The sequence below is a fragment of the Mobula birostris genome, chromosome 32, assembly GCF_030028105.1.
Source record: "Mobula birostris isolate sMobBir1 chromosome 32, sMobBir1.hap1, whole genome shotgun sequence".
Classification (NCBI taxonomy): Eukaryota; Metazoa; Chordata; class Chondrichthyes; order Myliobatiformes; family Myliobatidae; genus Mobula; species Mobula birostris.
The window spans coordinates 19,886,618-20,003,926 of record NC_092401.1 but is presented as its reverse complement, the minus strand read 5'-3'; the positions used below and the strand labels follow the sequence as shown (position 1 = coordinate 20,003,926).

Genomic DNA, 117,309 nt, shown 5'->3' with positions numbered 1-117,309 from the left:
TAGTTGGCTCCATCTTGGGTGCTAGCCTACAAAGTACCCAGGACATCTTCAAGGAGCGGTGTCTCAGAAAGGCAGCGTCCATTATTAAGGACCTCCAGCACTCAGGTCATGCCCTTTTCTCACTGTTACCATCAGGAAGGAGGTACAGAAGCCTGAAGGCACACACTCAGCGATTCGGGAACAGCTTCTTCCCCTCTGCCATCTAATTCCTAAATGGACATTGATTGAACATTACCTCACTTTTTTAATGTATATTTTTTCTGCTTTTTGCAGAATTTTAAAGCTGGTTTTGTAAATCGATTGCATTCACTGCCACACTACCATACATCCTCACTGTCCAGACTGTTTCTCCATAGTCGTACAACATTTTCTCCACCCTACAGTCAGTGGCCACTTGATTAGGTATATGTATCTTGGATCCCGCTGTGGTCTGCCGCTGTAACCCATCCTTTTCCAGGTTTGATGTGTTACGTATTCAGTGATGCTCTTCTGCACGCCACTGTTGTGTCTGATTTACTGCTGTCTCCCTGTCAGCTTCGTCACTCTCTGTCCTCTCATTAACATGGCCTTTTCACCCACTCTAGAGACTGTTGTGCATGAAAATTCCAGGAGATATCAGCAAATTCTGAGATACTGAAATTACCCCGTCTGGCACCAACAAAAAATCCATGGTCAAGGTCACTTAGATCACTTATTTCCCCATTTTGATGTTTGGTCTGGACAACAACTGAACCTCTTGACCATGCCTGCGTGTGTTTATGCACTGAGTTGCTGCCAGATGCTTGGCTGAATAGATATTTGCATCAGCGTGCAGTTATGCCTGGAACAGTGGTCACTGAGGGTAGATTTACCTAATTCCCCCCTTTATAGCCACAATGGAATCTGCCTCCTCCACACCTGGTAGAGTCATTCAGAACAGTTACAACATTAAGCGCATTCCAGATCACAATCTCAGCAGTCAAGTAGTTTGTTCTCCTCACTCCCAAATCTCTTCCCATTTCTCTTATCCCAAGAACTTTAATCCATGACCACATAAACCAAAAGGAACAGCTTGTCGCTGTCTTCTCCATCCAGCTGTCCAACAGGGACATCGAGGGGGAGACAGAGACAGAGAGGCTGGAACAGAAGTTTCAGCAAAGTATGTATGACCATACACAAACTTGAGATTAATTTTCCGGCAAGCACACAAAGAAAGGGTAGCATAGTGGTTAGCACAACACTTCACTGCAAGGGTGACCGGGGTCCAATTCCCACCGGTGCCTATAAGGAGTTTGTATGTTATCCCCGTGATTTCTGCCAGGTCTCCCACTTGCCAAAGGCGTACTGGTTGGTAAGTTAGTTGACTATTGTAAATTGTCCCACAATTAGGCTACAATTAAATTGGGGCAATGTGTCTCGTCGGGCCTATTCCGCAATGTATCACAATAAATAAAATACAATAGAGTCCACGAAAACCCACACACAACATAGACCGGCAAGTATCCAATGGGCTAAAGAGGATAAATCATGCAATATTACATAGAACACAAGCTGAGATACTCAAATCACCCCGTCTGGCACCAACAATTATTCCACGGTCAAAGCTACAGTGGTGAAATTTTTCCCCTTTCTGATGTTTGGTCTGAACAACAACCTACCCTCTTGACCACGTCCACATGTTTCTATGCATTGAGCGAGAAGAGACGTTGGCTTGCGTTTGATCTGTTGGCCTCTCCTCCCGCTGTTACCACTGGGCGGGAGGTGCGGGAGCAGCTGTTGTTTTGCAACCACTGGGCTCCTGGACCAGCTTCACTCACCACAGCGCCAACCTGACTCCTCAGCCTGCTGACTCACCGTCAGCGATCTGCAGCTCGTGTTCTATGGAATATTGTATGACTTGTCCTCTTTAGCTCCGGAGGGTCTGAGACAGAGAAAGACCGAAAGAGGCATGGGAGGGAGAGGGGCAGTAAGGGAGACTGATCGTGATAAGTGAGAAATACAGATGATGGAAAGGGGGAGAGGGAGAAAAAGAGACAGAGGGAGAAAGCAGGATATAAAATGGGAGCAACACACACAAAATGCTGGAGGAACTCAGCTGGCCAGGCAGAATCTATGGACATGAATAAACAGTCGACGTTTTGGACCGAGACCCTTCATCAGGGCTCATGAATGATCCATCGTGAGTTGTAGATGGTTTCCATTATCTGGTAGTAGTGTCCCAGTGATGACCTGTGCAGTCCTGATCTCTTGTTGAAGTGCTTTTTGGTTGATCTTGTTGCAGCTAGTGTATCATACTGTCATGTAGTGGGTTAGTATGCTCTCAACTGAACATCGATAAATGCTTACCGGTAACTTTCACTCAGAGGGTGATGGTGGTGGTGCAAGTGTGAATGATTGTCCTCACATCAAACTCAAAATTAACATATAGCTTCTGCTTTTTTAAAATTTATTGAGATGTAGCATGGAACAGATCCTTCCAGGTCTTTGAGCTAATTTAACCCTAACCTAATCACGGTACAATAATGCAAACACGAGGAAATCTGCGGATGCTGGAATTTCAAGCAACACACATAAAAGTTGCTGGTGAACGCAGCAGGCCAGACAGCATCTCTAGGAAGAGATACAGTCAACGTTTCGGGCCGAGACCTTTCGTTAGGACTCTCGGGCCGAGACGTCGATTGTACCTCTTCCTAGAGATGCTGCCTGGCCTGCTGCGTTTACCAGCAACTTTAATGTGTGTTGCACGGTACAATAATGACTGTCTCCGGGAGAACAGACAAATTCCTAACAAGCAGCAGTAGGAATTGAACTCAGATTGCCTGTACTGAAAAAGTGTTGTGCTAACCACCACAGTACTGTACTGATTAATGCAGAGAGGTGGAGAGTCAGGGAGTGTTGTTAAAACTGTAGACAGCGTTAGTGAGGGGGCACTTTTGGCCACTGAGAGAACATACTGTATTTTCACCGGGGCTGTTTTGGAGAATGTTTGTTAGGTTGGTGACTTAATTGAAACTCTGAGGTCACAGAGTCATGGAGAAGTACAGCACAGAAGCAGGCTCTTCGGCCCATCTAGTCCATGCTGAAACCATTTATGCTGCCCACTCCCAATGACCTCCACCGGGACCACAGCTCTCCGTACCCCTACTATCCATGTCCCTATAAAACCTCTCTTAAATGTTAGAATTAAGCTCGCATGGACCACGTGCTGGTGGCTGCTTCTACCCTCTCACAACCCTCTGAGTGAAGAAATCTCCCCTCATATTCCCCTTAAACTTCTCACCTTTCACCCTTAAGCCACGACCTCTGGTTGTAGTCCCACTCAATGTCAATGGAAAAAGCCTGCTTGCATTTACTGCATCAGTACCCCTCTATCAAATCTCCTATCAATATTCTAAGTTCTTAAAAACTACAGTCCCAACCTATTCAATCTTTCCCTATAACTCAGGTCCCCCAGACTCAGCAACATCCTTGTAAATTTTCTCTGCCCTCTTTCAACCTTGCTTACATCTTTCCTGCAGGTAAGTGACCAAAACTGCACACAATACTCCAAATTAGGCCTCACCAATGTCTCATACAACTTCAACATAACACCCCAGCACCTGCACTCTATACTTAGATTTATGAAGGCCAATGTGCTAGGAGTTTTCTTTACAACCGTATTGACCTGTGATACCACCTTCAAAAAATAATGTACCCATTTTCCCAGATTCCTTTGTCTTACCATGCTCCTCAGTACCCGACTGTTCACTGGATAAGACCTCCCTTGGCTGGTCCTACTGAGGTGCAAAACCTTGCACTTGTCTGCATTAAATTCCATTTGCCATATTTTTCCAGCTGACGCAGATCCGCCTGCAAGCCATGGTAGTCTTCCTTGCTGTCTTCTACACCGTCAAGTTGTTATTATCCAGAAATCTGCTCATCCAGTTAACCAAATTATCATCCAGATCACCGATATAGATGACAAACAACAACGGGACCCAGCACTGAACCCTGCGACGCTCCACTGGTCACAGGCAAGGTAGTGTAATGGTTAGCACAAGGCTTTGCACTACAGCCAGCCCAGGTTCAGTTCTGGCCACTACCTGTAAAGGGCAACCCTTTACTACCACAAAGCCAATGTCTTGACAGGGTGGACGTGGAGAGGATGTTTCCTCTTAGAGAAGAATCTCAAATAGGATGCTGTAATTTAGAGATTAATTATGAGAGGAGAGGGTTCAAAGGAGGTTCACGAAAATAATTCCAGGATTGAATAGCTCATCATATGAAGAGCATTTGATGATGCTGGGCCTGTATTCACTGGAATTCAGAAGAATGAGGGGTGACCTCAATAATACCTATCGAATAGTGAAAGGCCCTGTTAGAGTTTCGGAGAAGTGGGAGATTCTAAGACCAGAGGACACAACCTCAGAATGGAGGAGCGTCCTTTTAGAACGGAGTCAAGGAGGAATTTCTTGAGCCAGAATGTGGTGATCTGTGGAATTCTTTGCCACGGCCAAGCCTTTATGTATATTGAAGGCAGGGGTTGATAGGTTCTTTTTTTTTAATATAATTTTTAATGAGTTTTCGAAATGATTACATAGAATGATAATATCTACCCTCCCCGCTCCCCTTAACCCTTCCCCCGATATATACCCCTACCTGAAAAAAAAGAAAAAAAAGAAAAGAGAAAGAAAGAAGAAAGAACTGCCTGGATATTGGAAAGTTTCCACATGCTCCATGGGATTCAAAATAAATTTAGTATATTTATTTATTATTTCATAAATAAATAAATATATTTATTTATTACTTGATAGGTTTCTTGATTGGTCTGAGTATGAAGGTGTCACCAAGTTTGGATGTGGCCCAAGTGCAGGGCAAAAGGCACTGAAGCAGGTTGAGAGTTCACAGACTTTAATGTGAACAGAGTTAAAAGGGAAAAGAAAACAATTAAAGCTAGGCCAAATAGGGCCGTTAACTAAAACTCTCAAATGGAAGACAAAGCCTACTCTGCAGCTGAAAGGAATAACTAAATGTAAAACGAATACCGCTAGTCTTCAGAGTCAGTTGACTCGACAGTCCAATTTTTCAGGCAAGGCCCAATGCAAGCAGGCAGCAAAGTGTTGCTGTGCTGTGTTCGTCTCAACAAGCACCACGACAGAAAGAATGGAGTTAATTACTATCACAATGAAATAATAATTAGCTGACACGTACATATTCACGAGCGCAATTGCCGTATCTGTTGCGCTGCCGAATCTGTGGTTGTGACAGAAGGGATACAGGGAGAAGGCAGGAGATTGAGGCTGAGAGGAAAATTTGGATCAGCCATGATAAAATGGCAGAGCAGACTCGATGGGCCAAATGGCCTAATTCTGCTTATATATATATATATGGTAATTAACGACAGAGATGAGACAATATTCTTTTTTTCCAGAAGGCTGCAATATTTGGGACCCTTGTCCTCAGAGGTGGGTGGATGTAGAGTTAAGTAAGTTCATGATTCTCAAGAGAGTGGTTGAAAAGTTGCTAGGTTTACATTGAAATGCAGAGTTAGGCTTAAGGTCCAGATCAGCAGGTTCAAGGGACTGGATAAACCAGCTTCTAATTTTGGGTTGACTCTCACAAAATGCTGGAAGAGCTCAGCAAATAAGGCAGCATTCACAGAGAGGAATAAAGAGCTGACTTTTCTGGCCGAGGACACCTGATGAAGACTCCCAATCCAAAACGTCAGCTCTTTATTCATCTCCATAGATGCTGCCCGACCTGCTGAGTTCCTTCAGAACTTTGTGTATGTGTTACTCGGGATTTCCAGCATCTGCAGAATCTCTTGTTTTCATTACTTTGGAAGTTGGTTTCCCAGGTGAAGGTGTAGAGGAAACATGGAGGTTGAGAAGAATCCATTACAGTTTAGAAGAATGAGAGGTGTTGTAGGCTGTTCAGCCAACTCAATGATTCATAGAGTTATAGAGCACAACAGCACAAAAACAGGCCCTTCAGCCTACCTAGTCCATGCTGACCTGTTATTCTACCTCGTCTCATCGACCTATACTTGGACATAGCCCCCCATACCCCTCCCATACTTACAATCCACATACTTATCCAAATTTGTCTTAAATGTTGCAATAGAATCCGTATCCTCCACTTCCACTGCAAATCGTTCCTCACTCACACCACCCTCTGAGTTAAGACGTTCCCCCTCAGGTTCCCCTTAAATACTTCACCTTTCACCCTTAACCTATGACCTCTAGTCCCAGTCTCAACCTTGCTTGTATTTACCCTGACGTTAGTCCTGACGAAAGGTCTCGGCCTGAAACGTCGACTGCACCTCTTCCTAGAGATGCTGCCTGGCCTGCTGCGTTCACCAGCAACTTTGATGTGTGTTGCTTGAATTTCCAGCATCTGCAGAATTCCAGTTGTTTGTATTTACCCTATCTATGTTCCTCATAAATGTGTATCCCTCGATCAAATATCTCCTTTTTACCTTCGCTCTGGGGAATGAAGTTCTAATCTATTCAACCTTTCCCCATAACTGAGGTCCTCAAATCCCAGTGACATCCTTTGTCAATTTTCTCTGTATTCTTTCAATCTGTTGACATCTTTCTTTAAGTAGGTGACCAGAACTGCACTCAATACTCCAAACTTACCCTTGCCAATGTCTCATACAGCTTCAATGTAACGTTCCAACTCCTGTATGCAGTACTCCTCCATTTTCTGATTTCAGGTCAACTACGTTTTCTCATAATTGGAGTTTAATCCACCCAAGTGCGAGACTGAATGGTGAGAGGCCACATTCGTATATTTGCTTGTTTAAAGAGATGCAGTATGGAATAGGCTTTTCTGGCCTCCATTTGAGCCATGTAGACCCACAATCTCCCGATTTAATCCTAGCCTAATTGCAGGACAATTTACAATGTCCAATTAACCTACCAACCGAAACCTCTTCGGACTGTGGGAGGAAACCCATGTGGTCACGGGGAGAACGTACAAGCTCCTTACATGCAGCAGCAGCAGGAATTGAATCAGGGTTGTTGTATCCTAAAGCATTGTGCTAACCATGACGCTACCATGCTGCCCGTAAGGGAAATGTACGGCGTCTATAAAAAGTATTCACCCCCTTTGGAAGTTTTCATGTTTTATTGTTTCACAACATTGAACCACAGTGGATTTAATTTGACTTTTTTGACACCGATCAACGCTTTTGTGTCAAAGGGAAAACAGATTTCTACAAAGTGATCTAAATTAATTATAAATATAAAACACAAAATAATTGATTGCATAAGTATTCAACCACTTTACTATGACATACCAAATCATCACTGGTGCAGCCAATTGGTTTTAGAGGTCACATCATTAGTTACAAGGAGATCACTGTCTGCAGTCAAGGTGTTGCAATTGATTGTAGTAACAATACACCTGTATCTGGAAGGTACAACTGCTGGTGAGTCAGTATCCTGGCAAAAACTACACCATCCCTACCATGAAGCATGGTGGTGGCTGCATCATCTGTGGGGATGCTTCACTGCAGGAGCCCTTGGAAGGATTGTGAAGGTAGAGGGTAAAATGAATCCTGCAAAATACAGGGAAATCCTTGAGGAAAACCTGATGCAGTCTGCAAGAGAACTGCGACTTGGAAGAAGATTTGTTTTCCAGTAAGACGATGACCCCAAGCATAAAGCCAAAGCTACACAGCTTAAAAACAACAAAATTAATGACCTGAAGCGGCCAATTCAGAGTCCAGTTCTCAATCCAATTGAGAATTTGTGACTGGACTTGAAAAGAGCTGTTCCCTCACAATCCCCATGCAATCTGGCAACGCTTGAACAGTTCTGTAAAAAATGGGGAAACAATGCAGTGTGCAGGTGTATGAAGCTGATAGAGACCTATCTACACAGACTCAAGGCTGTAATCGCTGCCAGCAGTGCATCTGTTAAATACTACCTTGAAGAGGGTGAGTAATTATGCAATCTATTAATTTAGATCAGTTTGTAGAGATCTGTTTTCACTTTGATACGAAAGAGTCTTTTTCTGTTGATTAGCCAAATTAAATCCACTGTGATTCAATGTTGTAAAACAATAAAGCATGAAAGCTTCCAAGAGGGGTGGGTGGTGAATACTTTGTGTAGGCCCTCTGTGTAATTAATGGCATGGCCTTTAACTGCATTGATGTAGAGAGGGGTTTTGGAGTTGAAGTCCACAGCTCGCTGAAATGGCAACGCAAACAGAAGACCACCAGAAAGGGAGCCTGTCTCCATCACTGGAGGCAGTCAGGGAGTCATGTTGCAGCTGTATAAAACTTTGGTTAGACTGCACTGGGATATTTACAATCAATTTATATTGGCACACGTACCAAGGCAGAGAAAAGCTCGTCTAGCATATTGTTCATGCAGATCAAATCATTAAACTTAAATCCACCAGAACACAACAAATCAAAAACAATCTAGAACAAACTGTAAAAGCTGCAGAGAACGTGCGGCACAGGTAAGCAATAAGGTACAGGATAACAAGGTAGATTGTAAGGTCAAGAGTTCTGGCTCCCGTTATAGGACGGATGTGGAGGCTGTGAGAAGGGTGCGGATGATGCACCTGGCTCGGAGGGTGTGGGCTATAAGGAGAGCTGGGACAAAGTTGGATTGTTTTCTCTGGAGCATTGGAAAGAGCATTTGAAGCTCATCAAATTATGAGGCCATAGATAGGGTAGCTAGTCAGAATCTTTTTCCCAGGGTGGAAGTGTCAAATACGAGGAGACACACGGTGAAGTTGAAAGGGGGAAAGTTTAAAAGAGATGTGTGGGGCAAGTATGTGCCTGGAATGCATTACGAGGGGTGGTAATGGAAGCAGATATGATAGTGGCTTACGACAAGCTTTAAGACAGACGCATTCATAGTAAAAGAAGGGAGAAGCGACTTGATATAAGTGAATAACGTGATTTGAGGCATAGATCAAGTGGACAGCCAGATGCTTTTCTCAGGGTGGAAATGGCTAACATGAGGAGGCATAATTTTAAGGTGGTTGAAGGTAGGTAAAGGGGGGATGTCAGAGGTAAGTTCTTACACAGAGGGTGGTGGGTGTGTGGAACACCCTTACGGGGTGGCATTAGAGGCAGATACATTGGGGCATTTGAGAAACTTTAGATAGGCACATGGATGATAGAACAATAGACGGCTATGTGGGAGGAAAGTGTTAGATTGATTTTAGAATAGGTTAAAAGGACCGGCTGGTGGCTCAATGGCATCGGTGCCGGACCGCGGAACGGAGGTTCCCGGGTTCGAATCCAGTCGGGGCCGCTCCCGAGTATGGTCTCCATCCGTGCCGGGTTGAGTGTCGCGATCGCAACTCGACCTCGTAAAATAAAACGGAAAAATACTGCAAGAATGTCTGTGTGAGGGGTGGTGCGCCACACAGTCTCTCTCTCGCTCCGCCCTTGTAACGGCTTGAAAAAAGACATCATCGCGCACACGCACGCATACGCCAAAAAAAAGGACAGGTTAAAAGATTGTGTGCTGAAGGGTCTGGGGCGATAGGGCGATAGGGATCACATGCAGCCAGACTGGTTTACTTTGGCATCATGTTCATCACAGATGTTGTGGGTCAAAGCACTGAACTGTTCCGTGTCCTGCGTGCGTTATAGGTGACAGGTTAGTGTGCAATGCTGGTCTTTACACTATGCAAACTGCTCATAAACCTCCTGCTGGTGTGTACAGTGAAGAGGGCAACAGCGGAGCGGTGTCATTGGGCTCCACTGTCGTAGAGTGATTAGCGTGACACTATTACAGCTCGGGGCATCGGAGTTTGGAGCTCACTTCCTGGTGTCCTCTGTATGAAGTTTGTTCATTCTTCCTGTGAGCATGTGGGTTTCCTCCAGTTGCTCCTGTTCCCTCCCACAGTCCAAAGATGTGCTGGTTAGTAGGTTAAGTGGTCATTGTGAACTGTCCTGTCATTAGACTAGAGTTAAGTAGATGGGTTGTGGGACCGTGCAGCGTATTTGGTCGGAAGGGCCTGTTCCGCTTTAATCAAAGATTGAAATAAAATTCCAAACCCAGGGGATCCATTGAAAGCTGGGCAGCAATTCATACATTGCTCAGCAGATGGCAGCATTGTCCCAGTTGTCACTGCCAGCTGGACTGATTCAGAATCCAGTTTCGTACCACTGACTTAGCTGACGTGAAATTTGTTATTTTGTGACAGCAGTACAAGACATAAAAGTTACTTATATATATATAGGCATCCGTTAGTCTTGTGAGATTAAGGATTTGCGCCTTGGAAGGTTTCCACGGCGCAGGCCTGGGCAAGGTTGTATGGAAGACTGGCAGTTGCCCATGCTGCAAGTCTCCGCTCTCCACGCCACCGATGTTGTCCAAGGGAAGGGCATTAGGACCCATACAGCTTGGCACCAGTGTCATTGCAGAGCAATGTGTGGTTAAGTGCCTTGCTCAAGGACACAACATGCTGCCTCAGCCAGGGCTTGAACTAGCGACCTTCAGATCACTAGACAAACGCCTTAACCACTTGGCCACACACCAACACAAAAGTTACTATAAGTTATAAAAAGAAATAAATAATGGAGAAGAGGAATAGTGAAATAGTGTTCACGGGTTCATGAACAATTCAGAAATCTGATCACGGAGGGAAAGAAGCTGTTTCTGAATCGTTGAGTGTGGGTCTTCAGGCTCCTGAACCTCCTCCCCGATGTTAGTAACGAGAAAGGAACAGGTCATGGATGGTGCGGGTCCTTAGCGACGGATGTCACCTTCTTGTGTCATCGCCTATTGAAGATGTCCTCGATGGCGGCGATGTTTGTGCCTATGATAGAGCTGGCTAGGTTTATATCCCTTCATAGCCTCTTGCAGTCCTGTGCATTTGGAGCCTCTGTACCAAGCTGTGTTGCAACAAGCCACAATATTTACCACCGTGCATCTGTAGAAGGTTGCTAAGTGTTTTTGGCGACATACCAAATCTCCTCAGACTGCAGATGAAGTAGAGGCACTGGTGTGTCCTTGGGATTGCGTGAATATGGTGGGCCCAAGGCAGATCTTACTGTGCCAGAGGTTCATTCAAGTGTCTGACAACAGCGGGATAGAAGCCGTGCTTGAGCCTGGTGGTCTGTGCTTTCAGGCTTTTGTATCTTCTGCCCGATGGGAGAGAGATGAGAGAGTGTCTGGGGTGGGTGGGGTCACCGATTGAATCCATAGAGGGGAGGCTAATTCCTGTAAAGTGCTGAGCTGTATGCAAAACTACCTGCAATTTCTTGTGGTCACTGTTGCTAATCAGGCAGTCACTTGCAAAATGTGGCTTGATTTTAAACTGGAAGAGAGTTCAAGGAGCTTCAGGAAAGTTGCAAGCATTCGGCTTTTGTGAGTATAAAGAACCGGACTCTACTCTGCGTGCATTGAGGCTATCGCATGAACTTCAAGTGGGAGGCAAAAAGCTGCTTCTCAAAGTAGATGCAAAGACCAAAGCCCAGCTGGATGAATGGAAGGCCGAAAAGAAAAGGAGTCAACGTACGAAACAGAGGATTCATCAGATGATGTTGTGGATGAGGAAACCAAGAGGAGAGATCAGATTGTAGGAGGGTTAATAATTGAATGACCTAAATGCATCTTCCCAAGATCAAGGTGCACAAACTAGAAGAAGACAAAGGCAGAAGAAGAAAGGTGGCTACCGCTGTCAGAGCCACTTCCTGCAGTCTCATAGTCAACTCCTACAAACACCACGGAGGAGGCCCCCGAACTCCGAACCTGAGCTTGTTTCGCAGCCACAGGTCTCTCCTGCAGAGTGACCCCCCACCCCCATCAGGAAAGATGTCCCACAAGAGTAAGAAATCCTCCACAGATATTAGATCCTTAGGCCCGAATGGACAATTTAAAATTTACTATGCTGTGTATATCTCTGTATAATAGTTGTATTATATAGCGTTCTGTGTATGTAACTGAAATGCATTCTCTCTTAAGTTGGAGTTTATAGCTGACCCAGGGAGGGGTGTTGTGTATTTAATATTTAATAATAATTGAATAATATTGTATATACCTTGGCAGATTAAGCATTCTTGTTTGTTTAAATAATTAATTACGAGTTATATGTAAAAGTACGTAAATTGCATACATCATTATGCTTCCATGCATTTTGGACTCCCATGTCGTTGTTTGAATTAGTTTAATGTTTTAAGATTACAAGCCATAACAGTCACATGCAGAGCAATTGCCATATCAAGCTGTTATGCACTCAGACTAAAGGCTTTCCTTGATGCATCAATAAAAATAAGTAAGATTAACACTTAAAGATTAACTTCAGAACACGGGCTACAGATTCTTCTATGGTCCAATGATTTAATGTACTAGGCAAAAGAATTTAATTGAACACAGTGAGATGCTTCCAATTCTCTGAGTTGGTGGTGAGGAAGGCAAATGCAATGTTAGCATTTATTTTGGGGGGATTAGAATATAAAAGCAAGGATGTACAGTAATGTTGAGGCTTTATAAGACATTGGGCAGACCTCATCTGAAGTATTGTGCGCAGTTCTGTGTCACTTATTTAAGAACAGACATGCTGAAATTGGAGAGAATCCAGAGATTTACAAGAATGAGCCCAGGAATGAAAGGTTTAACTTATGAGGTGAATTTGATGGCTCTGGGCCTTTACTCACTGGAGTTTAGAAGAATGAGGGGGGCTCTCATTGAAATCTGTGGAATATTGAGAGGCCAAGATAGAGTGGGGAGAGGATGTTTCCAGTAGTGTGGGAGGCTTGGACCAGAGGGCACAGCCTCGGAATAGAACAATGTCTCTTTAGAAGAGAGAGGAATTTCTTTAGCCAGAGGGTGGTGAACCAGAGTAATTTATTGCCACAGACAGCTGTGAAGGCCAAGTCATTGGGTATAAATAGTTTCTCGATTAGTAAGGGCTTCTGGGAAGAAGACAGGAGAATGGAATTGAGAGGGGAAACAAATCAGACGTGATGGAATGGTGGGGTGGACTCGATCGGCCAAATAGCCTAACTCTGCTCCGATGTCTTGTGGTCTTGTGGTTTACACAGAGGTAGCCAGGCATGTTAAATACATTCTGTGTGGGATGGATGTCTGGTTAGTTAGTGCAGCTGTGACCTGTGGGCTGTTGAGCAGAGACCTGTTGTGGGGCAATGTAGAGGGACCTGCCTGATCAGGTCTGTGGCCATAGAAAATGGACCATGGATTGTCTCGTCAGTTTTCTGACTCTCGTTATGAATGGCTTCTCAAGAGACTGCAGATGCTGGAATCTGGCGCAACAAACAAAAGCAGTCGTTGACGTCTTGGGTCAAAGCCCTGCTTCAGGCCTGGGTGTGGGGAGGGGAGATGGCCGGTATAAAGAGGAGGATGGGAGTGGTGAGAGAGGTCAGAGGTGAATGGAAGGACTGGGGGGAAGGTTGTGCCAAGCGGAGGAGCGGAAGGTGAAGTGGGACACAATGACAGATGGATGGTAGACAGATGCAAGCAAGGAGAGAGAGTAGATGAACTGAGAAGCAGATGCAGTGAGGAGGGGGCGGTGAAGGTGAATATTGGAGGGAGGTAAGCAGGAGCATGAGGACTAACATCTTATATTCTGTCTAGGTTGCCTCCAACCTGATTGATTTCTCCTTCCAGTTAGGAAAGACTCCCCTTCCCCTCCTCTTCTATTCCCCACTCTGGCCTCTCAACTCTTTTCACTGGCCTATCACCTCCCCCTGAGTCCCCTCCTCCTACCCTTTCTCTTATCCCATCAGATTCCTTCCTCTCCAACCCTTTACCTTTCCCACCTGTCACCTTCTGACAAAGGTCCTCAGTCCTGATGAAGAGTCCACGTCTGAAGCATCAGCTGCTTATTCCTTCCCACAGATGCTGTGTTCCTCCAGAAGAGCATGAGATGGGCTGAATTTTCCATTGCTGAGGTAGTGTTGGGTTGTGCAGGTCAGTTCAAGTTCCTGAGGGTTGAAAGGAATTAGCTGTTCTTGCCCCTGGTGGGTCGGGACTTCAGGCTTTTGTACCTCTTGCTTGACAGTAGCACAAGAGGACGAGGATGTATGGCCGCCATCAGTTGGTTTGGAGTTGCAGGCCAGGCACTCAGTGATCAGAGGGTCAGGCCGATGCCGAGGGCCGAGGCCAGAGCATTGAATCGGAAGTCAAAGATCATTGTCCACAGCTCCAGGTCTGCAAATCTCTGCAAGCCCACTGGGGTAGTCACAGGGTCAATGTCTGATATCCACATCCAAATCCAGGTCCACTGGAGGCTGACAATTATGGACTTCTTGGGGTTCAGAAACTGTGTGTGTGCTTAGGTGGGAGTGAGGAACGGAATTGTGCTGCTGTTGTTGTTTTGTTGCTTGTGTTATTTTGCCGAACTTTGTGGGCCTGCCTATGCTGCTGCCAGAATGTTTGGCCACGGTTGCAGGCTGCCCCTAGCACTCCCTTGGGCATGTTTCTGGTTAATGCAAACGATGCCTTTCACTGAATGCTCCAAAGTGCACGTGATAAATCAGCTTCAATCTTGACCCAGATAGTGGGGATCTGTGAAATTGGTAAAAGCCATCACTAACATCAGTAAAGAATTAACCTTCCACTCTACTCCCAACATTTGAGCTCCTAACTGGAAAGAGAGAGCAACTGACAATGTAGTTCAGATGATAATTTGCTTTGCAAATTGAATGCATACTAACTGGTCACTAAATTCCTACAGCTTAATGGTCGATGAGGAAGCGACATCAATGCGGGGCGCTAGGGTCTGGAATATAGGTGGAAACATTAGGGTTCAGAGGAAAATTGAAGGGGTCGCTTTCTGCTTTTTCCAGATATGGCAGTCAAGAGCTCAGTGTTCATTCCAGTGTCTTTTCTACCCGCCACTTCAACTGCAGAGTCGTCACTACCAATGCCCTGGGTCCAAAACAGGGTGGGTCTCATCTGAGTGCGGCCTGCTCTCACACGATGACTTTGACATCTGGTGAAACCCTACCCTCCGGTTTCCCCAGCCCTCAAAAGTGTCACTGCGACCAGGCCCATTTACGTTCGTAAGTACAAAGCTACAAACTATCACCATCATGGTGTCACCTCCATTGAGGACATTTTCAAAAGGCGATGCCTTAAAAGGCAGCGTCCGTCGTTAAGGACCCCCATCATGTGCTCTCTTCTCAGAGCTACCATCAGAGTGAAGGTACAGGAGCCTGAAGACTCACACTCAGCTATTTAGGAACAACTCCTTCCCTTCCGCCATCAGAGTTCTGAACAATCAGTTAAACCATGAACACTTCCTCACTAGATTTGCTCTTCTTATTTAATTTAAATATACTATAACACAAAATAAGTTTCTTATAGTAATCTATGGTATATCTTATGTACTGCAGTGTCCTGCTGCTGCAAAATGACAAATTTCAAGACATACATCAATGACAATAAACCTGTTTCTGATTCTGATTCAAAGTAAAAACATAAATATTTAAATTATCTACACACTAAAAACTAACATGTTTATACACAAGTAAGTCTTTCTTCCAGGAGTCAGTGTCTCCAGCTGTTTGACTGGACAGAGTGATGTTTCCCAGAGTTTGACCCAGGACAGGCTCAGGCAGAGCTGAGAAGGTGCAGGTGTCCCCATTCTCCCATTAGATCTCACATGGAGGCCACCAGACCAGCTCAAGGTTCAGACAGAAAATGCTACCCAAGCAATGGACCCATTCAAGGACAGGAGATGTATCAATCAGTCCCGTCAATAGCTTTATAACTGGGACAAAAGAAACAATTTGACAACAGTGGCAATTGGAAACCAACATAGACAAAAGTGATCCCATAACTAAGTAAAGAGTTTAGAAGAATATGTGTGTGTGTGTGTGTGTGTGTGTGTGTGTGTGTGGGGGGGGGGGGGGGGAATCTTGTTGAAACCCAATATTGAAAGGCCTACATAGAGTAGACATGGAGAGAAAGTTTCCAATTGCAGGAGAGTTTAGGACAGTCTCAGAATAGAAAAATATCCCCGTAGAAAAGAGAGGAGGGTAAAGGACAAAAGTTTAGGGGTAACATGAGGGGGAAGTTCTTTACTCAGAGAGTGGTGGCTGTGTGGAACGAGCTTCCAGCAGAAGTGGTTGAGGCAGGTTCGATGTTGTCGTTTAAAGTTAAATTGGATAGATATATGGACAGGAAAGGAATGGAGGGTTATGGGCTGAGTGCAGATCGGTGGGACTAGGTGAGAGTAAGCGTTCAGCACGGACTAGAAGGACCAAGATGGCCTGTTTCCGTGCTGTAATTGTTATATGTTTATATAAATTCTTTAGCCAGAGGATAGTGAATTTGTGGAATTCATTGCCATAGTCAGCTGTGAAGGCCAAGTCATTGGTTTATTTAAAGTGGGGGTTGATAAGTTCTTCATTAGAAAGGGCATTAAATGTTACTGGGAGACGGCAGGAGAACGGGGCTGAGAAGAAAATAAATCAGCCATGATTCAATGGCAGAGAAAACTCGATGGGCCAAATGCTTATCACAGCTCCAAGGTCTTATGGTCTAAGACTCTCTAGAACGTTGCCTAGATTAGAGAGTATTAGCTCAAAGGAGATGATGGATAAACTTGGATTGTTTTCTCTGGACCATTGGAATTTGAGGGAGGAATATAAAATTATGAGGCATAGATATGGGTAGATAGTGAGGGTACTTTCCTCAGGGTGGAAATGTCGGAAACTAGAAGGGATAGCTTTAAGATGAGAGGGGTAAATTTAAAAGGACATTTACTAGTGTGATTTTATGCAGGGAGTGGTAGGTGCTGGGAATGGGCTAGCAGGGGAGGTGGTGGAAGCAGACACAATGACAACACTTCTGAGATTCTTGGACAGGCATATGAATGTGGAGAGATATGGACCATATCAATGTGGAGAGATGCGGACCATATCAATGTGGTGAGATACGGACCATATGAATGTGGAGAGATACGGACCATATGAATGTGGAGAGATATGGACCATTTGGACGTGGAGAGATACGGACCATATCAATGTAGAGAGATATGGACGATATGAATGTGGAGAGATATGGACCATATCAATGTGGAGTGATACGGACAATATGAATGTGGAGAGATATGGACCATATCAATGTGAAGAGATACGGACCATATCAATGTGGAGTGATACGGACAATATGAATGTGGAGAGATATGGACCATATGAACGTGGAGAGATATGGACCACATGAATGTGGAGAGATATGGACCATATGAATGTGGAGAGATACAGACCACATGGATGTGGAGAGATACGGACCATATGGATGTGGAGAGATACGGACCATGTGGACGTGGAGAGATAGGGACCACATGAATGTGGAGAGATATGGACCATATGGATGTGGAGAGATACGGACCACATGGATGTGGAGAGATATGGACCATATGAATGTGGAGAGATACAGACCACATGGATGTGGAGAGATACGGACCATATGAATGTGGAGAGATATGGACCATATGAATGTGGAGAGATACAGACCATATGGATGTGGAGAGAAACGGACCACATGAATGTGGAGAGATACGGACCATATGGATGTGGAGAGATACGGACCACATGAATGTGGAGAGATATGGACCATATGAATGTGGAGAGATACGGACCATATGGATGTGGAGAGAAACGGACCACATGAATGTGGAGAGATATAGACCATATGAATGTGGAGAGATATGGACCATATGAATGTGGAGAGATACGGACCATATCAATGTGGAGAGATACGGACCATATGAATGTGGAGAGATACAGACCACATGGATGTGGAGAGATACGGACCATATGAATGTGGAGAGATATGGACCATATGAATGTGGAGAGATACAGACCATATGAATATAGAGAGATACGGACCATATGGACGTAGAGATACGGACCATATGAACGTGGAGAGATATGGACCATATGGATGTGGAGAGATATGGACCATATGAATGTGGAGAGATACGGACCATATGAATGTGGAGAGATATGGACCATATGGATGTGGAGACATACGGACTACATGAATGTGGAGAGATATGGACCATATGCAGGCAGATGGGCTTGGCTTGGATTAACATCTTGGGTCATTGCAGACATCGTGGGACGAAGGGTCTGTTCCTGTGCTGTACTGACCCACGTTCTATAGTCTATATTCTAAATGCTGCAGAGATCCTGGAATCCTTGTATTTCTTTCCCCAGAGAGAACAGATAGATATTGACAGATGGGTTTTTGATCCATCGGGGAGTCAGGTGAAAGAGGGAACATGGGAAAATGAAGAGTTGATACCAAGATCAGATTGGCCTTTGTCTAATTTAGTGGCAGAACTGGTATGGGTAATCCTGCCTTATTTCTTAATTAGGAGTTTGAGGGGATTTGGTATGTCGCCAAGGACACTAACAGATTTCCAGACATACCATGGAGAACATTCTAACTGGTTCCATTCCTGTCTGGTATGGAATGGCTTCTGCACAGGATCGGGAAGGAGCTGCAGAGGCCTGCAAAACTCAGCCAGCGCCATCAGGGACTTGAGTCTCCTCAGATCGAGGACAGCTTCAAAACGCAATGTCCCAAGAAGGTGGCATTCATCATTAAGCACCCCATCGCCCAAGATGCACTCTCTTCTCAGTACTACCATCAGAGAAGAGGTACAGGAGCCTGACAACATGCACTCTATGCTTTAGCAACAGCTTCTTCCCCTCCACCGTCAGGTTTCTGATTGGACAATGAATCAACCCATGAACACAGCCTCACTATCTTTGTTCTCTTTTTGCACTGCTTTAATATATATCTTACTGTAACTTGTAGTTTTTTTATATATATTGTACTGTACTGCTGCTGCAAAAGCAGATTTTCTGACATATGTCAGTGATATTAGGCCGTAAGGCCATAAGGTACAGGAACAGACTTGGGCCATTTGGCCCATCGAGTCTGCCCCACCATTTCACCATGGCTGATCCATTCCCCTCTCAGCCCCAGTCTCTTGCCTCCCTGTATCCCTTCTTGCCTTGACCAATCAAGAATCTCATCGACCTCTGTCTTAAGTATACCCAATGACTTGGCCTCCACAATAAATTCCACAGACTCACCACTCTCTGGCTAAAGAAATTCCTCCTCATCTCCATTCCAAATGTATACCCCTCTATTCAGAGGCTGTGTCCTTTGGACTTTTTTAGGCTCTCTCACCATAAGAAACATCCTCTCCACATCCACTCTATCGAGGCCTTTCAACATTTGTTGGTTTCAATGAGATACTCCGCCTCGTTCTTTTGAATTCCAGTGAATACAGGCACAGAGCCATCAAATGCCCCTCATATAAGAAGACTTTCTATCCTAGAACCATTTTTGTGAACCTCCTTTGAGCCCTCTCAATATTAGCACCACCTTTCTTAGATTAGGGACCCAAACAATAGGGACACAATACTCCAAGTGAGGCCTCACCAGTGCCTTATAAAACCTAAACATTACATTCTATTTATATTCTAGTCCACTCAAGTGCTAACTTTGTATTTGCCTTCCTCACCACAGCCTCAACCTGCAAATCAACCTTTAGGGAATCCTGCACAAGTACTCCCAAGTGATTTTTGAATTATCTCTCCATTTAGAAAGTAGTCTACCTTTTATTTCTTCTACCAAAGTGCATGACCATACACTTTCTAACATTATATTCCATCTGCCACTTCTTTGCTCATTCTCCTCATCTGTCAAAGTCCTCCTGCAGCCTCTCTGCTTCCTCAACACTACCTGTCCCTCAACCTATCTTTGGATCGTCTGCAAACTTGGCCACAAATCCATCAATTCCGACATTGACAAATAATGTAAAAAGAGCCAGTCCCAACATACACCAGTCTGGAATACCTCTAGCTATTGGCAGCCAACCAGAAAAGGCTCCCTTTATTCCCACTCTTTGCTTCCTGCCAGTCAGCCAATCCTCTCTCCATACTAGTATCTTTCCTGTAATACCATAATTCCGATGCTGCTTCTGATAAAAAGTGGTTAAGGTGAATCTATTCTAGTTTCATGTATTTAGAGGGAGGTAAACACAGCAGTGAGGAAAATGTATGTGGGATAAGATGAGTTCTTTATTATGAAACTGAAGAGGCTATTTGCTCCATGGTAGTATTGGGGTAAAGGATCGAACTTCATGTTTCCCCACTTATTGGAGTCTGTCATTCCTCCTGCTATGTGGGAAAAATGTAAGCAGTTGCTGTCTCAAGAAGGCAAAGGGTCAAAGGAATCCCCCCCCCCCCCAAAACCACGTTAAGCCCTCTTCTTGTTACTGCCTTCAGGCTGGAGGTACGGAAGGTCGAAGTCCCAGGTTCGAGAACAGCTACTTCCCTTCAACCCTTCAGTTCATGAACCAACTGGCAAACTCCTAATCACTACGGTTTAACAACACTTTGCGCACTAAATTGTTTTTTTTTTGTTCTAATTGTGTTCTTTCTTGTAAAAAAAACTTTTTTTTACAAGACTAATCCCATCTGCCTGCACGTGGTGGAACACTCCTTCGACAAGTCATGCTCTTCTTCTGAATGCTGCTCATGTGCCAGCCGTGCTGCTGCACATCTTTCATCGCAGCTGGGCATACATGCATGAACTGCTCCCCATGGCCGCATGGGTTTCCCTGGGTGGTCCGGTTTCCGGCCACATTCCAGGGACGTACAACTTGTGGGCATGCTATGTTGGTGCTGAAGCATGGCCACACTTGTGGGCTGCCCCCAGCGTCCTTGCATTGTGTTCGTGGTTGAAACAAACAAAGTTATTTCACTGTTTGTTTTAATGTTTTAATGTACATGCGGCAAATGAAGTGAATCATATTTCTCAAGAAAACTTGACTCTGAAATTGGCATTGATATTGGGTTATCATTGGCATGTGTTCCAAGATACCAAGAAAAGCTTTATTTTGCATGCCTTCCAGACAGATTGGGCCATTGTAATTACACAGAGATAGTAAAAAGAAAACAGAATGCAGAATACTGTACAGTTACAGAGAAAGTGCAAGGGGGTAGACAAAATAAAGTTTCTTGTGTTCCTGAGACAAGGGCCTTGATGCAGTAGATAGGAAGATAAAGATTTAAAGAGTTCATCCTTTTGCATAGGTTCATCTGTTTGAGAGTCTGATAAAAATGAGATAGAAGCTGTCCATGAGCCTGGAGATCTGATTTCTCAGTCTTGTCTGATGGGAGAGGGGAGAAGGGAGAATACCTGGGATGGGAGGGCTGGATTATGTTGGCTGCCTTCCTGAGGCAGCGGGAAGGGTAGACGGCGTCAATGTAGGGGAAACTGGTTTGTCTGATCGCCTGGGCTGCGTTGACAGCTCTCTGCAATTCCTCGTGGTCTTGTGCAAAGCAGCTGCCATACCAAGTGGGGTGTGTTCTAGGATGCATCTTTAAAAATGGGGCAGTTTCAGCGAAGTGTTAGGGAAACGGAATGCTTCCATCATGCACAGGGAGTTACAGTGACATAGTTCACAGAGCCTACCCCGAAGCTCCAGTGACCCAGGTTCAATGGTGGCCTCCGGTGTGGTTCGTGTGGAGTTTTCACTTCTCCGTGAAGCCCTGAGGATTCTTCTGGTTTCCTCCCACACCCTAAAGACGTGTGTGTGTGTGTGTGTGTGTGTGTGTGTTTGTCTGTGAGTGTGTGTGTGTGTTTGTGTGTGTGTGTGTCTGTGTTTGTATGTGAGTGTGTGTGTCTGTGTTTGTGTGTGTGCATGTGTGTTTGTGTGTGTCTGTGTTTGTCTGTGAGTGTGTGTGTGTGTTTGTCTGTGAGTGTGTGTGTGTTTGTGTGTGTGTGTGTGTATCTGTGCGTGTGTTTGTGTTTGTGTGTGTATTTATGTGTGAGAGTGTGTGTGAGTGTGTGTGTTTGGGTGTGTTTGTGAGTGTGCATGTGTGTGTTTGTGTGTGTGTGTCTGTGTTTGTCTGTGAGTGTGTGTGTCTGTGTTTGTGTGTGTGTATGTGTATGTGCTTTTGTGTGTGTATCTGTGTGTTTGTGTGTGTGTGTGTGTGTGTGCGTGTGTGTGTTTGTGTGTGTGTGTGTCTGTGAGTGTGTGTGTGTTTGTGTGTGTATCTGTGCGTATGTTTGTGTGTGTATTTATGTGTGAGAGTGTGTGTCTGTGAGTGTGCGTGTGTGTGTTTGTGTGTGTGTGTGTGTGTTTGTCTGAGTGTGTGTGTTTGAGTGTGTGTGTGTGTTTGTGTGTGTGTGTGTGTGCGTGTGTGTGTGTTTGTGTATATGTCTGTGTGTCTGTGTGTGTGTATGTGTGTGTATTTGTGTGTCTGCGTGTGTGTGTGTGTGTGTGTGTGTGTGTGTGTGTGTGTGTGTGTGTGTGCGGGGGGGGGGGAGTGAGTGGTAATTCCTCCCCGGTGGTGGAGTTATAGGGAATGTGTCTAAAGAATACACGGAAAATTAGTGGGAGTAGGGATGGCTCTGCGAGCCATCATAGACTCAATGGGCCGAAATGGCGTCCTTCAATCGCCTAAGGTAATACGTAAAACCTGTGTCTTCATCGGAACTGTATCAAAACCTTTAAGGAAGCTCTCAGGGAGGGAATTCCGGGGAGCTTGACAGGGGTATTTAATTATTCTTGTGAGCCAGGGCGATCTCCCAGGAGTGGAGCTGTTGCAATGTATTGATTAGACGGAAGGCGGCTGATGTATGTGTCCGCGTGTATTATTTGTTTGGTTGGATAATGTGGGTAGTTGATTGCTGAGGACTGCTGTTCGGTCAGGAGGACACACCTTTAGCCAGCCCCGTGTGCAGATCCGGGTGCGGACGGGAGTTGCGCTTACAGATCGCGGACGCAAGCTCTCAGCCGAAGAGGTAGGCGACCTGTTTTGTCTAAAATATGCAATAATGATCGAAGTTGTGCGCTCAGTTTTAATAATGGTTCGTTTTTGCGATATAGCTTTTCACAAGGAAAAATCGAGGTAAATACCCCACAGAATAAGAGTTAATAAGAGTACCTGAAGCTGGATACTTTGAAATAGTTTCGAAATTATTTTATTTTATTTGAAACAACTTGCGTTGTAACTCGATGTAGTTACAACCTATTACTTGCCACTGATTTTCGAAGACATTTTATGAATTAAATTGCGACAGGTTAAAAAACGGAAAAAAAAACCCTTCTTCAACAAGACGGATTTAATGGAAGAAACAAGCCACTTGTGTTTCGAAGCATTTAATAATGCAACCCACAATGTCAACACTGTTAACAGCTGTTACTCTGATCCGGAGTGGCCCTCGCTGTCAACCCAAAGTATTAATGGAAGGATCAAATCCCGAGAACCAGTTCGATGCCGATGTTTCGCCTGGGTTGCGAGACCAGAGATATTGTTCATCTGATCTGGTTATATCTGGTGATTAAAAAAAATAAAAGCAGACGATAGCTGGGAAACAGTTTTTAGGTAAGGCGGCTCGGGCGCCGGGAGAGGCAGATCCTGTTAAATGGGAAACGGAGTGTAAAGATTAGGGCGGGGGTGGGGGCGCGGACGAAGGCAGGGACTTGACAGAAGCGTTTAAAAAAAAAGACAAGACAGGCTGAAAATCTGCCCCTCTCATCTTTTACCCCTTCTGTTGCCTCTGCACTCTTCCCCGTGAACTGCAGTCCCGCCAGTGTTCTGGACGCCTGTGATAATCAGCCCAGGTCTTACTGATTTCCATTAGACGACCAGATCTCCAGACGCCCCCTCCACCTTCGTTTCCACGCCCTCTTCGAGTCATCGTGGGAATACTCCCCTTGCCCGATCCATGCTGAACGAGTTGAGCTGGTCACAGTTGTCCAATCGCCTTTTAAAATCTTGTAATCATACTTGCCTCTGCCACTTTGACAGCTCCTTTCACATACAGACCACTACACTTTTTGTTGGGGGGGGGGAGAAGTTGTCCCTTTAGATTCCACCCCCCGCCCCGCTTCCGTGTACCCGGTTGAACGCACTCTCTGCTTCAACGCGGGCTCTGTCTCTCCTCCGATTTGTATTGGACACTTCAGTTAGCTTCCTCCGTGTGCTTGGTCCCCTGGCCCGTCACTAATCGCCCCAGCCCCTGTGGCTTTCTTCAGCTTTTTTTTGAGTCAATGGATGAGCAAATCTGTAGGCTTCCAGTGGCGGGCGCGGCTTCCGCCCGGGATTTGCTGCGTTGTCCCACTGCCCTGCTCCAGCAGCCCGACTGTGTGACGCCCTGCTCTCTGACAAGATGTCCCCCTCCCGCAGCTCTGCCCTGTCCCCTAACATATGGCCAGTCAGATCCTGGAAGCTTTCCATCATTATTTTAATCTTATCGTTCCCCCATCATGCTCCTGAACCAGCGTGGATAAGTTCACCCACCTCAACTGTGAATGGACTCCCTTTCCAGGTCCCTACAACTCTATTATTTATTTATTTATGATTTATTTTCTTTCGTATTTGCACTGTTTGTCTTTCTTTTGAACATTAGTTGCTTGTCAGTCTTTGTGTGTAGCTTCTCAGTGATTCTAATGCATTATTTCTGTGCTCTACTGTGAATGCCTGCAGGAAAACGAATCTCTGGGTGACATGTACATATTTTGTTATTTACTCTGCATTGTGAATTCTGGAGGCACTGGTGAAGTTGTCCCTGGAGATTATGGGGGTAGTGGGACAGAAGGGGTAGGTGATTTGAGGTGCAAAGCGCTTCCCAGTTTTCGATGTGGGGTGTAAAGTGTCAGTCATCTTGTGCATTGCAAGCTCCCACAAGCAGCAGTGTGATAGCGACTAGATAACACAGCTGGATTTTAGAAGAGTGAAGGAGGGTGTGAATCTCATTGAGGCCTATCGCATATTGAAAGGTCTAGATAGTGTGCAAGTGGAGAAGACATAGGGGATTTTTAGGACCAGAGGGCACAAAGACGGCCCTCTAGAACAGATGAGGAGGGAATTTTTTGTGCCAGAGGGTGGCAAATCTTTGGGATTTATTGCCACGGACAGCTGAGGAGGCCAAGCCACTGTGTATATTTAAAGTGGAGGTCTATGAGTTCTCGATTAGTAAGGGTGTCAAAGGCGAGGGGGAGAAGGCAGGCTAATGGGTTGAGAGGGATAATAAATCAGCCAAGTTGGAGTGGTGGAGTGGAATCAATGGGCCAGATAGAATAATTCTGATCCTGTGGCTTATGGTCTTATGGCAGGGGATCCCCAACCTGCTAGGGGTCCATGGCATAAAAGAGGATGGGAACCCCTGTCTCACGGTCTAAACCATTGGCGCAGAGTACAACCCTTCTTATACTGTCTCTCTCAAAAATCTGCAGAATTTGGGGAATAGTGGGGTGGACTTTGTCTCAACATCTCATCCTTGAGGTGGGCTCTCCACGGGACAGTGCTCTCTCAGCGCCACACTGGAAGGGGGTCAGCTGGATCCAGTCCCCTTGAGGCAAGCCTGCCTGCCACTTTTTACAAGGGGGGGGGGAATGGCTGAGCTTATCTCGAGAGCGTGCTGGCAGGCTAAAAACTTTGGCTCAAGTTTCATCTCATGACTCCCTGCTCCCTCGAGCTCCCACTTCCACCCGTCCTTCTCACCCCATAGCTAAAGCTTATTTCCTGTGGCACAGAAGGTGGCTGTTCAGCCCATTGAGTCTATGCTAGCTCTCATACTATCCCACCTGTGGTGATCCCCTTATCAGAATTGAGTTTATTATCACTGATATATGTCATGAATTTTGTAGTTTTGCAGCACCACTACTGAAAAATGCATAAAGATACTATAATTACAATAAGAAATATATACCAAAAACTTAAGTAGTGCAAAAGAACAAAAATAGTGGAATCTATTCATGGGTTCATTGTCTGTTCAAATGTGATGGCGGAGGGGAAGAAGCTGTTCCCTACAATCGATCCTCTCTTGTTCATCTACCTATACAAGGATTATTTGCAGTCACTGATTGCTCATCTTTGGGACGTGGGAGGAAGCCAATGTGCCTGGGTGTGAAACCAATGCACTCGTGGCATGCGTGTTCAACAGGAGGGTCAGGATTGAACTCGTTTCACAGGAACATCCCTGAGTCGACTAGGAGAGGGTAAGGATAGGACCCACACCTACCCCTTGTCATGGGACATCACTAATGCCAAAACCTGGCTTTACTTCCGACACCTGCAATTGCCGTAACGGGGGAGACAGTACACTGAGGATCCCATCCCACCTCAAGCAAGTATCAAAGACCCCGTGCACCATTTAGGAAGAGAGGATTTTCCTTGGTCCTGGCTGAAGTTGGTCACCGAGTCTCATTGCTGTTTCATGCTGAATTCACCCCTGCATTTTCCTCTTAAACCCTCTTTATTGCCCCATGGGTTGCACCATTCTGGAGGTGGCAGGTGCTATACAAATTGCAAGTTCTAACATTTATTTGCAATCACTTTTAGAATGTTGTGGGTGTGCTGCACACTGATGACACATTGCCACATCACAATGTCACAGTTAATTATAAAATAAGCTTAATATTTCTCCTTAAAGATTCACTGACAATATACGCCTGTGTTTGAAAGGCATTAGCCAAGTTTTGTTAACTAAAGAGGTAGCAGGTTAGGGACAGGGACTCGAGTTAATTTACATCCACTCCCTAGCCTAAAGGCTGCGAAGCTAATTTGAGTGTTACAACGTTAACCTGAGCTGGAATTGACTGACTCTGGTCAGAACAGTTGTATCATGGCTGAGTATTGAGCACTGCCATTAGAAAGTAGACCACCGGAGGGACATTTTCCTATCATCCTAATAGGTGCCATTTGATTGAAACTCCTACCACCAAACACATCTTTACCCTCAGCAACCCCCTCCCCCCTCAACTCTCCTCTTTCCGTAGGGGTAGCTCCCTCCACGATTCCCTTGTTTATTTATCCCTTCCCACAAATCACTCTCCCGGCACTTATCCCTGCAAACGGCCAAAGAGCTACACCTGCCCATTCGCCTCCTCCCTCACCTCCATTCAGGACCCTAAACAATCCTTCCAGGTGAGACAACACTTCACCTGTGCACCTGCTAGGGTTGCCTATCCTGTCAGGTGCTCTCAATGCAGCCTTCTCTACGTGGTGAGTCCCATTGTGAATTGTGGGACAGCTTTGTTGAGCACCTCTGCTCCATCTGCCAAACGTGGAATTTCCCAGTGGCCCAACATTTTAATTCCCATTCCGACATGTCAGTCCATGTCCTCCTCAGTCCACGATGAGGTCACCCTTAGAGTGGAGGACCATCACCTTATATTCTGCCTGGGTAGCCTTCAACTTGATGGCATGGATATTGGTGTTTCCTTCCGGTTAATGAAAATAATTCCTTTTCCCTCCCCTCTTCTTTGATTCCCTTTTACCTTTTCTTGCCTGCCTACCACCTCCCCTTTCTCCTTTCCTTCCTCCGATGGTGCACCTTCCTCTCATATCAGATTCCTTCATCTCCAGCCCTTTACCTTTCCCACCCAGCCGGCTTCACCTATCACGATCTAGCTATCCTCCTTCCTCCCCCCTGCCCCACCTTTTTATTCCATCATCTTCCCTCTTCTCTTTCAGTCCTGAGGAAGGGTCTCGGCCTGAAATATAGACTGTTTGTTCTTTTCCATAGATGCTGCCTGACCTGCCGAGTTCCTCCAGCATTTTATGTGTGTTGCTCTGGATTTCCAGCATCGTCAGAATTTCTTGTGCTTATCTCTTTAGCAATGGTGTGAGACTTGTGTGTTGGCGCGTGGCCAAGTGGTTAAGGTGTCAGTCTAATGATCTGAAGGTCGCTAGTTCGAGCCTCAGCTGAGGCAGCATGTTGTGACCTTGAGCAAGGCATTTAACCACACAACGCTCTGCGACGACACCGGTGCCAAGCTGTACCGGCCCTAGTGCCCTTCCCTTGGACAACGTCGGTGGCGTGGAGAGGGGAGACTTGCAGCATGGGCAACTGCCGGTCTTCCATACAACCTTGCCCAGGCCTGCGCCCTGGAAACCTTCCAAGGCGCAAATCCATGGTCTCACGAGACTAACGGATGCCTATGAGACCTGCTCAGTCAAGATCAAGTTCAAGTTTATTGACATTCTACCATGCACATGTGTACAGCTAATTGGCACATTGTTCCTCTGGGGCCAAGGTGCTAAACACAGTACATATGGTCACAAAGTAACATTAGTACAAGTCCCTGATTAGAATGTCCTGACGATTAGTGGTGTATGGGATGATGTCTGCAGGGGTTCCCAACCTGGGGTCCATGACCCTCTTGGTTAATGGTATTGGTCCTTGGCATAAAAGTAGGTTGGGATCCCCTGTCCTAGAGCCACATTTCTGTCAGAATAGTTCTGCAAAGAAAACTTCTTTCCATGAAGGAATTTTGACATACTGTATCTCGGCTCTAAATGGCAGTGCGCCTGTTCTGATTCCCAACTCCCAACCTTCAAGGACCAGGAGACTCATTACTCTTCCTTTGTACGGAAGCGTGATGACCATCCATAACGAAGGGTGCAACAGCACAATAATAATGATAGGGTTGAGGAGAGTCAACATGGCTCTGTGAAAGAAAAAATGTGTTTAATTAATCTGCTAGATTTCTTTGGGATGTACTGTAACTGGCAGAATAGATCCTCAAAGAACTTCCGCAGATTAAAGAACCTTGTCAAATGATGGACATTTGATAAAGTCCCACACAGGATGTTGGTTGAGATGGTTATACCTGCACATCTGCTCATTAATGCAAATATCTAATCAGCCAATTATGTGGCAGCAAATTAATGCATGAAAGCATGTAGATGTCGTCAAGAGCTTCACTTGGTGTTCAGACCAAACATCAGATTCTGGAAGAAATGCAGTCTAAGTGACTTTGACTTGCCGAAGTGGTAGAATAATTGTTGGTGTCCAATGGGGTGGTTTGAGTATCTCAGAAACTGCGGATCTCTTGGGATTCTCATGCACAGTATTCTCTTGAGTTTACAGAAAATGATGTGAAAAACAAACAAAATAAAATCCTGTTGGTGACAGTCCTGTGGGCGAAAATGCCTTGTCAATGAGCGAGACCAGAGGAGAATGGTCAGACTGGTTCAAGCTGACAGGAACACAAGTAGCCATGTGTTACAATAGTGGTGTGCGAAAGAGCGTCTCTGATGCACGACACGTGGAACTTTGATGTGGATGAGCTACAACAGCACAAGACCACAAATTTACATTCAGTTGCCACTTTATTAGGCGCAGGAGGTATCTAATGGAGTGGCCATTGAGTGTACTAATCCCTTGGCAGAGAAAACCAAATGCTATACAGTATTTCCAAATTTGCTCTTGATACCAAACTAGGTGGTATTGTGATTCGAGAGAGGGATATAAGGAGGCTTCAAAGGATATCTGTGAGTGGTTGAGAATCTAACAGATGGAATTATGTGGGAAAAATCCCACATTGGTGCACAATACAGTACAGAAATGTAGAATATCTGTTAAATGGTGAGAGTGTGGGCAGTGTTGAAGTTGAAAAGAACCCACATGTTACTAAATGTAAATTGGTTTATATTTGTCACATGTACTGTGAAAAATTAGTAAGTGATTTGTACTTTTTCCCACCATTTCCCAGCAACTTTTCCACAACCTATTACTTTGTAAGATCAGAAAGGAGAGAAAATTGGTTTATTAATGCCATCTGTAAAATTATTATAGTGTGAAAACAGAGAAAGATTGCTTTGCATTCCATCCATACAGGTTATTTTGTTACATCAGTGCAAGAGAAAACGTAAGAATGCAGAAAAAAATGTTACAGTTACGGAGAAACTGGTGGCTGGTAAAATCTAATAGTGAGGTCAAGAGGCCACCCAGTTGGACTGGGGACCATTCTATAGTATTATAACAGTGGGATAGAAACTTCCCTTGAACCTTTTTGATCTTCTTGGCAACTGTCTGAAAATTTTAGTCTCATCAATTGTAAGACGTTCTCAGAAGCTTGACGGTGGACGCTGAGAAACTGTTTTCCCCGGTGGATCTGTAAGCACACTACTTTTTGTTTAGGACTGAACTTTGGAGAAATTGTTGAACCAAGTGGGTCTGAGTCCTTGGAATTCCGAACATCAAAGGACTGTCATTCGGTACCGATTTTGACAGATTTTTGGGCATTAAGGGAATCAGGGGATGTGTATTAAGGTAGGAAAATGAATAAGTGAGAGACAAGACATCACCATTGAATGGTGGAGCAGATTTCCAAAACCAGATGGTCTCTCCATCTTTCCTAACGTAGGCTGTGCAAAATCCAGGACTTTCCTGGGCGAGGCTCAGCAGCGGTACAGAACAACTTTGATAATCCACTGTTGGGCGGCTTGGTGTCTGGTTCTCTGTGTGCTGATTTCTGCACTCGCCTTCAATCTGCCAGGGCTACAGTTCCTCTATTCCCCTTGAACTTGCTGGGGCCCCACTTCCAGCACTCTTTAGACTTGCTAGCTTCACAATAAAAATATTATGCCACTGCATAATTAGAATTTGTTGGGTATTAATAAAAAGTAATATCCAACAATCTGGAATATCAGATTGTTAAAGTCGTGAAGAGAACACACAAGAGGCTGGAGGAACTGGAAGTCAGGCGGTGTCAGGGACAACATGGTTAGTGTAGCAATCAGCACAACACTGTTACAGTGCCAATAATCACCAGTCAGGATTCAACTCCTGCCGCTGTCTATCAGGAATTTGTTAGTTCTCCCCGTAACTGTGTGGGATTCCTCCGGGTGTTCCGATTTCCTTCCACATCCCGGAGGTGTATAGTTAGGGTTAGTGAGTTGTGGGCACTGGAAGTACGGCGACTCTTGTAGGCAGCTGCCGCCACATGCGGCTGCCAATCTCCGTCCTCTCTGATCTGATGCAAACAATGCATTTCACTGACCAGAGAAAATCTGCAGATGCTGGAAATCTGAGCAACCCACGCAAAATGCTGGAGGAACTCAGCAGGCCAGGCAGCATCTAGGAAAAGAGTACAGTCGACGTTTCAGGCCAAGATCCTTCATCTTAACAGGAAAGGAAGGGACAGAAGCCAGAGTGAGTTGGTGGGAAGAGTGGAAGCAATGCTTTGAAGTGTGTGTTGCTCAGCTGTTCCAGCATCTACAGAACCTCTTGTGCTCCTAAAGAACTGAAGATGCTGGATTATTGGAGTTCATCTCGGAAATGAGCTTTGCATATTCAATAGGTGATCTTATTTGCCTTTAGAGCGGTTGACTAAAGCAGACATCCCACCTCTCCCGGAAGTTCCAGGAGTCTCCTGCATATTGATAGTGGCTCCCTGATGCCCACAGATTATATATAATATCCCAGAAATCGATTTTTTTGAGAACGAATGAGCGCGAGAGCAATAGAGAGAGAGCAAGAGAGAGCGAGAGAGAGAGAGCACGAGAGAGAGAGAGAGAGAGAGCGCGCACGCCATGGCAGAGTGTTCCAAAAAAAGAAAATATAAAACGTACATCACCCCAGACTACACTAAAGTGTACTCCTGCCTAACAGGGGTCAAAAATAATGACAGTGTTGCTCGCTGCACTGTTTGCAACAGTGACTTTTCTATTGGCCATGGTGGGTTAAGATTGTAAAAGACATGTTGAGGTGAGTTTAACAGGTGTCATTCATTCACTAGCATAGCTAACGTTATTTAAACTAGCTGGCTGGCTGCTAAGGAGCTACTCTATTGCAGACATCCCACCTCTTCCAGAAGTTCCGAGAGTCTCCCACAAATTGATGATGCTACCTCCCCGAAATGAGTCTTTGCAGGGCGGGGTGTCTGCTAAAGTTTTGATGTTAAAAATTCATCATTTGGTCGAGCTTAGAGGTTCCTAACCCAGGGTCCATGGACCCCTTGCTTAATGGTGTTGGTCCATGTCATAAAAAAGGGGACCCCTGGTGTGCCTGAAGCTCGTAACCATTGGTCCCTCAAACTGGAAGGTTAGCCAATTCTTTATTCATTGCTCTGAAATTTAGTTCCACGGACTGCTCCGTAGCAACCTTCCCCACCGAGTTTTTGGCTGTTTCAATGCTGTCTGGCTTTGGAGCAGAGCTTTCTTAGTCTTTTTCTTTTGACGGGTTTTGAAAAATGAATGTTCTTAAGTGGACACCATGGTCAGCATGAATGAGTTGGGCTGAAGGGTCTGCTTCTGTATTGAATTACTTGATGGCTCTATAATTATAAAATGCTGGTGTGTAATTGTGGAAGGAGCCTGCATTAAACCACAAATTGACGTAATAACTGTGTAGTAATGAAGACTGGCGCAAGTGGATAGAGACAGCATGCTGAGGCCCCAGTCGTAACCCTTTGATTTGCCTGCTCCTTAAGAAGTAAAAACGAGGGTCATTGTTTGCACACATGAAGCCTGTGCACATTGATGTCATTATGTACGTGGCTGACACTGTGGGAACATTATCTGCTTTGGGGTGAGTCCCAGATCACCCAATGCTCTTATGATCTTACTACACAGTTTTTACTTCAATGCGTGGTTTCATGTAGGCTCCTTCCTTAATCACAAGCCAGCACTTTAATAAAGAGTCATTGAGTAAAACAACATAGAAACAGGCCCTTTGGCCCAACACGTCATGCTGACCAAGGTGCCCACTTAGGCTAATCCATATCCTTCTAATCCTTCCCTATCAATATACTTTATAGTCATGATGGCCATTTTGTGAAATGGGACTTGGTACGGAGATATGGCAGAGTCTGGATAAGTTTTAACGCGGTCTCCAACAGGCGAAACCTCTATTGGGATGGTCACCATCATGTTGCAACTTGTTGGAGATGGGAGTTACTTGCTCCTGTTCTGAGGTGTCTCTCTTTTACCAGGTTTCAGCCCGTTCTGATATCTTGGTTCAGTGTTAACTTCAATTTAATAATGTCGTGCCCTAGTTATTTTCATCCAGTGATAGACACTATATTTATAAGGCTCACTCTTCACCTTGTCAATGCAAATATCTAATCAACCAATCATGTGGCAGTAAATCAATGCATACAAGCATGCAGATAAGGTCAAGAGGTTCAGGTCAAACTTCAGAACGGGGAAGAAATGTGATTGAGGTGACCTTGACCGTGGAATGATTGTTGGTGCCAGACCGGGTGATTTGAGTATCTCAGAGACTGCTGATCTCCTGGGATTTTTGTGCAGAACAATCTCAAGAGTCTGCAGGGAATGGTGTATAAAAAAAGAAGCAATATCCAGTGAGCAGTAGTTCTGTGGGTGAAAGCACCTTGTTAATGAGGGAGGTCGGAGGAGAATGGCCAGACTGGTTCAAGCTGACAGGAAGGTGACAGTAACTCAAATAACCACATATTACAACTGTGGTGTGCAGAGAGCATTTCAGAATATATAAAATGTCATACCTTGAAGCGGATGGACTAGAGCAGGGGAAGACCATGAACATACACTCAGTGGCCAATTTATTAGGTAAGGGAGGTGTATGCATGGGATGGGCTGGGAGGGAGGGAGGAAAATAAGATAGCGGCACATAAGAGGCTTGTAAATAGGCACATGAATATGAAGAGAATAGAGGGATGTGGACATTGTATAGTCAGAAGGGATTAGTTTAGATGGGTGTTTAATTGCTTAGTTAGTTTAGCATGATATTGTGGGCTGAAGGGCCTTTTTCTATGTTGTACATTCTATGCCCATTCAATTCTGAAGTATGGTCATTATTGTTTTGTAGGAAACGTAGTGGCTACTTTACACAGTGAGATCCCACGATAACTTGTGTCAGTAATGTTGCTTGATGAATGTCATTGCTGTTACTGTTTGTGTTATTATGCTGTGTATGGTGGGCATGCTATGCTCGTGCCTACTTGTGCGGCGACATTTGCGGGCTGCTCCCGGCACGTTCTTGGGTGTGTTGGTTGCTAACGCAAATGAAGCATTTCACTGTATGGTTTGATGTACCTCCTGTACTTAATAAGGTGGCCACTGAGTGGTATGTTTGTGGTCTTCTGCTGCTGCAGCCCATCCATTTCATGTTTGATGTGCTGTGCATTTAGAGGTGCTTTTTTGCACACTACTGTTGTAACGTAATCATTTGAGTTACTGTTGCTTGAAACAGTCTGGCCTTTCTCCTCTGACCTCTCTCATTGACAAAGTGTTTTTGCCCACAGAACTGCCACTCAGTAGATTTCTTTTTGTTTTTTGCACATTCTCTATAAACTTTAGAGACTGTTGTGTGTGAAAATCCCAGAAGATCAGCAATTGCTCCCCATCTGGCACCAGCAATCATTCCACAGTCGAAGTCACTTAGGTCATATTTCTTCCCCATCTGATGTTTGGTCTGAACAACAACCGAACCTCCTGACCATGTCAGCATGCTTTTAAGCATTGAGTTGCTGCAATGTGATTGGCTGATTGAATAGTTGCATTAATGAGCAGGTGTATCTATAAAGTAGCCACTGAATGCACATATGATATGCAACTCTGAGTGACCGCACCCCTCACTGTTGCATGGGCCATTGCTTTAATGAGCCGAACGTACACTGCACCACCGCTGGTCGATAGCAGAATCTCAGCATTTCCTGAAAGCAACTGAGTGTTCTCACCTCAGAATTAATCAGCGGTGCTAAGCAAGTGCGGATTGAGATGTTGGCTGTTGCTTCTGCATGTGCGTTGTGTGGTGTATCTGCTGTTGCCAGCAACCTTCTGCCAGTGATCCTCCCTGTGAATTATGTCAGGAAGCAGACTCACCCACATACATGGCAGCGGGGAATGTTCTCTCGGTGCAAGTTTGTGAACTCCATGGTGCACTGACACAAACTAAACCCAGAGGAAGCGACACAGAGAAACACCCCTAAAATGCTGGAGGAACTCGGCAGGCCAGGCAACGCCCATGGAGAGGAATGAACAGTCCACAATTTGGGCCAAGGCCGGCCCTTCATCGTGATGGGAAAGAAAGGGGGAAGAAGCCGGAACAAGATGGCGGGGGAAGGGGAAGGAGTACATGGTGGCAGGTGATAGGTGGAACCAGGTGAAGGGGAAGGAGAAGTCCGCCAGACCAGACTGGGAGACCATTTCACTGAACACCTACGCTCTATCCGCCAGAGAAAGCAGGATCTCCCGATGGCCACACATTTTAATTCCACGTCCCATTCCCATTCTGACATGTCTATCCACGGCCTTCCTCTTCTGTCAAGATGAAGCCACACTCAGGTTGGAGGAACAACACCTTATATTCTGTCTGGGTAGCCTCCAACCTGATGGCATGAATATTGACTTCTGTTAATGCCCCTCCTCCCCTTCTTACCCCATCCCTTATTTATTTATTTTTCTTTTCTTTCTCTCTTTTTTCTCCCTCTGTCCCTCTCACAATAACTCCTTGCCTGCTCTCCATCTTCCTCTGGTGCTCCCCTTCTCCCGTCCCATGATTCTTTCCCTTCTCCAGCCTGGTATCCCTTTTGCCAATCAACTGTCCAGCTCTTGGCTCCATCCCTCCCCCTCCTGTCTTCTCCTATCATTTTGGATCTCCCCCTCCCCCTCCCACTTTCAAATCTCTTACTATCTCTTCTTTCAGTTAGGCCTGACGAAGGGTCTTGGCCCGAAACGTCGACTGTACCTCTTCATGTAGATGCTGCCTGACCTGCTGCGTTCCACCAGCATTTTGTGTGCGTTGCTTGAAGGAGAAGGAGATGGGGGAGGGGGAATGAAGTGAGAAGCTAGGAGGTGATAGGTGGAAGAGGTCAAGAGCTGAAGAAGAAAGAATCTGATAGGAGAGGACAGAGGACCATGGGAGAAAGGGAAGGAGAAGGGCACCAGAGGGTGATGATCGGCAGGTAAGGAGAAGAGATGGAGTAAGAGCGGAGTCAGAATGGGGAGTGGAAAAAGGGAAAGGGGAGAAATTACCAGAAGTTAGAGAAATTGATGTTCATGCTGTCAGGTTGGAAGCCACACAGGGTGGACATGAACTGTTCCTCATAAGAAGCAATGTGGGACAGTTTTTATTTTAATTTAATTCTGAACGTTTCTTTTTTGTTTATTTGTTGAATTGTGGGGTAGGGAGGCTGATTGGGTTGAGGATCATCCAGTTAGGAAGTGATGTGTCTGTCTGTGGTACAAAACATATACATGGGACAGAAGTGGTCACAGTAGTCCCTTGAGATCACTAGCACAACGGGTAAGGTCAAGCCTGATTGTACATCGTCTGATTTGTCCAGGGTTCTGAAGATCATTCAGCCCTTCCCTTTGATATTGCTCTGAGGTAAAAAAATTCTAAAGATTTACAATACATGATCAAATTTCTCCTCATCCCAATTCTAAATGTTTGGCCCATTATCCTGAGACCGAAAGCCTACAGGTTCTTGACTATTCACCTCTGAATCTGCTGTGCTAATGGAATCCTTATTTTGCTAAACTTACCAATTAGAATATGCCTGACGAAGGATCCCGCCCTGAAACGTCGACTGTACCTCTTCCAATTGATGCTGCCTGGCCTGCTGCGTTCCACCAGCATTTTTTGTGCGTGTTGCGTTAATTAGAATATGCCACTTGATTTTCCCCACGTCCCGCAACACCACAACACCAGTCCCTGAGAATTTAGGCTACACCACCTCTAAGTCTTCTGATTGGCTGGTGGGAGGTAAGCTGCACAAAGGGAAAATGTGCTGCCAACCAGTGGTAGGAATGGGTAGTTGACATGAGGGTTTGGGGATGGGTGTTGTTTGTCCCGTGAAGGAATCTCTAGAATGATGTTGGGTTGGATTGGACAAGTGGTCTACCCCAGTGTAGCACAGACTGCCGAGTTTCTCCACTGTTTTCTGTTTCCCTCTGAAATGTAAATCTTGGATGGAGGGTGGGTGTGGTTGGGGTAGCAATGTGGAATACCAGCTAGACATCCACATAGGAAATCGGGCGAATCCCCTTCAGTCGGTGTGTGCGCAAACCTTTCTGACAACGTGTGCCCAAATGGGTGATAATCTTTTCTTTAAAGAACCTCCTGCATGCCTTTGTAATTTTGAACAGAGGTTATCATGGGTTAATTAGTTAGTAACATGATGAAATGGCAGAGCAGAGTCGATGGGCCAAATGACCTAATTCTACTCCTGTATCTTATGGTCTACTGCGAAGATGGTGGGTGTGTGTGGATACCAGGCTTGGGGGAACAGCAGGGACCCTGAGGGGTCTGGAGGGGACTCCAGGAATGGAATTGAGGAAAAGAAAGAAGGTGGGGTATTGAGCCAAAGCAGGAAGAGGTTCTCCTCTTCAGTTATCTTATCTGGGCCTCTTCACATGGATGTTTGTGAGGCTCTGCCATTGACATATCCCAGGATTCCTAGGGACATGCCCTTGGCATCGGAAAAGAGGACGTCAAGCATCTTCTTCTTTTGCCTTGTGGTTATTTTGGAGCCATCAGGTGATCTGATTATTAATTGGGGTGGCAGGAAGTGAAAGTAAATAAAATGTCTTGTACAGTGCAAATATTGCGTCAGCACAGCAAACACAGCACTGCCTTAGAGAAACAATGCCCTGAAATTGCATTTCCACAGCAGTCTGCTTTTTCAACTTTTGGCATTTGTCCAAGGACCATTCATCATCAAACTTAAAATGTTTTTTAAAGATAGAGGAAGCAAGGCGAGCCACAGCTGATGGGTTGGTAAGAAAAACTCTTGTCTCTGAGACACTGTGGCTTAAACACAGTGAGGCTCCAAAGCAGTACTGGGGAAGAGCTGCACGCTGCTTTGTGTGGGGTGTTCAGCTGAGGTCTCTGTCCACTTGGAGGGACTTAAACCCTCTGTAGACCTTGTTCTTCCATTGCCGGTCTTGGGAGAGTTGGCTGCCTTTGTTTCCCGCATTGCAATAGCACCTACACATTGAATAGTATTAAATCATTGGCCACCAGGAATTGAATGGGACGTGAAAGGTGCCAGAGAAATGGCAAGACTGAGACATGAGAGACTGCGGATGTGGGAATCTGGAGCAACAAACAAAATACTCGAGGAACTCAGCGGCATCTGTGGGTGGGGAAATGGAACAGCACAGCACCGGATCAGGTTTAACGTCACCGACATGTGTCGTGACTGTTGTTAATTTATTAGCAGCAGTACAAAGCAATAGATGGTAATATAGAAAAAACCATGAATTACAATAAGTGTGCGTAAAATATTTAAAATAATTAAGTAAGTAGTGCAAAAACAGAAATTTAAAAAAAGTAGTGAGGTAATGTTCATGGGTTCAGTGTCCATTCAGAAATCTGATGGCAGAGGGGAAGAAGCTGTTCCTGAATCATTGAGTGTGAGCCTTCAGGCTTCTGTGCCTCCTTCCTGATGGTAACAATGAGAAGGGGGCATGTCCTGAGTGGTGGGGGTCCTTAATGGTGGACCCCACCACCCATGAAATGCCCCCTGAGGCTTCGCTCCTTGAAAATGTCTTGGATCCTTCATTCCATGAGATTGTGATGACCTTCTAACTTACTCTACGTTCAATCTAACCCTTCTCGTCCACATAACCTTCCGTTTTTCTTTCATCCATGTGCCTAGAGTTTCTTAAGTGCCCCTGAAGCATCTCCCGTGAAACCACACAGGAATTGTCAATATTTCAGGTTGCACCGCTCTGCTGTTCCTACACCCATGACTGCGTGCCTAGGCACGGCTCAAACGCCACCTGTAAATCCGCTGGTGGCGGATTCTCGGAAGGTGTCGGAAACGTGAGGTAGGTCAGCTGGGTGAGTGGTGTCACAACAGCAACCTCGCATGCAAAGTCAGTAAGACCGAGGAACTGATTGTGGAAGGGGAAGTTGGGAGTCCTCACTGAGGGGGTCGGCAGTGGAAAGGGTGAGCAGTTTCAAGTTCCTCGGCATCAACAATTCCGAGGACCTGTCCTGGGCCCAGCATATTGATGCAGTCACGACAAGGACACGCTAGCAATTCCTTTCTCACAACAGATGCAACTTGACCTCCTGAGCTCTTCCAGAATTTTTTTTATATAGAAACACAAGAATTTAATCTGATAGATATTGCCTGGCTTGCTAGTTGGTATGGATAGGTGTGAAGGTCAGAAAAGATGGGATGGGCAGAAGGGCCTGCTTTTGACTAATCTGACAAGCCTCAACTTGTAGGGTCATACATACAGTATGGAGACAGACTATTAACCAAATCCATACCAAACTATTGCATCTGTCTGTATTAATCCTATCTTCCACCATCTGGTCCGTAGACTTCTATGCCGAAACAATTCTTAAAAGCTGTCAATGGTTCTGCCTCTACCACTCTCTCAGGCAGTGTGTTCTAGCTACTCACCACTCTCTGGGTGATAAAGATTCCCCTCAGATCCCCTCTAAATCTAACCTCCCTGCCTTCTAGTTTCATCTACTTTGATGAATGGTTGGTGCTGAATTGCCCATCCCAATAATGGATCAAGTTTTCTGTCAATCATAAACACAGCATTCGGAAATAATTTCAAGTGCCGATAATTGGAGTGAAGCTTTTAGAAAGTTTACATCCTTAATCAGCATTTTGCCTCTTGTAGGCATAGTTGAGGGGTCTGTGACAGAGTTGGCGTCCGTGGTAGGAGGATAGACTTCACTTCTAGCGTTGGCCACGGTGACTGTGACTGCAGTGATGCAGTGTGGCTTTTGCCAAAAAAGCTCTTGAATCAGGCTTTCTCTAGATTCTGCAGATGGAGAGGTGAGCCAGCTGGCTGGCAGCCTGTCTCACTGCAGGGTATCAAACCAGATCTCTACAGCCCACGAATCAGCAACTGCAGCCGACATGACCAATGTCCTCAAGAGGTCTCTCCAGGTAAAAGCCGTGAATTCCAAGTGAACTTCATGGAGAAACTTAGTCCTGGGTGAGTGTCTGGGTCAGATGTCTGCAGTCTGGTGCAACACATAAAATGCTGGAAGAACTCAACAGGTCAGGAAGCAACTATGGAGAGAAGGGAACAAAGTACGAAGTAAATTTATTATCTAATTAAATACAGTTCACCACATACTATCTTGAGATTTATTTTCTTGCAGTAGAAAAGAATCAAAGAAAATCTACACACAAAGACTGACAAACGATCAATGTGCAAACGAGGACAAACTATACAAATATAAAAAGGTAAATAATACTGTGAACATGAGTTGTATAGTCCTTGAAATTGGAATCCATAGGTTGTGGAATCGGTTCAGAGTTGAGGTGAGTGAAGCTATCCTCGCTGGTTTAGGAGCCTGATAATTGAAGAGTAATAACTATTTGTGAACCTGGTGATGTCCGACCCAGGGTTCCTGTACTTCCTTCCCAAGGGTAATAGTGTGAAGAGGGCATGTCGTGGATGGTGGGCATTCTTGATGGATGTTGGTTTCTTGTAGATCGCTCAAATGGTGGGGAGGGCATTCCTGTGATGGACTGGGCTGTATCAAGTAAAGTACTTTTTGAAAGCTTTTCCATTGAGAATGATGCAACCAGTCAGCACACTGTCCACTCTGCATCCATAGATTTGGATGACATGGCGAATCTGTGCAAACAGAAAGTAGAGGTGCTTCTTTGTAATGTTACGTGCGCTGGTCCCAGGACAGATCCTCAGATATGATAAAGCCAAGGTATTTATAGTTACTGACCCTCGTTACCTCTAATACCCTAATGAGGACTGGCTCATGGACTTACAGTATCTTCCTTCAAAAGTCGATAATCAGTTTTTTGGTTTTGTTGACTTTGAGACAGGTGTAACAGGGTAGGTAGGAGGGTGGGGAAGGAAAAACAAATGAATCCAGGTGAGGGGGAAAGGTCTCCTACCTTCCCTCTCTCACCTGGATTCACCTAACCCTGTCAGCTCATGCTTTCCCTTTTCCGCTCTTCCTTTTATTCTGGCTTATGCCCACTTGCTTTCCAGTCCTGATGAAGAGCCTCGGGTCAAAACATTGTCTGTTCCTTTTCCCCCACAGATGCTGCCTGGACTGCTGAGCTCCTGTGGTTTTTTGATGTTAGTTCAATATTCTAGTGGGCTGCTTGAATCAGGAACTCATTCCTCTTCTCTGAAAGCAGGAGAAAGCGAGGCTGCTTTTTCCCTCCTGGAGAGAGAGCCAATTTACACTTACATCGAAGGGTTTTCATGAGGTGTAGGGGTGTCGAGACATTGATCAGACCACTTTAAGTACCTGTGAGCAGTTTAGGGCCACTTATCTAAGAAAGGATGTGGTGCTTTTGGAGAGGGTCCAAGGAGGTTCACAAGAATAATCCTGGAAGTGAAAGGGTTAACTAATGGGGAACATTGGTGTCTCTGGGCCTGTATTCACTGGAGTTTAAAAGAATGAGGGGGAACTTCATTGAAACCTATTGAATATTGAGAGGCCTGGATAGAGTATACGTGGACAGGTTGTTTCCTATAGGGCCAGAGGGCACAGCCTCGGATTACAAAGATATCCCTTTAGGAGAGAGATGAGGAAAAGAATTTCTTTAGCCAGAGGGTGATGAATCTGTGGACTTTATTGCCAGGGACGGCTGTGGAGGCCAAATCATTGGGTAAATCGGAAGTGGAAGTTGATGGACTCTTGATTAGTAAGGGTGTCAAAGGTTACAGGGAGAAGGTAGGCAAATGGCGTTGGGAAGGATAATAAATCAGCCATGATGGAATATCAGAGCAGGCTTGACGGTTGAATGGTCTAAATCTGCTCCTATGTCTTATGGTCTTATAAGATAAAGGGACAGTGTTTGGACATTCAGCCCATCAAGTCTGCTGTTCCATTCAATCATGATGAATTTTCCCCCAACCCCATTCTCCCCGTAACCATACCACTCTGGAAGTGATCAGGCTCGGTGTTTGTGAGTGGGATGATATTCAAGTGCTGTGAGCTCAGAGTGGGGACAGTAATGGAACCTTGGAACTATGTCGCACCAGAGGCCGCTTGGTACTTTGGGTCAATGCTAGGTCTACCATCCCAGAGCCTCTGGAAGCCTTACCCCCTTGTGTCATTCATTCAGTTGGAGGTTCCTTTAGAAATGCCAGATGGGTGAGCACCTGGGACTGTAGTTGCTGGAATCTGGAGTACTGGAGGGACTCAGGGGGCCGAACAGCATCTGTGAGAGGAATTTCAGTGAGAGATGTTTCAGACTGAAACCCTGAATCAGAACCCCAGCAGAGCACAAATCTTTTTACTGTATCTGGTGCTCCCAGTGCAGCTTCCTCCACATCAGATCCGACGCAGATCGGGGGACCGTTTCATCGAGCACCTTCACTCTATCCATGGGTGGGGTTTCGCTGAACCATCCATTTTAATTCTGCTTCTCATTCCCACTCCAGCATGTTGGTCCGTAGCCTCCCTGACGAGGCTACTCTCAAGTTGGTGGAGAAACACCTCATATTCTGTTTAGGCAGCCTCCAACTTAATGGCACGAGCAGTGATTTCTCTAACTTTTGGTAATTTCTCCCCTAATTTCTCTTTTTCCATTCCCCATTCTGGTTCCCCTCTTACCCCTTCTCTTCTCCTTCATTACCCATCACCTCCTTCTGGAGCCCCTCTTCCCTTTCTTCCTTGGCCAACTGTCCTCTCCTATCAGATTCCTTCTTCTTCAGCCCTTTACCTCTTCCACCAATCACCTCCCAGCTTCTCACTTCATCCACCCCCTCCCAACACCCACATACCTTCCCCCTCACCTGGTCTCACCCATCACCTGCCAGCTTGTACTCCTTCCCCCTCCCACTTTATTATTCTGGTTTTTTAACCCCTTTCCAATTCTAATGAAAGGTCTCAGCCCAAAACTTCAACAGTTTATTCACTCCCATAGATGCTGCCTGATCTGCCGAGTTCCTCTAGCTTATTGTGTGTGTTGCTCTGGATTTCCAGTATCCACTAACTCTCTTGTGTTTTATGACACGTCTTTTTTTCTGGTAGATTTTGTCTGCTATGGGGTTGATGGCCAGCATGGACAGGGGGGCAGAATAGTCTGCTTCTCTGTCTTTTGCTTCACCGTCTCTTGAACTAATATGTTGTAGGTTACAGTAGCCCACTGCATTTTAGTTATTCTCTAGGCCTACAGTCACTCATATCTGCATCCACAGGGTTACCTGTCTCTCCTGTTTCGTGATGAGGTTTTCAGCGCCTTCACTACATCTCCCCATAACCTTCTCAACTCTGAGACTCGAGGGCAAGGGTTCCTAACCTGAAGTGCACGGTTAATGGTAGGAGCCCCTGGCATAAGCATGGTTGGGAACCCCTGCTTTCAGGTGACACAGGGACACAGCTCTTCGAGCCGCGGCCTCGCCTCTCCAGTGACTGAGGTTCAATGCTGACCTCGGGTACGGTCTGTGCACCACTGTAGCTCACATCTGCAAGAGACTGCCAGGTGCCTTTCCGACGGGGCAAAGATTTCCATCTCTTTACCTTTCAGGTGGTGAGTTCCAGTTTCCCATCACCCATTGAGTGAAATAACTCTTTCCTGAACTCTTAATTCTTAAATTTATCCCCCTGAATCACTGATCCTTCAATTGAGGTCAGTAGCCCCTGTCTTAGCCTTTGGTAATTTTATGCATCTCAATTAAATCTCCATTTAGCTACATTTTAAATTTGTTTGGAGATACAGCGCAATAGCAGGCTCTTCCCAATTACATCCATATGACCAAATAATCTACTCAGCTGTAGGCCTTTGGGATGTGGGAGGGAATTGGAGCACCCGGAGGAAACCCGTGCGGTCATGGGGAGAACGTAGAAACTCCTTACAGGCAGCAGTGGATTTGAACCTGGGTCACTGGCGCTGTAATAGTGTTATTCTAACCGCTGTGCTGCCGTACTTTGTTCCAAAGAAAACGAGCTGAACCCAGAGTCCATCTGGCCGTTTAAGAAACACACACAAAATGCCGGAGGAACTCGGCAGGCCAGGCAGCATCTGTGGAAAAGAGTACAGTCGACGTTTTGGGCCGAGACCCTTCGGCAGGACTGGAGAAAAAAACATGAAGGGTAGATTTAAAAGGTGGGGGGAGGGGAGAGAGAAACACAAGGTGAGAGGTGAAACCGGGAGGGGGAGGGGTGAAGTAAAGAGCTGGGAAGTTGATTGGTAAAAGAGACACAGGGCTGGAGAAGGGGGGATCTAATAGTAGAGGGCAGAAGGTCCTGGAAGAAAGCAAAGTTGGGGAGTGGTCTTGTTCCTGCTCTGGATCTTTTATTGCCATCTCTTCAGCCCTCCTCCTCTTCCTGGACACCCCGCTCTGGTCTTCTGCCCGCTCAGGATCTTTTGATTGCCAACCTTCTGTCCTCTCCTATTAGATCCCCTCTTCTCCAGCCCTCTACCTCTTCCACCAATCAACTTCTCAGCTCTTTACCTCACCCCCCCTGTTTCACCGATCACCTCGTGTTTCTCTCTCCCCTCCCCGTCTTTTAAATCTTCTTCTCATCTCTTTCTCCTCCAGTCCTGCTGAAGAGTGTCGGCCCGAAACGTCAACTTTCCATAGCTGTTGCCTGGCCTGCTGAGTTCCTCCAGCAATTTGTGTGCGTTGCTCGGATTTCTAGCATCTTCAGAATTTCTTTTGTTTGTGAACATTTAAGAAGTTGGTTCAATAGTCTTCCAGTGACAGGAGAGAAGCTGTTCATGACCTGATAGCACACGCTCCCTATCATATCTTCTGCCTGATTGGTGGAGGTTGGGAGATGGGGGGAGGAGTAGAGAATTCTGCTTTCATTGTACTGTCAAGGCCGTATCTTCTCTTGTAAAGTGTCTATGGTGCTCACATTTCCTCTTTCAACAAGGCACTCATGAGATCTTTGTAGAGTTATTACATAAGGTACAGACCCTTAGACCACAGACCATCAGTCTCAGGGACACCATCCTTCCCACTGTTATAATGCTATTGAACGGTTCCCCAGTGTGACAAGATGGACTCCTGACCTCTCACCCGACCTTGTTATGAACTTGCACCTTATTGTCTGTCTTTGCTGCACTTTCTCTGAAGCTGTTGCACTTCATTCTACATTTGTTAATGTTTTAACTCGCTCTACCTCAATGCACCGTGTAACGATTCGATCCGTGTGAACAAATCCGTGTAAGGCAAGCTTGTCGCTGTACCTCGGTACATGTGACTAACTCCAGTTGGGATAGGGGCAGCTTGGCAGTGTAACGCTATAACAGTTCAACTCGCCCTGCTGGCTATAAGGAGTTTGTCCGTTCTTCCTGTGACTGCAAGGGTTTCCTCTGAGTGTTCTGATTTCCTCCCACATTCCAAAGATATACAGGTTAGTAGGTTAATTGGTCGCATGGGTGCCTTTTGGGTGGTGCGGACTCTTTGGGCCTGTACTCTGTCTCTAAATAAAAGAAAAATTCCAGTCCCTTCCTCCCAAATCCCCCGTGGTAGCTTCACTACAACCCTCAGCTGGTTTCGGTGTTTTGCAGTGCTTACAGCTTGCCGGAGAGCGTGGTCCCCCTCACGGTGCAGGCCCCGCTGCCTGATGTTGTGCTCAGACTCTTTTCCTTTTCCCATCACAGATGGCCTCTGCGAACGACACCAGGCAGGTGCAGAAGGACGCGGCGGACCAGAACTTCGACTACATGTTCAAGCTGCTGATCATCGGGAACAGCAGCGTGGGCAAGACCTCGTTTCTCTTCCGGTACGCGGATGACTCCTTCACGTCGGCCTTCGTCAGCACCGTGGGCATCGACTTCAAGGTGAAGACAGTGTACCGAAACGAGAAGAGGGTTAAACTTCAGATATGGGTATGTGCTCTTCAATGCTCATTCCTTTTCGACAGGAAGGTAGCTGGGTGGGTGGGAGGCATAGGGGAGATGATCGGCATTTGAGAGGGAATGGAAGTAAGTAAATGGGGCCTCCTTTTAAGTCTTGTCTGAAAGTCATTACTTAGAGTGGCTCGGCAAATCTTCTGTGTTGCGTGTGGAGGTCAGGATGGGGAGATTGTTCTGATGTGTCATAAACTGCAGAGCTCCTGACCCTGGAGTGAGTGGGGGGGGGGGGGAGCTGGAGGAAAGAGTGTGACCTGATGTTTCAGGAGTGACTTTGAAAATAGGTGACGGTGGTTTCGAAGGGTTGCAGGATAAATCTTATGGTCAGATGCTCATATTTCCTTACAACAGGGAAAGAGGTTGTTCGGCCCATCAGACCGATGCTGGTCCCTACACCATGTTCCCGCTTCTCTCACAATGCCCTTCTCAAATATCTATTAGCCCTTCCGTCCCTAATCCTCCTCTCTCAGCGATTTTACTGCGGCTGATTAGCCCACCATCCCGGGATGTGGGAGGAAACGAGTGCACTCGGACTGGGGAAAACTCACCTGACCACTGAACATCTGCACTCTGCAAGGGTCAGGATCGATCCCGAGTCACAAGCACCGCTCCGCCACCACGAACATCTGAATAAGCTTTACAGCTTTAGGCTTCTCGTCTACAGTAGACCTTGTCGACTAGAGTAATAGTACTGTAGACACACATGATTCAGTAAGCCAGCCACACTACCCCGTAAGTGTTTCATTACCCCCCTCAGGACCTTAGTAATAGCTTGTAGGGAGAGAGTCACCCGATCTCTGCAGTCTGCCCCACCATTCTGCTGAGGTTCTTGGGTAGTGAATGCTGTGTTTAATGGTTATTATAAGCCCAGAGGTTTCATTGCACACTGGTGACTATGACAGGCATTTTAAGTATTTTGGATAATGATAGTGTTGGTGCAATTCAGTAAAACCAATGGAGCGCCACAGATCCACCCAGAAAATAAATTGCTCACTGCCTGTATTGAGTTATTAGCTGTGTGTGAATCTGGGGGCTGAGTCACTCTCACACACACAAAGCCTGCAGTTTGTACAGGGAGGGTGGAGGGAGCTGCTTCCTGTACATGTCTCGGGGAAGGATTCCATTCCTGGGGAGGCTCTGTAGCGCCGTGGGTGGGGTGGCAGCCCCGTGGCTTCAGAGAGCCCGGTTCCGTCCTGACTTCTGTGGAGTTTGCACGCTGTTCCTGTGACTGCACTGCGGGCCCTGGTTCTGTCCTCCCTCCTCCCGCGGAGAAGATTAATTAGCCACTGTAAATAACTCATAGTGTAGGTGGGTAGGATAATTTTCATTTAATTATTTAGAGATCCAGCACGTTGACAGCCCGCAAGCTCGCTCCGCCCAATTACACCCCAGTGGCCAGTAACCTGCTCACACATACGTCTTTGGACTGTGGAGCACCCGGAGGAAACTCACAGAGTCAGGGGAGAAAATACAAACTCCTCTTAGACAGCGGCAGAACTGAACGCCAGGTTACTGGCACTGTGAGGAAATCTGCAGCTGCTGGAATTTCAAGCAACACCCATCAAAGTTGCTGGTGAACGCTGCAGGCCAGGCAGCATCTCTCGGAAGAGGTACAGTCGACGTTTCGGGCTGAGACCCTTCGTCAGGACCTCTACCTTGACCTTGTCCTGACGAAGGGTCTTCGGTCCGAAACGTCGACTGTACCTCTTCCTGGAGATGCTGCCTGGCCTGAAGCAACTTTTATGTGTGTTGCTGGCACTGTAATAGCGACAGTGAGAGTAGGAATGCGATGAGGTGGAGGATAAATGCGTGGCTGAGGGATTGGGCAGGGGGCAGGGATTCAAGTTTTTGGATCATTGGGACCTCTTTTGGTGCAGGTGTGACCTGTACAAAAAGGACGGGTTACACTTGAATCCTAGGGGGACCAATATCCTGGCAGGGAGATTAGCGGGGGCTACTGAGGTGACTTTAAACTAGAATGGTTGGGGGGTGGGAATCAAATTAAAGAGGCTAGGCGTGAGGAGGTTAGTTCACAACAGGGGGATGGGAACCAGTGCAGAGAGACAGAGGGGTGTAAAGTGAGGGTAGAAGCAAAAAGTACTAAGGAGAAAAGTAAAAGTGGCAGGCCGACAAATCCAGGGCAAGCATTAAAAAGGGCCACTTTTCAGCATAATTGTATAAGGGCTAAGAGAGTTGTAAAAGAGCGCCTGAAGGCTTTGTGTGTCAATGCAAGGAGCATTCGTAATAAGGTGGATGAATTGAAAGTGCAGATTGTTATTAATGATTATGATATAGTTGAGATCACAGAGACATGGCTCCAGGGTGACCAGGGATGGGAGCTCAACGTTCAGGGATATTCAATATTCAGGAGGGATAGACATGAAGGAAGGGGAGGTGGGGTGGCGTTGCTGGTTAAAGAAGAGATTAACGCATTAGAAAGGAAGGACATAAGCCGGGAAGATGTGGAATCGATATGGGTAGAGCTGCGTAACACTAAGGGGCAGAAGACGCTGGTGGGAGTTGTGTACAGGCCACCTAACGGTAGTAGTGAGGTCAGAGATGTTATTAAACAGGAAATTAGAAATGTGTGCAATAAAGGAACAGCAGTTATAATGGGTGACTTCAATCTACATGTAGATTGGGTGAACCAAATTGGTAAAGGTGCTGAGGAAGAGGATTTCTTGGAATGTAGGCGGGATGGTTTTTTGAACCAACGTGTCGAGGAACCAACTAGAGAGCAGACTATTCTGGACTGGGTTTTGAGCAATGAGGAAGGGTTAATTAGCAATCTTGTCGTGAGAGGCCCCTTGGGTAAGAGTGACCATAATATGGTGGAATTCTTCATTAAGATGGAGAGTGACATAGTTAATTCAGAAACAAAGGTTCTGAACTTAAAGAGGGGTAACTTTGAAGGTATGAGAAGTGAATTAGCTAAGATAGACTGGCAAATGACACTTAAAGGATTGACGGTGGATATGCAATGGCAAGCATTTAAAGGTTGCATGGATGAACTACAACAATTGTTCATCCCAGTTTGGCAAAAGAATAAATCAAGGAAGGTAGTGCACCCGTGGCTGACAAGAGAAATTAGGAATAGTATCAATTCCAAAGAAGAAGCATACAAATTAGCCAGAGAAAGTGGCTCACCTGAGGACTGGGAGAAATTCAGAGTTCAGCAGAGGAGGACAAAGGGCTTAATTAGGAAGGGGAAAAAAGATTATGAGAGAAAACTGGCAGGGAACATAAAAACAGACTGTAAAAGCTTTTATAGATATGTAAAAAGGAAAAGACTGGTAAAGACAAATGTAGGTCCCCTGCAGACAGAAACAGGTGAATTGATTATGGGGAGCAAGGACATGGCAGACCAATTGAATAATTACTTTGGTTCTGTCTTCACTAAGGAGGACATAAATAATCTTCCAGAAATAGTAGGGGACAGAGGGTCCAGTGAGATGGAGGAACTGAGCGAAATACATGTTAGTAGGGAAGTGGTGTTAGGTAAATTGAAGGGATTGAAGGCAGATAAATCCCCAGGGCCAGATGGTCTGCATCCTAGAGTGCTTAAGGAAGTAGCCCAAGAAATAGTGGATGCATTAGTGATAATTTTTCAAAACTCATTAGATTCTGGACTAGTTCCTGAGGATTGGAGGGTGGCTAATGTAACTCCACTTTTTAAAAAAGGAGGGAGAGAGAAACCGGGGAATTATAGACCGGTTAGCCTAACGTCAGTGGTGGGGAAACTGCTGGAGTCAGTTATCAAGGATGTGATAACAGCACATTTGGAAAGCGGTGAAATGATCGGACAAAGTCAGCATGGATTTGTGAAAGGAAAATCATGTCTGACGATTCTCATAGAATTTTTTGAGGATGTAACTAGTAGAGTGGATAGGGGAGAACCAGTGGATGTGGTATATTTGGATTTTCAAAAGGCTTTTGACAAGGTCCCACACAGGAGATTAGTGTGCAAACTTAAAGCACCCGGTATTGGGGGTAAGGTATTGGTGTGGGTGGAGAATTGGTTAGCAGACAGGAAGCAAAGAGTGGGAATAAACGGGACCTTTTCAGAATGGCAGGCGGTGACTAGTGGGGTACCGCAAGGCTCAGTGCTGGGACCCCAGTTGTTTACAATATATATTAATGACTTGGATGAGGGAATTAAATGCAGCATCTCCAAGTTTGCGGATGACACGAAGCTGGGTGGCAGTGTTAGCTGTGAGGAGGATGCTAAGAGGATGCAGGGTGACTTGGATAGGTTGGGTGAGTGAGCAAATTCATGGCAGATGCAATTTAATGTGGATAAATGTGAAGTTATCCACTTTGGTGGCAAAAATAGGAAAACAGATTATTATCTGAATGGTGGCCGATTAGGGAAAGGGGAGGTGCAACGAGACCTGGGTGTCATTATACACCAGTCATTGAAAGTGGGCATGTAGGTACAGCAGGCGGTGAAAAAGGCGAATGGTATGCTGGCATTTATAGCGAGAGGATTCGAGTACAGGAGCAGGGAGGTACTACTGCAGTTGTACAAGGCCTTGGTGAGACCACACCTGGAGTATTGTGTGCAGTTTTGGTCCCCTAATCTGAGGAAAGAGGGAGTACAAAGAAGGTTCACCAGATTGATTCCTGGGATGGCAGGACTTTCATATGAAGAAAGACTGGATGAACTGGGCTTGTACTCGTTGGAATTTAGAAGATTGAGGGGGGATCTGATTGAAACGTATAAAATCCTAAAGGGATTGGACAGGCTAGATGCAGGAAGATTGTTCCCGATGTTGGGGAAGTCCAGAACGAGGGGCCACAGTTTGAGGATAGAGGGGAAGCCTTTTAGGACCGAGATTAGGAAAAACTTCTTCACATAGAGAGTGGTGAATCTGTGGAATTCTCTGCCACAGGAAAGAGTTGAGGCCAGTTCATTGGCTATATTTAAGAGGGAGTTAGATATGGCCCTTGTGGCTACGGGGGTCAGGGGGTATGGAGGGAAGGCTGGGGCGGGGTTCTGAGTTGGATGATCAGCCATGATCATAATAAATGGCAGTGCAGGCTCAAAGGGCCGAATGGCCTACTCCTGCACCTATTTTCTATGTTTCTATGTTTCTATTACGCTAACTGCTGTGCTGAGCAAACTGGGGAGAGCAGGTTACAGGGAAAATTGGTGGGGAATAGGATTGAACCAGCATAAACTTGATGGATCAAATGGCCTCCTCTTTGTTATAAGGAAGAAAATAGAAATTGATCAGGTGGCAAGGAGATCAAAGTTTAAATGAAGCCGTTCCATTTTCCCGATCCAGGATTTGCTGTGAAGCCAGCAGCATTGGTACTGTGCCCGAGTTGGCAAGAGTGCTTTGCATTGAAGGGTTTGGTTCCAGCAAGATGTGGCTTGTACACTAATCACAGGGCTGATGCAGCAAAGGAACTGGGACGGTGATGCCTGAACAGAGCAGTCTCTGGAATCAGTGAGGAAGGTGGGAGTTGCTAATCCACCACTCAGGCGTCCCTGTTCGAATTCAAGTTAAAGTTTATTGTCATCTGACGTGTGAGTGTGTGTGTGTGTGTGTGTGTGTGTGTGTGTGTGTGTGTGAGTGTGCGTGTGTGCGTGTGAGTGTGTGTGTGAGTGTGTGTGTGTGTGAGTGTGTGTGTGTGTGTGTGTGTGTGTGTGTGTGTGTCAGTGTGTGTGTGTGTGTGTGTGTGTGTGTGTGTGTGTGTGTGTGTGTATACAGCTGGAGACATAGATATAACCAAATGAGACAATGTTTCTCTGGACCGCAGTGTACCCACAATACATATGTCACACACAATATATAAAACAAAATATTACCATATAAATTAAAATGGGAGAAGATGGTGGCGCGACGACAGCGCGCGCAGCCTCTTCGGTGATGAATATCTGTCATCTGTCGAGTAGGGGACCGTGCACAATTCTGATTTGATGGAGACAGATGTGAGAGCACGGAGGAACACCTGGAAAACTTCTGAAATGCCCACTTCGCTGCCGCTGCTACTGTGTGGTAACCGGAATTTCCGGAACTGAAGGCCTCGAAATCCTCGGTTTTGCGTGTTTCAGCGGCCTGGGAGAGGTTGAAGGCGCTCGGCAGAGGATCGCGCTCGGGAGGCTGGTCGGAAGCTCGGAGTTTTCGGACGGATGGACTCAGTGTCGGCTGTGGTCGGCCGCTTCCAAGGCATCGGCAAGTTGACGGTGCCTGGAGGTTTATGGCAGGGAGTTTCTCCCTTTTGCCGCCTGCTATCGGGGACTCGGGAGTCGATCGACTCGGGGACTTTGAGACTATTTTCTTTACTGTGCCTCTGGACTATTCTTCATCAAATGATGGTATTGCTTTGCACTGCTGTAACTATATGGTATAATTATGTGGTTTTGTTAGTGTTAGTCTTTGGTCTGTCTTGTTTTGTGATATCACGCCAGAGAAATATTATATCATTTCGTAATGCATGTATGCATTTCTAAATGACAATAAAAGAGGACTGATTGTTCTCATAATCTAAATGTAATTCAAAATATGCGTGAAATGTGCAGCATAGGTAAACAGTATAGCAAGCAGTTCATTGTCCTAGTGACAAGACGTTGGTGGTGGCAGGGTATTCGTTAGTCTCACAGCCTGAGGGAAGAGGCTGTTAGCCAGTCTGGCAGTCCTAATCCTGATGCTCCTGTCCCTCCTCCGTGATGGTCCTGAGTGAAAGAGATTGTGGGATGGGTGGTCGGGATCCTCAGTAATACTTCGGGCCCTTTGTATACAACAACACTCCTGGTGAGTGTCACACATGGGGGGGGAGGGAGACCCCGATGGTCCTCTCGGAGGTTTTTACTATCCTTTGCTGGTGGCGGTTGCCGAGTCTCTCCAGGGCCCTGTATAAGTGCGGAAAGACACTCCTCTACACGTATCCTTTTGCTAGAAAGGCTAATATACCATTTTTCTTCCTGTTCACAGCAACAATTGTATGTTGGCCTTCACTAACCTGCGTGTACGCACGCACATCAGTTGCTTGGGGTGGTGGAGGAGTTTGGGTATTGTAACCTCCCCTGTGCTATCTTTGCATGTCAGAAACCTAATCAATAATAGGTTAGTTATCAGCCAAGAAAACTGTGGCAATTGTACTCTCTTGTTAATGGTATGAAATTTATCTGATCAGATTCTGAAAATGCAGCCACACAGAGTGAAGCTTACTTCCTTTTCCCTTTCAATTTTTAATGCAGCAGGACCAAGGTATTTTCCTGGATGCAATTAGTCCATTGAGTTCCAGCTTAGATTTAGTTGTTCTTCAATTTTTTTTTGTTTCTCGGTGCATAAGGATGGGAGTTAGGGGTCAGATTAGGGGTTAGGAACAGTAATGTGGGGGAATTAGAAGTCAGGCTGGGGTATAGAACTCCACTCCGCATCTGAAGGCCAGCGACATGGGCATGGGACATCTGTGGTTGGATGTTGGACCACCGGAGAGTGGACGAGGGATTCCCCAGGTCAGTGAGTTGTCGATGGGTTCGGAGGCGGGCTGGAGGAATGAGGTCCGAGGTCTGGGTTTGTGAATTGATGAGCCCGGAGTTCGAGGCCTGGTGTTCAGGATCCTGTCATCAGCTAGTCTGGAGTTGGAGGCCTGGTGTTCGGTGATTACCGAGTCCTAGGATGTACACTTGGAAGGTTCTAGCCCAGTGTCTGCAGGCGTGGGTCCACTGGAGGCCCGTCGTGGGGTTAAATGACTGCACCTGTGCATGAGTGGGAGGACGGATTTGCTGTTGCTTTGTCACTTGTTCTGTTCTGTGTTGTTCTGCTGAGCATTGTGGGTATTCAGTGTTGGCGCTGGAACGTGTGGTGACACTTGCGGGCCTCCCCCAGCGCACCCTGAGGTGAGTCAGTTGTTAGGGCAAAAGACATACGTATTTCACTGTATGTTTCGATGTATAAGTTACAAATAAAATTAAATTAATCCAGAATCCAGTAATTCTCATCTCTTTATGCTGGCTGTCTCCCGATCTACACGCCTGATGCAGGGTCTTCCCCTGAAGTACCGACTGTCCCTTTGCCTCCTCAGATGCTGCCTGACACACTGAGTTCCTTCAGCAGTTATTTCACATTATCAATGCATTGGTTTGAGATTTTTAATACAATCACCGCATGTCATTACCCAAACACTGATAGGCAAGATTCCTGGCATCCAAAATTGGATGTGATCCCAAATTGGAAAATACCAGAATAAATTGTTCTGACTAATCTTTTGATGTGCTGATAGCTTCTTTTTGCTCCAGATCCCAGCACCTGCAGACTCTTGTCGCCATGGCGATGTTCATGATGCATGAAAGTGCTATTGCCAGTATTAGGACAGTAACGATGACAATTATAATAACTCTAGCCCAACCTTAATCTGCCCAGGCTTTCCACTCTGGGCACGTTTTGAGTTTTTGTTGCGTATCCTCCCCCACTGGTCATACCACCATACCCATGGCCACGTCTCATGGCTCTGCCTTTCAAAGGCAATCGTTCAGTGGTAACGTTCTGTGATTATTGAAAAAGCCTTAATCTGTCACGTAATATTCTTGAAAACTAAAGCAAAAACTTGTAAGGAAAACACCAAAAGAATTCTTTTAACGCCTTGTTTAACTTTTTGTGGCGGTTGGTAAAATTCCCTCTTGTACAGGTGCAATTCTGCCCTGACATCATAGAGAGCATCCTCACGTCAGCCATTACTGTCTGGTTTGGCGCAGCATCCCCTCACAGTGTGTGAAAATGACAGTGAACTGTCAGCTCTGCAGGAAAAGTTACTGTCTGCAGTCTAACACACTGCAGGACCTGTATGTATCCAGGACAAGAAACAGACTACATGTTCTTCTGACTCCTCTTCCTGACATTCTTCACACAATTCTGTCTGGTGTTTCCCTATTACTTTCAATGTGTTGTTTAATGCACAGTGTCCCAGCCTTAACCTAGTCCACACAGTTTCCTTTCTTCTGTATCCACTATCAACCCTAGTACCTGCAACACTCTTTTGTATTTGATATAAATGCCTCCCTTTCCCCTCCCTGTCCCATAACCAGTCTCTCCTGCCACTTGGCAGTTAGGTGAGTGCAATTGGTCTGTAGTCATTGAGGCACGGAACTGCTGACTGCTTTCGGATCGGTATGGATGGTTGATGTTTTGAAGCACGCAGGGATCAGAGCCAGGGACATAGAGAGGTTATAGATTTCAGTAAAAGCTTCTGCCGGCTGATCAGCACAGTCCCCGAGGACCTGCACGGGTACGCAGTCTGGTCCGGTTGCTCTGTGTGTGTTGGTACTGTGGAGTCTCGCTTCGTGTGTACTCAGTGTTGTGCTGTGACTTCCTCAGGTCTCAGTTCTTCATCACTGGTTCGTTGTTGTCCCCGTCAACCTGAGTAAAGATGTTGTTCAGCTCCTCAGAGTGGCATCATTGTTTGGAGTGCAGGAAATCAGACAATTCAAAGTTTTTAGACAAGAACAGGCCATTCGGCCTAACGGAGCTCGCCAAGTTCCTACTCACATAGACTGTCGAAAAACTATCGAGTTTCGATTTGAAAATCTCTAAGGTACCACAATTAACTACACAGTTTGCTCCATGTGTTCACAACTCACTGTCTAAAGAAGTGCTTCATGTGTTAGTCTGAAATCTCCCTTTAACCAGCCTCCACCTATGTCCTTGATGATGGGCTAATTTTGAAGTGACAGCTGGCATCCACCTTAATTATACCCTTAATGATTCTGCACACTTCAATCATGTATCCTCTTGCTCTAGTATACTCAGGCTAAAAATATTTATTCTTTTCAGTCATAGCTCGCACCCTGCAGACCTGGAATGACTCTTGTCACCCTTCCCTGAACTCTCTCCAGTGCCTTCACATCCGTCACACAATGTGGGGACCTATATTGTACAGAGTACATTGGGTGTGGCCTCACAAGCACATTATAGAATTTAAGGAGAACATCTCTAGACTTGAACTCCACTGAGCGCATGATCTATCCCAACACTCTATTAGCCTTCATAATCGCTTCTATGCATTGTCTGGATGTTGACAGTGATAAGTCTACAAGGATGCCCAAGTTCCACTTTCTAACTCAAGAACATCACATTGTATATTTATATCTAATATTTCTCTTTCCTGTATGTAATATTTTACATTTACTTACATTAAATTTCATCTGCTATTTATCTGCCTACATCTGGACTTTGGTCAGATCTAACTGTGTTGATTCTGCTGCCTGAATGTTATCAGCCCTTCCTCATGATTTTCTGTCATTGGGAAACTTTACAAGTTCATTTGTTATGTGCTTAGCCAAGTCATTAATGTAAACTAAAAACAGCAACAGGCACTGATCCCTGCGGAACCCCACTTTTATCATCTACTATCTGAGAAAGTGATCCACTCACCATAACTCATTGAGATTCTGTTTTTGAGACAATTCTGCACTCATTCGAACACCTTATGCTGAAACTACCTCCTGTCATTTGATTGTTAACCTCTTGTGGGGTTCCCTGTCAAAAGCCTTCCACATCTGATAGAGATCTTTCTCTTATAGTCAGTGGTGGACCTGACACCTTTCCACACGCACTGGGGGTTGGTGGCTTTATTGAAGTGTGTCTCTATCTGCTGTTTGTATCTGTACTTGGCACTTTTAATTCTCCTTTTAAGGTTTGACCTGGCTTCACTGTGTGCTGCAGTGTCACCGGATCTGTAAGCAGCATCCCGAGCCCTGAGTAGGTCCTGGACTCTGTCATTCATCCATGGCTTCTGGAGTACCTGGATGTTTTATTGTTGGTGACGTTGACATAGTGCACGACTGTCGGGGTGAATTCCTCCAAGTCATTTCCCAAATCATGCATTGCTTGGCATGCAAACGGATTCCAGTCAGTGTACTTGAAGTGGTCCTGCAGCTCTGGGAAAGCTCCCTAAGGCCATCCTGTCACTGATTGGTAAGTAAGTAAGAGCTGGTAGCCAAGGAGCTGGGTGGAGTCTTTAATAAAAAACAGGAGAAAATCTGCAGATGCTGGAAATCCAAAGCAACACACACAAAATGCCGGAGGAATTCAGCAGGCCAGGCAGCACCTATGGAAAAGAGTATAGTCGACGTTTCTGGCTGAGACTCTTCAACACTGGAAAAAAACCAGAGAAGGCATCAGAATAAAAAAGTGGAGGGAAGGGAAGGACGATAGATAGAAGGTGATAGGTGAAGCCAGGTGGGTTGGAAAGATGAAGGGCCAGAGATTTCGATATTCTTGCCATCAGGTTGGAGGCTACCCAGAGGGAATATATGGTGTTGCTCCTCCACCCCGAGGGTGGCCTCATTGTGGCACAAGCTTTACGCTTCACTCCCTTCTCCTTGTGCTGATGGGGCTGGGTAGATTTTAGGCTCACTGTGTGCTCGCCAACTTGGAAGACTTTGCTGCAGTTAAGTAAAATCCAGGTGTGTGCAGAGTAATTTGGATAACTTTGCCTAGTGGTCTGGTTAAAGGACACTGTGACAATCATCTCTTTACAAATCTGAATGACTATTTGGATAGTGAACAAACTCAGGAGAAATTTACATAGATCCAATGTAGAAAGAGGTCATTCAAACCATCAGATCTGTGCTGGGCTCATAGAGCAATCCCATTATGCCAGTTATATCCCATGTAATCTGTTCTCCCCACGTTCTGATCTCCCCCCGCCCCCCACACACATACACACATGCACTTAGCACTCATCTGCACAACAGGGACAATACACAGTGGCCATTTCTTCTACCAATGTTGGGACGTGGGTCTCTTTGGGACATGGAAAGAAGCTGGTACTTGAGGAGAGAAGCAGAGTTAGCACTTAGGCCATTGGCCCACCAGAATCTCGTTCCACGGATATTGCCCAACCTGCTAAGTGTTTCTAAAATTTTCAGAAGTTTGAAATAAAGCAAATTGCAGATGTTTTGAAATCTGAAATCATCTTGGAAGGTCAAATTTGAAGCCAGAATACAGGGTTAATGGCCGGATTCTCAGCAGTGTGGAGGAACAGAGGGATCTTGGGGGCCATGTCCATTGATCCCTCACAGTTGTTGTTCAGATTGATAGGGTTTTAAATTGGCCCTCAGTAGTTGGGGGATTAAGTTCAAAAGTAGTGAGGCATAATGTTGCAGCTCTGGTTAGACCACACTTGGAATGTTCTGTCATTTCTGGTGGCCTCATTATAGGAAGGCTGTGGAAGCTTTAGAGATGGTAAAGGGATTTACCAGGATGCTGTCTGGATTAAGAGAGCATGTCTTATGAGGATAGGATGAGTGAGCTAGGGCTTTTCACTTTGGAGTGAAGAGAGATGAGACGTGACTTGATAGAGGTATGCAAGATGATAGGAGATATAGAATGAGTGGATAACCAGATACTTTTGCCCAGGGTGGAAATGGTTAATACAAGGAGGCATAATTTTAAGGTGATTGGAGGAAAGTAGAGGGGGGTGTTAGAGGTAAGTTTTTTTTTTGCACGGAGAGTGGTGGGTGCATGGAATGCACTGCCAGGGGTGGTGGGAGAGGCGGATACATAAAGGGCATTTCAGAAACATAGATGATAGAAAACTGGAGGAGTATGTGGGAGGGAAAGGTTAGATTGATCTCAGAGTAGGTTATAAGGTTGGCACGACATTGTGGGCTGAAGGGCCTGTACCATACTGTAGTGTTCTATGAAATAAAAACAGAATTCTTCACAGGTCAGCCAGCATCTATGGGAAAAGAAGCAGTGTTAATATTTGGGATCGATTATCTCTTCTCATTTAATTGCTGCTCTTTCCACAGAGGCTGCCTGATTCACTATCAGAATTCCTTTCATTTAGCAATCCCATCTACATAAGAGATTGTCAGGATGCAGAATAAATTCCAGAAATAAAACCACAAGATGTTGGAAAATCTCAGTAGGTCAGAGCATTTATGAAAAGGAAAGCACTTTTTAGTGACTCAGAGATTGAAAGTCCATTTATTATCAAAGAATGTGTAAATTATATAACCTTGAGATGTGTTTGCTTACTGGCAGTCGCAAAGCAAGGCACCCAAAAGAACACAATTAAGAAAAATAAGACCAACCCCCAGTGCCACCAGAAAAAGAGAATAAAAACACAAAATGAGTCATGCAAACAATAGAAGCGAGCAACAACAACAGCATTTCGAACCAAATTGAGTTTTTAGATCCGAGTAGGCCCAAAGCCTCGTTATTCAGTTCATGATATTAGTGAGGCAAATCTCTGCAAAGTTTGCAGACACGAAGCATAGCAACCGGGGACAGTCTCACAACCTGATCATCACAGAGAGAGGAGCCCCCAGACTATCTGGGCGGGTGTTTAAATTGTCTAAACCTCACACTAGGGCCCTGTCCCACTACAGCAGATTACTCCGGGCCTAGGTTTTCCTGCTGGAGAAGCTGTCCTTAACCTCTCCAAACTGGCTCAGCACCCAGAGCGATCCAACCTCGTCTTACACTCTGACTTCCAGTCTACCTTGGCCCGCATTTTGATTGTCCAAACAGCATATTGTACCTCTCATCAGGGGCCAGGCCTCAGGCCTCGCTGCAGTGAATCTCTCTGGGCCTAGAGCACGCTGCCCAGCAATTCGCTTTGGACCTAGATTTTGCTGTTGAAGGAGCTGTTCCTGACCTCTTCAAATCAGCTTGGCACTCAGAACGACCCACCCTCACACCCGGGCCAGCCGGACGGGCATCGGAATCGGAATGTCTCTGTCCCATCTTCTCCCCTCTGAGTTGTCCACTCCAAATAGGATGGCTCCAACTCCAAGTGGGTCGACTTTGAGGTGCACCAGCGGGGCTCATCTTGCTGATTTGCTTTGTGTTCGCTCGCCTCTTCATTGTTTGTGGTGATAGTTTACCATAATTTACTTTTTAAAAAAGTGTCAGTAATAACATTTTTAATCGAATTCCTTTGCTTTTGAACTACCAGTAAGCTGTCACATGTCTTTGGTAGTACCATCTTGAACCGGCACCGGAAATTCCTATTTTGATTTCCGATTTCTAAACTCTGGAGTTTATTTTTTTTCCGGATGAAATACCAGCCTTGCCAGTGATTCCCACCATCCCTGAACAAATATTAGGTATGAAATCATACTGTACGAAAAAAGTCCCTTTCCATATCTGTGCTGACGATTTAGATTGATCTTGCATTAATTTAATTCACTTTCTTCTTACAAAATTAATGATTCAATTAATGAATAAGAGACTGACCATGTGCTGGGTTAATGTGACTTTATTCCAATGGTGGAAGCTGTCAGCAGTTGTGCTTTCTCCCCCAGGAATGTAAGTGATCACCTCTTTAAGAATGCTGACACACACACACACACACACACACCACACTCACACACAAATGAGGGGGAAGGTTTTGCCCAAAACAGGTATGCATCAGCTCTGAATGAAGATAAACCGGTTTGGCTGCTAGGCAAGATTTGGTTTGAGGATTTGCCTTGTTTCGGCAGTCTGAAGCACTCTGTTATTCCTCAGAGCCTTTACGAAGCAGGAGGAAGGTAATGGTCGCAGGGTGGGATCTTGCACTCTTCCTCGGGACACTTGTTGATCAATTCTCCTGGAATAAGTACAGTGATTTCAAAGCAAGTTTTTTGTCACTATGAGCACAGAAGATGCAGACACACTCTGAGGGAAGAGAAGCAGTTTAACCTTTCAGTTCCAAGATCCTTCATTAGAACTGTTCCTGTACTTAAGTTTTTATTTCAGATTTCCAGTACCTATAGTTTTCTGATTTTCTTTTCATATGACTTGTATGCATTAGCATTGGCTGGCAGGACTCATGTTAACATCCATCATTAAGGACCCCTATCGTTATGCCCTCTTTTCATAACTACCGCCAGGGTTGGGGTACAGGAGCCTGCCAACCACACTCGGTTTTAGGACAGCGTCTTCACATCTGCCATCATTGTTCTGAACCAGCCCGTGAAGATTACCTAATTATTTTTGCTCACTTTTTGCACTACTTACTTAATTTAATATTTTATATATATCTTAGTGATAGTCTTCTTTATGCATTGCATTGTACTGCTGCCGCAAAACAGCTAATTTCCCAATATACACTCAATGGCTGCTTTGTGAGGTGCGCCTGCGCGTTAATGTAAATATCTAATCAGCCAATCATGTGGCAGGAACAATGCATAAAAGCATGCAGACATAGCCAAGGGGTTCTGTTGTTGTTCAGACCAAACATCAGCATGGGGAAGAAATGTGATCTATGTGACTTTGACCGTGGAATGATTGTTGGTGCCAGAGAGGGTGGTTTGAGCATCTCCTGGGATTTTCAAACACAACAATCTCTGGAGTTTACAGAGAATAACCATATAACAATTACAGCACAGAAACAGGCCATCTTGGCCCTTCTAGTCCATGCCGAACTCTTACCCTATCCTAGTCCCACCGACCTGCACTCAGCCCATAACCCTCCATTCCTTTCCTGTCCATATATCTATCCAATTTAACTTTAAACGACAACATAGAACTTGCCTCAACCACTTCTGCTGGAAGCTCATTCCACACAGCTACCACTCTCTGAGTAAAGAAGTTCCCCCTCATGTTACCCCTAAACTTTTGTCCTCTAATTCTCAACCCATGTCCTCTTATTTGAATCTTCCCCACTCTCAGTGGAAAAAGTCTAACCACGTCAACTCTATCAATCCCTCTCATAATTTTAAACACCTCTATCAAGTCCCCCCTCAACCTTCTACGCTCCAAAGAATAAAGACCCAACTTGTTCAACCTTCCTCTGTAACTTAGGAGATGAAACCCAGGCAACATTTTAGTAAACCTCCTCTGTACTTTCTCAATTTTATTGAATAGTGTGAAAAACAAAAAAAAAAATCCATTCAGCAGCGGTTCTGTGGGTGAAAGTGCCCTGTTAATGAGAGGAGTCAGAGGAGAATGGCCAGACTGGTTCTATCTAATGTAGTGACCACTGAAAGTATGTCAGTGAAATTAAACCTGACTTTGCAAATAAGACAGGATGACTGATGAACTACGACCTGTGTAACTTGTACGCAGCTGCTGCTATGCTATGTGTTTGTGCAACAAACGATTCCATTGAAGAAGGGGATATTCATGGAATGATTGGATTGCAAATCTAACTCTGAGATTTGGTCAAGACTTTTGTGGGGTTTGCGCCAGGGGAAGAGGGTGGTACTGGTTGAATGGTGGCTGTAGAGCTTTAAACATATCCTCCATCCCATTCTCACTCACACGCCACCTGCGTGTTATCTCCTGCACGAATACACACAGTGGCCACTTTACTCGGTGTACTTCTCTGCTGGTGTGGCCCATCCACTTCAAGGTTCAACATGTTGTGCATTCAAAGATGCTGTTCTGCACACCACTGTTGTAATGTGTGGTTATTTGCGTTACTGTCGCCTTCCTGTCAGCTTGAACCAGTCTGGCCATTCTCCTCTGACCTCTCTCATTAACAAGATGTTTTCACTCACAGAACTGCTGCTTACTGGATGTTTTTTGTTTCCTGCACCATTCTCTGTAAACTCTAGAGACTGTTGTGTGTGGAAATCCCAGTAGATCAGCAGTTTCTGAGATACTCAAACCACCCCATCTGGCACCAACAATCATTCTACGGTCAAAGTCACTTAGATCACATTTCTTCCCCATTCCAATGTTTGGTCTCAATAGCAACTGAACCTCTAGACCATGTCAGCATGCTTTTACGCATTTTTTCACCGTCATATGACTGGCTGTTTAGATATTTGCATTAATGAGCAGGTCTAAGGTGTACTTAATGAAGTGATCACTGAGTGTATTACAAGCTCATCATCAGTCTTCAGGACTTAATACTGCGACTTCCAACAATTTCCTTTGTCTGTAGCTGAACTGGACATTTTTTACTGTAAGACATAGACCTGTGATAGTGGCTCAGGGTATGTACACCCTCTCCATTAGCACGCCCTGACCTGCTGTTTGCAACACATCGCATCTTTTGTCACTGTCTAACTCTCCCACTAACAATGAATGAAATTAAAAGCCAGCAGCTGCTAGAAATCTGGAATAAAATCCTGCAGGTGCTGGAAATCTGAAATAAAAACCTGCGGGTGCTGGAAATCTGAAATAAGAACCTAGACTAATGAACGTAGAGCATAGAACAGTACAACACAGGAACATACCTTTCTCTCTGCAGTGAACATGATTCCAGATTAAACTGTCTCATTTGGCTTGCACATGTAAAATATCCTGCCGTTCTAACATATTCAGCTAAGACGGCAAACAGGGCAGCAAAGGCTAGCACCCCAAACTGCAGCTCCTGTGAGGGAGCACCCAAACAAGCTACGAAGAACCCTTCTGAAACATACCCCCAGGGATGCCCGAGAGGGGTGGGGAGGATGAGCATCCCAATGGGACGGACCTATTGGCAATGAGTCAAGCAAACGGACAATTGACTATGAGCGTAGTCTGTATCTGCGGCAAGGCGTGCAAAAACCTGAGAGGTTTGAAGATCCACCAGACAAAGACGGCCTGTTTGAGGCAGGAACAAGTGAAGCAACGCACAGGAGCAGGAGCTAGTACTACAAGTTCTGTGGTGCTGTCTACAGAACCTGGTTAGACGCAGAAGGAGCCAGGCCCGGAGTCACCCCACAGTGCCCGGAACCTCCGAGCATCACAAGTTCCCCCCCCCCCCCAGTGAGCAGAAAGTCGGAACAGCGTCAGGTGAAGTGGCCTGCTGCTAACAAGAAGGAGTGGCTCCAGTTGGATGAGGACGTAGACAAGATCCTGGAGGCGATATCGAAGAGCAATGCTGCGCATGAGGGCTAGATACACAGATCTTATTGCAGAATGCTGGAGCAATGGCTGGAGAGCTCGCTGCGAGCCAGTCGAAGTTGGGTGCTGGGGCTTTGCTGGCCATTCATCACAGCAGACTCTAAAACTCCGTGGAGTTAAAGGACCGCAGTGCAGAAGAGCCACCAAGAACATACTGGAGGCTGTGGATCCGGAGGGAGGATCCGTGGACCAGTGCGCCATTTGGACACAAGTCGGGGGCTGATCACCCCTGGCTGGGTTGCCTGGTAGAGGTTGTCTGATGATTAAAGACCCGAAACACCCTACGACCCCGGGTTCATCACTGAAAACGTGTCCAAATAATACCAGAAGGTGTATTCTACAAAATATTCTACAACTAGGTATCTATCAAAAAATCTCTTAAATGTACCACCAGTCTTCCACTACCACCCCTAGTTGCCCGTTCCAGATACCTACCACTCACTGTGTTTATAGAAAAAAAAATTAGATTAGATTATGAGGACACGTGCTCCTCTTTTATTGTCGTTTAGTAATGCATGCATTAAGAAATGATACAATATTCCTCCGGTGTGATATCACAGAAACACAGGACAGACCAAGACTGAAAAACTAACAAAAACCACATAATTATAACATATAGTTACAACAGTGTAACAATACCATAACTTGATGAAGGACAGGCCATGGGCACAGTAAAAAAGTTCAAAGTCTCTCGAAAGTCCCACATCTCACGCAGACGGGAGAAGGAAGAAAACTCTCCCTGCCATGCCCGACCACAGTCCGACTCTGAGTCGTCCGAAAACTTCGAGCTCTGATCAGCCCTCTGACACTGAGTACCAAGCACCATCTCTATCTGAACGCTTCGACCCCAGCCTCGGTTGCCAGCAGCAGGCAAAGCCGGGGATTTTGGGGCCTTCCCTCCGGAGATTCTCGATCGCACAGTAGCAGCGGCAGCGAACCGGGCATTTCAGAAATTTCTCCAGATGTTCCTCTGTGCTTCTCATGTCTGTCTTTATCAAATCAGAATTGTGCACGGCATCCTACTTACAAATACGATATCATTTTACCGGAGAGCTGCGCGTGCTGTGTCGCGCCATCTTCTCCTCCCACCTCACATTAAACTTGCCCCCTTTCACAATAAATGTATGTGATCTAGTATTGACATTTTTACTCGGGGTGGGGGGTGGTGGAATATTCTGTCTAACCTATCTGTGCCTCTCGTAATTTTATAAACTTCTACCAGGTCTCCGCTCTGACACTCCGGAGAGAGAAAGAAACAAGTTTGTTCAATGCCTCTTTGTGCCCTCTCTGCCCCCTCTCCCTCATTTCCACAGATGCTGCCCGGCCAGTAATTTTTGCTTTCATGTCATATTAGCAACTTGTCCTTGCTGCAAACCTGGCCCTGACCCTTGGTCGTATCCATCCTTCCTCCCTTCTCTTTGCAACTGAAAACTTCTATCCTTCCCATTTCTGATCAGACATTACGTCTCTGATTTGAAGCTTTAAGTCTGTCTTTCTTCTCACCCGTGCTGCCTGTCCTGCAAGTACTTCCGTCACATTGTTTTCGCTTCTTTCAGAATTCCAGTATCTGCAGTTCTCTTAAGCCTTCCCTTTCTCCTGTAGGCAAACAAGAAAATTCCAAACTAGGTGCCCCCTTTACTGCAAGTTTCACTAATTAAGATTTGACAATAGTTTTCCAGTAGGATGTTTAATCTTGCTGTAATTGTATTAATTTTTTCCTGCAGTCTGTCTCAGCAACCTCATAAATGAGTTCACTTATCTGAATTTAGCCCATTTGTAGATCCCGTGCTTACACTGTACACTGGAACACTTAATTGGCCACTGAGCTCTCTGTGATATCTTGGGGATAAAATGTGCAGAAGAATGTAAATTTTAATTTCACTTATCTTTATAATCTTTAAACAAAAGCATATAAGTGCTGCTTAATATCAGCTTTGGGGGTATTGTGGATTCTGTGGAAGCGTTTCAGCTGGGGCCACCAGTGTCGACGGCTACCCTGAATGACTGGCCCAAGTGTGAGGAGGAGATAAGTAATGTCACTTCTATCCACCTCCTGTCCACCCGTGCTGTACTGTAATCGTTGGAGATGTCCCGGGGCCTCTGTAGTAACCAGGACATCTTCAAGGAGCTGTGCCTCAAAAAGGTGGCGTAAATCATTGAAGGACCCCCATCACCCAGGACATGCCCTCTTCTCATTCCTACCGTCAGGAAGGAGGTACAGAGTGTGAACACACACTTATTGATTTAGGAACAGCTTCTTCCCTTTGCCATCCGATTTCTGTATGGACATTGAACCCATGAACACAAACTCACTACTTTTTTATTATTTCTATTTTTTTTGCACTATTTATTTAACTATTCGATATACTTACTGTAATTCAGTTTTGTTTTCTCCGTTATTATGTATGGCATTGTACTGCTGCAACAAAGTTAACAAATTTCACAACATACGGCGGTGATGTTAAGCCTGATTCTGATTCTGATCTGTACTATATTCTGCTCACATTGGAGAATGAGGAACTGCAGCTGGTCCTTAATAAGATAACACCACCATTTGCAACTGCTGACGTGGTTTGTTTCTGCTATCCTAGCCAACATTATTCCATTAACACTGATTCACACTCTTATTGATTATCGTCAAATTGCTGAGAGTGAATATTCATCTATCTTTCTGACTATGCCTCAAAAGGGTACTTAATTGACTTTGGTGCGTTGTGAGGCTTTAAGAAATGCTATATAAAAGTATGCTTTTCTTTTACTGTAGCACTGTTATGCCTTATCAGTACTGATAAGAAATATCTGGACTATCTCTGAGCAAACACCTGCATGACACACTGATAATTAATGCAGTAAAGGGACAGCTATGAATTTTTGAGGGTTCATACTGCGTAGTAATCAGGATTAGTTTTATTAGCCCTGACATATGTCATGAAATTAGTTGTTGAATCTAGTTTATTGGACCTTGCTCTGTGCATTTTGGATATTGCATTTGAGGTTGCACAAAACACTGGAGACATTCCTGCTCTTCAAAGTTCAAAGTAAATTTTTTTAATCAAAGTGTATGCATGTCATTTTCTTGCAGGCATTCATGGTAGGACACAGAAATACAATAGAATCAATGAGAAACTACATACAAATATTGACAAACAACCAGTGTATATGAGGAGACAAAATATGCAAAGACAAAAAAAAAACTAATAATGATAACTGATAATAATACTGAGAACATGAGTTGTAAAGCCCTTAAAAATGAGTCCACAGGTTGTGGAATCAGTTCAGTGTTGAGGTGAGTGAAGTTAGCCACTCTGGTTCAGGAGCCCTGATGGCTGAAGGGTAACAACGATTCCAGAACTCTTTGATTTGGGATCTGAGGGTCTGTACCTCCTTCCCGTTGGCAGCAGTAAGAAGAGAAGATGGCCTGGGTGGTGACGGTCCTTGATGATGGAGTTGTGTTCTTGTGGCAGTGCTCCTTGTAATTAATGAAGTAAAGGGACAGCTATGATTTTTTAAGGGTTTATACTGCATAGTAATCAGAACAGGTTTATGCCTTGTGAGAACAATTTGGGAATCTGGAGGAACTCAGCAGATCTATGGAGAGGAATAAGCATTTGCTGGTTTTGGGCTGAGACCCATCCTCAGGACTGCAATGTTGCTGTTTGTCTTCCTCCATAGACGCTGCCTGACCTGCCGAGTTCCTCCAGCATTTTGTGTGTGTTACTCTGCATTTTTGAGCACCTGCAGAATCTCTTAGAAACCATAGAAACCGTAGAAAAACTACAGCACAGAAACAGGCCTTTTGGCCCTTCTTGGCTGTGCCAAACTATTTTCTGCCTAGTCCCACTGACCTGCACACGGACCATATCCCTCCATACACCTCCCATCCATGTATCTGTCCAATTTATTCTTAAATGTTAAAAAAGAACCCGCATTTACCACCTCGTCTGGCAGCTCATTCCATACTCCCACCACTCTCTGTGTGAAGAAGCCGCCCCAATGTTCCCTTTAAACTTTTCCCCCCTCGCCCTTAACCCATGTCCTCTGGTTTTTTTCTCCCCTTGCCTCAGTGGAAAAAGCCTGCTTGCATTCACTCTATCTATACCCATCATAATTTTATATACCTCTATCAAATCTCCCCTCATTCTTCTACGCTCCAGGGAATAAAGTCCTAACCTATTCAACCTTTCTCTGTAACTGAGTTTCTCAAGTCCCAGCAACATCCTTGTAAACCTTCTCTGCACTCTTTCAACCTTATTAATATCCTTCCTGTAATTTGGTGACCAAAACTGAACACAATACTCCAGATTCAGCCTCACCATTGAGCCAATGTCTAATCCAATTTACCATCTCTCCATGTATACCTAGCGACTGAATTTTCCTAACTAACCTCCCATGTGGGACCTTGTCAAAAGGCTTACTGAAGTCCATGTAGACAATATCCACTGCCTTCCCTTCATCCACTTTCCTGGTAACCTTGAAAAACTCCAATAGATTGGTTAAACATGAGCTACCACACACAAAGCCATGTTGACTCTCCCTAATAAGTCCCTGTCTATCCAAATGCTTGTAGACTCCCTCCAGTAACTTACCCACTACCGATGTCAAACTTACCGGCCTATAATTTCCCAGATTACTTTTTGATCCTTTTTTAAACAACGGAACAACATGAGCCACTCTCCAATCCTCCGGCACCTCACCCGTAGACAGCGACATTTTAAATATATCTGCCAGGGCCCCTACAATTTCAACACTAGTCTCCTTCAAGGTCCGAGGGAATACCCTGTCAGGTCCTGGGGATTTATCCACTTTAATTTGCCTCAAGATAGCAAGCACCTCCTCCTTTTCAATCTGTACAGTTTCTATGATCTCACTACTCATTTCCCTTAATTCCATAGACTTCATGCCAGATTCCTTAGTAAATACAGATGTAAAAAACCTATATAAGATCTCCCCCATTTCTTTTGGTTCCGCACACAGCTGACCACTCTGATCTTCAAGAGGACCAATTTTATCCCTTACAATCCTTTTACTCTTAATATACTTGTAAAAGCTCTTTGGATTATCCTTCACTTTGACTGCCAAGGCAACCTCATGTCTTCCTTTAGCCCTCCTGATTTCTTTCTTAAGTATTTTCTTGCACTTTTTATACTCCTCAAGCACATTATTTACTCCATTTTCTATACGTGTCATACAACTCTCTCTTCTTCTTTATCAGAGTTGTAATATCCCTTGAGAACCAAGGTTCCTTATTCCTATTCACTTTGCCTTTAATCCTGACAGGAACATACAAGCTCTGCACTCTCAAAATTTCTCCTTTGAAGGCTTCCCACCTACCGATCACATCCTTGCCAGAGAACAACCTGTCCTAATCCACGCTTTTTAGATCCTTTCTCATTTCTTCAAATTCGGCCTTCTTCCAGTTCAGAACCTCAACCCTAGGACCAGATCTATCCTTGTCCATGATCAAGTTGAAACTAATGGTGTTATGATCACTGGAACCAAAGTGCTCCCCTACACACACTTCCGTCACTTGTCCTAACTTGTTTCCTAACAGGAGATTCAATATTGCATCCCCTCTAGTTGGTACCTCTATATATTGACTTAGAAAACTTTCCTGAACACATTTTACAAACTCTAAACATCTAGACCCCAGACCCCTAACAGTATGGGAGTCCCAATCAATATATGGAAAATTAAAATCCCCTACCATCACAACTTTATGTTTCCTGCAGTTGCCTGCCATCTCTTTGCAGATTTGCTCCTCCAATTCTTGCTGACTATTGGGTGGTCTGTAATACAATCCCGGTAATGTGGCCATACCTTTCCTGTTTCTCAGCTCCACCCATAAGGACTCAGTAGACAAGCCCCTAAAAACTGTAACGAAAACCAATTTCCCCTGGGATCAATACAGTATGACTATGACTAATCTGTCCTGCCTGAGCACTGCTGTAACATTTTCCCTGACAAGCAATGCTACTCCCCCACCTTTCATTCCTCTGCCTCTAAGACACCTGAAACATCGGAAACCTGGAATATTAAGCTGCCAGTCCTGCCCCTCCTGTAGCCAAGTTTCACTAATTGCTACAACATCATAATTCCACTTGTCAATCCATGCCCTCAACTCATCCGCCTTCCCCGCAATACTCCTAGCATTGAAATATATTCACCTCAAAAGACTTTTACCACCACTCACAACCTTTCTATTAGCGGATTTGCTTGAACTTTTAACATCATTTATTTTCACCCCAGCCACACTGTCAGCTCTGGCACTCTGGTTCCCATCCCCCTGCAAATCTAGTTTAAAGCCTCCCCAATGGCACTAACAAACCTCCCTGAAAGGATATTGGTCCCCTTGTAGTTCAAGTGTAACCTGTCTCTCTTGTACAGGTCCCACCTGCCCCAGAAGAGGTCCCAATGATCCTGAAATATGAAACCCTGCCTCCTACACCAGTTCCTCAGCCACTTGTTCATCTTCCAGAGCATCCTATTCTTACCCTCATTGGCACGTAGAACAGGTAGCAATCCTGAGATTACCACCTCGAGGTCCTGCTTTTCAACTTCCTACCAAGCTCTCTATACTCACTCTCCAGGACCTCCTCACTCTTCCTTGCTATGTCATTGGTACCGATGTGCACCACGACATCTGGCTGGTCACCCTCCCACTTCAGAATGCTGTGCACGCGATCAGAGACATCCCTGACGCTGGCACCCGGGAGGCAACAAACCATCCTGGATTCTCTGTCACGACCACAGAACCTCCTATCTGCACCTCTAACTATCGAGTCCCCTATCACTACCGCTCTCCTCTTTTTCCACCCTCCCTTCTGCACTGCAGAGCCAGACCCAGTGCCAGAGATCCGGCTACTGCAGCTTGTCCCAGGTAAGTCATCTTGTGCTTATAATAATAGCTTATGCTGGAAGCACTCAGAAGGTCAGGTAGTGACTGTGGAGAAAGAGTTAACACTTCCTTCTGAGTACGTAGCATTGACATGCAAGGATTTAGTAAATACAAGATATCATATAAAGGTACACAAGAGTGCCTATGTCCCCCCCACCCCCTTCCTAGTGCTTGTAGTCTTGGTGATTTGATTCAGTTTCCTTTTATAAATTCTATTCTAAAGCACGTGGCGTTTCCAACAGGAGGGCTGATTCAGTCAACTGCGCACGGAGTGGACACTTTTGCGTCAATCCATCTCGATAAATCCTATAGCAACTGAACATTTTTCAATGGGCCTGACGCCGATGTGCTATTTTCTGCACCTAGTCCAGAGATTGTTGCTAGGATATCAGGCACGGCTCGGCTGCAGAGCAGTGAAGGCTGCTACTACTGTATGGTGTGAGGGGCTTGCTTCCGTAGTTGGATGTTGTAGCCTTTCCAGGATGCTTCTGGGAAAGCAAATACACCTGGAATAGAGCTAAAAATAACTAAAAACACAGATGTTAAGACTTAAAAAAAAACAGAAAAAACTGGAAACATTTAGCAGGTGAAGAGAGAAACAGAGCTAATGTTCCAAAGTTGTTGAAGGGTCAGAATTGTTAACTCTCCTTTCATTAACTAGTCTCCCTTTCCTTGGGCCTGCTGAGTGTTTCCAGCACTTCACGCTGTTCTGTCCATTTTTTCCATTTTGCTGGACAGTTTAACCAGGGAACTGTATGTTTTATACAAAACTATAACCAAATTTGGCAGGTTGTTTTACCACTTGAAGCCCCTTGCTGGATAGTCGCTGTCTATGGAGCGTGAAATTGTTGATTCAAGATTCAGATTTATATATCACATGTATATCAAAACATAGAGTGAGATGTATCATTTGGGTTAACAACCAGCACACCCGAGGGTGTTCTGGGGGCAGCGCGCAAGTGTTGCCGCGCATTCCAGCGCCAACGTAGCACGTTCAGCACAGCAACACAGAGCACAACAAGCAGCAACACCACAAACAAGCCCCATTCCCCCCTCCCACCCAGGCACCGACGCAGTCCTCTAGCCCAGGACAGGACTCCAACCCCAATCACCAGCAGACATGGGCTCGTGCAGACACCAGACTTTGACCACGATGAGGCTAAACTCAGGTTGGAGGAGCAACACCCCGTATACCGTCTAGGTTGTCTCCAGCCCCTTGGTATGAACATAGAATTCTCCAACTTCCAGTAATTCCCTCCACCTCCCTTCGTCTATCCCTATTTCACTCTGCCCCCTCCCCCAGCTGCCTATCACTTCCCTCATGGTTCCGCCTCCTTCTACTACCCATTGTTTTCCTGCCTATCACCTCCCTGCTTCCCTTCCCCCACCCCTTTGTCTTTCAAATTACTGGTTTTTCAACTGGACCTACCAGCCTTCTCCTTCCCACCCTCCCCCACCTTCTTTATAGGGCCTCTGCCCCTTCCCTCTTCAGCCCTGAGGAAGGGTTCCGGCCCGAAAAGTCAGCTCATCGTTTCCACAGATGCTGCCCGACCTGCTGAGTTCCTCCAGTGTGTTGTGAGTGTAGACTTTGACCTCCGCAGCAGACTCTCAGAGATTCTGGCTAACGAGCCTCGCCTTTTGGACCTCCAGTTCACCCTCGGGCCTCGATCTTTGACATCCATCCCAGGGCACGCCAGTCACTGGACACCAGACCTCAAAATCCGAACCGCCGCTGGCAGGAACTTGTAACACTGGGCCCTGAACTCTGTTCTCACCGATTTGTGAACCCAAGGAAATGGTGAATATTTTGAGTGTGAATCATTTGCGACTCCAGTGACTGAGTCTACAACTGGTCTGTGAACTATTGATGTACTTGCAGATGGGTTTACTGAGTTTTCCAGCGTCTGTGGGATCCTTAGCTTCACTTAACGTGACACAGAGGAGCAGGACGGTGGCAGAGCTAGTAGAGTTGCTGGAGATTCAGGTTTAGTCCTGGGTTCAGATGTTGTCTGCATTTCTCCCTGTCACTGTGTGAGCTTCCTCAGCGTGTCCTGGTTTCCTCCCTTAACTACAGGTCGACCTTCACTAATCCAGCACCACTGGGACCTGAGGAGTGCCGGATTAGTGAAAGTGCCGAATTACAGAAGGATCACATTAAACATAATCAGTGCCGGATTATTGAGGAACTGGATTACAGGTAGTCAGGTTAGTGAAGGTCGACCTGTATTGTGTTTGAAGGCGGGAGTGAGCTGACACCCTGTAACTTTTGTAATATTTTCATTGTGCTGTTAGGTAGGGAGTTCCCTAATAATGAAGGAGTGGAAATTTTGTGTGTCAAAGTTTTGATAATGTTGGACTTGAACGGATGTTTCCCTGCTGCTGCTTCTGCCCTTGACCTTCCAGATAATACAATGATGGATTTAGCAGGTACTGGTAAATAATTGTGTGCGTGTGGGTGTGTTGGGTTGCTGGAGGGGTGAGTGGAAGTGAGGAGGGAAGGGTTTGCAGGTGGTATCTAAGGCCAACCGTAGATGAAGCCTGCAGGTGGAAGCTGTGAAGACCATTCTGATATTGCAGTGGTCTTCATGGAGAATACAGAAGACCCGGGTGTTAGGATATGGCAGTGCTGGAGGAACCAGGGGGCTAAAGGTGAACAAGTCACTGGTTCCGGATGAACTGCACAACGAGGTTTTAACGGAAGTTAAGCGGAAGCAGTGGACCCAACGGTTGAAAATTTTCCTAGAAGCATATAAACATTGAAATGTACAGCACACTACAGGCCCTTCGACCACAATGTTGTACTGACCTTGTAACCTACTCTAGAAACTGAATAGAATTTTTTTACCGCATAACCCTCTAATTTTCTAAGTTCCATCTACCTATCTAAAAATCTCTTAAAAGACCTTATTTCCTGAGGAGACTGAGGTCCTTTAACATCTACCGGATGATGCTGAGGATGTTCTATGAGTCTGTGGTGGCCAGTGCTATCATGTTTGCTGTTGTGTGCTGGGGCAGCAGGCTGAGGGTAGCAGACACCAACAGAATTAACAAACTCATTCGTAAGGCCAGTGATGTTGTGGGGATGGAACTAGACTCTCTGACGGTGGTGTCTGAAAAGAGGATGCTGTCCAAGTTGCATGCCATCTTGGTCAACGTTTCCCATCCACTATATAATGTACTGGTTGGGCACAGGAGTACATTCAGCCAGAGACTCACTCCTCCGAGATGCAACACTGAGCGTCATAGGAAGTCATTCCTGCCTGTGGCCATCAAACTTTACAACTCCTCCCTTGGAGGGTCAGACACCCTGAGCCAATAGGCTGGTCCTGGACTTATTTCCTGGCATAATTTACATATTACTATTTAACTATTTATGGTTTTATTACTATTTATTATTTATGGTGCAACTGTAACGAAACCAATTTCCCCCGGGATCAATAAAGTATGACTATGACTATGTTATTATATCCGCCTCTTCCACCTTTGCTGGCAGTGCATTCCACGCACCTACCACTCTCTGTGTGAAAAAAAATTAATCAAATTCCTGCAGGTTGTAAAACTGAAGAACAACCAAATTTCAAAGAGAGAGGAAGACTGAAGGTGGGGAATTACAGGCCAGTTAGTTTAACAGCTATTATTGGCAAGATGCTTGAGTCGATAATCAAAGAGGGAATCGCTAACCATATCGGAAAGCAGAAAGTAATCAAAACTGATGAATTTAGAAATTCTTTGAGGTAATAACAGGGCACATTGATAGAGGGGATCCTGCTGATGTTATATATTTAGAAATACTTTGAGGGTGAAACAAAAAGTGTTAATAGAGGAGAAACTGCAGATATAATATATTTAGAAATTCCTTGAGAATACAACAATGAATATTGATAGAGGGGATTCTGCAGATGTAGTGTATTTAGATTTCCAAAATGGGTTTGAATAGGTCCCTCATGAGAGGCTGGTACATAATTCACAAGGCTTTTGTGATTTAAGGTCTGTCGTCTAGTGTAGTTTTTGTGTCATTTTTACGTAGTTCAGTGTAGTTTTTGTATTGTTTCATGTAGCAGCATGATCCAGAAAAATGTCTCGTTTTTACTGTATACTGTACTAGCAGTTATGGTTGAAATGAGAATAAAAAGTGACTTGACTTGACAGTGGAAATATGTTAGAATAGGGTAAAAGCAACTAGCGGCTGCAGAGAAAAGAGGAATAAAAGGGTCTTTTTCATACTTAGAGAAGATAATTAGTGGAGTAGCACGGGGATTAGTTCTGGGCCCACATTGTTCATCATTACCTTACTGATCTGGAGGAAGAAACAGAATACAAGTTTCCACTTATCATGGTCAGTGATACCATGATAAGTTGAAAGGTGTGTTGTCGTGTTGTGATAAGGATATTATGATTCTGCAGCAGTTTATAGATTAACTGAAGACTGTGGCGTGTGGCAAAGTGGTTAAGGCGTCGGTCTAGTGATCTGAAGGTCATTAGTTCGAGCCTCAGACAACGTTGTGTCCTTGAGCAAGGCACTTAACCACACACTGCTCTGCGATGACACCGGTGCCAAGCTATATGGGTCCTAATACCATTCCCTTGGGCAACATCGGTGGCATGGAAAGGGGAGACTTGCAGCATGGGCAACTGCCAGTCTTCCATGCAAACTTGCCCAGGCCTCCATCAACATCGAAAATCGATGGATAGCCGAAGAAGAGATGTAGAAGTCTGAAGTCTGGCGAATGGATTCTTGTGAGATCATCCACTTCAATGAGAGAAATCAAAAGGTGGATTATTGCCTAAATGGAGGGAGAGAGGGAGAGAGTGGGGGAGAGAGAGATCTATTGCAAAAGAGATTTCAATGTTCTAGTGCATGAATCCCAAACTGTTGGCTGGCAGGTCCAACAAGAACTGAAGAAGGGAAGTGCCTTTTTAAACTTTATTGCACATTGTTGGAGCGTAAAAACAGGGAGGTTTTGTTGCAATTGTATGGAGTGATTTTGAGGACACACCTGGAGTACTGTATACACTTTTGCTCTCTCACCTAAAAAAAACATGATAAAATTCGATGCAGTGCAGTGGAAATTCTCCAGGATAATTTTGGGATTGAGAGGGTTTTCCACCAAGAAAACTAAATAGTTTGGATGTATATTCCTCTTGGAATAGGGGATGCAATTCCCAGATGTGGGAATGTGGAAGATACATGAAAGTTTCCTCTCACATAAGAAGAACTGCTCTGACCTTTATAATCAGTGACTAATACTGTTCTCCTTTATAATCAGTGACTATTACTGCTCTCCTTTATAATCAGTGACTATTACTGCCCTGAGTCCTTTATAATCAGTGACTATTACTGCCCTGAGTCCTTTATAATCAGTGACTATTACTGTTCTCCTTTATAATCAGTGACTATTACTGCTCTCCTTTATACTCAGTGACTATTACTGCCCTGAGTCCTTTATAATCAGTGGCTATTACTGCCCTGAGTCCTTTATAATCAGCGACTATTACTGCTGTCCTTTATCATCAGTGACTATTACTGCCCTGAGTCCTTTATAATCAATGACTATTACTGCTCTGTCCTTTAAAATCAGTGACTATTGCTGCTGTCCTATATAATCAGCAACTATTACTGCTCTGTCCTTTATAATCAGTGACTATTACTGCTCTCTTTTATCATCAGTGACTATTATTGCTCTCCTTTATAATCAGTAACTATTACTGCCCTGAGTCCTTTATAATCAGTGACTATTACTGTTCCCCTTTATAATCAGTGACTATTTCTGCTCTCCTTTATAATCAGTGCCTATTATCACTCTCCTTTATAATCAGTGACTATTACTGCCCTGAGTCCTTTATAATCAGTGACTATTACTGTTCTTCTTTATAATCAGCAACTATTACTGCTCTGTCCTTTATAATCAGTGACTATTACTGTTCTCCTTGATCATCAGCGACTATTACTGCTCTGAGTCCTTCATTATCAGTGACTATTACCACTCTCCTTTATAAATAGTGACTATTACTGCCCTGAGTCCTTTATAATCAGTGACTATTACTGTTCTCCTTTATAATCAGTGACTATTACTATTCTCCTTTGTAATCAGTGACCATTACTGCTCTCCTTTATAATTAGTGACTATTACAGCTCTCCTTTATAATCAGTGCCTATTACCACTCTCATTTATAATCAGTGTCTATTACTACCCTGAGTCCTTTATAATCAGTGACCATTACTGCCCTAAGTCCTTTATAATCAGTGATTATTACTGTTCTCCTTTAGAATCAGTGACTATTACTGTTCTCCTTTATAATCAGTGACTATTACTGCTCTCCTTTATAATCAGTGCCTATTACCACTGTCCTTTATAATCAGTGACTATTACTACTCTCCTTTATAATCAGTGACTATTACTGTTCTCCATTAAAATCAGTGACCATTACTGCCCTGAGTCCTTTATAATCAGTGACTATTACTGTTCTCCTTTATAATCAGTGACTATTACTATTCTCCTTTGTAATCAGTGACCATTACTGCTCTCCTTTATAATTAGTGACTATTACAGCTCTCCTTTATAATCAGTGCCTATTACCACTCTCATTTATAATCAGTGTCTATTACTACCCTGAGTCCTTTATAATCAGTGACCATTACTGCCCTAAGTCCTTTATAATCAGTGATTATTACTGTTCTCCTTTAGAATCAGTGACTATTACTGTTCTCCTTTATAATCAGTGACTATTACTGCTCTCCTTTATAATTAGTGCCTATTACCACTGTCCTTTATAATCAGTGACTATTACTACTCTCCTTTATAATCAGTGACTATTACTGTTCTCCATTAAAATCAGTGACCATTACTGCCCTGAGTCCTTTATAATCAGTGACTATTACTGTTCTCCTTTATAATCAGTGACTATTACTGCTCTCCTTTATAATCAGCGACTATTACTGCTCTGTCCTTTATAATCAGTGACTATTACTGTTCTCCTTTATAATCAGTGACTATCACTGCTCTCCTTTATAATCAGCGACTATTACTGTTCTCCATTAAAATCAGTGACCATTACTGCCCTGAGTCCTTTATAATCATTGACTATTACTGCTCTCATTTATAATCAGTGACTATTACTGCCCTGAGACCTTTACATTCAGTGATTATTATTGATCTCCTTTATAATCAGTGACTATTACCACTCTCCTCTAGAATCAGTGACTATTACTGTTCTCCTTTATAATCAGTGACTATTACTGTTCCCCTTTGTAATCAGTGACTATTACTGCTCTCCTTTATAATCATGTCTATTACTGCCCTGAGTCCGTTACAATCAGTGACTATTACTGATCTCCTTTATAATCAGTGCCTATTACCACTTTCCTTTATAATCAGTGACTATTACTGCCCTGAGTCCTTTCTAATCAGTGACTATTACTGTTCTCCTTTATAATCAGTGACTATTACTGTTCTCCTTTATAATCATTGACTATTACTGCTCTCCTTTATAATCAGTGACTATTGCTGCTCTCTTTTATAATCAGCGACTATTAATGCTCCGTCCTTTATAATCAGTGACTATTACTGTTCTCCTTTATAATCAGTGAAAGTTACTGTTCTCCTTTATAATCATTGACTATTACTGCTCTCCTTTATAATCAGTGACTATTACTGCCCTGAGTCCTTTACAATCAGTGACTATTACTGATCTCCTTTATAATCAGTGACTATTACTGCTCTCCTTTATAATCAGTGCCTATTACCACTCTCCTTTATAATCAGTGACTATGACTGCCCTGAGTCCTTTATAATCAGTGACTATTACTGTTCTCCTTTATAATCAGTGACTATTACTATTCTCCTTTGTAATCAGTGACTATTACTGCTCTCCTTTATAATTAGTGACTATTACTGCTCTCCTTTATAATCAGTGCCTATTATCACTCTGCTTTATAATCAGTGTCTATTACTACCCTGAGTCCTTTATATTCAGTGACCATTACTGCCCTAAGTCCTTTATAATCAGTGACTATTACTGTTCTCCTTTAGAATCAGTGACTATTACTGTTCTTTATAATCGGTGACTATTACTGCTCTCCTTTATAATCAGTGCCTATTACCACTGTCCTTTATAATCAGTGCCTATTACCACTCTGCTTTATAATCAGTGTCTATTACTACCCTGAGTCCTTTATATTCAGTGACCATTACTGCCCTAAGTCCTTTATAATCAGTGACTATTACTGTTCTCCTTTAGAATCAGTGACTATTACTGTTCTTTATAATCGGTGACTATTACTGCTCTCCTTTATAATCAGTGACTATTACTGCCCTGAGCCATTATAATCAGTGACTATTACTGCTCTCCTTTATAATCAGTGACTATTACTGCCCTGAGTCCATTATAATCAGTGACTATTACTGTTCTCCTTTATATTCAGTGACTATTACTGCTCTCCTTTAAAATCAGTGACTATTACTGCTCCGAGTCCTTTATAATCAGTGACTATTACTGTTCTCCTTTATAATCAGTGACTATTACTGCTCTCCTTTATAATCAGTGACTATTACTGCCCTGAGTCCATTATAATCAGTGACTATTACTGTTCTCCTTTATAATCAATGACTATTACTACTCTCCTTTATAATCAGTGACTATTACTGTTCTCCTTTATAATCAGTGACTATTACTTCCCTGAGTCCTTTATAATCAGTAACTATTACTGCCCTGAGTCCTTTATAATCAGTGCCTATTACCACTCTGCTTTATAATCAGTGTCTATTACTACCCTGAGTCCTTTATATTCAGTGACCATTACTGCCCTAAGTCCTTTATAATCAGTGACTATTACTGTTCTCCTTTAGAATCAGTGACTATTACTGTTCTTTATAATCGGTGACTATTACTGCTCTCCTTTATAATCAGTGACTATTACTGCCCTGAGCCATTATAATCAGTGACTATTACTGCTCTCCTTTATAATCAGTGACTATTACTGCCCTGAGTCCATTATAATCAGTGACTATTACTGTTCTCCTTTATATTCAGTGACTATTACTGCTCTCCTTTAAAATCAGTGACTATTACTGCTCCGAGTCCTTTATAATCAGTGACTATTACTGTTCTCCTTTATAATCAGTGACTATTACTGCTCTCCTTTATAATCAGTGACTATTACTGCCCTGAGTCCATTATAATCAGTGACTATTACTGTTCTCCTTTATAATCAATGACTATTACTACTCTCCTTTATAATCAGTGACTATTACTGTTCTCCTTTATAATCAGTGACTATTACTGCCCTGAGTCCTTTATAATCAGTAACTATTACTGCCCTGAGTCCTTTATAATCAGTGACTATTACTGCCCTGAGTCCTTTATGATCAGTGACTATTACTGCTCTCCTTGACAATCAGTGACTATTACTGCTCCCTCATAATCAGTGACTATTACTGCCCTGAGTCCTTTATAATCAGTAACTATTACTGCCCTGAGTCCTTTATAATCAGTGACTATTACTGCCCTGAGTCCTTTATAATCAGTGACTATTACTGTTCTCCTTTATAATCAGTGACTATTACTGCTCTCCTTTATCATCAGTGACTATTACTGCCCTGAGTCCTTTATAATCAATGACTATTACTGCTCTGTCCTTTAAAATCAGTGACTATTACTGCTGTCTTTTATAATCAGCAACTATTACTGCTCTGTCCTTTATAATCAGTGACTATTACTGCTCTCCTTTATCATCAGCGACTATTATTGCTCTCCTTTATAATCAGTGACTATTACTGCCCTGAGTCCTTTATGATCAGTGACTATTACTGCTCTCCTTGACAATCAGTGACTATTACTGCTCCCTCATAATCAGTGACTATTACTGCCCTGAGTCCTTTATAATCAGTGACTATTACTGTTCTCCTTTATAATCAGTGACTATTACTGCTCTCCTTTATAATCTGCGACTATTACTGCTCTGTCCTTTATAATCAGTGACTATTACTGTTCTCCTTTATAATCAGTGACTATCACTGCTCTCCTTTATAATCAGCGACTATTACTGTTCTCCATTAAAATCAGTGACCATTACTGCCCTGAGTCCTTTATAATCATTGACTATTACTGCTCTCATTTATAATCAGTGACTATTACTGCCCTGAGACCTTTACATTCAGTGATTATTATTGATCTCCTTTATAATCAGTGACTATTACCACTCTCCTCTAGAATCAGTGACTATTACTGTTCTCCTTTATAATCAGTGACTATTACTGTTCCCCTTTGTAATCAGTGACTATTACTGCTCTCCTTTATAATCATGTCTATTACTGCCCTGAGTCCGTTACAATCAGTGACTATTACTGATCTCCTTTATAATCAGTGCCTATTACCACTTTCCTTTATAATCAGTGACTATTACTGCCCTGAGTCCTTTCTAATCAGTGACTATTACTGTTCTCCTTTATAATCAGTGACTATTACTGTTCTCCTTTATAATCATTGACTATTACTGCTCTCCTTTATAATCAGTGACTATTGCTGCTCTCTTTTATAATCAGCGACTATTAATGCTCCGTCCTTTATAATCAGTGACTATTACTGTTCTCCTTTATAATCAGTGAAAGTTACTGCTCTCCTTTATAATCAGTGCCTATTACCACTCTCCTTTATAATCAGTGACTATGACTGCCCTGAGTCCTTTATAATCAGTGACTATTACTGTTCTCCTTTATAATCAGTGACTATTACTATTCTCCTTTGTAATCAGTGACTATTACTGCTCTCCTTTATAATTAGTGACTATTACTGCTCTCCTTTATAATCAGTGCCTATTACCACTCTGCTTTATAATCAGTGTCTATTACTACCCTGAGTCCTTTATATTCAGTGACCATTACTGCCCTAAGTCCTTTATAATCAGTGACTATTACTGTTCTCCTTTAGAATCAGTAACTATTACTGTTCTTTATAATCGGTGACTATTACTGCTCTCCTTTATAATCAGTGACTATTACTGCCCTGAGTCCATTATAATCAGTGACTATTACTGCTCTCCTTTATAATCAGTGACTATTACTGCCCTGAGTCCATTATAATCAGTGACTATTACTGTTCTCCTTTATATTCAGTGACTATTACTGCTCTCCTTTAAAATCAGTGACTATTACTGCTCCGAGTCCTTTATAATCAGTGACTATTACTGTTCTCCTTTATAATCAGTGACTATTACTGCTCTCCTTTATAATCAGTGACTATTACTGCCCTGAGTCCATTATAATCAGTGACTATTACTGTTCTCCTTTATAATCAATGACTATTACTACTCTCCTTTATAATCAGTGACTATTACTGTTCTCCTTTATAATCAGTGACTATTACTGCCCTGAGTCCTTTATAATCAGTAACTATTACTGCCCTGAGTCCTTTATAATCAGTGACTATTACTGCCCTGAGTCCTTTATGATCAGTGACTATTACTGCTCTCCTTGACAATCAGTGACTATTACTACTCCCTCATAATCAGTGACTATTACTGCCCTGAGTCCTTTATAATCAGTAACTATTATTGCTCTCCTTTATAATCAGTGACTATTACTGCCCTGAGTCCTTTATGATCAGTGACTATTACTGCTCTCCTTGACAATCAGTGACTATTACTGCTCCCTCATAATCAGTGACTATTACTGCCCTGAGTCCTTTATAATCAGTGACTATTACTGTTCTCCTTTATAATCAGTGACTATTACTGCTCTCCTTTATAATCTGCGACTATTACTGCTCTGTCCTTTATAATCAGTGACTATTACTGTTCTCCTTTATAATCAGTGACTATCACTGCTCTCCTTTATAATCAGCGACTATTGCTGTTCTCCATTAAAATCAGTGACCATTACTGCCCTGAGTCCTTTATAATCATTGACTATTACTGCTCTCATTTATAATCAGTGACTATTACTGCCCTGAGACCTTTACATTCAGTGATTATTATTGATCTCCTTTATAATCAGTGACTATTACCACTCTCCTCTAGAATCAGTGACTATTACTGTTCTCCTTTATAATCAGTGACTATTACTGTTCCCCTTTGTAATCAGTGACTATTACTGCTCTCCTTTATAATCATGTCTATTACTGCCCTGAGTCCGTTACAATCAGTGACTATTACTGATCTCCTTTATAATCAGTGCCTATTACCACTTTCCTTTATAATCAGTGACTATTACTGCCCTGAGTCCTTTCTAATCAGTGACTATTACTGCTCTCCTTTATAATCTGCGACTATTACTGCTCTGTCCTTTATAATCAGTGACTATTACTGTTCTCCTTTATAATCAGTGACTATCACTGCTCTCCTTTATAATCAGCGACTATTGCTGTTCTCCATTAAAATCAGTGACCATTACTGCCCTGAGTCCTTTATAATCATTGACTATTACTGCTCTCATTTATAATCAGTGACTATTACTGCCCTGAGACCTTTACATTCAGTGATTATTATTGATCTCCTTTATAATCAGTGACTATTACTGTTCCCCTTTGTAATCAGTGACTATTACTGCTCTCCTTTATAATCATGTCTATTACTGCCCTGAGTCCGTTACAATCAGTGACTATTACTGATCTCCTTTATAATCAGTGCCTATTACCACTTTCCTTTATAATCAGTGACTATTACTGCCCTGAGTCCTTTCTAATCAGTGACTATTACTGTTCTCCTTTATAATCAGTGACTATTACTGTTCTCCTTTATAATCATTGACTATTACTGCTCTCCTTTATAATCAGTGACTATTGCTGCTCTCTTTTATAATCAGCGACTATTAATGCTCCGTCCTTTACAATCAGTGACTATTACTGATCTCCTTTATAATCAGTGACTATTACTGCTCCCCTTTATAATCAGTGCCTATTACCACTCTCCTTTATAATCAGTGACTATGACTGCCCTGAGTCCTTTATAATCAGTGACTATTACTGTTCTCCTTTATAATCAGTGACTATTACTATTCTCCTTTGTAATCAGTGACTATTACTGCTCTCCTTTATAATTAGTGACTATTACTGCTCTCCTTTATAATCAGTGCCTATTACCACTCTGCTTTATAATCAGTGTCTATTACTACCCTGAGTCCTTTATATTCAGTGACCATTACTGCCCTAAGTCCTTTATAATCAGTGACTATTACTGTTCTCCTTTAGAATCAGTGACTATTACTGTTCTTTATAATCGGTGACTATTACTGCTCTCCTTTATAATCAGTGACTATTACTGCCCTGAGTCCATTATAATCAGTGACTATTACTGCTCTCCTTTATAATCAGTGACTATTACTGCCCTGAGTCCATTATAATCAGTGACTATTACTGTTCTCCTTTATATTCAGTGACTATTACTGCTCTCCTTTAAAATCAGTGACTATTACTGCTCTGAGTCCTTTATAATCAGTGACTATTACTGTTCTCCTTTATAATCAGTGACTATTACTGCTCTCCTTTATAATCAGTGACTATTACTGCCCTGAGTCCATTATAATCAGTGACTATTACTGTTCTCCTTTATAATCAGTGACTATTACTGCCCTGAGTCCTTTATAATCAGTAACTATTACTGCCTTGAGTCCTTTATAATCAGTGACTATTACTGCCCTGAGTCCTTTATGATCAGTGATTATTACTGCTCTCCTTGACAATCAGTGACTATTACTGCTCCCTCATAATCAGTGACTATTACTGCCCTGAGTCCTTTATAATCAGTAACTATTACTGCCCTGAGTCCTTTATAATCAGTGACTATTACTGCCCTGAGTCCTTTATAATCAGTGACTATTACTGTTCTCCTTTATAATCAGTGACTATTACTGCTCTCCTTTATCATCAGTGACTATTACTGCCCTGAGTCCTTTATAATCAATGACTATCACTGCTCTGTCCTTTAAAATCAGTGACTATTACTGCTGTCTTTTATAATCAGCAACTATTACTGCTCTGTCCTTTATAATCAGTGACTATTACTGCTCTCCTTTATCATCAGCGACTATTATTGCTCTCCTTTATAATCAGTGACTATTACTGCCCTGAGTCCTTTATGATCAGTGACTATTACTGCTCTCCTTGACAATCAGTGACTATTACTGCTCCCTCATAATCAGTGACTATTACTGCCCTGAGTCCTTTATAATCAGTAACTATTACTGCCCTGAGTCCTTTATAATCAGTGACTATTACTGCCCTGAGTCCTTTATAATCAGTGACTATTACTGTTCTCCTTTATAATCAGTGACTATTACTGCTCTCCTTTATCATCAGTGACTATTACTGTTCTCCTTTATAATCAGTGACTATTACTGTTCTCCTTTATAATCATTGACTATTACTGCTCTCCTTTATAATCAGTGACTATTGCTACTCTCCTTTATAATCAGCGACTATTAATGCTCTGTCCTTTATAATCAGTGACTATTACTGTTCTCCTTTATAATCACTGAATATTACTGTTCTCCTTTATAATCAGTGACTATTACTGCTCTCCTTTATAATCAGTGACTATTACTGCCCTGAGTCCTTTATAATCAGTGACTATTACTGTTCTCCTTTATAATCACTGAATATTACTGTTCTCCTTTATAAGCAGTGACTATTACTGCTCCCCTTTATAATCAGTGACTATTACTGTTCTCCTTTATAATCAGTGACTATTACTGCCCTGAGTCCTTTATAATCATTGACTATTACTGCCCTGAGTCCTTTATAATCAGTGACTATTACTGTTCTCCATTAAAATCAGTGACCATTACTGCCCTGAGTCCTTTACATTCAGTGATTATTATTGATCTCCTTTATAATCAGTGACTATTACCACTCTCCTTTATAATCAGTGACTATTACTGCTCTCTTTTATAATCAGTGACTATTACTGTTCCCTTTTGTAATCAGTGACTATTTCTGCTCTCCTTTATAATCAGTGACTATTACTGCCCTGAGTCCATTACAATCAGTGACTATTACTGATCTCCTTTATAATCAGTGCCTATTACCACTCTCCTTTATAATCAGTGACTATTACTGCCCTGAGTCCTTTATAAACAGTGACTATTACTGTTCTCCTTTATAATCAGTGACTATTACTGTTCTACTTTATAATCATTGACTATTACTGCTCTCCTTTATAATCAGTGACTATTGCTGCTCTCCTTTATAATCAGCGACTATTAATGCTCCGTCCTTTATAATCAGTGACTATTACTGTTCTCCTTTATAATCACTGAATATTACTGTTCTCCTTTATAATCAGTGACTATTACTGCTCTCCTTTATAATCAGTGGCTATTACTGCCCTGAGTCCTTTATAATCAGTGATTATTACTGTTCTCCTTTATAATCACCTAATATTACTGTTCTCCTTTAAATCAGTGACTATTACTGCTCTCCTTTATACTCAGTGACTATTACTGCTCTCCTTTATAATCAGCGATTATTAATGCTCCGTCCTTTATAATCAGTGACTATTACTGTTCTCCTTTATAATCACTGAATATTACTGTTCTCCTTTATAATCAGTGACTATTGCTGCTCACCTTTATAATCAGTGACTATTACTGCCCTGAGTCCTTTACAATCAGTGACTATTACTGATCTCCTTTATAATCAGTGACTATTACTGCTCCCCTTTATAATCAGTGCCTATTACCACTCTCCTTTATAATCAGTGACTATGACTGCCCTGAGTCCTTTATAATCACTGACTATTACTGTTCTCCTTTATAATCAGTGACTATTACTATTCTCCTTTGTAATCAGTGACTATTACTGCTCTCCTTTATAATTAGTGACTATTACTGCTCTCCTTTATAATCAGTGCCTATTACCACTCTGCTTTATAATCAGTGTCTATTACTACCCTGAGTCCTTTATATTCAGTGACCATTACTGCCCTAAGTCCTTTATAATCAGTGACTATTACTGTTCTCCTTTAGAATCAGTGACTATTACTGTTCTTTATAATCGGTGACTATTACTGCTCTCCTTTATAATCAGTGCCTATTACCACTGTCCTTTATAATCAGTGACTATTACTGTTCTCCATTAAAATCAGTGACCATTACTGCCCTGAGTCCTTTATAATCAGTGACTATTACTGTTCTCCTTTATAATCAGTGACTATTACTGTTCTCCTTTATAATCAGTGACTATTACTGCCCTGAGTTCTTTATAATCAGTGACTATTATTGCCCTGAGTCCTTTATAATCAGTGACTATTACTGCCCTGAGTCCTTTATAATCAATGACTATTACTGTTCTCCTTTATAATCAGTGACTATTACTGCTCTCCTTTATAATCAGTGACCATTACTGCCCTGAGTCCTTTATAATCAGTGACTTTTACTGTTCTCCTTTATAATCAGTGACTATTACTGTTCTCCTTTATAATCAGTGACTATTACTGTTCTCCTTTATAATCATTGACTATTACTGCTCTCCTTTATAATCAGTGACTATTGCTACTCTCCTTTATAATCAGCGACTATTAAAGCTCTGTCCTTTATAATCAGTGACTATTACTGTTCTCCTTTATAATCACTGAATATTACTGTTCTCCTTTATAATCAGTGACTATTACTGCTCTCCTTTATAATCAGTGACTATTACTGCCCTGAGTCCTTTATAACCAGTGACTATTACTGTTCTCCTTTATAATCACTGAATATTACTGTTCTCCTTTATAAACAGTGACTATTACTGCTCCCCTTTATAATCAGTGACTATTACTGCCCTGAGTCCTTTATAATCAGTGACTATTACTGCCCTGAGTCCTTTATAGTCATTGACTATTACTGCCCTGAGTCCTTTATAATCAGTGACTATTACTGTTCTCCATTAAAATCAGTGACCATTACTGCCCTGTCCTTTACATTCAGTGATTATTATTGATCTCCTTTATAATCAGTGACTATTACCACTCTCCTTTATAATCAGTGACTATTACTGCTCTCCTTTATAATCAGTGACTATTACTGTTCCCTTTTGTAATCAGTGACTATTACTGCTCTCCTTTATAATCAGTGACTATTACTGCCCTGAGTCCATTACAATCAGTGACTACTACTGATCTCCTTTATAATCAGTGCCTATTACCACTCTCCTTTATAATCAGTGACTATTACTGCCCTGAGTCCTTTATAAACAGTGACTATTACTGTTCTCCTTTATAATCAGTGACTATTACTGTTCTACTTTATAATCATTAACTATTACTGCTCTCCTTTATAATCAGTGACTATTGCTGCTCTCCTTTATAATCAGCGACTATTAATGCTCCGTCCTTTATAATCAGTGACTATTACTGTTCTCCTTTATAATCACTGAATATTACTGTTCTCCTTTATAATCAGTGACTATTACTGCTCTCCTTTATAATCAGTGGCTATTACTGCCCTGAGTCCTTTATAATCAGTGATTATTACTGTTCTCCTTTATAATCACCTAATATTACTGTTCTCCTTTATAATCATTGACTATTACTGCTCTCCTTTACAATCAGTGACTATTACTGTTCTCCTTTATAATCAGTGACTATTACTGTTCTCCTTTATAATCAGTGCCTATTACCACTCTCCTTTATAATCAGTGACTATGACTGCCCTGAGTCCTTTATAATCACTGACTATTACTGTTCTCCTTTATAATCAGTGACTATTACTATTCTCCTTTGTAATCAGTGACTATTACTGCTCTCCTTTATAATTAGTGACTATTACTGCTCTCCTTTATAATCAGTGCCTATTACCACTCTGCTTTATAATCAGTGTCTATTACTACCCTGAGTCCTTTATATTCAGTGACCATTACTGCCCTAAGTCCTTTATAATCAGTGACTATTACTGTTCTCCTTTAGAATCAGTGACTATTACTGTTCTTTATAATCGGTGACTATTACTGCTCTCCTTTATAATCAGTGCCTATTACCACTGTCCTTTATAATCAGTGACTATTACTGTTCTCCATTAAAATCAGTGACCATTACTGCCCTGAGTCCTTTATAATCAGTGACTATTACTGTTCTCCTTTATAATCAGTGACTATTACTGTTCTCCTTTATAATCAGTGACTATTACTGCCCTGAGTCCTTTATAATCAGTGACTATTATTGCCCTGAGTCCTTTATAATCAGTGACTATTACTGCCCTGAGTCCTTTATAATCAATGACTATTACTGTTCTCCTTTATAATCAGTGACTATTACTGCTCTCCTTTATAATCAGTGACCATTACTGCCCTGAGTCCTTTATAATCAGTGACTATTACTGTTCTCCTTTATAATCAGTGACTATTACTGTTCTCCTTTATAATCAGTGACTATTACTGTTCTCCTTTTTAATCATTGACTATTACTGCTCTCCTTTACAATCAGTGACTATTACTGTTCTCCTTTATAATCAGTGACTATTACTGCTCTCCTTTATAATCAGTGCCTTTTACCACTCTCCTTTATAATCAGTGACTATTACTGCCCTGAGTCCTGTATAATCAGTGACTATCGCTGTTGCCCTTTATAATCAGTGACTATTACTGTTCTCCTTTATAATCATTGACTATTACTGCTCTCCTTTACAATCAGTGACTATTACTGTTCTCCTTTATAATCAGTGACTATTACTGTTCTCCTTTATAATCATTGACTATTACTGCTCTCCTTTACAATCAGTGACTATTACTGTTCTCCTTTATAATCACTGAATTTTACTGTTCTCCTTTATAATCAGTGACTGTTACTGCTCTCCTTTACAATCAGTGACTATTACTGTTCTCCTTTATAATCAGTGACTATTACTGTTCTCCTTTATAATCATTGACTATTACTGCTCTCCTTTATAATCAGTGACTATTACTGTTCTCCTTTATAATCACTGAATTTTACTGTTCTCCTTTATAATCAGTGACTGTTACTGCTCTCCTTTGTAGTCAGCAACTATTACTGCCCTGAGTCCTTTATAATCAGTGACTATTACTGTTCTCATTTATAATCAGTGACTATTTCTGCTATCCTTTATAACCAGTGACTGTTACTGCTGGAACAAAATACAGAAAGAAAATGCGATCGTCCGTTGGATGTCGAATCAAATTGTAGCTTTTCCTAATTGCCTCAGAACCATTAAATCTATCTAAAGTGATGGATTGCAGAAGGCAGTGGACTGAAGCCTAATGATTTAATCTGGTTTATTGCTTTCCGTGGTAAGCGTACTTGTGTTTCCCTTCCTGTATGAACGTTCAAGGTGAGATGCTAAAGAGTACACAGATTCCAGAGTATGGGATGAGGTGACTGCCAGTAAAATCGTAGATGTGACCTTAATTAGTGTCAATGACCTGTGGAAGAGCAAGTTATCATGGGAGTTCCAACTTGTGGAAGCAACACAGAGGACTGGCAAAGTTTCCTGGATACACAGGATGGGATTATCTCTATGTGTATGTTAAATAATTCCATTGCCATCCGGAACATAAAATAAATTTGAGATAATCGTCTAGAATTATAAAATGGAGTGACAGCGATGGAAATTTGACTAGTTTATCTCCAGAACCAGAACCGGCCAGCAAGAGTGACAAAGTCAGCATTCAGGCTGCCATACCTGCTCCAAGGGTCTCTGCTTTTGAGGACTTCATTTCAGAAACTCTGTGTGCGTGCGTGTGTGTGTGTGTGTGTGTGTGTGTGTGTATCTGGTGTGGTTCTGTGTGTGTGAATGTTTGTTTGGCTGCACACACAAATATGTACTTTTTCCTACAAGAGATGTGCTACGCGTATGTAAATTACTGCTGTACAATTAATTTAATTCCTCCTCCCAGTCAGAAATCCCAGCAGCCAGCCCTTCATGCTGGACTAATTGACCATGAAACTCATTTTCCGGCTGACTACTGGAAAACACATTTGGGTGGGTGCAGTTGTCCGAACCCTGAACTCACTCACTCAGTGATGTGGAACCAAACAGATTGTATCACAGGAATGAACGGGGATGTTGAGAATTGGTGGGTGGGGCAGGTGGGGTTGGGGGACTGGGAAAAGAGATTGCATTTTCACTCTTGGTTGTTTTGGGCTCTGATTGGTTCTAATGGAATACCTGAATTTATTTCCCTCAGGACACAGCAGGCCAGGAACGATACCGCACCATCACCACAGCCTATTACAGGGGTGCCATGGGATTCCTGCTAATGTACGATATCACCAACCAGGACTCCTTTGGGGCAGTACATGACTGGTAAGTGTACTGTGCCTGTAAAAGGTGGGTCAGACCCTTGTATAAACGGTACGTCGTGGAACAGACCCTTTGCCCACAATGTATGTACACACAAAGCCAAATTACAAGGTGGCATGGTGGTGTGGCGCTATTGCAGAGTCGGCCGTAAGATCGGAATCCGGTTCCCACTGCAGTCTGTAAGGAGTGTGTACGCCCTTCCCGTGAGCGCAGGGTTTCCTCCCACTTTCCAAAGGTGTACTGGCAGCCGAACCGTGTCACTACTTGCTGATCAGCGTGATTGTGATTTGACGTAAAACAGCGCATTTTCAGCCCCCCCACGGGCAAAGCCCTGCCTGCCGCTGAGCACACCTACATGAAACATTGCAGGAAAGTAGGATCCATTATCGGAGACTCCCACCACCCAGGACGTGCTCTCTTCTCTCTGCTGCCATCAGGGAGAAGGTACAGGATCCGCAGGACCCACATCACCAGGTTCAGGAGCAGTTGTTACCCCTCAGCCATCAGGCACTTGAACCAAAGTGGATAACTTCACTTGTCCCATCACTGAAAAGTTCCCACAACCCATGGACTCACTTTCAAGGACTCTTCATCTCATGTTCTCGACGTTTTTATTGCTTATTTATTTATTTATTATTATTTATTTCTCTTTTGCATTTGCACAGCTTGTTGTCTTTTTGCACACTGGTTGAAGCTTAAGTTGGTGAGGTCTTTCAGTGATTTTGTTATAGTTATTACTCTATCGTGGATTTATTGAGTATGTCCGCAAGAAAACGTATTCTCAGGGTTGTATATGGTGATATGTATGTACTTTGGTAATAAATTTGCTTTTGAACTTTGAACATTTCACAATATGGTTCGCGGTGTGTCTGTGATAAATAAAGCAAATCTTTCTCAGTTAAATTTAGCCCTTTCTGCCTGCACATAATCCATATCCCTCCCTCCTGTGCCTGTCGAAAAGCATCTTGGGCATTCCTATCTTATCCACTTCCACCACGACCCCAGCACATCGCAGGCACTTCCCACTCTCTGTATAAAGCATAAACTTATCCCACACACCTCCTTTAAACCTTCCCCTCTCACCTTAAACCCGTGGCTTCAGTGTAATCCATCCAGTTCAGGTTGTCTGTATGTTTATTACCTCTGGCTCCTTTGCACCACCCCCTCTCTTCTCTCTACTGGCCACTCTCATCTTCACTCAGTCCCGGTGCAGGGTTTTAACCCACCAGATTCAGAAACAGTTATAACCCCTCAAACACTGGGCTTCGGAACCAGAGTGCATCACTTCACTCACCACAACACTGAACTGTTTCCACTACTTAGGAACTCACTTCCAAGGACTCTACAAATCATATTCTCTATATTGTCTGTCCGTCTGTGCACAATCTGTTTTTTGCACCTTGGTTGCTTGTCTTTATGTGTAGTTTTTCATTGATTCTGTTGTAGTTCTTTGTACTTACTGTGAACGCGCATAAGAAAATAAATCACAGGATGGTATCTGGTGATATACAGTGGTATGCAAAAGTTTGGGCACCCCGGTCAAAATTTCTGTTACTGTGAATAGCCAAGCAAGTAAGAGATGAATTGATTTCCAAAAAGCATAAAGTTAAAGATGACTGCAGTTGTACAAGGCCTTGGTGAGACCACACCTGGAGTATTGTGTGCAGTTTTGGTCCCTAATCTGAGGAAAGACATTCTTGCCATAGAGGGAGTACGAAGAAGGTTCACCAGATTGATTCCTGGGATGGCAGGACTTTCATATGATGAAAGACTGGATCGGCTAGGCTTATACTCGTTGGAATTTAGACGATTGAGGGGGGATCTTATTGAAATGTATAAAATCCTAAAGGGATTGGACAGGCTAGATGCAGGAAGATTGTTCCTGATGTTGGGGAAGTCCAGAACAAGGGGTCACAGTTTGAGGATAAAGGGGAAGCCTTTTAGGACTGAGATTAGGAAAAACTTCTTCACACAGAGAGTGGTGAATCTGTGGAATTCTCTGCCACAGGAAACAGTTGAGGGCAGTTCATTGGCTATATTTAAGAGGGAGTTAGATATGGCCCTTGTGGCTAAAGGGATCAGGGGGTATGGAGGGAAGGCTGGTACAGGGTTCTGAGTTGGATGATCAGCCATGATCATACTGAATGGCGGTGCAGGCTCGAAGGGCCGAATGGCCTACTCCTGCACCTATTTTCTATGTTTCTATGACACATTTCTTTAATATTTTAAGCAAGAAAACTTTTTTATTTCCATCTTTTACAGTTTCAAAATAACAAAAAAGGAAAAGGGTCCAAAGCAAAAGTTTGGGCACCCTGCATGGTCAGTACTTAGTAACACCCCCTTTGGCAAGTATCACAGCTTGTAAACACTTTCTGTAGCCAGCTAAGAGTCTTTCAATTCTTGTTTGGAGGATTTTCGCCCATTCTTCCTTGCAAAAGGCTTCTAGTTCTGTGAGATTCTTGGGCCGTTTTGCATGCACTGCTCTTTTGGGGTCTATCCACAGATTTTTGATGATGTTTAGGTCAGGGGACTGTGAGGGCCATGGCAAAACCTTCAGCTTGCACCTCTTGAGGTAGTCCATTGTGGATTTTGAGGTGTGTTTTGGATCATTATCCTGTTGTAGAAGCCATCCTCTTTTCATCTTCGGCTTTTTAACAGACGGTGTGATATTTGCTTCCAGAACTTGCTGGTATTTAATTGAATTCATTCTTCCCTCCACTAGTAAATGTTCCCCGTGCCACTGGCTGCAACACAAGCCCAAAGCATGATCGATCCACCCCCGTGCTTATCAGTTGGAGAGGGGTTCTTTTCATGAAATTCTGCACCCTTTTTTTCTCCAAACATACCTTTGCTCATTGCAGCCAAAAAGTTCTATTTTAACTTCATCAGTCCACAGGACTTGTTTCCAAAATGCATCAGTTTGTTTAGATGTTCCTTTGAACCTTTTGTATAGAACCTTTTGGCTGCATCGAAGCTTGGTCTGGCCATTCACTGCAACAGAACTTCCCCTAGCCGTCTTGGACCCCACCATGCAGCTGGATCCGGGAGGGGATGTTGAGAGGGTGGGTCTGGACCTGTGCAACCCCCTACTCACCTAAAATCCACTCATGCACACGCTGTTCCTTTCTGAGGGGTGGGGTATCCTAAACCCCACTAACTGACTGAAAGGAACCATCATCATCCTATGGATGGTTAGCCAGGGAGAGAGAGACAGCATGGAAAACAGGCCTTTTGGCCCATCAAGTCTGTGTTGACCATCAAGCACCCATTTACACTAATCCTACACTGATCCCATTCTCCCTAATCCCCTTAGGTCCGACCACTTGCCCACTCTCTAGGGATGATTTATAGTGACTGATTAATTAGGCCGTGCATCGTTGGAGTGTGGGAGGAAAGCTGCGCTGTCACAGCGCGAACGTGCACACTCCACGCAGGCAGTACCCACGGTCAGGATTGGGATTCTGGACCCCTATTTGCTGGTCCACTGTGATTCCCGCTAACCAGTCGGGCTGCGGGTTCACGCCATCACTAGATCTAATGGTGAACAGGAAGGAACGCAGCTTGGATCTGCTCTACACTTTAATTCACCGAGGCCGACCCTGATTCGTACTCGGGTGGGATATGATGCTGTGAGCTCGATCTTGATACAACTAGCTTGGCCTCAGCAGATCCTCGTGTCTAATTCTGGGCACCGTGTTTGAGGAGGAATGGGAAGTGCTGTGGGGATTTACTTGAATAAAGGAATGGGAGAAATTTGTATTATGCAGGCATTCAGTGATCAGGGATAGTGGTTAAATACAGAAAGAGCAAATAATCTATATTTTGTATTGAATCATCACCAGAGGATGTCATAACAAGTGGGGGAAATAACCTGTTGGGAACACAACTCAAAAAAAGATGATGAACTGATTCAAACAGATGTGCCACAAAGGTCAAAGCTCTGGTGCTTAGAGAAATCTTGGGGTTGGGGGAGGGGAATCGAGCATGGGCATGGTCAGCTGTGTAGTCTTTTGTGTTTTAAGAATTCAAATTTCTAAGAAAATATATTATCAAAGTACCTATACGCTCATCAGCACTTCCTGTACCTAATAAAGTGGCCAGTGAGTGCGCGTTCATGGTCTTCTGCCACTTCCCCTCCGTCGTCAGATTTCTGAATGGACGTTGAACCCACTACTTTCTTGCTTTCTTTTTGCACCATTAATTAAATATTTTTAATATATACTTGCTGTAATTTATAGGTTTATTATTGTGGATTGCGAGGCACTGCTGTCGCAAAACAACAGGTTTCACAACATATGCCGGTGATATTAAACCTGATTCTGAAGCCTATCCACTTCAGGGTCCGCCATCTCGTGCATTTAGAGTTGCTCTTCTGCACACCATTATCGCAATGTGTGATTATTTGAGTTACCGTCTCCTTCTCCTTCAGCTTGAACCAGTTCTGGCCATTCCCATCTCATTAGCAAGGCAGTTTTGCCCACAGAACTGTCGCTCACTAATTTTGCTCCATTCTCTGAAAACTCTAGAGATTGTTGTGCATGAAAATCCTAGCAGATCAGCATTTTCTGAGATATTCAAACCAACCCATCTGGTACCAACAATCTTCCACAGTCAAAACCACTTAGTTCACATTTCTTCCCTCATTCTGATGTTTGGTCTGAACAACAACTGAACCTCTTGACCATGTCTGTGTGCTTTAATGCATTAACGTGCTGAGTGGCTGATTAGATATTTGTATTAACGAGCAGGCGAACAGCTGGCACCTGAGTCTACGTTAACATTTACTATCTGGAGATTCATTTTATTGCGGACATTTACAGGAAAAAAAGAAATACAATGGAATTCTTTGAAAAAAAAACTATACATTAACAGACAAGGACTGATAAACTAACCAATGTTCAAAAGCAAGCAAGTTGTGCAAAGATAAATAATGCTGAAAACTCCAGTTGTAAATAGTCCTTGTAAATGAGTCTGTAGATTGTGGACAACAGGAATTCTGCAGATGCTGGAAATTCAAGCAACACACATAAAAGTTGCTGGTGAACGCAGCAGGCCAGGCAGCATCTCTAGGAAGAGGTGCAGTCGACGTTTCAGGCCGAGACCCTTCGTCAGGACTAACTGAAGGAAGAGTGAGTAAGGGATTTGAAAGTTGGAGGGGGAGGGGGAGGGGGAGATCCAAAATGATAGGAGAAGACAGGAGGGGGAGGGATGGAGCCAAGAGCTGGACCCGTGATAGGCAAAAGGGATATGAGAGGATCATGGGACAGGAGGTCCGGGAAGAAAGACAAGGGGGGGGCGGGACCCAGAGGATGGGCAAGGGGTATATTCAGAGGGACAGAGGGAGAAAAAGGAGAGTGAGAGAAAGAATGTGTGTATAAAAATAAGTAACAGATGGGGTACGAGGGGAGGTGGGGCATTAGCGGAAGTTAGAGAAGTCGATGTTCATGCCATCAGGTTGGAGGCTACCCAGACAGAATATAAGGTGTTGTTCCTCCAACCTGAGTGTGGCTTCATCTTTACAGTAGAGGAGGCCGTGGAGAGACATGTCAGAATGGGAATGGGATGTGGAATTAAAATGTGTGGCCACTGGGAGATCCTGCTTTCTCTGGCGGACAGAGCGTAGATGTTCAGCAAAGCGGTCTCCCAGTCTGCGTCGGGTCTCGCCAATATATAAAGGGCCACATCGGGAGCACCGGACGCAGTATATCACCCCAGCCGACTGTTTGGGGAACCAGGCCATTGTCTCCCACACCATCACCGACTTTATCCGCTCAGGGGATCTCCCATCCACTGCTACCAACCTTATAGTTCCCACACCTCGCACTTCCCGTTTCTACCTCCTACCCAAGATCCACAAACCTGCCTGTCCTGGCAGACCTATTGTCTCAGCTTGCTCCTGCCCCACCGAACTCGTTTCTGCATACCTCGACACGGTTTTATCCCCCCTTGTTCAATCCCTTCCTACCTATGTTCATGACATTTCTCACGCTCTTAAACTTTTCGATGATTTTAAGTTCCCTGGCCCCCACTGCTTTATTTTCACCATGGATGTCCAGTCCCTATATACTTCCATCCCCCATCAGGAAGGTCTCAAAGCTCTACACTTCTTTTTGGATTCCAGACCTAATCAGCTCCCCTCTACCACCACTCTGCTCCGTCTAGCGGAATTAGTCCATACTCTTAATAATTTCTCCTTTGGCTCCTCCCACTTCCTCCAAACTAAAGGTGTAGCCATGGGCACCCGTATGGGTCCTAGCTATGCCTGCCTTTTTGTTGGGTTTGTGGAACGATCTATGTTCCGTGCCTATTCTGGTATCTGTCCCCCACTTTTCCTTCGCTACTTCAACGACTGCATTAGCGCTGCTTCCTGCACGCATGCAGAGCTCGTTGACTTTATTAATTTTGCCCCCAACCTTCACCCTGCCCTCAAGTTTACCTGGTCCATTTCCGACACCTCCCTCCGCTTTCTAGATCGTTCTGTCTCTGTCTCTGGAGACAGCTTATCCACTGATGTCCACTATAAGCCTACTGACTCTCACAGCTATCTGGACTATTCCTCTTCTCACCCTGTCTCTTGCAAAAACGCCATCCCCTTCTCGCAATTCCTCCGTCTCCGCCGCATCTGCTCTCAGGATGAGGCTTTTCATTCTAGGACGAGGGAGATGTCTTCCTTTTTTAAAGAAAGGGGCTTCCCTTCCTCCACTATCAACTCTGCTCTTAAACACATCTCCCCCATTTCACGTACATCTGCTCTCACTCCATCCTCCTGCCACCCCACTAGGAATAGGGTTCCCCTGGTCCTCACCTACCACCCCACCAGCCTCCAGGTCCAATATATTATTCTCCGTAACTTCCGCCACCTCCAACGGGATCCCACCACTAAGCACATCCTTCCCTCCTCCCCCTCTCTGCATTCCGCAGGGATCGCTCCATACGCAACTCCCTTGTCCATTCGTCCTCCCCACTGATCTCCCTCCTGGCACTTATCAGTGTAAGCGGAACAAGTGCTACACATGCCCTTACACTTCCTCCCTTACCACCATTCAGGGCCTCAAACAGTCCTTCCAGGTGAGGCGACGCTTCACCTGTGAGTCAGCTGGGGTGATGTACTGCGTCCGGTGCTCCCGATGTGGCCTTTTATATATTGGTGAGACCCGACGCAGACTGGGAGACCGCTTTGCTGAACATCTACACACTGTCCGCCAGAGAAAGCAGGATCTCCCAGTGGCCACACATTTTAATTCCACATCCCATTCCCATTCTGACATGTCTCTCCACGGCCTCCTCTACTGTAAAGATGAAGCCACACTCAGGTTGGAGGAACAACACCTTATATTCTGTCTGGGTAGCCTCCAACCTGACGGCATGAACATCGACTTCTCTAACTTCCGCTAATGCCCCACCTCCCCCTCGTACCCCATCTGTTACTTATTTTTATACACACATTCTTTCTCTCACTCTCCTTTTTCTCCCTCTGTCCCTCTGAATATACCTCTTGCCCATCCTCTGGTTCCCCCCCCCTTGCCTTTCTTCCCGGACCTCCTGTCCCATGATCCTCTCGTATCCCTTTTGCCTATCACCTGTCCAGTTCTTGGCTCCATCCCTCCCCCTCCTGTCTTCTCCTATCATTTTTCCTATCATTTTGGATCTCCCCCTCCCCCTCCAACTTTCAAATCTCTTACTCACTCTTCCTTCAGTTAGTCCTGACGAAGGGTCTCGGCCTGAAACGTCGACTGCTCCTCTTCCTAGAGATGCTGCCTGGCCTGCTGCGTTCACCAGCAACTTTGATGTGTGTTGCCTGTAGATTGTGGAATCGGTTTGGAGTTTGTGGTGAGTGTTATCCAGGCCAGTTCAGCAGCCTGGTGGTTGTAGGGTAGTAACTGTTTCTGAACATGAACCTGGTGATGTTCTGAGCCTCCTGTCCCATAGCAGTGGTGAGGAGAGGACAAGGCCTGGATGGTGGGGATCTTTGATGATGGGTGCTGCTTTTCTTGTGGCAGCGCTCCGTGTGAATATACTCATTCGTGGCGAGGGTGTTGCCTGTGATGGACTGAGCTGTCTGTACACAAGCAGTGTATATTAAATAAAAGCACGCACGCGGGAGGCGGCTTTAACTGGTACATTCACTTGCAGTGAGAGAGTGAAAAACAAGAGCAAGAGAGCCAGGCGCGTGGATAGACGACAGGTCAATACGCACACGTGGACAACAGATCAACACTTAGTGCTAAGGGGGTCATTGCTCTAAAAGAAATAGATCCATACATTACAGTATCCGCCATTCTTGGGCATTGGCTGTTCCACGTCAGGCTGTGACGCAGCCATTTAGGATACTCTGCACTGTGTATGCTTAAAAGTTTGCCAAACTTCTTGGTGACATTCTGAATTTATACAATCTTCTAAGAAACTAGGGACACTCTCCTGTTCTCCTTCTGATGGCGCTTACAGTACTTACTAGTTCCAGAACAGATCCTCTGATATGTTAATACCGAGGAATTGAAAGCTACTGACCCTGTCCACCTCTGTTCCCCTAATGAAGTCTGCCTCATGGACTGCTGGCTTCCTCCTCCCATAGCTGATAATCAGCTCTTTGGTTTTGCTGGCTTTGAGTGAGAGGTTGTTGTGGCACTACTCAGCCAGATTTTCTGTCTGCTCCCATATGTTGAAAGGCCTAGGCATGGTAGATGTGAAAAGGATGTTTCCCATGGTGGGAGAGTCTGGGACAAGAGGGCACAGCCGCAGGATGGAGGGGCGCCTGTTTAAAACAGAGATGCGGAGAAACTTATTTAGCTGGAGAGTGGTGAACTTGTGGAATTTATTACCACAGGCAGCTGTGGAGGCCAGGTTACTGTGTGTATTTAAGGCAGAGGTTCTTGATTGGATGCGGCATCAAAGGTTATGGGTTGAAGGCCAGGGAGTGGGGCTGAGGAGGGAATAAAAAGGATCAGCCATGATTGAATGGCGGAGGAGACTCGATGGGCCAAATGGTCTAATTCTGCTCCTATGTCTTATGGTCACATGCTGAGTAATCACCGTCTTTTGCTTTGGCCAACAACAGTGGTGTCATCAAACTTTGCAAACTCAGAATTGGAGCCAACCTATTCTTTAGCCTGCATCAGGCCCCAGTAGTGTTGTTTAATGGTCTCTTTGCTGCTCTTTCTACAGGGCCACACAGATCAAAACCTACTCCTGGGACAACGCTCAAGTGATCCTGGTTGGCAATAAATCTGATCTGGAAGATGACCGCGTTGTACCGACGGAAGAAGGAAAGCGATTGGCTGATGAATTAGGTATGCAAACCAGTCTCAACCATTCACTATTTTGCGTGTTCATTGTCAGGTTGTGAGATGTTTGGCAGATGCACTCACTCCAACCCCCCCACCCCTCCCCATTCACAGAAAAATACCGGCTTCCATTCATGTTCTTGACTCCCACTGGTGAACCCCAGACAAGCTGCTCGAGACTGGGCTTTTCTGGAGTGGTCTCCTCAAAAGGGAAAGTTTTGTTTTGGCTGAGGCTCTGGGGAGCTATTTCTGCTGTGGGATGTGATTCAGAGGTGGTATTGCCATCCCTGCGTCAGAAGCTATCAGCTCATTTACACCATGTAAAGTATGACTGCAAATATCATTCTTGAAATATTTTATGACACTGAAGATGCTATATAAATGCAAATTATTCTTCATCTACTGCATAATGAAGCAACTTGCACTGGAGTCAAATTGCCCTTTGGCCCAATATCTATGCTGCCTGTTAAGTATCCATCTACACCAATCCCATTTCCCAGCACTTGTTCCCTAGTCTTCTATGTCGTGGCAGATGGAGTGCATGCCTTGGCTGTTCAGCCTCTGGCTCCATCATCCACTCGTGTGGTGTGTTCCAAACTCCAAGTTGTATCCAGAGACAAAGTCGAAGTATGTATATATCACCGTACACGAGCTTGAGAGAGATTTTTTTTGTAGGCATCGTCAAGAAAATAAAGAAATACAATAGAATTTATGAGGAACTGTACATAAAGACAAACAACTAACATGCAAAAAAGACAAATCGTGCAAGCAAAAGAGAAATAAATAATACAGGGAGCATGAATTATACAGGGACCTTGAAAGTGATCCATAGATTGTGGAATCAGTTCAGATTTGAGGTTAGTAAGGTTACCCATGCTGGTTCAAGAGCAAACAAAAGGCTGGGAATATCAATAACTGTAGCGCTTCTCTTCCTGACGAACTTAACATATTCTACGCAAGATTCGAACAGAAGAGGAGCGTCCCGCTCCCTCCGGATGAACCGGACCTGGTGGCATCGAGATTCATCGTCACCGAGGAGGACGTTAGAAGGGCCTTCCTGAAGATAAATCCAAGGAAGGGGACGGACCCAGATACCGTCCCGGGACGGGTTCTCCGAGCCTGTGCAAGCAAGCTAGCTGGAGTGTCTGCTGACATCTTCAACTGCTCCTTGCTTCAGTCTAAGATCCCCTTGTGTTTTAAGAAGGCAATGATAATCTCAGTGCCGAAGAAGAGCAAGGTGGCATGCCTGAATGACTATCGACCTGTGGCTCTGACATCAATTGCTATGAAGTGCTTCGAGATATTGGTTATGGCACACATCAACCACAGCCTACCGATCAACCTCGACGCTTAGCAATTGCCTACCGGAGCAACAGGTCAATGGCAAATGCCATCTGTCTGGCCCTACATGCCTCTTTAGAACACCTGGAGAATGAAGACGTATACGTAAGGCTCCTTTTCATTGACTACAGCTCTGCCTTTAATACCATCATTCCGAATAAACTGATTCCTAAGCTCCGGAACCTGGGCCTTAGCACTCAGATCTGCAGCTGGATCTTCAACTTCCTCACAGGCAGGGTGTAAAAATAGGGGACAAGCTCTCTTCTACAATCACTCTGAGCACCGGTGCCCCACAAGGCTGTGTACTCAGCCCCCTGCTGTACTCACTGTACACCCATGATTGTGTAGCCAAGTTTCCATCGAATTCAATATATAAGTTTGCTGATGACACCAAAATTGTAGGCCGTATCTCGGGTAATGATGAGTTTGAGTACAGAGAGGAAATTAAGAACCTGGTGGCATGGTGTGAAGACAATAACCTATCCCTCAAAGTAAGCAAGACGAAGGAATTGGTTGTTGACTTCAGAAGGAGTAGCGGACCGCACGACCCCATTTACATTGGCGGTGCGCAAGTGGAACAGGTCAAAAGCTTTAAGTTCCTCGGGGTCAATATCACAAATGACCTGACTTGGTCCAACCAAGCAGAGTTCACTGCCAAGAAGGCCCACCAGCGCCTTTACTTCCTGAGAAAACTAAAGAAATTTGGCCTGTCTCCTAAAACCCTCACTAATTTTTATAGATGCACCATAGAAAGCATTCTTCTAGGGTGCATCACAACCTGGTATGGAAGTTGTCCTGTCCAAGACCGGAAGAAGCTGCAGAAGATTGTGAACACAGCCCAGCACATCACACAAACCAATCTTCCGTCCTTGGACTCACTTTACACCGCACACTGTCGGAGCAGTGCTGCCAGGATAATCAAGGACACGACCCACCCAGCCAACACACTTTTCGTCCCTCTTCCCTCCGGGTGAAGGCTCAGGAGCTTGAAGACTCGTACGGCCAGATTTGGGAACAGCTTCTTTCCAGCTGTGATAAGACTGCTGAACGGATCCTGACCCAGATCTGGGCCATACCCTCCAAATATCCTGATCTGCCTCAGTTTTTTTTTGCACTATCTTACTTTCCATTTTTCTATTTTCTATTTATGATTTATAATTTAAATTTTTAATATTTACTATCAATTTGTACTCCAGGGAGCGGGAAGCGCAGAATCAAATATCGCTGTGATGATTGTACGCTCTAATATCAATTGTTTGGCAACAATAAAGTAAAGAATGGTTGTAGGGGTTACAATTATTCCTGAACCTGTTGGTATGGAACCTCCTGCCTGATGGTAGAAGTGAGAAGAGAACATGGCCTGAAGCACACCCTCTAAGCCTATGGTGTTCATTATATTCTCTCACTCTCACTCTCTCATTGACCAAAGAACCTGGCTTTCATGTTATGCCCATGGCCACTCTGATTTTACGATTATCAGAAACATACTGCCCCCTCCCCCCACCCTCCCTGAGGTTTAACAAGCTTCTTTTGCTGATTTTGTAGTTTGGATGCAGGATCTTCAATCTCAGGTATCAACTTCGTTTCTCCTGCCACAGACGTGGTCTGACCTGCTGTGTATTTCCAGCATTTTGGGTTCATTGCTCTGGACTTGCATCTTCTGCAGAATCTCATTTGTTTATGGCTATTCCGGCACAGTGTCTTAAATTGCACTTGCTCCTTGCTCCTTGATTCACAGATATTTAATTTCTGAATTTTCACTATAATAAGGCCATTGCCCTGTTTTTGAGATAGATGTCTGCATTTTATAAAGCTTTTTCTTATTAGCCCTCAGGAAACAGAGTATGAAATTAGCTAAAAATCCATAAACACAAGGCATTGTGTATCCAGAGCAACACGCACAACATGATGGAAATACTCATCCCAGGTCAGGCAGCTTCTGTGGGTAGGAATAAACTTTCGAGACCCTTTATCAGGACTGGAAAGGAAAGAGGGAAAAAGCCAGAATAAGAAGGTGGGGTGGGGCAGGGAAAGGAACACACAGGCTGGCAAGTGATAGGTGAAAGCAGGTGAGTGAGAAGGTGGGTGGGTCGTTGAGGGGAGGGGGGAAGTGAGAAGCGGGGAGGTGATAGGTGGAAGAGGTAAAGGGCTGGAAAAGAAGCTATCTTACAGGAGGGGAAGGTGGACCATGGGAGAAAAGGAAGGAGGGGCCCCAGAGGGAGGTGACAGGCAAGAGTGAAATGGTTGTATATAAAGACGTACACAGCTCAATGCATTTCAATGGAATAATTTTCAAATTGAGAGAGGCCATTTATTAGAAATAGTGGTCATAAACTTACTCAAATGTTTTAAGGAGCTTTTATGGGGATATTGGGTGGGAGTGGGGGTTGAGATGGCAACCTAGGGTCTTAGCAACAAGATAAAGTTGCCAATGACAGAGCAAAAGAAAAGTGAGTTTGAGGAAATGCTAAAATAGAGGATTTACCTCTCATAATGGCACCACTCACTGTAGGCAAGCATCGAGTGACAAGACTCAGCTGGACTCTTTGCAAAGCCGTTTTATCTTTCATCCATCCACTCGAGGGAGTTGAATAGAATCACAACAATTGTTAGTCTTGTAAGCGCTGGAGATTCTGCAAATGTTGAAACACTTAAAGCAGCGGTCCCCAACCACTGGGCCGCAAAGCGTGTGCTACCGGGCCGCGAGGAAACGATATGAGTCAGCTGCACCTTTCCTCATTCCCTGTCACGCTCTGTTGAACTTGAACATAGGGTTGCCAACTGTCCCGTATTTGCCGGGACATCCCGTATATTGGGCTAAATACGGGAGCCCTTGTCCCGTATTTCCCCCAAGGTAGAGCGTTCCTATGAAATCTTTCGTGCCGGAATGGTGTAAAGCGAAGAAGCAATTACCATTAATTTATATGGGAAAAATTTTTGAGTGTTCCCAGACCCAAAAAATAAGCTAACAAATCATATCAAATAACACATAAAACCTAAAATAACACTAACATATAGTAAAAGCAGGAATGATATGATAAATAAACAGCCTATATAAAGTAGAAATAATGTATGTACAGTATAGTTGGGAAAATTAAGCCAAAACCAATTTGTGGGAAAAAATCGGCACATATACGCATGTGCACGTCACGTATTCGCACGTCACGCATGCACACACAGGTGCCCGCACAAGGCTTCATGGTCAAGATAGTCTTTCCTGGGGGAACGTGTCCAGGGATTTGACTGCTACTTTTGTCCCTTATTTGGGAGTGAGAAAGTTGGCAACCCTAACTGTAAAAGACATGTTGAGGTGAGTTTAACCCCACTTGAACACCGCCCATCCCCCCCCCCCCCCCGGTCAGCCGGTCTGCAAGAATATTGTCAATATTAAACCGGTCTGCGGTGGAGGAGAATAGACAGTGGATGGTTTGGGCTGAGACCCTTCAATTGGACTACAAAAGAAAGGGAGATAGCTGGGTAAAAAAAAATGCAGGGAGGGGCGGTGCAAGAGCTGGCAGGTGATAGGAGGATTCAAGGTGAAGAGAGGAAGGTAATCAGATGAGATTGTTGGGGATGTCCACTGTCCACTTCCCTCTACCAATGCTGCCTGACTCATTGCGTTCCTCCAGTTTTCTGCCATGGGTAGTCTCCTTTGTGTCTGCAGCGCCCTCTGGTGGCTGGATGAAAGCACAAAAACAAAACAGCTTTGCAGTGATGGGATTTAGTGTGAAATGGGAAATGGGAAATAGGGTTTTGGCTGATCTCATGAGGACATTGGAATAAGTTCTCTGCAGAGAGGTGAACTGCTCTAAACTCTTGTTGAGACACCAGCTGGGGAGCCTGTAGCAATCAGTTGGTAGGAGATTGGAGGGGTTAGGTTGACATTCTCAGTTTAACCTCTGATTTTCTTTTTACGTAGGATTTGAGTTTTTCGAGGCGAGTGCAAAAGAAAACATTAACGTGAAGCAGGCTTTTGAACGCCTTGTCGACATAATCTGTGTGAAGATGTCTGAAAGCCTTGAAGCTGACCCCACGATGCTCAACAACAAGAACTCCTCTCTTGCTGAGAACCCGCGACCACAGGAAGGCGGTTGTGCATGCTAGGATCCCTGACCTCTGACCTCTGGCCTGAATCACCCACCACAGATGTCACAAAGTTAAGAATGGATTTAGGGAGGGGATGAAATTTGACTTCAAAATATGTTTAAGGTTCAGGATTAAAAATTGGCTTTCATTTTTGTTAATTACTTGGCCAATCATTTTTATGTAATGGTGAGGTGCTAGTCTCCGTTGACCAAACAAGTTAAGAAATACCCTCCAACGCTCACCCATTCAAGTCTGAGGCACCCATTGTAAAGTCATCGAGTGAACACTAGGAAGAGCTAATTGACTTGACAAAGTTCTGCTCTACAGTAGCAAGTGATACCTGCACCAACCACGTTCTGCCGTCCCTTCTAGGAAGGGATGCCTCCAAATTTGAAATTGAGAACTTAGGTTTGAATTAGGACTGAAAAATTAAAAATCAGACGGGCCACGTGTTTGGAACTTTATGGTTGTTCTATTGGAGGGATGGATCAGTGTAGGGTTTAAGTATCACAGTTGTCTATAACCTGGAAGGAGACCTCTGACCTCTGCTCCTTATTGGCTGGGGAGAGTTGAGATGTATAATCGGGGACTGGAGATGGAAGTAACATCTGCTGGAGCCTCACAGACTGTATCCCCCCGCCCCCCCCCCCCACCGCCATCCTCGGCCATGACTGCAGTGTTGGCGTTAGTACAAGCACTAATTTGCAGCGTTGATCCCAAATCCAGAGTAATGTTATGATTACTGCAGTGGAACTGAGAAATTGTGCTCGGACTTGCTGAATTAGTGTCTTATGCATCAGTGCTTCTGACTTCCATCCAGGAGGTTTACTCCTTGTGCCACGGCGCCCACAATCGGCTGACTCCGCCCGTGCGTTATTAATGTGCCTCTCCGCTGTTATGGGTGCGTGCCTTTCTGTCATTGGTTCTCACTGCCATTTCTCCGTAGAGGTATGGGGCTTGGTGACAGGCTGTTCGGCCTAACTCATCCGTGCTGACCAAGGTGACTGTGTATGCTAATCCTATCTGCCGCTGTTAGCCTCATATCTTTATAAACCTTTCCAAACCATGTAACTTCCCAAATATCTTCTGAATGTTGTAATTGTACCTCATCCCATATACCTATCACCATCTGTCCGGAACAGCTTGCCGCTGGGATCCTCTTTAATATGTTCTCTCTCACCTTAAACCTATCGCTTCTAGTTTTAGACTTCCCCACCCTGGGGAGCAATAGTGATTATTTACCTGCTTTATGAGGAACCTCAACAATATCATCCCTCATCCCCCTTTACCCCAGGCAAATCAGTCCCAGATTATTCAGACACATTTGTATCTCAAGCCCTGCAGTCTGTGCCCGTGTGGATGGTGTAGGAGAGACTTCAGGTGCTGGGGGTCTTAAGCAACATGCACAAACGCGGACTATTTATTTCTCTCCGTAGACGCTTTCTGACCTGCTGAGTTCCTCAAGCATTTTGTGCGTGTTGCTGAGGCTCGTGTTTTAAGTTGTCCCAGCAGTTATAATAAATCAGTGCAGTTTTTGGATGGGGTGCGTCACTTTGTATAAGAGCAACACATCCTTCTGGGTCACTCTGTGGATGTCAAAGCTGTAACACCGAATCAGAATCAGGTTTCATATCACTAATACGGCACAGGCCATTCGGCCCAACTGCCTGGCTCTAGACTCTACCTGATCTATCTGTATGTTCCATACCTGATCTATCTGTATGTCTTTTATTCCTCCCTCTTGCTTCCCCTTCAAGGTATCTCTGCTTTTCTCTTTGACCACTCCCAGAGAGAGTGTCATACTTTCCAGGATTGGAAGGTTTTCCTGAGTTTCCCCGGAGCTGTAACTGCTCTTATCTCAGTAGTGCCAAGTTTTGGAGTCTCATGCAAGTGGAAAGGTACTTATCTGCATCTACCCAAACATGTTTTCCATCTCTAAGGTCTTTTATCACCACCTCGTCCACCCCTGATCCTAGTGTAGCCTTCTCGTCCAGAGGAATAAGCCTTGCCTGACCAGTCTCCTCGTCTAGTCCATCTTCTTGGTCTTGAGAATGTCCTTGCTTTTTGCATGGAACCAACACCAATTGTAAACCCTTTTTTTCCCCTCTCCTCCCCAGTGTTGTTGCATGGACAGAGACCAGACCTGCACACGTTGCTCTGAATAATTAAACAAAGGAGTGTGGGAGTGTGGCTTCCTCAGCCTTAAAGGACATTAGCATGCAGAGGAAGTGGGTGCAATTTCACTCAATGTTTCAGGCCGATCCTATGACTAAGATTCAGGTGACCCTATGTCTAAGATTCAGGTGACCCTATGACAAAGATTCAGGTGACCCTATAACGAAGATTCAGGTGACCCTGTGTCTAAGATTCAGGTGACCCTATGACTAAGATTCAGGTGGCCCTATGTCTAAGATTCAGGTGACCCTGTGACTAAGATTCAGGTGACCCTATGTCTAAGATTCAGGTGACCCTATGACTAAGATTCAGGTGACCCTATGACTAAGGTGCTATTTCTCCATCTTGAGGTAACCTCTCCGTGCAAGGTGACACCTTTCTTGTTGTGATCCTTGTGATTCAGTGTGAAGAGTAACAATGTCAGCTATCATCAACTATTGAGTGCCTGTCTCTGCTGCTAACAGCTACCTGTACATAACCATAGATAATCCATTTTGTCCAAGGGCCAACCAGTGCCAGTATTCTGACATTCAGCTCAGCCACCGTAGCCTCGAGAGCTGACTGATGCTGAAAGAAAGAAGTGCATTTTCATAGCACCCTCCATACCCTCTTGTCAAGCCAAAGGGCTTTACAGCGGTTTTCCATTGGCCGTGTTGTTGAATGGGAGATGAGGTGGAGACGGTGATGGGCGACCTTTCTCCAGTCTTGTGCCAAGTATCATTCCGGCTTCAAACTGGGTGATAATCACACTGGCTTAAAAGAAAAGCCAATGGTCTGGGGTGATCACACGCAACCAATTAGCATGTAGTGATCTGTTTGGTATGAACTTACTAATTATCTCATGACACAGAGACTATACGGCCCATCAGGTCCACTCCTGTTTCAAGAATGCATTCCCATTTGTCTTATTTCCTCATGCCCTCCAAGTTATTCTCTCCCACACACGCTCACACACGTCCATCAACTTCCTTTTGAATCTTTTTGCCTTTAACCTACATTGGTGTCTAACTTACAGGAGATAAATAAGCTAACAGCACATTTTTGGGATGCAGGAGGAACCTGGAGCAATCGGGGGTAACCCAATGCGGAGGGGGGTAAGCTCAGACTCAGCACAGATAGTATCAGAGGTCAGGATCCAACAGGGACACCAACTGTGAGGGAGTGGCTCTAACTGGGCGAAGGGGAGGGGAGGAGGGAAGCGTGGGGAAGAGAAAGGAGGGAGAGAGAGGCAGAGGAGGAAAGGAAGGGACAAGGGGAGGGGAAGAGAATGATGAGGAGAAGGTGGGGAGGGACAGGGGACACGGGACACAGAAGGCAGCTGAGATTCCAATGGTCTTGTGCAAAGTAAAACTGATATTTGGGACAGCTGTCGGAGTGGAGGATGTGATGCCCTAACGGAGAGCAGAAACTCATTCAGAAATAACTTGCAAAGGGAAAACAAATAAGAATGCTTAAGATACAAGTATCTTCAGGGCGAGAGGGAAGGAGTTGGAGAGTAGATTGAATTGGTTAGTTTTTTTTTGAAGGGCCAGCAGTGGAGGATGAACGGCCCTTTGCTGTGTCACGCGATACAGTGAGCAGGAGAAACACTCACAAATGACCTGGCTCTCTCCCTGCTCATAGTTTCGACTGTCATCAGTGGAAGGAGTTGGGGAGCAAAGTTTACGACCTGTAAGTGAGCAAGAGGGTGGACAGGTTGAATGGAATTAAATGTGAATCCATTTTTCCCAGATAGAGTTTTGGGTGCCAGAAACGGACTCATATACAACACCCTTCCGGCAGCAGCAGAGGAAATTCCAAACCTTCAGGCTGCAGTAACTCTTAAGGGAGACAAGAGCTTAGTCTTTGAGCCAACACTGTGCTGTCTGTGGAGGTGGTAAATCAGTTGTTCTTGAACAGTAGGGAGGTCTAGACCCCTATGTAGTGCATTTGTGTTCCTCTTGATGGGATTGTACAACTGGGATTACTGGAAGGCCCCCACCTATACTGCACCTTTCTTGGGAGCATTTCCTTTCTTCACCACACCTTTCAGATAGAGAATTCAAATTCCCCATTTTACTCTCACGGTCCTGGGTGAAGGTACTTACTCCAGCCTGTTGGTGTCCGTCCAGCACGGACTCCAACTCCCTTCTAATTTGTGCTGCCTTGCATATTTTCCCCATTGAGTAACGGCTCTCAGTTTTCGCTTCCTTTCATACTCTGGACCAAGTGCTGATCTGCTGTGAATGTATCTGTACTGTGTGTATAGAGTTTTAAATTATTTAATCAAATTCCACAAGGAATGTTTTCCTGTGTTGCCTGTGACCAGTTTTATTAATTTAATGCCAGATTTGGGAGAAGGAAGTCTGTAAAGGGAAGAGGGAAAAGACGTAGTGAATTTGGACCATTCTGTGTTGTAAATGAATATTTCGTTGAGACCTTGGCTTGTGTCTGACCGATTTACGTGTGTTTAACTTCCAGGGGGAGAAACACTAAAAGGAATAAAAGCTGATATTCAAAAAACAACACTGTTTCTCTGTTATACTTACATTCAGAGGCCACTTTCTTATGTAGGCCTCAGTAATGCAAATATCTAATCAGCCAATGTGGCAGCAACTCAATGCATAAAAGCATGCAGGCATGGTCAAGAGGTTCAGTTCTTGTTCAAACCAAATTCAGAATGGGGATGAAATGTGATCCAAGTTTCCTGCTTGTGGCCCATTTGTGACTTTCATTTACCTCTGTGGCCTCCACCCTCCATAGTCTTTGTTAGTTGCTGAAGTTTTTATTTGGTCAACTGTACTAATTATTCTAATGTACAGTCAATATTTATGTTTAAGAGGTTATAGGTATTATATGTTAATAATGTTACAGGTGTATATGAAAAATAAAACTATTTCAAAGCTCTGAATAGGATACTTTATTTATAATATATATAATATTCTTCCAACCAGCAAGGAAAAAACACTTAATATTGTTATACTGCGTATTTAGTGAGATCCTTGCAGTTGAAGCAAATTAGCAGGTTTTTGAATATCTGGTTGCATGAAAAAGTATTACTATCGAATATACATGTAAAATAAAACTTGCTTTTTAGGCAGTTTAAAAAATAATTTCAGTCAACTTTTCAAACTGCTATTATATATGGAAATTCTACATGGCGATGAAGTGTGTGTACTCTCCAAGGAAAACGAATTGAACTTCCTTTCAAAATATGATGCATGTTCAGGATTTAATGGAAGTTGTAGCGGTAGATGGTGATGCAGTAGTAGACCATGCGTTCTCATCTCTCTGCAGCTCAGCTGTTTCTGGCACATGAGCCCAATGTACTGCAGCCTCCATGTCACGTTTTATAGATATTACAAGACACACAGGACAGTGGAGGGCGAACAGAACCAGCCTCCTGCTGCATACGCACTGACTGGCCTTGTTGCAGACAGCCCACGGTTTGTGATTCGAGGGTGGACGTGGAGCAATGCTCAGCAGGTCGGGATCAGTGATTTGTGGAGCAGACGTCTAAGAGGACCACGACCTTGTCGTGGGGTTTGGGGACTTGCACGCCTCAATGACCTGGAGAACTATGTTGCCTGGAGTCATGCTTTTATTCTTGGTCGGGTCACCCATGCCAAACAGGTCAAAGGGTCGAGGCCAGACCAGCACTGGTCTACTGGTCCTCCAGGCTCAGGGCTACCAGCCCTGACTGGTCAAAAAAAAAAATAACTGTCACAGAGACAGCAATGAAGATAGGGGGAGCTTCATTGCTGTCCCAAGCACCAGCGGCGTAACGGGCAGTAAGTAAGCAGGAGCAGAGATGTTGATTGACGTGCTGCACCACCCCCTCCCACCCTCCACACCACAAACACAAGCTAAGCTGTTTTGCTGCTTCATTTGCATCATCTAGCATATTTCCCATTCCTCTTGTTCAGAGTTCCAATTAAATTACGTGTCTTCATGTACTTTTTATTTATATATTTGATCAATATTTCATTAAAACAGTAAACTTATCATAGTATATTCAGAAAATCCTGTGGCCCCAGTTTCTTGATTTTTTTTACTTGTGGCTCTATGAAATCCAGCATGGCTCCGTGGGGAGGACATGTAATATAATAATAATAAAAACTTTATTGATCCCGAGTAGGGAACTCTTTTATTACAGCAGCAATTTTTAAAAACTCACTTAGCATTGTGCAGACTTAACTAATAATAAAGTATAGAATAATAATATACACAATAATAATTTACTAGTGTGCAATAATGTGCAATAATAATTCATGGAATAATAAATTGTTCTATGAAGTGTGTTCTCCTGTCGCACAGAGATGAACTGTTGTATATGCTTATTGCATTTGGTAGGAAAGATTTTCTGTAACGATCCTTATGACAGTGGAGCTGAATGAGTTTGTTCAAAAGGGTGCTCTGCTGCTTATTCAGTTGGCCATGGAGAGGATATACCAGATTATCCATAATGGATTACAGTTTGTTTAGCAACCTCCTCTCCACTACCAACCCAGAAGAGTCCAGGTTGAGGCCAAGGACGGATCTAGCCTTTTTGATGAGTTTAGTCCTTTTGCATCACCAGCACCAGTGCTGCTCCCCCAACATAAAGCAGCAAAGAAAACTGTATTCACTAGAACGGACTGCTAAAAGATCTCCAACGTCCCGCTGCACACATTGAAGGATCTCAGATTCTTTAGAAAATAGAGTCCGCCCATCCCCTTCTTCTAAACAGTCACAGTGTTGATTTTCCAGTCAAATCTGTTGTCGAGTTGAACACCCAAGTATTTGTACTCCTCCACTTCCGCAACCTCTTTTCCAAGAACGCATACAGGACTCGACACAGTCCTCTCCCTCTTAAAATCAATCACCACATCCCTGGGTTTGGCAACAGTTAGGAGCAGGTTTCCCTCCTGCACCACTCCACAATCTTGTCCAGCAGTCCTCTGTACTCCGACTGCTGCCCGTCTCTGATATACCCAACCACCGCAGAGTCAGCAGAGAACTTGTGCAAGTGACAAGACTCAGATTTGTACCGAAAGTCTGAAACGTATGTTGTGAACAGAAACGGTAACAGGACCGTCCCTTGTGGTGTCCCGTGCCACCCACATCCACCTCGGACAGAGAACTACCCAGCCATACAAACAGGGGTCTATCTATCAGATAGTCAGTAATCCAGGAGAAAGTGGATTTGTTTATGGCCATCTTTAGCAGCTTCTCATTCAGAAGTGGCTGGATTGTGATGAAGGCACTAGAGAAATCTAAAAATGTGACTCTCACAAAGCGACCAGCGTCATCCAGGTGGGAGTGAGCTTTCTGCAACAGGTCGATGACGGCATCATTCACTCCCACATGAGGTTGTTAGGCAAACTGTGGAGAGTCCAATGAAGATCTCACCTGTGGTCCAAGGCAAGTCAGGACCAGCCTCTCCAGCACCTTCATCTCATGAGATGTGAAGGCAATTTGGCCAACGTTGAGAACCATTGATCTAAGTGACTTTAGAAATAGGCCCTTCAGCCATTGAGCCTGTGCCAAACCATTTAAATTGCCTAGTCCCATCGACCTGCACCTGGAGGAGCCCTCCACACCCTTCCCATCCATGTACCTATCCAAACTTCTCATTGAGATCAAAATCGCATCCACCACTTGGGCTGGCAGCTTGTTCCTCAATCTCACCATCCTCTGAGTGAAGAGGTTTCCCCTCATGTTCTGCTTAAACATTTCACCTTTCACCCTTAGCCCATGACCTCTATTTGTAGCCTCAGTGGAAAAAGCCTGCTTGCACTTACCTTGTCTATACCCCTTATAATTTTGTGTACCTCTATCAAATTTCCCCTCAGTCTTCTGCATTCTGGGGAATAAAGTCCTAACTTATTTAATCTTTCCTTATAACTCAGGTCCTCAAATCCTGGCAACATTCTTGTAAATTTTCTCTGTCTTATATACATCTTTCTTGTAGGTAGGCAGCCAAAACTGCACACAATACTCTAAATTAGGCTTTACTAATATCTTAAACAATTTCAACATAACATCTCAACTTCAGTATATTCATTACCTGGATTTATTAAGACCAAAGTGCTGAAAGCTTTTTTTACAACCCTATCTACCTGTGATATCACTTTCAATGAAGTAAGAACTTGTATTTCCAGATCCCCTTGTCTTACCATGCTCCTCAATGCCCTACCACTCAATGTGTAAGACCTGCTCTGGTTTGTCCTCCCAAAGTGCAACACCTCACACTTGCCTGCATTAAATTCCACCTGCCATTTTTTAGCCCATTTTTCCACCTAGTCCAGATCCTGCTGCAAGCTTTGATAATCTTCCTCGCTGTTCACTGCACCCCCAATCTTGGTGTCATCTGCAGATTTGCTGATCTAGTCAATCTCATTATCATCCAGATCGTTGATATAGATGGCAAACATCAATGGAACCAGTACCGATCCCTGTGGCAGTCCACTAGTCACAGTTCTCCAGTCAGAGAGGCAACCCTCTCCTACAACTCTCTGGCTTCTCCTGCAAAGCCAATGTCCAATCTAATTTGCTACTTCATCTTGAATGTCGATCGACTGAACCTTCTTGACCAACCTCCTAATGTGGGACCTTGTCAAAAGCTTTGCTGAAGTCCATGTAGACAACAGCCACTGCCTTGCCTTCATCAACTTTCCTGACAACTTCCTCGAAACACTCTGTAAGATTGGTTAGACACAACCTACCATGCACAAAGCTATAATGACAATCACGAATCAGTCCCTGCCTATCCAAATGCTCATATATCCGGTTTCTTAGAGTACCTTCCAATAACTTTCCTAATTCTGATGTATAATTTCCTGGTTTATTTTTAGAGCTTAAACAGCAGAACAACATTAGCTATCCTCCGATCCTCCGATACTTCACCTATCACTAAGGATGGTTTAAATATCTCTGCTAGGGCTTTACAATTTTTGCACTAGCCTCCCACAGGGTCCAAGGGAACACTTTGTCAAGCCCTGGAGATCTGTCCACTCTAATTTGCCTCAAGACAGCAAACATCTCCTCCTCTATAATCTGTACACTGTTGCTTTGCCTCACTTCCATAGACTCTGTGTCTATCTCCCGAGTAAATACAGATGCAAAAAATCCATTTAAGATTTCCCGTATCTCTTTTGGCTCCACGCATGGATTACCGTTGCAATCTTCCAGAGGACCAATTTTGTCCCTCGCAATCATCTTAACATCTGTAGAAGACAGTAGAATTACAGACAGATGATTATATTGTACAAACATATAAGCAAGTATAAAATCTTAAATTACAAGAAAAATGACAATTAATAGCAATTTAGAACATAATCCAGCAGCTTGTTGATATGCTGGGGTGAGTTTGTTGACACACTGTAAATCAGAGAGGACAGAATGATTCAGCACAGGGGTGGTGTCACAGTAAGTTCTTCAACATAGCCACTTTGTTCCCTTTACTTATCTTCGGGAAGGAAGCAGGGGACTGGTGGTGGCGACTTGAAACAGACCAGGACGACTGATCAACAGCTGTATTTCAAACAGTGCTGACAGATCCTTGAGAGTTTCGTGAGTCTTGGAAGGGGGCTTGGGTGGAGCAGATCCACTTAGGAGGAATGGCATGTGTGTGTTTTCTTGACTCTACACTGGCAGTCCCCAGCTTAGCAGGGGGTTTCATTCTGAGAACTGTTCAGATATTAGCATCAATATGGTAGAATAGTGGTTAGCTAATGCTATTAGATTATGAAGACACGTAATCCCCTTTTATTGTCATTTAGTAATGCATGCATTAAGAAATGATACATTATTTCTTCCAGTGTGATATCACAAAATGCAGGACAAACCAAGACTGAAAAAACTGACAAAACCACATAATTATACATATAGTTACAACAGTGCACAATACCATAACTTGATAAAGAAAGTCCGTGAGCACAGTAAAGTTCAAAGTTTCTCAAATGTCCCACATCTTACGCAGATGAGAGAAGGAAGAAAAACTCTCCCTGCAATGCCGACCACAATCCAACTCTGAGTCATCCGAACACTTCGAGCTCTGATCAGCTCTCCGACACCGAGTACTGAGCGCCATCTCTGTCCGACCAATTCGACCTCTTTCTCGGTCGCCAAAAGCAGGCAAGGCCGGGGATTTTGAGGCCTACCATCCGAAAGATTCCCGACCACACAGTAACGACAGCAGTGAAAGGGCGTTTCAGAAATTTCTCCAGATGTTCCTCTGTGCTTTCATGTCTATCACCATCAAATCAGAAGTTGTCCATGGCCCCAGTGGACAATTGTTACAGCACCAGTGACCCAGCTTCAATTCTGCCGTTGTTTGCATGTTCTCCCCGTTGACCTGCGTGAGTTTCCTCCGAGTGCTCCAGTTTACGGGGCTGGTGCTTTAGTTGGTCACATGGATCTAATTGAATCGCATGTGCTCACTGGGCTGGAAGGGCCAGTTACTGTGCTGTATCTCTAAATCTTCTCTGAGGATCATCACCTTGTCGTGGAGGAGAAGCTTCTGACTTTTGAGATCATAGAATATAGAAATTTACAGCACGTTACAGGTCCTTACATTGTGCCGACCATGTAACCTACTCTAGAGACTGCCTAGAATTACCCTAGTACATAGCCTCTATTTTTCTGAGGATCCCCGGAGAGATGCGGCTGGAGCTTAGCTACTGCCAGGGTCACCCATGGCAGTCAAATCAAGGGGGAGAACCCAGACAAAGAGTGATCCAACAACAATCTCAGTGGTGGAGATGGAGGAAGATGACGACACATCACAATGGCAGTGGAGATGGAGGAAGATGGTGACACATCACAATGGCAGCAGAGACGGAGGAAGATGATGACACACCACAATGACAGTGGAGATGGGGGAAGATGACGACACATCACCATGGCAGTGGAGATGGAGGAAGATGACAACACATCACAATGACAGCGGAGATGGAGGAAGATGATGACACATCGCAATGGTGGAGATGGAGGAAGATGATGACACATCACCATGGCAGTGAAGGTGGAGGAAGATGATGAGACATCACAATGACAGTGGAGATGGAGGAAGATGGTGACACATCACAACATCGGTGGAGATGGAGGAAGATGATGACACATCGCAATGGTGGAGATGGAGGAAGATGATGACACATCACAATGACAGTGGAGATGGAGGAAGATGGTGACACATCACAACGTCGGTGGAGATGGAGGAAGATGATGACACATCACAATGACAGTGGAGATGGAGGAAGATGGTGACACATCACAATGGGCACATCCTACTGGCTGTTGATGGAGTAGCAGTGCTTTTATAGGTGCTCCTACTCTTTTTAATTTACTGCTTCCAACTTGTTTTGAAAACTTACTTTTAAACGCAATATCGCTTTATGATGAGTCGTGCTAAAGCCACTAAAAAAGAAGAGAGCCCTCCTGTAACTTTGGAATCTATTATGGAGACAGCTCGGAAGCATAAAAATGAACTTTTGGAGAAGTTCCAGCAACCCAATGCTGAATTTAAACAAATGGATGTAAACTTGGATTCGATTCAAAAAACTTTAAGTGAACACGGTAAACGGATAAAAGAGAATGAAGGCACTTTGACGATGTTCGACACGATGATTGACGACCTGGAACAGATCTGTGATAAACAGTTTAAGGTTAATGAAACATTAAGACAGAAGATTTTTGATTTAGAAAATAGAAACAGAAGAAATAATTTAGGTATTCTGGATTCTAAAGAGTCATTGGAAGGTAATCAGCCTTCAGAATTTTTTGCAAACCTTTTGGCCAATTTATTTCCTAATATTTTAAAATCTCCACCTAAAATAGACCAAGCTCACAGATCGCTTGTACCAAGAACTCCTCCAGGAGGACGACCCTGTTCAGTAATAATTTGTCTTCATGACTTTCAAACAAAGGAACTTCGAATTCATGAATCTTATTGGAAAGTTATGATTGATTATCAAGATCAGAAGTTCAGAATTGTGGAAGATTTTTCACCTGAGGTGTTGAATGAATGTTTCAAGTTTAAAAAAGTCATGTTGGAGTTGTATAATATAGGTTTT

At 44.1% G+C, this 117,309-nt stretch overlaps 1 protein-coding gene across 3 annotated transcripts; it reads left to right on the top strand.

The window, feature by feature from the left end:
- The first annotated feature begins 22,644 nt into the window (after nucleotides 1–22,644).
- Nucleotides 22,645–108,491, top strand: rab3da (RAB3D, member RAS oncogene family, a). 3 transcript variants are annotated; one of them, XM_072248111.1, is made up of 6 exons: nucleotides 22,662–22,742; nucleotides 39,804–39,885; nucleotides 45,238–45,465; nucleotides 90,277–90,395; nucleotides 99,555–99,679; nucleotides 104,934–108,491. In XM_072248111.1, the coding sequence occupies exons 3-6, from the start codon at nucleotides 45,238–45,240 to the stop codon at nucleotides 105,116–105,118; spliced, it is 657 nt and encodes a 218-aa protein (XP_072104212.1). In that variant the 5' UTR covers nucleotides 22,662–22,742; nucleotides 39,804–39,885; the 3' UTR covers nucleotides 105,119–108,491. The 3 variants fall into 3 exon arrangements, with proteins under 3 accessions (XP_072104213.1, XP_072104212.1, XP_072104211.1); XM_072248110.1 differs by having other exon boundaries at nucleotides 22,664–22,742; nucleotides 39,801–39,885; XM_072248112.1 differs by lacking the exon at nucleotides 39,804–39,885 and having other exon boundaries at nucleotides 22,645–22,742.
- Nucleotides 108,492–117,309: the final 8,818 nt, after the last annotated feature.

Coding starts and splice junctions, on each gene's coding strand:
- rab3da (XM_072248112.1), top strand. CDS start 45,238: ATGGCCTCTGCGAACGACACCAGGCAGGTGCAGAAGGACGCGGCGGAC. Junction 45,466..90,276: donor GGGTTAAACTTCAGATATGG/GTATGTGCTCTT, acceptor TATTTCCCTCAG/GACACAGCAGGCCAGGAACG. Junction 90,396..99,554: donor TTTGGGGCAGTACATGACTG/GTAAGTGTACTG, acceptor CTCTTTCTACAG/GGCCACACAGATCAAAACCT.